Raw genomic sequence first — 113,074 nt, 5'->3', positions numbered from 1 at the left:
CAATTACACTATCTTTATGCTCACTGTAACTTGTTTTAAAATTGTGCTGTCTTTTGCGGTGATGCAGACAATTTCAGCCATTGTAAGTTGAAAAGTAAAAGTCTTGCTGCTATCTCTGGTGAAATTTATTCTGTCTCTTTCCTCTTAAGAGCCATTAGGTAGAGAAACTGTACAATTCTATCTGATGGCATAAACTGTGAAAGCACTGAGAGTTGTTTTAATGTGAGAATAGATTGCTTTCTGGTTGATGCATGACCTTGGGCATCAGAAGCATGGCTTGCCTAGATATTAAATTCCAATGAGATTTGTAGCATATCTGATTAGCTAAACAACTCCTCAGTGAACCAGAACCAAATCTTTTGAAAATGGTTTAAGTTTTCTTCCATGACATTTGTCAAATGCTTTGACCTTAAGGCCTCAAAAACTGACTGATTGAAGAATAATTACTATAAAAGGAGTGAAACTGAACAGCATTGAGCTAAGCAGTCATGTTATTACTTCAACTTCCTCCATAACAGTCAGACCACTGAATTGAATTGCCAATAATTTATTGAATTATTCAGGCCTTTCTCTATGTGGGTGAGTGGAAAGGTTGTAGCTGTAGAAATATGAATTATCATAAAGATGTTTTTCCAGTGTCACAAATTAGATTGCGGTGATGCAGTGCAAAGTCATCTTGTATCTGTTCCTTTCCAACTCCTAACATTTTAGATGGCATAGAGGTTTTTGACTCGAGGTAACGAGAATAATGGTAAGTGCAATGAGTGAATCAGATTCTGACCATCAAGATAAACTTTCACAATTAAGCCTTTCCTTAGATGGGAAATCACTTCTTCTTCCCAATTAATTTCTGTCCAGCTGGGATACTTACGCTTCAGAACCTGGACTGCATAAACGAAGTGTGTACCTGTTGACTTTGTTCTTCAACCTTCAGTCTGGTTGGGTACATAGCTTTGGTTAACTCGAGCAAAATCTTTTCAATGTTCCTTACCTACAATTTTTCTGTAACCTCAACAACTGGAGTAGACATGTCCATGTGGACCAATTCAAGAAGTGACCCAGTTCATTCACAGAGTTCAACTAGAGAAGCAATGTGTTTTTTTGCTTTCTCTTTGCCTCCATTTTTTAAATAGAGGATTACATTAGATATCTTCCAAATTTACAGGCTTGTTCCAAAGAATATTGAGACTTGAAAGATGGCTACCAATGCACGCACTATTTCTTGGGCAACTTACTTAAATACTCTGGGAAGTAGATTATCAGGGTCTGAGAATTTATTGGCCTTCAATCTCATTAATTTTCCTAACACCATTTCCCTACTAACACTGATTTCATTCAGTTCCTCCCTCTCACTAGATCTTATACACACCAACATTTTAGGGACATTATTTGAGAAGACAAGACCAAAACATGTATTTAATTAGTCTGTCATTCCTTTGTTTCCCATTACAACCTACATTAGCATTCACTCATTACTAACTTCATTTTTGGGAGGTGGTGTCACTGGATGGCCAGTATTTATGCTCACTTCAAGTTGTCCTTGAGATAGTGGTGAATTGCTTTCTTGAACTGCTGCAGACCACGTGCTGTGGTTGATCCCCAATGCCATTAGGGAGGGAATTCCAGAATTTTGACCTAATGTCGGTGAAGGAACAGCAATTTGTTTCCAAGTCAGAATGGTGAGTGGCTTGAACGGGAACTTCCATGTGGTGGTGTTCCCATTTATCTGCTGCCCTTGTCCTTCTACATGGAAGTGGTTGTGGGTTTGGAAGGTGTTATCTGAGGAACTTGGGTGAATTTTTGCAGTGTATCTTGTAGATAGTACACACTGCTGCTACTGATGTCAGTGGTGGAGGGTGTGGATGCTTGGGGATGTGATGCCAATCAAGCTTGGGCTGCTTTGTTTTGAATGGTGCCAAACTTCTTCAGTGTTGTTGGAGCTGCACTCATCCAGGCAAGTGGGGAGTATTCCATCACATTCCTGACTAGATAATGGACAAGTTTTGGGGAGCTAGGAAGTGAGTTACTTGCTGCAGTAGGTCTCTGACCTGCTCTTATAGCTCATATCATTATGTGGGAAGTCCAGTTATGTTTCTGATTAATGGTAACCCCAGGATGTTGATAGTGGGGGATTCAGTGATGGTAACACCATTGAATGTCAAGGGACAATGATTAGATTGTTTCTTATTGGTAATGGTCATAACCTGGCAATTGCGTGACGTGAATGTTACTTGCCACTTGTCAGCCTAAGGCTAGATATTGTCTAGATCTAGTTGCATTTGAACATGGACTGCTTCAGTATCTGAGGAGTAGTGAATGGTGCAGAACTTTGCACAATCACCGCCGAACATCCTCACTTCTGACCTTATGATAGTGGGAAGATCATTGATAAAGCAGCTGAAGATAATTGTGCCTAAGACACTGCCCTGAGGAACTCCTGCAGAGAGGTCCAGGAGCTGAGATGACAGACTTCCTACAATCAGCAGAGAGTTTGCCCCCAAAACCCATTTGCCCCAATTACAGTTTTGCTTGGGTTCCTTGATGCCACACTCAGTCGAATACTGCCTTGATGTCAAGAGCTGTCACTCTCCCCTCATCTCTGGAATTCAGCTCTTTTGTCCATGTTTGAACCAGGCTGTAATGAGATCAGGAGCTGAGTGACCTGGTATCGCTAAACAGATTATTGCTGAGCATGTATTGTTTGATAGAACTATTGATGACACCTTCCATCACTTTATTGATGATTGGGAGTAGACTGGTGGTACAGTAATTGGCTGGGTTGGACTTGTTCTGCTTTTTATATGCAGAACATACCCAGGCAATTTTTCAAATTGTCAGGTAGATGCTAGTGTTGTAATTGTACTGGAACAGCTTGATTAGGGCAGCGGCAGGTTCTGGGCACAAGTCTTCAGTATTATTGCCAGAATGTTGTCAGACTCATAGCCTTTGCAATATCCAGTGTCTCTAACCATTTTTTGATGTCACAGGGAGTGAATCAAATTGGCTGAAGACTAGTATCTGAGATGCTGGGGACCACTGGAGGAGGGCAAGATGCATTATCCATTCATTACTTCTGGCTGAAGATTTCTGCAAATGCTTCAGCCTTTTACTTTGCAATAAAGTGCTGCGCTCTTCTATCATTGAGGATGAGGATATTTGTACAACCCCCTCCTCCAATGAGTTGTTTAATATTCCTCCATCATTCACAACTGGATGTGGCAAGACTGCAGAACAACTGATCTGTTAGTTGTGGGATTGCATAGCTCTGTCTATCACTTGCTGCTTATGCTGTTTGGCATGCATGTGGTCCTGTCTGGTGGCTTCACCAGGTTGACACTTCATTTTTAGGCATATCTTGTGCTGCTCCTGGCATCCCCTCCTGCACTCTCCATTGAACCTGGCTTGATCGTAATAGTTGAGTGGGGGATATGCCAAACCATGAGGTTGCAGATTGTGCTTGAATACAGTTCTGCTTCTGTTGATGGCCCACATGTTTCATTTGTAGATTAGCCTGTTTGATGATTGTTTCAGCAAAATAGATCTTAACACTCAAAGGATTTCTAATGTTGTTCAGCATATGATATTAATAATAATGGTTGAATAATCAGTTGCTCATCTGGGATTGATGAACTTCTTGAGTTAATTTATTTAAAGCAGTAAAACATACTATAAGGTAAAAAGCAGACATTGCAGCAACACAACTGATTTTTTTGCGTGCAACTTGCTAACCAGTATCAGACTAACTGGGAGGTAGAATTGCAATATTGTAACCACACAGGACATGATGTCCATAAGGGTGATAACACAGAATTCAGTGTGAATAGACCCCATTCAGTCCTTCAACTCTGCACCAACCATCCCAAACCCTACCCTATCCCTGCCTTTACCATAGCTAAACATTCTCGCCTGCACAACCTTGAACAGGATTGGGCAATGTAGCATGACCAATAAGAAGAAAAAAAAATACTGCTGGGACATTAAACACAATCAGAAAGCTTTGATTTACTTCCAGCCTCTATTCAGAATCCCTGGCTCCTATGCCTTATACAGATGAACTGTATCAGAATGACATGAGTGAATAACACCTGCATGATCGGCCTCATTCCTTTGATCTCTGACAGTCACAGAATCCAATTAGACACTTTGATCAACAAAGAAAATTTCCTCCTAGGGAGATGAGAATAATGTGACTGCTACACTTAAAGTTGTTACGGAACCTGAAATCCTGACTGAAGAAAATAGACATACAATGACCAATGATCTTGAACTTTCATGTGTGTTGACTGAGGATAATATTAATTCTGAATACATAAAGATTTTTTAGTGTCAATGTTCGAATGGCCCATTTCAGAAATCAAAGGAGACATTCAAAAATCAAAATAGAAACCGTTCAAAAGGTCTAATATGTCCAATAAAAGTTAATAGTGAAAAATACAATTGAGAATAATTTTCCCATTGAACACTTCTTAATTTTTTGCAAGTAGAAAAGCATTGTGGTAAAAATATGGCCAACGTTGGGCTGGATTATCCAGGCAATGACTGCATTGTTGACTTTGGTAACTGCAAAGAACTGTCAAATGATAATAGAGCTGATGTGGCAGATAGTGTAATGGCAGCAAAAACTTATAGCGAAAATTAAGTATTATATACGTGTGTGTATATTCCTTGTGATGGATAGGCATCATGTCTTGTTGGCTATTATGTAGTAGACTACTGCTTGGATGTATTTTTCTTTTGCTAGTGGGCAATAAATTGATCTGTATTTCTCTGTTTCAACAAAATGCTATACAGTATTTAAATCATTTTTGGGTCTTGATTTCATTCTACCAAGACATCTTTCCAACACTAAGTGGGAAGTGCATGCAAAGGCTTCTTAAGCAACAGCTGAAATTCATATTTCTATTATTGATGCTCTTATTCATTGACAATTGTTACGACACGAGATAAACTCTCCTGCCTAATTTAAACCAGCAACACAGAAAAGATTTATCCCATGCAATAATCTGTGAAAATTTGAGAGGCCAAGAACTATTTAAAATTAACTTTATTTCGTAAAGTATAACAGAGGATAATTAACTAACAACTATTTACAACTCCGTCCTCTAATTTATCTTTTACTTTCCCTTCTATAATACTAGTCCGATAAAACCCTCCAATTAAGATTTACAAAACAAACTTCTTATCTCAAAATGAGGCAGCTTGCGGTTCTTCTCTGTACTCCGGTCTTCTTTTCTGCTTCTTGAGGATTCTGCTTCACAGGTTACCGATTGATAAAGGTACCTTTAAGACAACTATTTTTCGGGCAGTCTCTACATGCTGGCTTGGCAGTTCTCCTCCCAACTATTTAATTTTCCCCAGTCTTATACCCCCAGAGCAACGGATTGTGTCATTGGCTATTAAGATTGTCAATATACTAAATTCAAACTTGATTGGAGTTTGGTTTTTTTTTAGGGTATAATTTAAACTGATTGGCCTAATTCGAATCTGTTTGCTGGATCAAAAGGTTACATTATATCTTTTTTCAGAACACTTGGTGCTGTCAAGTAGTTCTGTTGCTTTTAACTTACTCAAAGGTACAGTACACCCACATCTTCATAACACAATGGAAAAGTTGATACAAAGGGAGAAGCTAGAATTCTGCAGGAGAAAATGGAGGAATTAGAATGTGCATGTTGGAACATTGGAATTGGTTGTTACATCAATTCCACAAAATCAGCAAAGCCCTGCAGGATGCACTGATAGTCTTTAATGAAGCTTCAAATGTCACTTTCTCATTTCTTGAAATAAACCTGAGAAAGATTTGATTGAATTAAACTCAAAACTGTTAACCTTGTTGAATAATGCACTTCTAAGAAAAAATAATCATTGAAGCAGATTTATGCCACCAATTGTGTCATGTAAGATGTAGTTTTCCCTGATTTAGAACAATATTGTGGCTCATTTTGAGTGTGATGGTAACAAACTGCTGCTTAAAATTATCAAAACTGAATTGTGGACAACAACGCTGCAAGAAAAGCTGTCTGCACTAAGCATCGTGGCATAGAAAGTGATCATCTTCGTAATGTATCATTTGAAACCATCATCAGTGAGGTCATGAAATAAACTGTTTTAAACTTTATGAAAGTCACATTGTTGCTTCTATTTAGTGATCTGTGTGATCACGGTTGTTATATATATTAATTAAGAAATCAACATATTTGCAATTGGAAGTATTTCACAATGCAAGTAGGTTATTTTGCAAAATATATGCTTGATTTGGATTATTATTATGGCTTTGCCGATAATATGCAAATATAAAACTTTGATATTCTTTTCTTTAGTGCTTCTGTAAGAAAAACAAATTGTTTTTTGGGTAATGCTAAGTGGTCTCTTAATCTTGACATGGCTTAGAGCCTCAGCATACCACTATTCAGCCCAGCCACCATTGCTGACTTTACTACAGTATCCAGTGTTAGTTATTTCTGTTTGCAGCAAATACTCGTAGCACTAGGTGTATCTTGGGTGGCCGACATATAGAGTCATAGAGATGTACAGCTTGGAAACAAACCCTTTGGTCCAACTCGTCCATGCCAACCAGATATCCTCAATTAAACTAGTCTCATTTGCCAGCACTTGGTCCATATCCCTCTAAACCATTCCTATTCATATACCCATACAGATGCCTTTTAAATGCTATAATTTTGCCAGCCTTCACCACTTCCTCTGGCAGCTCATTCCATACATGCAATACCCTCTTTAGAAAAGCAAAGAGCACTGTCGTCTCTTATTGGGTCACCAGCAAATTTTTTTTTGTTGCCAGGCCCTTAACAGAATTGTTTTCTTGTTTGGGTTGATGGATGGCACTGGGGCTTCCAGACTAAGATCCTTCTGAAAGCTGAGTGGTACTGCGATGTTTTGCCTTCAGCATACCAGTTGTCCATCATGATGCAGGGTGAGGATGAGGAAATACCAAGCTTCTGAGTCTCATCCTGACACTGGCTATGAATGTTCTGTGCAGTATGGATTCCCACTGACTTGTCATAAGCTTGAAGGTAATCAAAACAATGTTTCAACATCTGTACCAAGGCCGAGGCCGTGGTTAACAATTAGCTAGTTAATTAAAACTATTATAATTGAACTAAAGGACAAATACCAAGGTAAAACTGGACAAAGTAGTTAACTTTTGCTACACTTCCCCTAATACATTAACTGTTTCATCATAGCATCCAACTGTACATTTGAAAACCCTAATTTGTTAGCCTATAACAATCCATTTCGTAGGCCATTCCACTTATCACTCATAAATAAATGTGATCTTAGCTTGTATTTTCTTTAGATTTGATTTTATTTAATTTCTTTGTGATGATCTAATTTTTCTTTCTTTTCTACTCCCTATCTTAAGTAATTAATATTTTAAAAACTTCAATGTGGCATTTCAGTTAATTTTTTTTGTGAAACTGTAAAGCATAAGCCCTATTTGATCTTTCCTTGCAGCTTATTGCTCTGATATCCTTCATCAGTGAGTGGGTACAACCTTTGCTGACAGGTTGTGATGAGCGCTCTGGGCTTGCTGAAGAACTCTCATTCTTGTCAATTGTTCCCTTGCCTTGAATTTACTCCAGTGAAGACTGTTAAGAGTGAGAGCATGATAAATAATGAAATATAAAAGTAAGCATCAGCAGCTGGGGGTCAGGTGATGGAGTGGAGAGATCTTTAGCCTTCCCTCTTCTGGCAACTGCAGTGCCATAGTCTGCATCACCAGCCTGTGGCTTGGTGACCTTCAGGTTAAACCATCACCAGTCATCGCTTTCTAATGATAAAGTAGTTGTCTGGGCCTGGTGACTTTGTTTTATTTGCTACTGATGCAATCCTAAAATACCCCACCTTGCCTCCTTTGCAGCAAGGGAGGTTGGTGCCTGAGGAAATGTACATTGACTATTGCGAGCAGTTCTGGTCTCCTGCTATAGGAAACTTGAAATGGTTCAGAAAGGATTTACAAGGATTTTGCCAGAGTTGGAGGGTTTGAGCTAAAGGGAGAGGCTGAATAGACTGGGACTATTTTCACTGGAGCATCGGAGACTGAGAGGTGACTGTATAGAGGTTTATAAAATCATGAAGGGCATGGACAGGGGTTAAAAGACAAGGTATTTTCCCTGGGGTGGAGGGAGTCTAAAATTAAAGGGTACAGGTTTAAGGTGAGAGAGGAAAGATTTAAAAGGGACCTCAGGGGCAACTTTTGCACATGGAGGGTGATGCATGTATGGAATGAGTTGCCAGAGGAAGTAGTGGAGGCTGGTACAATTACAACATTTAAAAGACATCTGGATGGGTGTATGAATAGGAAGGGTTTAGAGGGATATGGGCCAAATGCTGGTAAATGGGATTAGATTTATTTAGGATATCTGGTCAGAATGGACAAGTTGGACCAAAGGGTCTGTTTCTGTGCTGTATATCTCTCTGACTCTGTGACTACATTACTCCCTGTGCCATCCACCAGTGATAGTTCACAAGTTGGAAGCATGTGAAGCAAGCATAGAGAGGATGTTGTACTTAAAAGTGACTTGTAGCTTTAGCATGCTTTTCAAAAAAGTGAAATGCAGCATTTCAGAGTTTTTGTAATCGTGTTAAATGCCTGACCATTGGGCAAAGTCAGGGCTTTTTTTGAGTACATATAAACAAGCAAAAGTAGGCCATTCAGGCTTTCAAGCCTACTCCATCATTTAATTAGATCACATCTGATTTCAAATCTACATTCCTGCCTTCTCCTAATAACGTTTCACCTTCTTGCATAACAAGAATCTATCCATCTTTGCCTTAAAAATATTCAAAGCCTCTGGTTTCACTGCCTTTCCAGAAAGACAGTTCAAATGACTCATAAACATTATTGGAGAAAAAACTCTTGCCTAATTTCTATTTATTTTAACCAGTGAACCCTAGCACTAGATATACCATTAAGAGCAAACATCCTTTCTACATGTACGCTATCAAGCCACCTAAAGATCTTGTATGTTTCAACAAAGTTGCATCTTACTTTTTTTAACATCAGTGGATAAAAGCTTAACCTGTCCAACCTTTCTTGACAGGACAAACTGCCTATTCCAGTATTATTCTAGTAAACCTTCAAAAATCTGCTTCCATTCCATTTAAATCCTTCCTAAAGTAAGGTGACCAACTCTGCAAAAGTCTTCAGATGAGATTTCACTTGTCCCTATGTTTGTCTTTAGTTGCCCTCAGTACGAAAGATAATATTCTTGAATATTATTAAAAGTTGATAAGAAATTAAAGGTTTTTTTTGTCTTGCAGTCATCAGGATGAGGACAGAAGAATCAAAAAATGAACTTCAGCTTATACAACATGAGAAGAGCTTTGGTAGGTTTGGCCATTGTTGGCAAGGGAGATGCAGTAGGACCAGTTAACTGTCAATCTTAATTCTCAGATCAGACAGGTAGAATCCAATTGGTCAGGGTTTTATCATCAGAATGCAGCAGTAATCAGCACTGTTCATGATCCTTATTGTCTACTGACAAAAGTGCAATGTATCAATTCCTTTAGCCAATATGAAATAGGGTCCTTTGTGTTAATTTAGGACATCAAATGTATAGCATTTCACACTCGATTCATAAAAAGAAACTAAATTTGTTTTCAATCTAAATTTTAGCTCAATCTAAATTATTTAATAAATGATATCCAATAGCAACATTATATCTAATTGTATGCTTAGTGTTCTGAGGCTGCAAACAGAGGCTGGTTGAGCATGATCAGCACGTTACTCACTGTCAACAGTGAACAGGACTTGATGTTTGATACAGCAGAAAGTGTGGATTGCAGATGCTGGAGAAGCAGAGTCAAAAAGGGTAGCACTGGGAAAGTCTGCCCTGCTGTGCTTTTCCAGCGCCACCCTTTTTGACTTTGAAGTTTGATACAATCTGCCAGTCATTGGGATGTATGGTCTACTGATAAATATCTAATTGCTGTTTGTGAAATCTTACCATGTTCAAATCAACTGCTAGCTTTATGTGATAACAATGACAACAGTCGAAAAGTACTTAACAGGCTCTGAAGAGTTTTCAGATGTCATCAAGTCATGAAAAAGCTACAGAAATTCAAATCGTGTTTTTTCTAATTTGAATTTTATTATTGAAGAAAAATGTAATATGAATGTCTGCATTTTTTAACATTTGACATTATTTTAATTCAGCTTTAGCTTTAAGGTATGATCTAAACAATCCTCTGCTCATCCAAAACATGCATGGTTGGATGCTATACTACCTTTATAGAATCCCTATATTGTGGAAGTAGGCCATTCGGCCTATTGAGTCCACACCAACTCTCCAAAGAGCATCTCACACAGACCCACCCCCGACCCTATCCCTCTAACCCTGCATTTCTCATGGCTAACCCACCTAGCCTGCACATTGCTGGACACTATAGACAAATTAGCATGGCCAATCCACCTAAATTGTACATCTTTGCACTGTGGGAGAAAACCGGAACACCAAGAGGAAACCCATGCAGACATGGGGAGAATGTGCAAACACCACACAGGCAGTTGCCCAAGGCTGGAATTGAAACTGAGGTCCTGGTGCTGTGAGGCAGCAATGCTAACCCCTGAGCTACAAAAGGTCCTTAGACACCAACTTCTAAACTTATGGCCATTTCTATCTAGAAGGACCAGGGCAGCAGATACATGGAACTCCACCACCTGGAACTTCCCCTCCGAACCACTCACCATCCTGATTTGGAAATATATTGCTGTTCCTTCATTCTCACTAGTTCAAAATCCTGGAATTCCTTCCCTAGGGAATTTGGGAGTGAACCTACAGCACAGAGACTGCAGTGTTTCAAGAAAGCAGCTCAGTACCATCTTCTCAAAGGCAACTAGGGACGGCAATAAATGCTGGCCAGTCAGCGACGCCTATGTCCCTCAAGAGAATTTTAAAAAAACATCTGGCATCACCTTAGCACTGAAACTCATTACTCATTTGTGGAAAATATCTTTTTCACCCGACAATAACATCCTGATGATGACTTCCCTAAATACCCTACTATAACTTTTTTAATAATAGCTTCTAACGTATTTCCTATTACAGATTTTAAGCTAACGGGGATGGAGTTTCTTCCTTTCTGTTTCTTGTCCCTTTTGAATAAAATTGCTATCTTCCAGTCTAATGGATCATTCCCCAAAATCAAGCGAGTTTAGAAAAATTTAAATGAATCAAACATGTCACTAGTCAGTTCTTTTAACATCCAAAGATAAAGTCCATTACAGCCTGACTTGCAGCTCCAACACCTTACTCAGTACCACTTCTGTGGTCATTGTAATTTTCCTGAGTTCTTTCACCCCTACTATTTCCTGAGTTATTGCTGTTTCTAGAATGCTAGTTATATTCTCTACAGTAAAGACTGATGCCTGTTCAATTCATCCTCCTTCTCTTTATTTTCTTCTATCCATTCTCCATATTCACTTTCTATCAAACTAATGCTCACTTTGTTAATTCTTTTCTTCTTAAAATGTTTATGGAACTTTCGCTATCTATTTTTATACTTCTGGCTAGCTTTCTCTCATATTCTAAGTTATCCCTTTTTATCAAATTTTCATCATTCTTTGTTGTTATTATATTGTATCCAATCTTCTGATAAGCCATTGATCTTTGTATCATTTAAGCCTTTTCTTTAAATTTGATATTATCCTAAACCTTTCTAACTATCTGTCGATGACGAATCTGTTTCTTGGAATTTTCCTTACTTGTTACAATTATTTTTGTATCTTGTAACATCCCATTAATTATCTGCCACAGCATCTCTATTGACCTATCTTATATCCTTGTTTGCCAGTTCACTCTGCTTTCAAGCCCTAACTTGTATTCTTAAAAAAAGGTAAAGTGCAAATGCTGCAAAATTTTGTGTGGAAAAATACGCCATCCACTCTACCTCACCATTATTACTTGAAGTGCATTTGACACAGATTTGATGAAATTTCTGAGGGTGGGGATGAGTGCGGGTGAGTTAAGGGGTCTGGAAACAAGAGAAACAACAGAACTTGACTTTTTTCCATCTCCCTACTGCATTTGTATCCTCTTGCTCATCTTATTGTGATGGGATTCAGCTTTCACATCCTTACAGCTGGAGTTATAGGAGGCCCTTCACACAGATCCATTGAAGAGAATGGCAGGAAATAGCCCTGGAGGTCAATGACAGGAGTCTGATCCTAAGACTGTAATATAGAGTTAATATGGGTTAAATGGCATGTTTGTCATTGACACCTATGGCAATGTGAAGTGATTAGTATCATTTACCTAATATAGGTGGCAGTCTGAGATAATGAGGCAATCTAACTGATAGAGATACTGACACGACCGAAACGCATGGCTCAAGAGTATTTATATATCATATATCTGCTTATTAACATCAGAATCAGCCAAAATCAACAAACTATCCAGGCCAGTTTTCAATGCGGCATATCAAAGTACTACTAAAACAGAATATATTCTGAGCAACATCAAATGATTTATCCTGAACCTATGAATGAAAAGGTTATTATCATGTGATACTCTGTGTATTGTGCTACTACTCCTGCAGATGGCAAAGTTGCACTACTTATATTTCACTCTGGAACAGGAAGACATTTTTGCATTGGACTTTGATAGTGCTGTGCCCATTTTTCAAGGTAGGGTATGAAAAAGCTGAGGGGGAGGTGGGCAGCAAAGTTTACATTCCCTCAACTGCTACATTTGTTTCAGTTAAAAATATGCAATCTTTGTGCAGGGGTAGATTTCCATCTTACCTCAGCTGAGGATGGAGATTTAACTGATTTTTATGGTCTGGAGAGGAGAGGAAAGAAATGCTATTGCTTACACTTTTCCTTGCTTAATAATCTCCAACTAGTGGGCAAAAATGGAAGGCCTTCATGCATTTTTCTCCTTAAAGTCCCTCAATACAATTGCCTACGATATTTACAACATGCCTGAAGGTATAGTTTCCAGTCTTGTGGGGTGCTATGACAGATAGAAGTTAGAGAGTGTGCCCATTGTTTTTTTTTGCAGCAAATGCCCCATCCTATGGTGCTTCCCCTCCTGTTGCCAGTATGTAAAACTTGGCCATTATCAATTCTTAGCATTTGAAGATCAACAAGTTTCAGGAAGGCCAAAAAGCATAAGTTGATGGTCCTCCAGCAACATTTTCTATTTATCCAATTGTGCATCCCTGAGAAGAGTCCATAGGGCACAGAATCCTGTAAACTGAAGCTACTTGGTGTCAAAAGTCTTTGCATCTGAGTAAGCTTCACACAGTCAAGAAGGAGGGATCACATCCAGTGTGAGGCACATCCTGAGTGAGTATATAATTCAGGGAATGTGGTGGCAGTGTGGGAGGTCTACGCAAATGGGGAAGAGATGTTGCTTACTTGCTTTATTTTTGGTTCATATTTTTAAAGGTTTTTCTGAACAGAATAAATTAAAGTCCAGGATCAGGGCCTGGCACAAAAGGGTGACATCATAGATAAACTGTACTTTTATTGGTTGGTGACAGCTATTAATTTGACTAGCTATTGCAGATTACTTTCAGATTGAAGATAATTATAGGGAACACTTATTGGCTACAAACTAAAGGATCAGTATGAAATTTAAGACCTAAGTAATTAAAATAGAGGTACCAAACCAGGCAATGTGTTGTAACTGCATGATGTGGGAGCTGTGGGACCCCATGGTGGTTTGTAGTGACCACATTTATAGCAAGTGTTGGTTGCTCGAGGAACTCTAGCTCAGAGTTGATGAGCTGGAGTCGGAGTTTTGAACACTGCACTACCTCAGGGAGGGTGAGAGTTACCTGGATGCTGTGTTTCAGGAAGCAGTCACACCTTTTAGATTAACTACCTTGAATTTGGTCAGTGGTTGGGGACAGGAAGATATGATTACCAGCGAGGTAGGTGGAGGAATCCAGGAGGTAGTGCTGAAGGTATCTCAGTTCTTGAGCTTCTCTAACAAGTTTGAGATTCTAACTCACTGTATGATTTGAGAGTGTGAGCTGTAGGGAGGATGTTTAAACAGACAGTAGTACAGGGAGGTAAAAACAATAACTGCAGGTGCTGGAAACCAAATTCTGGATTAGTGGTGCTGGAAGAGCACAGCAGTTCAGGCAGCATCCAACGAGCAGCGAAATCGATGTTTCGGGCAAGAGCCCTTCACAGGGAGACATTCAAGAGTGGGGAGAAAAGAGAAATGTTGTTCTAATCAGGAATAATATAGGCAGTGAATAGACACGTTCTCTGTGGTCAGGATTGAAAGTGCTGATGCCCAGGTTCAGGATACCTCATCTGGGCTGCAGGGGAGAGATCTACATAAGCATGAACAATATAGGTAGAAAGAGAAGAGAGATTCTGCTGAGGGAATATGAGCAACTAGGGGCTAAACTGAAAAGCAGAACCAAAAAAGGCAATAATCTCTGGATACTACCTGAGCCTCAAACAAACTGGCACAGAGTCAACAAGATTAAAGAGGTAAATGTGTTGCTCAAAGGTTGGTGTGGGAGAAATGGGTTTCTGTGATGAGACCTTGAAAGTAAATAATGGGGGTGATGGGTTCAGTTGCGTGGCAGATTATGGAAAAGTTTAAAGGGGGATAAGGCCTAGAAGACATTAAAGTTTCCAGAACAAATATTAGGACAGAGAGTATGGAGAAGGTCAAAAGTCGAACTTCAGACACAGCAGATAAGCAGGGCAATCAACACAAGACTGAGGGTAATGTATTTAAATGTATGCAATATATAAAACAAGGCAAATGAGCTTGTAGCACAGATTGAAATTGGCAGGTTTGATGTTGAGGGTATTACAGAAATGGTTCCAAGAGGATTCGGGCTGGGAACTTAAATATCCAAAGATACACGTGCTATCAAAAGGACAGGCAAATGGTAGAGTGGGTGGGGTTGCCTTGTTAGTAAGAAATTAAATTAAATCAATAGCAAGATATAGAGTTGGAGGGTGTAGAATCTGTTTGTGAAGAGTTGAGGAACCACAAAGGAAAAAAAATACCCTGCTGGGAATTGTATACATGCCTCCTAGCAGTAGTCAGGATGTGGGGAGATAATAAATCAGGAGATTAAAAAAAATGCCTGGAAGAAAGGCAGTATTATAATCATTGTGGGACACTTTAATACATAGATAGAGTGGGGAAACCAGGTTCATAGCAGATCATAAGAAAAGAAATTTATGTAATTTATCTATGAGATTTTCTTTGGAGCAGATTGTGGAAGACCCCACTAGGGAACAGGCAATTCTGGATTTGGTGAGGTGTAATGAGGCAGACTTGATTAGGGAGCTGAAGGTGAAGGAACCCTTAGAGCAGTGAGCATAATATGATAAATTGTACCCTGCAATCTGAGAATGACAAGCTGGAATGAGATGTATTAATATTACAATTGAGTAAATGTAACTACAAAGACATGAGGGAGGAGTTGGCCAGAGTTGATTGGAAGGGGACCTTAGCAGGAAGATGGTAGAGCAGCAATGGCAGGAGTTTCTGAGGGTAATTTGGGAGGCACAATTGAAATTCATCCCAAGAAAGACAAAATATACTCAGGGGAGGAACAGCCAACCATGGCTGACAGGGGAAGTCAGGGACAGCATAAAAGCAAAAGAAAATGCATACATTGTGGTGAAGATTAGTGGGAAGCCTTTAAAATAACTCAACTGAAAAAGCAATAAGGGGGGAGAAGATGAAATATGAGAGTAAGTTAGCTAGTAATATGAAAGAAAATTGCAAGTTTTTTTAGATATCTAAAATGTAAGAGAGCGGCAAGAGTGGACATTGGACCACTGGAAAAATAGGCTGGAGAAGCAGTAATGGAAACCAAAGAAATTGTAGAGGAACAGAGTGGAAACTTTGCACCAGTGTTCGCTGGAAGACACCAGCACTACACCAGACCTTCAAGAGTCTCAGGGGCAGAGGTGAGTGTAGTGGGCATCGCTAAGGAAAAGGTGCTTGAGAAGCTGAAAGGTCTGAAGGTGGATTAATCACCCGGACTAGATGGATTACATCCCAGATTTCTGAAGGAGATAGGAAGTGAGGACTGAAGATGCTGGAGATTTGAGTAAAAAAATGTGGTGCTGGAAAAGCACAGCAGGTCAGGCAGCATCCAAGGAGCAGGAGAGTTGATGTTTTGGGCATAAGCCCTTCATCAGGAATGTCGTGGGGTGGGAGAAGGGGTTGGGGGGGGGAACTGAGAGATAAATAGGAGGGTGGAGGTGGGGAGAAGATAGCTGGGAAGATAGATCCAGATGGGGGGTGATGCTGACAGGTTGGAGCAGAGGGTGGAGTGGGTAGATGGGAGGGAAGATGGACAGATAGAACAGTTCAAGAGGGCAGTGTTGAGTCTGGGATACTGAGGAGATTGTAAAGGCATTGGTGGTACTATTACTTGAGTCAGAGAGTCCCACAGGAGTGGAAAATGGCTAATTAACACTCCCATTTAAGAAGGGATGGGACAGGAGACAGGCTAACTGGCATGCAGCTAACCTCAGTCATTGGTAAGATTTTTGAGTGCATTATTAATGTTGATATTACAGAGTACTTGAAGTGCATGGTAAAATAGGGTGGAGTCAGCAAGACTTCATCAAAGGGAGGACATGGCTGGCAAATCTGTTTGAATTCTTTGCGGACGTAACAAGCGAGTTAGACAAAGGAGAGCCAGTGGACATGAACCATTCGGATATCCAAAAGGCCTTTGACAAGGTGCTGCACAGGAGACTGCTAAGTAAGATAAGAGCCCATAGTGTTAGGGGCAAATTATTGGAATGGATAGAGGATTGGCTGACTAGCAGAAGGTAGAGAGTAGTGACTAACCGTGTTCCCCAGGGGTCAGTGTTTGGGACCACAACTATTCATGTTATACATGAATGATCTGGTCAAAAAAACAGAGGATATTGTTGCTAAGTTTGTAGATGACACAAACATAGGTGGAGGGACAGATAGTGTTTGAGGAAATGTGAGGTTGTGCACTTTGGTAGGAAGAATAGCGGTGTAGGCTGTTTTCTAAATGAGGAAAGACTTCAAAAATCTCAGCACAAAAGGGCTTCAAGGTCCTAGTTCAGGACTGTCTTAAGGTTACATGCAGGTTCAGTTGGCAGTTAGGAAGTCAAATGCAATGTTAGTATTCATTCAAGAATGCTAGAGTACAAGAGCAGAGATGTACTGCTAAGGCTGTATCAGATTACATTTGGAATATTGTGAGCAACTTTTGAACCCATATTTAAAGAAGAATGTACTGGTGTTCAAGGGAGTCACGAGGAGGTTTACAAGAATGATCCTGGGGGTGAAGGGCTTGTCATATGAGAAATGGTTTGAGAACTTTGGGTCTGTATTCAATGGAGTTTAGCATGTTGAGGGGAATCTGTTTGAAATTTACAGAATACAAAGAGACTTGGATAGAGTGAACATGGAGAAGATGTTTTCAATAGTCAGAGAGACTAGGATCTGAGGGCACAGCCTCTGCATAAAGTGATGGCTTTTTAGAAATAAGGAGGGTTTTTTTCATCCAAAAGGTAGTTCATCTGTGGAATTTATTGCTGTAGAGGGATGAGGAGGCCAAGTCATTGAGTATCTTTAAGACAGAGATACATAGGTTCTTGATTGACAAGGAGATCAAGGGTTATGGAAAGAAAAATGTCAGCCATGATCGAATAGTGGAGCAGAGTTGATGAGCCGAATGATCTAATTCTGCATTTATATCTTATGCTCCTATGGTTATTGCCTTCTAGAGTTTCTTTGTAAAGGCACAGTCAAATGGTCTCTTCTCATGGCAGTCAACTTGAGGGTAGCATTTTTAGGGAGTCAAACTCCGAGCATATAGGAAGGATCTGATGGGAAGACCCCTTCTCACCACCTGCCAAATTTCCATTGCATTAAGTGCTGAGGCCATAAATCAAGAGTTAGAGATGCTACAATGCACGAAGACCTAGGACAAGGACCTTTAAGCCCCTTTGTGCTGAGATTTTTGAAGTCTTTCCCCATTTAGAAAACAGTCTACACCGCTATTCTTCCTACCAAAGTGCACAATCTCACACTTCCTCAAACACTATCTGTCCCTCCACCTATGTTTGTGTCATCTGAAAACTTAGCAACAATACCCTCAGCCTACTGAAAATTCTGGCGATGAGGCATTCTGCCATTGCTCAGAGAACCAGTCAATAAGATCCACCATTAGTTTCTCCCACAAGGCTTTGAGGACAGCCTGAAGAACTCATGATCAAAGGCCTTTTTTTTTGAATCTTTAAAAACAATTTCTCCACAAAAGGACAAGTGGTATGTTAAACCATTTGCTGTTGAGGCGAGGGGCAGTGCAATAGCCTCAGATGTGAACAGTGGATAATTATCAAACCAGTTTGTTCAGGAGTGGTATCACACACCCTTTGGAGCAGGTGGGAAAAGTCGTCTCAATTCAAAATATTAGCTTGTTTTCTCATCATGATATTGCCTGACTTGCTGTGATCTCCAGCATTTTTTGTTTTCAGTGGTATGTCTAGGTCCAGCTGAATGGAGTGTTCCACTGCAATGTGAACAGTCCCATCCTTTGTGACACCAGACTCATATATAGAACCTCAGTGTTGTGATGGCATTTAATATTTGTATACTAAGGGTGTACACACAACTTGAGATGCACTGTGATATGCACAAAGGTGGCCATCAGAGTGAAGGTGATAATAGATAAGCCAACAGCATCACCTCCCCCCCCCCACCCCCAATGACTTGTACATTGTCTCCCTACAGACCTGGTCCATTTTCAATCTCCAAAGTGGAAAATTGCTTGTGGGATCACCATGGTGCAGGAATGGTGTGTATGGGGCAGACATGCAGCACATGTAACAACAAGGATGCCTCACAATGGAAAAATGCAAAATGTAAGAATGGAACCCACTAACTGCTGAAAGATTTCCTGTATGAATGACTGGAATGTTGCACTATGTAAGGTACTAGGAAACTTCAAAGAGAGAATTCTTAGGATAGATGTATCAAAGGCAAGCAAACTAATTAACTTCAACATAAACTATTTTCAGTGGGTTATGTTCCAGACAATGAACATTTTTGTGTTGTACTCTTCAAAGTATACATGAATAACAGCTTAAACGTCATTTGCAAACACTGTTCTGAGTGTGTTATTGTGGATGGCTGTGCTGTGAAGGTCACAGCTTGGGGTCAGCCATTAAACACATTATATACAGTAAATAAAATAGATACTCTATCTTTCTGCTTATTCCTCTTCCTATTGCCCTCACTCTGTTCTGCCTTACCTATTTATCTCTATTTCTCTCTACTTGTTTCTTCCTTCCTCTCTATTTCTCCCTCTGTTTTGTCTTTCGATTTATTTTGCCCTCTTCATGTCTCCATTCCTGTTTTGCCCTTGCTGTTTTACCAACTGTTTCTCCTTCTCTGTTTCTCTCTTCCTCATCCTCCCTCTAAAACCCTTTCTCTTTCTCCCTCTCTGTTTCTCCCTTGTGTGTCTGCCTTTTGTTTCACCACCTGTTTTTCTGTCTCTCGTCCCACTCTCTCCCTATTACCTAATGTCTATTTCTCCCTCTGTGTTTTCCTCCCTCACCATTTTTTCTACTTTCTTTCTCTCTCACTCACTCTATCAACCTCTGTTTTTTTTCTCCCTGATTCTCCTTCTCTGTTCGGGCCTCTCTGCTTCACCCTCTGTATTTCTCTCTCTCGGTTTTATTCAGTTTTGTCCTTTCAGTTTCACCCTCTCTGTTTCACCCTTTGCATTTCACCCTCTGTTTCTCTTCTGTTTTGCCCTCCCCTTTCACTCATTCTCTTTCTTGCTCTGCTTTTCTCCCCCTCCTTTTACTTCATATAACTTTCTACCTTGCTGTTTTTCCCTCTTTCTTTCTCACACTTTTTATCTCCCTTACACCCTCACTCACTGACTCTCCTCTCTGTTTCAGTCTCTTTGTTCCTTCCTCTCATTGTATTGCTCTGTGTATTACACTCTCTATTTCTCCTGCTGTTTCTACCTCTCAATTGCTCTCTCACTGTATTGCGTTCTGTTTCTCCTGCTCTGTTATACTCTCTCTTTTCCATCCTTTGGATTTCTTCCTCTTTGTTATGCACTCCTTATTTCTCCTTCTCAAGCACCACACTAACACTAAAATAGATACATCTCTACTCACTTGTGTGATATGCAAAACATCTTGATGCTCTTCGGAGGGTCGGTGTGGACTTGATGGGCCAAATGGCCTGCTTCCATACTTAAGGGATTCTATGATTCAATCAAGAAGTTGTTACTTTGCTGAAAAAAATGGGTAGCACAGTAGTAAGCACTGCTGCCTCACAGCACCAGGGACTCCGGTTCAATTCCATTCTTGGATGACTGTATGGAGTTTGCCCCTGGGTGCTCCAGATTACTGCTACAGATGTGCAGGTTGAGTGGATTGGCCATGCTAAATTGCCCATAGTTGACCTAGGAAGTGCAGGCTAGGTGGATTAGCCACAGTAAATGCAGGGTTATAAGGTAGGTTGGTGGGATGCTCTTTAGAGGATTACTGTGGGCTTTCACACTGTAGGGATTTTATAATTCCTTTTAGCCTGACAGCAGTATTCTGTTAGTGGTGAACACCACTCGTGTTGCCACTGCATTGCAACAGGGTGAAACAGCTCACTTCACCTGTTGCTCAAATTTCAACAAAGCTTGTCAGTTAATTGTGATTCATCATTATCTGGTGCAATAAGGTATCTACCCAATCTGAGTCCACTTGCCAACCAGTCAACACTTTCCACTCTTTCAGTAGAAATATTGTTTCCCTTTCACTTTGTCGTTTCTAACAAATTATCCTGATGAGTGCAGAGTGAAATTTTATAACAAATTGTCTTTTTCTCAGCAATACTCAGGTTGGTATCAATTTAAGATCTCAGAGGATGAAAGAGAGATGCAGGGTCAGAGACATTTAGAGAGGAAATTCGAGAGCTTTAGATCTTGTCAGCTGAAGACCTGATCATAAGGGCAATTTGATTTGGCTATGTTAAAGAGGCCACTATTAGCAGAGCACAAAAACTCTGTGGGGGCTGTAAGGCTAAAGGAGATCACTGAGAAAGGGAGATGTGATAGATCATGGAAGATTTTGAAAACAAGAATAAGAATTTTAAAATTAAGGTGTGGTATCACTTGGAATGATGTAGGTCACTAAGCACAGGGATTTGGATGAATGACATTGACTATGAGTTTAGAACAAAGGCAGCAGAGTTTAGATTACATTTTGCAAAAGTTAGAGCAAGGGAAGCTGTCAAAAATGCATTGGAATAATTAAGTTTAGGAAAAACAACAAAAAGACGGAAATGGGCTTCAACAGTAGGCTGAGGCAGGGCTGAAACTGGGTGATACTACAGATATTAAATTAGGACAACTCTCAAATTTGCAAGTGGTCTGTGTCAAACCCAGGCAGCTGCCACGTAAAGGGATGGATGTTATTGTGTCCTAATATTGTCCTTTACTTTCATGTAAAGTTGACTTGAAATTGGGTAAATCAGATCCAGTTTTTTTTTAAATTAGCAAGTACAATCCTTTAAACATGACTTAAACACTGAACCAATTGATAATCACAAACTTCAATTGCTTTCTTCCAACAATATTTCCCTCCCTTCCTCCTTTTTCTCACCATACTGACTCATTGCTGATGTAGTTTGCTGAAATACTCATTTTCTATGAATGGCTTTGAGCATTGTGAGTTTAAGTTTAGTAGCTATTGCTGACTCATAGTATTTTGAAGAGATTTGTAGCTTGAAACTGCGTAGCACTGTGGCTATTTTTCAGACACTAACAGACACCTAAGGGTCCATATGATTGGCAGAGTGCATTATGATACAGAAATATACTTGTCACATCAATGTGGTATGAAATTAAGGGCCAGGAAATTGTGCTTGTGCCCTGAATATTCAATTTCATGCTCTAACATATAGATGCCCCATTTGCAAAATTAAGTTGTTTTGATACATTTGGTATCTTTTCAGGGAAAACAAATCCACAAGTGACCCACATACGGGAACTGTTGCAGACCACATTTCTGATTATGGGGTCAGGTAGTAGCAGTACTCTTGATCACTCCTTTTCACTCCAGCTGTTTTTATAGCCAGTTCCTCGTGTCACTGTGGCTATATCCCTTCTCTTCTCTTCTCTCGTGAGCTGCCTGGGAAAGCTCATCAGATGTCTGCAGTTCGCTACCTTACAATCACTGTAGCTGCTTACAATCACTTTTTTTTCTGAGGGTAAGCAGCAATGCATCAGAGTTTTTATGATTACAATTTTATTTGAAACCTATTGCTATTTTGCACGACTTGGTAAATGTTTGCATTAATTGGCAAGTTATTGATCTTGTGGAATGCCAAAAGTGTAACATTGCATTTTATGTTCAATAGATCACAGGGACATGGAAAGTAGCCATAGGAAGGTGGTGGCATTCTACTCCAGAGTTCAGGCTAATGTTCTGGGGACATGGTTTAAATGTCATTCATTGACAGATCATTGAATCCCTTCAATGTGTAAGCAGGCCATTTGGCCCATCATGTTCACACTGTCCCTCCAAAGAGCATCCCAGCCAGACCAAACCCCCTCACCCTATTCCTGTAACATTGAACATCCTTGGATACTATGGGCAATTTAGTGTAGCCAATCCAACTAACCTCCACATCTCTGGACTGTGGGAGGAAACTGGAGTACATGCAGACATGGGGGGAATGTGCAAACTCCATACAGGTTGGAAATTAACCTGGGTGCCTGGCGCTGTGAGCCACTGTTTGAACTCCATAAGATATGGCAATTGCGTAACTACTGTTGATTATCAATATCTGGTTTACCGATGTCCTTTCAGGAAGGAAATCTACTGCCCTCACCTGGTCTACCCTATATGTGGCTCCGGACCCCCGGCAATATGGTTAACTCTTAATTATGGAATAAATGCTGGTTTAGTCAGTGACACCCTCAGCTTGTGAATGGATTTTTAAAAAAATCTGCCCATTCTGCCTGTGCTAGCAATTATGTTTGTTCATGCCTTGTGATCTTAGCATAAGTATGGGCAATTTTATGATATTGTTCTGCTTTAATCCATTCTTGCAGGAGTGGGCAAAGGAATTTCATGTTAACACTTTTCTACAAAATTGCACAATGCAACTTCATCCAAATTAAATTTCACATTGCAAATTCAGATTTTGAACTTATGACTATCATTCTGTGTACAGTGCCACAAGGCCAACCCAAGGCAGGATATCTTTAGAATCAATAGAAGTTCACAAATTTTGAAATAAACCACAGATTTGTCAAGTGTTTTTAAATCTCTTGTTGTTTCACATATTTTCTGTTTATAGTAAATGATTGATGTTCCTTTCTAACTACTTTTCATCCAATAATTTCCAGATTCTTGGCAAATCTGTTGTTATTTATATTCTTGGGTAAACAAGAAAAGGACAAACCTGTGGCTTTTATTTTTCCCCTGGAATGGCATGCCAGAACCAAGAAATTTCAAGGTTTGTTGTTATTTAGGTTTATAAAAAGTCAGTAAAAACTTTTTTTTTTGATTCCGAAGCAATGCAATAACCTTGTGGTCAGTCAGCATTTCTAAAGATTAAAATGCCATACAGCTGAATGTTTATTTTCTGTACCATTTCATTCATTCCTACATACATTAGTAATCAAAACAATGCAAGGGTCGTTTTTTTTTAGATAATCATGTTTCAACTAAACTGTGTTTATACGTCAACTAAAACTGAGTAAGTCATTTCTGTTGTGCAGAAATCTGTCAGTAATTATTTAATTTCATTGTTTAGAACAACAACCTTTCTCAACTTGTTCTTACTAATAAACATAATGTTATTTGTTTAAACTAATAAATTTGTGACAAAGGTTATGATGGCAAAATTGTAATTGTTTGACAATAGATATCAGATGTGTTTTAATACAATTGACTTGGTGATTGAAATGCCACAGATAGACTGCATTTAGTTTAAAGGCCTCCATGTTTCAAATTCATCATGCACTACAGTTTGTTTATGATATGGATAATATTAACAGTAAAAATATAAATCTGCCATCCTTTAATTGGCCAGATCATTAGAAATTATATTTACTGTCTGCACATTAATTTCAGTTACAGTGTCTTTTTGAACTCTGAAATGATTTCTCTCTTTTCGGATATTAAATAATGAAAAAAAACAAACAACAATTTGACAGAGTTAAGAGGTATTTGTAAACATTATTTTCATAGATTAGTGGAAAATGTTATATTGCTGCTTCTAAATAGAAAATTGGTTACAAATTTTCATCATGACGAGTTAAGCCTTTCTTCCTAAAAGTTGCATAAGTAAATTAGACTTTTAAATTGTTTTCCCTCTGGTATTCAAATGAATTTTCTTTGGTTTTCTTCAAAGTTGGAGTGTCCAGCTATTTTATAAAAATGCTCAGCAAACTACTAAGTATTAAAAGGAAACAAAAACGACACTGTAACACAGACTTACATAGGAACATAGCACTTATCGGGAGTAGGCTATTTGGCCTATTGAACCTGCCCTACCATTCAATCTGATCATGACTGATGGCTGACCTTCTATCTCAACACCTTACTCAACAGTCTCCCCATACCCCTGGACACCTTTACTATCTTGAAATCTATTTATTTCATATTCAGCAACTTGGCCTCCACAGTCTTCTGCCTTAGATAATTCCACTGATTCACCATCATTTGAGTTAAGAAATTTCTCTTTCTTTCAGTGCAAAATTGTTCACAGTACATTCTGAAACAGTGATTCCTCATTTTATACCTCTTCTGCTAGGGTGAAATGTAATCTCTACATATAGTCTTTCCAGCCCTGTTTAAATTTGACATGTTTCAAAATTCTTCATAATGTTAACTTTTGAAAATCTAGCACTGAACCCTATGATATTCCAATAGTAGCGGCTTGCCAACACACTCACTCTTATTCTTCTAATCTTCAACCAATACAGGCCCAGATGAACTGTCTTCACATCACAAACCTGCTATCTCAGGAATCAGTCTAGTGAAGCTTCACTGCGCCCTCTTCTATGGCAAATATATATTGTCTTAGATCAGGAGACCAGACAACACACAGGCATGATTTAACTGTTGCACCAAGCTGCAACACTTCCTTGCTGCCTTGCAATGAACAACAGCTCACCAGTAACCATCCTAAACTGCCTCACTAACTGTTGCAAGGGTGTCTTCCACCCTTCGACGTTGAATTGACCTCATTCACAATTATTGCCCTCTAAATATCCTAGCATGCTGTCTCCAATCTACATAATTGATGTCCCAAGCTCACCATGACAGCATACTTCCTGATATCCCGCTCTTGACTTTCTGAATAGATGCATTGGACTGACCCCCCCACTCCCTTCTCAGCTGACTTAAAATGACAGCATAATGACTGACCAGACTCCTGAATCCTATCTGTGAAGCTCCCCAACTCATTTATTGCTAATCCTTGGACTGGTTACACTGCACCTGTAGGGCTGACTATGGTCCACTCCTGAGACTGTAATGAATAGAACTCCTGAAACTGGCCATTACTATAGGCCTGACTGTGTCTCAGTGCATGGACTGATGCTGGATGATGCTTGACTGACTGTGCTGTTATCCCTGACTGACAACAAGCACCCTTGACTTGACTAAGGACTACTTCCCTTTTGAGACATGGACAAATAATTGAAATACATTGTGTTTTACCCGTAAGCTACTGGCAAATGGTGCAAGTGTCAGACTGATGTAGCAGAGTGCCAGAAAGCAACATATCCAATCCCTTGATTGATCATTGCTGGCAGACATAGCAAGTTGTCTTGCTTTGTGTCTGTGCTAAAAGACAAACCATGATGGAAATACTTTGAGCATATAAGTTCTGATGAAGTAGCAATATGCAAAAAGACAAGGCAGGGATGCTGTGAGCATGAAGTAGATGCAAAGTAAATAAACTAAAAGAAAACAAAACTAAGAGCTCTGAGAAACACCCTGTTCCCTTGCATGGGGTGGGTGCCTGTTGTATCATTGCATTGAAGTGCTGAACTGTTCAATGAATGAGTCCAAGATATGCCATGGTGATGTGGTGATACTAATGTTTTTCTAATGCCAAGCTCTTTGGATAGAGGATGCACATTTTCACTGACCATGGAGCAAACCCTAAGATGCTGGGAATGACGGTCAAAATAGATTCCTAAAAAAGCCATCGACAAGTGCAGTCACTAGGTAACTGTGCTGACTTTCATTTTGATAATTGCACTATATAATCTTTCTTTGCTGGCTGGGAAATTTGCAATGTGCATATAAATGAAGAAGGATTAAGTAATAATGAGATGTTAATATATGCAAATAGGCCCCTCACCACTGACTAATGAGATTCTCATCTAGTTGTTAAATCCTTATGTGGAAAATTGACTTTTTTTTCTCAATGTCAAGAATCTCAATTTTCCATTCTCATCATATTTTTCCAGTTATCTTGTCATTGCCCACATCATTAAGGAGCTGGGAAAATTCTTCATAATGTTAACTTTTGAAAATCTAGCACTGAACCCTGTGATATTCCAATAGTAGCGGCTTGCCAACACACTCACTCTTTTCATTTTGGTAATGAATCCTTTATCCATGCTTGAATGTTTTCCTTACACCATATGGTCTTATCTTGAGCAGCAACCTGATGTGACACCTTATCAAATGTCGTTTAGAAATCTAAATATATCTAGGTATATGAATGGGAAGGGTTTGGAGGGATATGGGCCATGTGCTGACAAGTGGGACTAGATTAGGTTGGCATGGATAAATTGGTCTGAAGGGTCTGTTTCCTTGCTGTACATCTCTATGATTCTATGACATCTACTGATTCCCTTTTTATCCACTCTAGAATGTTAATTCATCAAACAAATCTCAAATAGTTCAGTTAAATATGATATCCCTTTCAGAAAGCCATTTTGCCCAAATGGTGAGTGATTTTCTAAGTATTCTGCTAAAACCCCCTTATTAATGGATTCAAACACTTTTCCTATGACAGAAGCTAACCTAAATGGCCTACAGTTTCCTTTCTGCTTTCCTTCTTACTTGAATGTTACAATTTCATTGGCCTTAACTCTTACAGAATCTAAGAAAATTTGGAGGTTAATAACTAATAGATCTACCATCTGTGCTGCCACTTCTTTTTAAACAATAGGATGCAGGCCACCCCATCCTAGGGATCTTGCAGCCTTAGATTTTACTTTACAGAGTTTTTGTTAGTTAGCACTTACCTGTTTCCTGAACAACAGTGAGGAAGACAGCCAAATGTCGACTATATTGAAGTTTTCAGTTTAATGCTCAAAAGTAATGAATTACTTTCTTACAATTTGACCTAATATTTTCCAGTGCTTACCACTTAAGTTGTAATCCAATTCTTAGCATATATAATGCTAAATCAACTTTGTGCAACTTTGAGTTCACATATTTTAGTAGTAATAATTATTATATAGCAATGACTCAAATCAGACTGACCTTGGATATTTGTGATATTGAAGTAAAACACAATTTATTTCTTGTATATATTTCCATTTGGAAGAGATTCGTTCTTTTACTTACATCAGTGTTCCTATAATACAGATTTGTTCACTTCCTAATTTCTTATAATGTTTAAAATCCAAGATCTAAAATTTAAAACTAACTCAGACTTACTGCAAAGTGAAAAATATTATAGAACTTTCTTAAAAATCTATGTTTAATACTCTTTCCAAGGAACTAATCAACATTATGAAAGAACATTATTTTGTTCTTTATTAGTATTGACTGTTCATTCATTCTCCTTGTCATTAGCTCTTCAAATTACAACTATATGCTGTTCAGGCAGGCATATAGAGTGAACAGGGTTGAGGCAGGAAAATGTTGTTTCAGCAATGGTGGGGTAAAGGAAGAGAGGTTGAAGAATCTCTGAAGTCAGAGGAAGCATGAATGGCACAACACTAGGTTATAGTCCAAAAGGTGTATTTGGAAGTACCAGCTTCGGAGCGCTGCTTCTTCATCAGGTAGCTGTGGAGCAGGATCTAAGAAAAGCAAAAGATCACAGTGACATGCAACTGAAATGATATATTGAACAAACCTAGATTACTGTTAAGTCTTCCATCTTTTAGAATAGGTTGCAGGTTTTGGTTCATTAAAATGTAAACCCCAGAACTTCCTTTAAGCCACATTTTCGAGATAACTTAAAGTTTAATAAACAAAGATGACATCTCAGCTCAGACAATATCTTAAAAGTGTGAAGTTAGAGTCTGTCTGTATCCCAATCTTGAGTCAGACTGGTTTTATTTTCAGAGTAGGAACGTATAAAATGTTATATGGATTGACTGCCTGCAGATTGTGTACTATTTGAGCAAAATAGAATGTATCTGCAAATACAATTCTGCAAATGCAAATTCACCCCATAGATGTGTATGTATGCATGTGTGTGCATATGTGAGGGAGAGAGAGCACATGTGACTGTGGGTGTATGCGTATGCATATAGGTATGTGCGTGAGGATGGGTGTGTGCCCGTGAGAGTGCATGTTTGTGTGTGTGTGTGTGCTTGGTAGAGTGTGTGCGTGGGTGTAACTACGTATAAACCTGTGAGAGGATTTGTGTGGGGCTGTGTTTGTGTGTCTGTGAGAGAGCATGTCTATGAGAGAGGGTCTGCGTGAGTGTGAGAGTATGTAAGAGTGTGTGTGTATGTGTAGGGGGGGGGGTCACCTGTAGTGTGACATGAACCCAAGGTCCTGGTTGAGGCTATCTTCATGGGTACCGAAGTTGGCTATCAACCTCTGCTCGGCTACTCTGCTTTCTTGCGTATTTCGAAGTCCACCTTGGAGGATAGTCACCCAAAGACCTGAGGCCGAATGTCCCTGGCTGCTGAAGTGTTCCCTGACTGGGAGAGAACATCCCTGTCTGGCAATTGTTGCACAGTGTCCATTCATCCATTGTCGTAGCGTCTGCTTGGTCTTGCTAATGTACCATGCCTCTGGGCATTCCTGCCTGCAGTGTATGAGATAGACAATGTTGGCTGAGTCACATAAGTAACTGCTGCCTACATGGTGTTCCCACGTGTATTGGTGGTATCCATGTCAACACTCTGACACGTCTTGCTGTGGTTGTCATGACAGGGTTGTACAGTGTTATGGTCGACGTTGTCCTGAAGGCTGGGTAGTTTGCTGCGAACAATGGTCTGCATAAGGTTTGGCGGTTGTTTATAGGTGAGAAGTGGAGGCGTAGGGAAAGTCTTGGCGAGGTGCTCATCCTATTGATAACATGTTGCAGGCCATGAAGAACATGGTGTAGTTTCTCCACCACTGGGAAGTATTGGACAATGAAGGGTACCCTGTTGGTTGCATCCTGTGTCTGTCTCCTGAGGAGGTAATTGGTAATTACGGTTTCTCGCAGTGGCATGACGATTGATGAGTTGAGCATCGTATCCTGTTCTTATGAGGGCGCTGTTCGGCACCTTCAGGTGTCCATCGCATTCCTCCTCCTATGTATGCATAAGGCTTGTCCATAGGGGATGACTGTTTTAATATGTTTAGAGTAGAAGCTAGAGAAGTGCAGCATCATGAAGTTATCCATGGGTTTGCAGTAGAGTGAGGTACTGAGGTGCCTGCCCTTGATGGAGATGCGTGTCCAAGAATGAGACCGATACTAAAGCATAGTCTATGATAAGTCTGATGATGGAATAAAACTTTGTTGATATCACTGTGTAGTTGTTTCAGTGACTCCTCACCATGAGTCCAGAGGAAGAAAATGTTGTCAATATATCTGGTGTATCGTGCTGGTTGAAGGTTCTGTGCAGCAAAGAAGTCTTCAAACTTGTGCATGAAAATGTTGGCATGTTGGGGTACAAATTTAGCCCCCATGGCTGTACTGTGTGTCAAATGTGAAAATGTTATGCTCGAGGGTGAAGTGGATGAGTTGTAGGATGGAGCTCGGAGATTGGCAGTTGTTGATATTGAGTACCGAGGCTGTTGCAGCGATGCCGTCATCATGGGGGAAACAATAGAACATGCTGCTTTGTCTTTCTTTCTCTGTATGTCTGTGTCTTTGTAACTTGTTTCTGGTTCCAACCTTCTCAATTCACTGAGAATCGATGAGCTTCACTTGTAAACAACTCTTGGTTCATGATCATCTGCACATTGCAGGAACTGAGTGCCATAAAACGCAGAGTTCCCACTAGATTTCAAATTCTTTTGCAGTGAAAGGATTATAGGAAAACGGGTGATCTGCCATGGGTGTCTAAGGGACTATCAAATTGAAAAAGAAGGCATGCAAATTGGCTAAGATCAGCAGGAAATTAGAAGACTGGAAAAGCTTTAGAGGTCAACAAAAAGCCACAAAAACAGCTATAAACAAAAGTAAGATAGATCATGAGAAAAAAAACTAGCTCAGAATATAAAGACAGATAACAAAAGTTTCTATAAATATATAAGATAAAACAGTGGCTAAAGTAAACATTGGACCTTTAGAGGACGAGGAGGGGGATTTAGTAATGAGATATGAGGAAATTGCAGATATAGCATTGAATAGGTATTCTGTGTCGTCTTCACAATGGTGGACATGAATAACATGCCAGCAATTGACAAAGAGATGAAGATCGGTGAGGACCTGGAAACAATTATTATTACAAAAGAGGTAGTGTTGGGCAAACTAAAGGAACAAAGGGTAGTCAAGTGTCCTGGCTCTGATGGAATGTAACCCAGGGTGCTAAAAGAGATGGCAGGAGAAATAGCAAATGCACTTGTGGTAATTTTCCAAAATTCACTGGACTGTGGGGCAGTTCCAGCAGATTGGAAAATAGCAAATGTGATGCCACTGGTTAAAATGGGAGGTCGACAAAAGATGAGAAATTATAGACCAGTTAGCTTAACTTCTGTACTGGGGAAAATGCTTGAATCTATTTTCAAGGAAGAAATAGCAAGGCATTTAAATAAGAATTGTCCTGCGAGTAGAGGCAACATGGATTCATGAAGGGCAGGTCATGCTTAACAAGTTTTTTGGAATTCTATGAAGACATTACGAACATGGTGGACAATAGGGATCCAGTACATGTGATGTATCTAGATTTCCTAAAGGTATTCGACAAGCCGCACAAAAACGTTGCTGCATAAGACAAAGCTGCATGGTGTTTCAGGCAATGTGTTAGCACAGATAGAGGATTGGTTAACCAACAGGAAGCAAAGAGTGGGAAAAAATGAGTGCTATTCTGGTTGGCAATCAGTGCTGAGTGATGTGCCTCAGGAAATAGTGTTGGTACTACAATTATTCACAATTTGCATAGACGATTTAGAAGTGTTTCAAGCTTTGCAGATGACACAAAGATGAGTAGTACAGCAAAGTGTGCAGAGAACTGTGAAAGTTTGCAAAGGGACATAGATAGTTTAAGTGAGTGGACAAAGGTCTGGCAGATGGAGTACAATGTTAATAAATGTGAAGTCATTCATCTTGGTAGAAAGAACAGTAAAAAGGACTACTACTTGAATGGTAAGAGATTGCAGCACACTGCTGTGCAGAGTGACCTGGGTGGCCTTGTGCATGAATCACGGAAGGTTGGTCTGCAGGTGCAACAGGTAATTAAGGCAAATGGAATTTTGTCCTTCATTGCTAAAGGGATTGAGTTTAAAAGCAGAGAAGTTATGTTGCAGCTGTATTGGGTGCTGATGAGGCCATAACTGGAGTACTGAGTGCAACCTTTGTCTCCTTACTTGAGAAAGGTTGTGTTGGCACAAGAAAGGGTGCAGAGGTGGTTCACTATGTTGATTTTGGAGTTGTGAGGGTTGTCTTTTGAGGAGGGACTGCGTAGATTGGGATTATATTCATTGGAATTTAGAAGAATTACGGAGGATCTTACATAAACACACAAAATTATGAAGGGAATAGATAAGATGGACATCGAGAGGATGGTGGGTGAAACTAGGACCAGAGGGCATAGTCTCAAAATTAGGGGAAGTAGATTTAGGATGGCATTGAGAAGAAACTTCTTCACCCAGAGAATTGTGAATCTATAGAATTCCCTGCCCAGTGAAGTGGTTGAGCCTTCCTCAGTAAATGTTTATAAAGCTAAACTGGATAATTTCTTGAACAGTAAAGGAATTAAGGGTTATGTTGGGACAGTGGATAAGTAGACCTTAGGCCACAAAAAGATTAGCCATGATCTTACTGAGTGGCAGAGCAGACTTGAAGATACCTGATCCTATATTCTAAATTATGCAGCCAACCTGGTAAACCCCTGATTTTAAAGTTTTTTCCCCCCTCCCTTGCGGTCCTCAAATTTAAAAACACAACTCTCTTTGTAAGAAATGTTCTTTTTTATTTAACAGTTATTGGAAAAGTTGAGGATTATCAGATCAACCATGATCTTACTTTGTAGGACAGTTGACTCAATTAGATGAATGGTCTACTTCTGTTCTTGTGTCTTATAGCCATATAACCTATTATAACGGCACTATTTCACTATAGAGCTTTTTCCTATACCCTGCCTGACATTTAATCCTTATCAACATCACTAGGGTTTTTTTTTCTGTCAGCGATCACATTGCTGTTTGTGGGAGCTTGCTCTGCTCACAAGTTTCCTACATTGGTCAGTACATTTCAAAAAGTACTTCATCGGCGTAAATTACGTAGTTGTGAAAAGCGTGATTATAAATACAAGTCTTTCTATGTTGGTTTATCTCCGATCAGTATTGAATTGGAGGTAGTAGGTCCCTTCTGTGGAGAAAGACTTGAATTGGGAACAGGGACAGAAGACTCAGAACGTCAGAAAAGAGAGACAGAAAGAATAAGATAAAAAGGCGGGTGAATGGAAGGAGTGTGTGACAAAGACTTACGGAACATAAACACTGACACATCCAGTAACCAAAAGAAAAACAAATTTACATGGATCGGAGGTCGGCCGTTGCCATGGGTTACCAGCCGCTTCCGTTGAGGTGATGCAGGCGCAGGAGCCAGAGGCGACATCCGGGTCCCGCTGCCTGGACGGCGTGGTGCTGCGCATGCGCTTGGGACATTCGGCGACCGAGGCGTCGCGCTGTTGGGCGAAGAATAAATAAATAAATCATCCGTTCGATTAATTCATGAGCTAGAGTTGGGGGGTATCAAACTACAGGGAGGAACTGCCTGAGGCTGGTTCCGATATTCGCCGGTTGACTCTCTCTCTCTCTCTCCCCTTCCCTCCCCGCCCCCCATTTTTGAAAGTGTTGCCTGGTTTCTGGGGAAACGGAAGCCTCTTGTGTCAGGGGCTGTGAGAGGAAACGGCTGCTCACTCAGAGAGGAACCGCAGCCAGCAAGATGGGGTGCACATTGAGTACCGAGGACAAAGCGGCGGTGGAGAGGTCCAAAATGATCGACAGGAACCTGAGGGAGGACGGGGAGAAAGCGGCGAGAGAAGTCAAGCTGCTGTTGCTGGGTGAGTGAGAGGCTGTGTCTCACCGACTTGGGGGGGGGGGTACACAACGAAAATGGCTCTTCACCATCCGTGCTCCCTGCATCCGTCCTTACGCCGCAACATCTAACTCGCACTGTCTTTGCAACAACTTTTTTTTTTAAGCTTGGCCTTTTTATTTCTTCTACCTGCAGCATAATCACAAGATTTTCTTCCCTTCGAGTGGTTGAAAGCTTTTGGATCTTGCTATCGTGGCTTGCCACCCAGTCTTTTCCTCTTAATCATCCGTCCCCCCCGTTTCGATTCGAAACAGCAAACCCGTTTTAATTTAAACAAAAACAGGATGCTGGAAACATGAAATAAACACAGGGAATGCTGGAGAAATTCAGCAGGTCTAGTAGTAGGAGATGGGAAGAGTTAATGTTTCGAGTTTAATATCACTCTAGTCATACCGGCTCCAAACGTTAACTCTTGTTAGTCTCTCCACTGAACTGTCGTTTTGCCCAAAAGCGTCAGCGCCGTGCAATTTATCTTTTGTCCTGAATGCCAAATAAGTCCAGGTGCCGCTTATTTTATTGCCGGCTCTAAACAGAATTTGGATTTTAAAATGTAAAGGAAATTAAACAGTAAGGTATCACCACCTTTCTCAGTCTGCGTTGGATAGATGATTGAGAAAGTTTCTTATGAACCGTTAACCAACTGCACGACAGTATTTTTAACTTGCGCTAGCACTCTAATGGCATATAACAAAATCAGTAGCCGAAACTGAAATCTCATATATCTTTGTTTCATGAAAAATTGACGCATCTTGTTTAAGGTTTGGACTTTTACTAGAATACACAAAGGAGTTGAGTTAAGCAGATAATGACAGATGAAGCATTCATCCGAGAGGTTTTCGCGTTTAATGATCTTTGCTTGATCCCGTTTAAGAGCATTATGGAAAACCTGTTTGCAAGTCATCTTCCTGTGGAGTATCTCACGGTCTTCTGAGTTTTATAATATTTTGATTCACCTTTAAACATCGATTTTGAGTATTTTTGTTACTTGAACAATTACTTCACATTTTCAGGAAACAGTACTGCAGCATGATATAAATGATGGGAAAATACGTTGTGCATAAATTCGTATACATCTATTTGTACTGATCGTAATTTTATAAAAATCAACTTAATTGCAATTCATTATCCTGGCAAAACAATTTAAAATGCAAATCTAAACATGTTTCTTATTGCACTTAGTTTTAATCTATGATATTATATAATCCTTTCAAGTTTGTGACTTTTAATATTGCACCCTGAGGATGCTATCACTTGGCATATAATATTACACCTAGCATAATAACAGAGGGATTCAGGCTAGGCCTTTTTCGTGTAAAGTATGCTCATGTCCATTGTATTCGTTGTGTTTCAAATGCAGTTCTTTAAAGGAAGTTGTCTCTTGAAACTTTGAGGAAATTGGGAGACTGACAATGGAAATATAATTTTGTACATTGCTAACTAATTTCAAGGTTCATAATGAATTACCTAATAAGACAGCTTTGAATTGTGTGCGTTGCTATATCTTATTCATTTTCTCCTGTAATGAGAAAGCATATCTTGGAATAGTTTAGACAGTTCTGTTAACACATACTGTATTTGTAATAGCAATTGAGATTGTAACTGATAATTGAATTAGATAATGTAATGGCATTAGACTAGAACAGTGTTATCCAATAAGCTACATAAGCAAATAAAAATTAGCAATAAATACCATCAAGCATGTGCTCTTATTGTCAAGGAGTATTGTTCAGTTCATTATCAAAAAATGCACAAAATGGGTTAAAGCCATAGATGCCAAGGAGGGTGGATGATATTTGGTTGAGTGTAGTAAGATTGGAAATGGAGCAAGAGATGATGTGGCCTGTGCAACCTGTTCTGCTAATCTGTATGATCATAGCTGAACTTTGGGATAAACCTTCAATTTCTCACCCCCTTCCTATACTCCTTGATTATATACAAAATTAAAATGCTATCTGTTTTAGCTTTAAATATACTCAGTGACTGGGTATCCAGAACTGTATTGACTGAAGAATTCTAAGGATTGTTATGATCAAGGTGAATAATATCACACTTCCGTCACAATATATTCCATCTGCCACATTTGTCCACTCAGGTAACCTGACCAAATCCTTTTGAAGCTGCTTTGTGTCCTTCAATAACTTGTGATCCCACCTAGCTTCTATCATCAGCCAACTTAGACAGAGAGTAATACATTAAATCAAGGATGCAGGTTGTAAAAAGCTGATGTCTCAAAACTGATCCTTGTGGTACTCCTCTAGTCACTATCTGCCCAACTGAAGTATCAGTTTTTCCCTACTTTTTAGTTGTTCTGTCCATCTTTATATTTTTCTCCTCCACTCTTGGGTATTAACCTTTGGTGCAGCACTTTAATTTTCAAAAGGTATCAAATCAAAATATATATATTACACCGATGTTCCCCTTAATCTGTTGTATTCTCAAAAAAGCCAGTAAATTTGCCAAACTTATCAAAAATTTGATTTTGTCCAAACATATTATGATTTTTTTTTGTTGTTGCATGCACTGAAAGGAACTCCTTAATAAATTCCACCATTTTCCTGATGATGGAGTTACATATGCTAAGTTCCAATTTGCTGAGACTGTTATAAAATCTGGGGAGTTTTGGAAAAACGTAATCAGCACATTCACTGCTCTGCAGTCATCTCTTTCAGAACCTTAGAAATGATCCACCAGGTTCAAGGGATTTGTTGACCTTTTTTTCCCCCGGATTTCTCCAGTACTTTTCCTCTGATTTTAAGATAGTTTCTCTCTCTAGCCCCTAGATTAGCTAATATTGTTGGTGTGTAACTTGTCTCTTATTTTACAAACCATATTTGTTCAATTTTTTAAAAATTTATATGCTTGTAAAATTTTTTGACATCCATGTTTATATTGCTGACTAGTTTACTTTAAGTTTTCATGGCTCTATCATAGCAGGTTTCTAAACCACTCTCAATATTCATACTTACATTCTTTGCAACATTCATAACTTTATTCTTTTAACCAATACTAACCTTGATTTTCTCACTTAACCACAGTTGGATCTTTTTTAGTGGTATGTAGTTTTGTTGATCATTCTTGCATTATTTTTAAAAATGATTTTTCTTTTTCCACGTACATTTTAGTCTGTATTTACTCAATCAACCATAGCCAGTTCATCCCTCAGATTTTTGTGTTTAGCTTTCTCGAAGTTTGACTCTTGTAAGTGATTGTGAAGTGTGTCACAGTCAAATAATGCAAGGGATTCAGTTTAATTATGATCACTTTTTTCCAGTGGATCTTTAATTCTGATGTTACTAATAAATGTTCTTGCCTCAATAGAACCTAGGTCTAAAACAGCTTTATTCTTGGTTGGTTCCTTAATGTGTTGCTTCAGGAAACTACCAAAAAACATTTTGCAAACTGAGAATTTCAGTTAACATTTGCCAATTTGGCTGTTTCAATCTGTGATAAGAATAAAGCCACCTACTGTTGGGGGTGCAGAAGCACCATAAACTACTTGCAGTGGTGTTTTCTGTCGTTTTCCATTCATAATTCCCACCTGTACTGATTATAATATCTAATTTTCTGATCCAAGATCCTTACTCGCCAATGTTCTTGTGTTATGTTAGTATAAAAAGCCTTCTTATTATTGTGCTATCTTTTCAATGTCATATAATCTAGAATATTTATTTTTCAAATTTTATGACCATGTCTTTGTTCTGGTAATTGGATCTAAACCATTAATCTCTTTGACTGTCTTTGCGCTACTTGTTAGTTTATATATATATTGCTGTGGATGCTTTACATGGTAAGATAAAGATTGTTAAGGAATAAAAACAAATAACTCCCTTCTTGGCTCACCAAAACCTGTACACCATCTACACAGTATGGGTCAAGAATGTGATGGAATACTGTCTCTACTTTTTGTATATTCTCGTGGAATGTGAGCATTACTGGCTGGACCAGCATTTAATGCCAGAAGATGATACTGAGCTTCCTTCTTGAACTGCAGCAGTGTGCGTGTAGTACGTTGATCCACAATAACCTTAGGGAGGGAATTCTTGCCTGGCTGGGTGAGGCTGCAACAGCACTTAAAGCTCAACAACATTTAAGGCAAAGCATCTTCCTTAACTGGAACTCTATCTGTAACCTTCAACATTCACTCCCTCCACCATTGATGCATAATGGCAGTATTGTGTATCATCTGTAAGATGCAGTGAAATAACTCTCGAAGATTGCTTTCAATTCTTTGACTTTCACCACCTAGAAGGATACGAGCAACAAATGTACAGGAACACCATCACCTTTTAAGTTCCCTTCCAAGCCCCCCACCATACATCCTGATTTGGAACTATATAGCCATTCTTTCACTGTTGGTGGGTCAGAATTCTGGAACATGCTTCCTTATACCACTAGGATCACCATGTGGTCTGCTGTAGTTGAAGGAGATAGCTGGACCTGACGTAGTGGTGAGCTAGGGATGGCCAATAAATGCAGGCCTTGATAGTAATACCCACATTCTGTGAATGAATACATGAGAAAATAATCCTTTTATACTGCTATTATCTGCATGCTCTCTCTTGCCATCATTCATATAACTCTTCTATTGAGTCAGTTTCTAATTGCACATTAAGGAACTTGGATTTTGTCCTAGTTTTATAAATTGCAATATACTGGTCCCAGTCCCAGTTTAAGTGAGGTCTAACCCAACTAAACAGATCCCTGTTTGGTGTTGTGCCCTGTGAATCAAAGCTACTTATTCCTACACAACCCAGACATTTAATTTCTTGTCATTCAGGATCCAGTCGATATACATAGATGTATGCAAATGGTTGCATTTATGAACTTTACAATTCAGAATCCTGTAGTTTGACTGGTGTTTTACCCTGTTTAAAATACTCTTGAGAGATAGTCTAAAGTTAGGAGGAAGTAAAATTTATTGTTGTACTGTTGGGTGTTTTTTATAGTCTAGGTGGATATTCTTGCCTTTTTGTATATTGTTATGCCTGACCCTGGGCTAGATTTGCTATTTTATTATGGTTCCAAATAGCATAGCTCAAATTGTTGAGATCGCAGGTGAAGATAGTTGAGCTGGTATCCTCTCCATTATTTACCGACCTCCTCGGTTGTTCCTTACAAGGTTAATTTAAACATATATCCCTTTCTGTCAGACCTATATGAGCTTATACTTTAAAAGGAGCCAGCTTTCTTGAATTAACAGATGATGAATTTATGAATTACTAAGTGTGAGAAGAATTAGTAAGTGTAGTTCGTAATTACTAGTGATTATTTAAAGTCTGAAATGGGAAGTCGTAGTGGGGAGCAAAGAGATAGCAGACCAATCAAAAACATATCTTTGGTTCTAACTTGAAGGACGACCCATAACATCCCAAAAATGTTGAGGAATGCAGGGTCTAGCGTGAGAGGGAAGAGCTGCAGGAAATTAGTTGGGAAATGGTGTTGAGGAAATTTGATGGGGTTGAAGGTTGACTAATCCCCAGAGCCTGATATTCTACATGCTATACTACTTAAAGAAGTGGCCTTAGAAATAGTAGATGTATTCATGGTCATCTTTCAAGATTCCATAGACTCTGGAATGGTTCCTGTGGATGCAAGGGTAGCTAATGTAGATCCCAGCTTGGTGCTATCTGCAAACTTTGATCTAATTCAAAATCCCCTAACAGACCTACTCTGTTGTTATTACACCCCTTTAATGAATTATCTATAATCTGCTCCACTATTCTCTGCCGATTGTATCATGGCCTCCAATCAGAGTTGAAAAGTGTGGTGCTGGAAAAGCGCAGCAGGCCAGGCATCATTCGAGGAGCAGGCGAATCGACTTTTTGGGCATAAGCCCTGGTCTCCAGCATCTGCAGTCCTCACTTTCTCCTAGGCCATGATACAGTTCGAGCAATGTGTTTTTGACTTGCTTCTTTTCCCTTTTGAAGAGCTGTTTTGAAGTTTCCTTTGCATGTTTGGCTATGGCATTCCATGGGCCTCTCTCACTAGATAACCATTTAATGTGTATCTGCAGATATTTTTGGCTATATAAACCTTTTTTCTTTTAAGTACACATTTTGGAATTTTATGTTGAACAAGTCCACAGCGGTTTGGAGTTCTGACTTGTTTTCATCATAATATCTAACATTTTGTTGACTGTTTTTGTCGCACATTATCCACAATTTGGAGGCAATAAATCATTTTCTAGATTTATGCAGATATTGAGATATTTACTCTGGGGTGTGAGGAGAAGCTAAGGTATCACTTTCTTCCCAGCGTCACTCTAATGGGCAAGTGTTTGGTGTCAGCCTGATATTTCTTAAAGTATTGTTAAGCTTCGTTGCGTGGGGATTGTCGTGTGCATCCTAAAAAATCTCATTACTTTTATGAATGCACAGTTAGGATAAAAAGCACTAATATTGGCTTTTGAAACCCTTATTTTAAAATGTAAGTCATTTCTATATTTTAGTAAATACTATTTCAGTTGTTGTCGCAGCTGGTTCATTGCTCAGTTTAACATTTGCAGGACAATCAGATATTTTAGTCACTGCTGTGGAGGCTGGTATAATTGCAACATTTAGGGTGGCATGGTAGCTCAGTGGTTAGCAATGCTGCCTCACAGCACCAGGGTCCCGGGTTCGATTCCAGCTTCAGGCGACCGTCTGTGTGGAGTTTGCATGTTCTCCCTGTACCTGTGTGGGTTTCCTCTGGGTGCTCTGGTTTCCTTGCACAATCCAAAGATGTGCAGGCCAGGTAAATTGGCCATGATAAATTGCCCATAGTCTTAGGTACATTAGTCAGGGGTAAATATAGGGTAGGGGAATGGATGCGGGTGGGTTACTCTTCGATGGGTCAGTGTGGACTTGTTGAGCCAAAGGGCCTGTTTCGATATTGTAGGGAATCTCTAATCTAATTTAATTTAAAGCACATCTGGGTATATGAGAAGGAAGGGTTTGGAGGGATATGGGCTGGGTGCTGGCAGGTGGAACTAGATCAGGTTGGGATATTTGGTCGGCATGGACGAGTTGGGCCAAAGGGTCTGTTTCGGTGCTTTAAGTCTCTATGACTCTGTGAATAAAACTGTCTGATTAATATGCACAATCAGTCTGTTTAATGCATTGATCTTTGAAATTCCATTGGTTAAGTGGGAATTTAATTTATATTTTTTTGAACTATATAACCAAAATCAGTTGCATCAGTAATCATCATGCTGGGAGACACTTAATATTTATCTAATGTCCATTGTCAAAAATAATATTGTAGGTTGAGCTAACTATAGTGAATAACAAAATCTTTCCTTCGGTGGAGGTTGCTTTACTCGTTGGTTACTGTGCTGGAGTTTTGCAAGTAAAGTCCAATTAGTCCCATCTCCTCTTCCCAAGTATTTCCCTTTTCAAGTATCTAGTTGATTCTCCCAAGTCCTATGTTCTTCTGAAGGTTACCCATCATATTTTTAGTCAGTATGTTCCAGTATTATAACTCGCTATCTTAAAAACTGAATAATTCTCTCTTTGATTCATTTTTCAACCGTCTTCAACTGTCTCTTTCTGGTTACCAACCACCCCTCCCCTGTGGAAACCATGAAAACCTTTCATAATTATGATTACAGTAATTTCCCGAACCTTCAGAATAAGCCTAGCATCTTTTGGTCTCCACATAGCTGTAAACAAAGTTTCATTGCGTTTCAATATACCTAATGAGCTTGTAAGAAATAGGAACAAGAGTAGGCTGGTCCATTGAATCTCCTGTGCCATTTGATCAACTTTATTGCTGGCCATTAATACTGAATACATAATAAATGAAAAATAGTTATCTTGAACATTTCTCCAGGGTATTGCTGGGATTGCAGGATTTATTTATTTAAAATAAATATGAATTATTCAGATGTTCTAACATCTTCAGATGTTAGAAGTACAATTGTATTGTACATTTCGGCAAGTAAACTGGTTATTGTAAACTGGCATAGTGAGTTCCCGCAAAGCTTAGATAATGTATATTTTGTGTATCATCCATTACTTGAAGGCCAGTCACCGTCACAAAATTTTGTAACTTCAGTCCAATGTCAAGAATTAGAATTGGTTGAGAGCAATGTCTGATATAAGAACTTTGCTTGAAACTGTAGTTCGGTGATATTTAAATATTGCTTTGTGAATTTTTTTATAAAGCAGTTACTTTCCTTTGTGTTGGAAGGGTGCGCACTTTCAAAATTTAGTATATTATTCCTCCAAAGCAATGCTACTGGTCGAATTGAGAGACATTTTTTGATATACATTGATTTAAATAAATCGACACGGTGCCACAGTATCACCAGTATGCCTTGCAGTGTTTAATGCTGATGCCATGGAGTTCCTAAACTGTAGATGCTGAAATATTTGGAGGTCAGGCAGTATTTGTGGAGTAAACAAGGTGCATGGACTATTCTTCAAACTGCTCTCTAATGAAGAGATATGTGAAAGGTTTGCTTCTGTTGAGTGAATAGGCAAATAATCTGTCTTCAATATTTGCAACATTTTCTGTATTTTTCAGATGTATAGAATCAAAGGTTATTTTTCCTTGCAATTTTTGCCATGTTGCTTATCAGTACCGGTATTCATTATCAAGCTTAGATTCCAGTTGTACTCAGATTTTATTTTTATTCCAAATCTTTAAAGTGTCCTGGAGTATTGCTATCATTCTATTATTAAAATTAATTGATCACGAACTTGATATAATACTGGCTGGATCTTTTCATGTTGCAAATGCATGTTATTGTTTTGTATATCTGGAAATAGCTTAACTGGAATGGGCTGTTGCAACCATATGTGTCAGACTATCATACTATGCTGCTGAGTACTATAGTGCCCATTCTGACAGTACTTGGGCTGTTCTTTTTGAAGTTTTCTTTAGGTACGCAATATTCCAACAATGTGACCTTTTACAAGGTAGTCATGTTCTCCACTGTCTTCAACTCAAATTAAGTGGGGTACTAAAGGAGTTATTTAGTCTGCTATGTATTCTGCTTGACAGCAAGCAGGTGTGTGGTTTGGTTGCCAAGGCAGTTAGGAACCCAGATTTGGAGTTATCAAGAGCAAGATGCAAAATGTTCACCTTTGAAAACCAAGACAAGAACAGCAGGACAGACTGGACACATTTTCTGTCTGAGATTTTGGGTGTTAGGTGTGAGAGAGAGATCTCACAGAGCAACTGGTTATAACTGTTGTGAGCAAAAGGAAAAAGGTTGCTGAGCCTTTGCATTTTATATTGCCTTTGCTATTTATACCCCTGAAAGGGGTAAAAGTCCACTTCACAGAAAAAAGCCACGGACAGCAGAAAGGGTTTACACAATTTCAAAAAAGCAGCACAAATCCTGCTGAATGGGAAAGACACAAAGACCAACAAAGGACCACCCAGCAGTTTATAAGAGCTACTAAACAGGATTATGAAATGAAACTTGCAAGGACATCAAAATCAATAAGAAGAAATGTTATAATTACATAAAATGAAAGCGGGTAATCAAGAGCAATGTTGGTCCTGTAAAGACTGAAAGTAGGGATATTGTCAAAGGCTGAGGAAATGGCAGACATATTGAATAATTGCTTTGCTATAACATTTAGAGTAGAAAGGAAGGATAGCTTGAAGTCCAGAGGGAAGAATAATAGATTAGGAATAGAGACTTAATAAAATTAATGTAAGTAAAGCATGGGTAATGAGGAAATTAATGGAATTAAAGAGTAACAAATCCCTGAGATGGGACAGGGATCTATCTAGGGTATTAAAGGAAGTCGGGGAGCACATTGTAGACACCCGAACTATGTAATCTTTCAGAATTCCCAAGCTAAAAGAGTTATCCTCCAGTTGCAAGTGTAACTCTACTTTCTAAGATGGGTGAAAGAGGAAAACCCAAAGAATTACAGGCTAATTAACCTAACCTCTGTTGTTGGAGTGTATAATCAAGAATGGGAAAATTGAACATCTTGAAAATTCTCAGTTAATGTGGGAAAACCAGCATGGATTCATGCCAAGTCATACCTGACAAACCTCATTGAATTTTTGAAGATGGTGACTAAGATAGTGGACTTAGCAATGTTTATGGATGTTACTTGTATGGATTTCCAGGAGGCATTGATAAATTCCACAAGAGATTGTTAACCAAGGTTGAAGCCCATGGAATTAAGGGCAAAATACTGACATGGCTGGAAAATTGGTTGACTGGCAGGTGACAGAAAGTAGGCATAATCCAAATTTGCTGGTGTCAAAGTTAGGTGGCATTGTAAAAGTGTAGATAACATCATAAAATTAGAAAGGGATATTGATACACTAAGTGAATAGACAAAACTGTGACAGATGTAAGCAAGTGTGGGTTAACCATTTTAGCCTGAGAAAGGATGGGTGAGGGCACTTTCCAGATGGAATGATTTCCAAAAAGACTTAGGGGTTCAGGTGCATAGATCTTTAAAATATCGCAAACAGTTGCAGTAAATAATCAAGAATGCTAATGGAATGCTGACCTTTCATATCTGGAAAGATTGGAGTACAAGGAAGCAGAAATTATGCTGCAGTTGTACAAAATCCTGGTTAGGCCCTACTTGGAGTACAGCGAGCAGATCTGAGAACCACTCCTTCGGATATATTGGCCTTGGAGAGAGCACCACATGGATTTACAAGAATGATTCCTGAGAGATTCAGAAATTTAAGCCTTCTTTTTCCCTCTGGCATTTAGAAGGTTACAGAGCATCTGATCAAAGCCTTCAAGAAACAAAGTAGGTAGTAAACTATTCCCATTGATTGGGGATTCCAAAACTCAGGCATAGTCTGAGAATTAGGGCCAGACCATTCAGGAGAGAAGTTAAGCACATCTACACGCAAAGGGTAGCAGATGTTTAGAATCACTTCCACAAATATCAGTGGATGTAGGATCAGCTGTTGATTCAAATTTTCAGGTAATTTTTAAGCCAAAGTGTTAAGGAACATAAGCCAAAGGCTAGTATATGGAGTTAGACCACAGGTCAGCCATGATCTCATTGAATAGTGGCATAGGCTCGAGGAGCTGAATGGCCTACTCATGTTGATATATTCCTGTTGTTCTAAAGGCTCTGCAAGATGTGACTAGTAAGGCCTAGGGGAAGAAATCACCAAAGTGGATCTTTCTGTTGAATGTTAATTCTCTTGAAGTGGATTTTTGAATCCTAATGTCTGGTGAAACTGGGAGGTGAGAATCCTTTTGGAATCTGGGGATAACTGGAGTGCTTCCAACAAAGACTGTAGTCCTTTGGAGTATTGATTTTTATTGTTATGTTTTTATATTTTAGTGAATGTTACTACTGGACAAGTAAGATCCCAGAATGAAATCTGGCTTTATAAATTAAATTAAACAGCAGCAAATATGATGGGATGGTCTGTCTCGAGAACGCAAGTGTGTCATGTTGTAGATTTTTATTTTAACAATAACAGTTTATTATGCAGTGGTTAAAATTTACAGAGTTAGCTATAGGTAACAAAGTTTAATAGGCTTATGGCAAAACAAAGTCCTATCTATTCCCCAAAACTATCACTTTTAATGAAAATCCAAAGAAAATTTCCTTTATTCTCCAGTTTGTAGATTTGACTGCTTTTTCTCTCTTCCTGCCCTTTGGAGGCATGAAGTCTTTTGTGTGGAATACTTGAGAGCTTAGATTTTCTCAGTCTCTTAATAATCTGTAGAGTTCCAACCAATTGCTTGTTAACTTCTAGGCAGTGTTTGGATGATGTTACTTTTTGTTACAGTTAAAATCTTGAAATTTTAATTGCATGTTGGACTTTCAAATTGGTCACTGAAAATTAAACTTTCTTCTTTGGTACAATCAAAGAGTTGATTTTAATGTTTAAATATGTGATCTTTGCACGGTAGTGCAATATGCTGTTATATTGTCTATTACACTGAGGCTGGAGGAGTGCACCATCGTTCACATTCCATTATTTCACAGTTCAGACCATAAAAATACTTTTCCCAGTCGCCATGATGAACCAGGGTTTAAACAACAAGACCCACTAACTAGGTTTCTCAAATGCACTTATAGTTTTATTATCAAAACAAAACCTGCTGAATAAAGATGAAATAACTGGTTAAAATAGACAGCCAGTAATATAGAAGCACAAATTTTTATTCCTATAAATATCCCCAAAATACGTAGGCAGGCATATATGCAATTTGCAGCAAAAAAGAAAGAAAAAAAATTCTCTGCAGCGAAGAGCTTTCTGAACAAAAAAACACTTTTGGCCATTGGGTTATTTTTGAAAACAAAATGATAAAGATTAGGATTTTCCAGAATTTGTTAATCTGATGTTCTGTCATGTGATCTTTCCCAAACATGCATGGTTGTGTCTGAAGTCCAACAGTCATTGCTTGCTCTGGAAATACAATCTTGATGTCTTTTCAATTACTTTTTCAAAAGAATCAATAGGTTTCACCCTGAAATAATAGAATTTTTTTTGTTTCTGGAATAGGAGAGATCAGTTGAGCAGTTTGTTCAGAGCAAGCTGTCCTTCAATTCATTTGGTTCTTAGCAGACATACATGTAACTGAATCAGATAAAACAAGAACCTCTCCAAGTTGGTCACCGCTTAAACAGCCCCAGCATGTGTACAGCAAAGTAATCCATTGTTACTAGTCATTTAAAAAAAAACTCCACTGTCCGCAATGAATTTTCAGTGTCTTTTTAACTCTCTTCAGGCATCTTCAAAACTTAAAGTAAATTGCTTTTTCCACAATCTTTCAAATCTTATCTTCTGAGTAATATTAAATGTGATGTCTTTGCCTAATAGCTAGGCATATAGATTCTGTTTTTTTTTTCAGGTCACTTGCACAAAAGTGAAATTGTGCTAATATCTGCCAACTATTCCAGCAGATTGACTTGAAGTAAATTTGTGCTTGGTTGCATAAGAAAAATAGCTTTTAATCCCATTGTTGATCATAGCTCTAATGAAATAATTAACAGACAGAAACACTTGTTCAGGCAGTTGTGCTTGTGCACGCATTCTGTTTGATATGCCCAAATTATGTTAAATTGAAGCTTTAAGAAAAGTGCTAATGTTCAATTTGTACAGTGAGATATAGTGGTTGAAAAATGTTTGCTTTCGAGATGAGAGTGGTAACAATTCAGATAAGTTTCGTGAAGGAACAGGACACTAGGTGGATATTTATTCATTTAATGTAGGATAATTGAAGCTCTTGTAAGAATTAACTTGAACCAAAATAAGACTTGGTAGGATTCTATAAATAACTATTCATACACAACTATGTCTTTAAGCGACTGGTAGAAAGCTACATTAATTCCATGGGCTATTACCTAGAAGTAATTTCTGGTCTGAAACACAAAATGAAATTTATGTGTATTACAGATTTTTCACTTTAATAATTCTTCTTCTTTTAAGATGATTTCTTGGCATTGTAGTTTTGACTACCTCCTGACAAAGCATTTTTTTTTTCTGTTTGCTGGCAGGGAAGGGCACTCTTGGTCATGGACTTTTGTCACCAGATACTGTGTACTGCTTTCTGAAATGCATAAAAATCTGAAACTCCATCAGAAATCACTGGAAAAAGTTAGCAGGTCTGGCAGCATATGTGGAGAGAAAGCTGAGTTAATGGTTTGGGTCCAGTGACCCTCCTTCAGAACTGATATAGCTAAGGAAAGATGGATATAAATGCTAGAGAAGGGATCGGGGAAGAGTAAACGATAGGTGGAAGTGGAGCCCAGAAAGAGGGAAAAACAGTTGGACAGACAAAGGTCAGCTTGGGAGAATGAGTAATAGGGACCATTATTAACAACGGTGGGTTGTTTGTGGTAGCAACTCATGTGATGACAAGGCCTGGTGTATGAGGGTTGGGTTTGAGACATGGAAGAAGGTACTCAGATCCTAAAACTATTCAACTTGTTACTGAGACCTGAAGGCTGATGGCTTCCCAAGCGAAAAATGAAATGTTCTTCCAGCTTGCACTGAGCTTTGCTGGAACAATTATCAGGTGAAGGAGCGGCACTCCGAAAGCTAGTGCTTCCAATTAAACCTGTTGGACTCTCACCTGGTGTTGTGATTTTTAACTTTGTACACCCCAGTCCAACAACGGCATCTCCAAATCTTGGCCAGGGAAAACAGGTCTGTTGAACTGGCAGGCAACTGGAAACTTCGGGCCATTTTTTTTTGCAGACAATATGTATGTGTTCAGCAAGGCAGTCACCCAGTCTGCTTTGTCTCCCCAATGTAGAGGCGACCACATTATGAGCAGAAAATAAATTTAAATGGATGTTGTCAAATATGCATATTAGACAGTTGTCATTTACATAAATGATTTGGATGTGAATATACGAGAAATGGTTCGTGAATTTGTGGTATAATGGATAGTGAAGAAGGTTATCTAAGAGTACAACAGGATCTTTAATCAGATGGGCCAATGGGCTGAGAAGTGGTCGATGGAGTTTAATTTAGATAAGTGTGATGTGTTTTGGTAAGGCAATTCAGGGTCAGACATATACCCTTTAATGGTAGGGTCCTGGGGAGTGTTGTCAAACAAAGAGACATTGGGGTCCAGGTTCATAGCTCCTTGAAGGTAGAGTTGCAGGTGGACAGGATAATGAAAAAGGCATTTGATATCCATTTCTTTATTGATCAATGCATTGAGTTTAAGAATTGGGATGTCATGTTATGGTTGTACAGGACATTGGTTAGGCTACTTTTGGGATACTTTGTGCAATTTTGGTCTCCCTGCTATAGGAAAGATGTTAAACTTGAAAGGTTTCAGAAAAGATTTACTACGATATTGCCAGGGTTGGAGGGTATGAGCTTTAGGGAGAGGCTGAATGGGCTGGGGCTATTTTCCCTGAAGCATCTGAGGCTGAGGGGTGATACTATAGAGGTTTATAAAATCACGAAGACGTGTTTAGGGTGAATAGCCAAGATCTTTTCTCAGGGTAGTGGAGTCTAAAACCAGAGGGCATATCTTTAAGATGTGCGGGGAAAGATATAAAAAGAACCGAAGAGGCAATTTTTTCACGTGGAAGGTGGTGCACGTATGGGGAATGAGCTGCCAGACGGAGTAGTGGAGGCTGGTACAATTACAACATTTAAAAGTCACATGGATGGAGGGGTTTACAGGATATGGCCCGAATGCTGGCAAATGAGACCAGATTAATTTAGGATGTCTGGTTGGCATTGAGTCGCACTGAAGGGTCTGTTTCTGTGCTGTGCAACTCTGACTCTATGACATAAAATACTATCATTTTTATTGCTGTTTTCTCTGCCAATTCTTTCTCATCCGTTCTGAAGACACTTACAATATTGTATCGTAAATGTTGTTAATATCATGCATCTTGACAAAGGTGCTGATGAGGTTCCTGATCGATACCACCATGGCTTTCACTCACTGGCTAAGCTCAATCTTTTTCTTAACCTGCATTTGTAAAAGATGTGGGTTCAAAATGTTCTGCTCAAATGAACAAACATTTGAAGAGATATAAACATAACTGTATTCATTCCATGTGGAAAATGAGCTAATACCACAAGGAATGCAGTATCATAAAATGGCAGTGTTTGCTGACACCCACCATTGCTTGTAACTGCGCATGCACACAACTATATTATGTAGAATTCTGATGGCATCACAAACAATGCCACTGTGCACCTGCAGAAAAAAAGTGCCATTGCAGTGGAATTCAACAGAGGAGGCTGCGGGTGGGGCATGTGGGTATGTGGGATTGAGGGGATGGGCACAGCAGGCCACTCTTCTCCTGTGAAAGAATTTAAAAGAATAGTTATAAATGAGTCAGTCCTTCCAGAGCACAGATACTTTCTCAGTATTACTCAAGTCAGTAATGGCTTGTTTATGGCATGGCAAACTCTTTGCCCTATCGAGAGAAAATCAAGAAAATGCATTGAATTAATTTGGAAAGGATAATTTTTAGTAGCAAGACACCAGTTTAACACCAGACCTGGAAAATGGTATTTTTGTAGTAAGATGAATGGAACCTTCATTTCGTTACAAATCTGATTTCCGATGATATCCAATTGGCTGATGTTTTCTTAACCTTTGACGAGTTCAAAGAGAAAGCTAGCCACCTGGATTTGCAAGTCCATTAAAGGAACTTTTTTTTTTCCCCTTCTCAATCCCTTTTAATGTGAAGCTGTGGAATGTAAAGAGTGCTTATCTATTTGATTTTGACTGATTTTATTCACTATTTTGTTACAAAATTGTCATATTGTGTTGCGACTCTTTGATGCTACCTTGCCTCCACCAATGCCCTTGCTATTATGAATCCTCACTGGAGTGCGCCAGTGCAGATGTCACTGATGATGCTGGGTATGCACCACAAATCATGTTGAAGCACCCTAGAACTATGACACAATTGAACTAATATGCAATGTTCTTACCTAGTGCTTTTGTTTCTGTGTTTTGGACAAATCCATTCAAACATTGGGAGAGCCTTAAAACCATTTAGTTAATGGGATGGAAACCTATTAAAACTCCGTGCTTAAGTGCACGGCTAAGATTAGATTGGGCATTCAGTTTATTGTTTATTCAGTCCCCTTAATTATCTTGAGTAGGTTATACAATAAGAGAGTTTTCCTAAGTATAAGCTCTCAGTTGCTTTATATTTATAGCCTACAGTTTTGGAATCTTCTGCCAGTTTTTTTTTCATTTTAAAATCACGTGTATTTATCACGACCAGAAGTCTGCCTTCTAAAATCATTGATATTAAGATAATTGTCTGAATAATGCAGATGAGAAGTTAAATGCAAATAAGATGGTTACTATTCGGAGAAGTGTAGTCAGTTTTCAGGAATGTTAAGAAATGAACCTGATGGGTTGAATCCTTGGATACTAAAGGAAATGGCTTAAAAAAAAAGTGGAATACTGGTAGTCAATCTTCTAAGAGTCCTTAGATTCTGGAAAAGTCTCAAAGGATTTGAAACTGATGAAGTGACACCCATAGTCAAAAAGGGAAGGAAACAAAAATACAAATAGCTACAAGTCCCCTAACTTAACATTTGTCATTGGGAAATTGTTGGAATGTATTCTAAAGGTTGCAATAGCGTAGCGTTTAGAAGTGCATAATAAAGTCGACTTGACTTCGTGAAGGGCAAGATATGCCTGTGAAAGTTATTAGAATTCCTTGAAGTGGAAATCAGCTGGATGGATGTAATGTGTTTGGATTTCTAAAAGGTATCGCACACCAGGCTATTTAATAAGATTCCATTGTGTTAGATACAGTAGTATATCTGCGTATATAGAGCTAACTAATAGAAGATATTTGGGATGAAAGGGTCATTTTCAGGATGCAGCTTGTAATTGGAGTGCCATAGGAATCGGTGCTTGGGCCATACTTGTTTTCTATATACGTGAATGACTTGGCTGAGGGGCATTAATATACTATTACCAAGTTTGCAGATGATTCAAATAAGTGGAAGGACAAGTGGTGAGGATGACAGAAGGAATCTGCCGAAGGATATAGGCAAGTTAGGTGGGTGGAAAAAAACTTGGCAGATGGCATGTGATGTTAGACATCATCAAATTATGCACTGCACTTTAAGAAAGTGAGGACTGCAGATAATGGAGATCAGAGTCAAAAGTGTGGTACTGGAAAAGCACAGCAGGTCAGGCAGCATCTGAGGAGCAGGAGATTCGACGTTTTGAGCAGAAGTTCTTCATCAAGAATGATGCACATTTGCAGGAAGACTGGAGGAGCTAAATATTGTTTAAATGGAGAAAACTACTGAAAGCTGTAGCACAGAGCTTTTGAGGGTCCTTGTGCATGAATTGCAAAAGCAAGTATTCAAGCTTTGCGAGTAATAGAGAACGTAAATAAACTGTTTGTTTGCCTTCACTTCAACAGGAATGGAGCACAAATAGGAAAGTCTTGCTAAAACTATAGAAGGCACTAATTAGATCGCAGCTAGAGTACTGTGAGCAGATTTGGTCCCCTTATCGAAGGAAAATTGTACTGGCATTAAAGGAATTCCAGGGAAGGTTCACAAGGTTGATCCCAGATATGGGGGGATTTTTTTTAAGAGGAGAGGTATAAATAGCTTGGTCTAGTACTCATTGGAATTTAGAAGAATGAATGGCATCTTATTGAAATCTGTAAAGGTTTTAGAGTATTTACTGGAGTATATGCTGTGAGGTGGTAAAACGAGAGGGCATAACTCCAGTGTAAGGGGTTTAAGACCGATGAGGAGGAATTTCTTCTTGAAGGATAGTGAATCTGTGGAATTCTTTATTCAAGGGAACAGTAGGGCTGTTTTTAAATATATCCAAGGCTGAAAAAGATTTTTAATCAGTAAGGGAATCTAGGATTATGAGGAAAAGTAGGGAAAATGGTGGTGATTATCAGATCAGCCATTATCTCATTAACTGATGGAGACAGAATGACCTACTTCAGTTTCTGCATCTTATGCTCTTCTAGAATAGAGTATGTGTTTCATAGTGTTATTGCTCATTGATGTGAGCTTGCTGCATTTTTTGTGATTATCTGAATCTGATTTGTATTTAGAGACAAATATACAGTTCTGTCCCTTTGCTATAAATACTTCTAATGACATTCCATGCATCCACCATTTACTTTTTTTATTTCTGATTTTCAACATTTCACCCATTGCGATGCTTTTAGGTTTTTGTTTACCTTGGACACAACATAAATTAAGCTCATTTGTGCGAATCAATGAATGAATAGGGCTCCAAATCAATAATTCCACTCTGACATCATGCCATTTCAACCTGTATTGATGACTGTTTCATTCTCCAATAATTTACTTTTTAATTCCAGTGCTGTTTCAATTGAATACTACTTTTGTTTTCAAGAAGTGATTAAGCAAAATATAATACAGTATCCAAATTGTTGTTGAGCTAGCACTCAGTACTTGGGATAGTAATCTGCCCAGTTTATATACTCAACTTTTCTCTTACGTTAAAGTCTGACTTTGTTCAAATAGTTTATCTTTAAGTATACTTCTAGAATTTTAAGAATTTTGAAGAAGGTATTCAGTTTCTTTCCAAACATGGCAATTTGAAAGAAAATTTTATGACATGGGAATTTCTGCTTTGTCTTTTCCTACATTTCAGTTTTGGTACAATTTGGAGAGAATAATTAAACCAAAAAAAATTGTGCTTGGAAAAAACTACTGTTGTTAAGTTCTCAGCTCAATTATTAGATTGCCATTATAACCAATATTTATGTTTATATAAAAGGCTGTAGTATAGTTGCGAGAAAATGTACTGTTTTAATTTATAGTTTTTGTTTAAAACATCCTTTTCATGCCTTGGACCAGGTACAGAATTTGAAAGTTTCAGTCTCTGATCTTTTGACTCCCTAGGGCTAGGACGTTTAGTTAAAACTAATTTTGAGATTTTCAAAATTGAGTGGACAGGACTGTGTAGATAGGGTGAAGTTGTTTCTGCTTGTAAAAAATCAAGAATGGGAGGGCATATATTTAAAATGTGAAAAATAACTTTCACACAGCAAGTTTAAGACTAAGCTGAGGAGGAATTTCTTCTGAGGGTTGCCATAGAGAGCTGTGCGGCACAATCCTTATGTATATTTAAGGCTGAGGTAGATTCTGGATGCAGGTTTGCTCGCTGAGCTGGAAGGTTCATTTCCGGATGTTTCTTCACCCTACTGGGTAACGTTTTCAGTGGGCCTAAGGGTGAAGCATTGCTGCTGATACCTGCTTTCTATTTATATGTTTGGGTTTCTTTGGGTTGGTGATGTCAGACGAAACATGTCCAGAAACCCTAGCCACTCTCCCCTACATCAAAGACATCTTGGAAATGACTGCCAAACTACTCGGACTCCTTAGCGTCATGCTGGCCCACAAACCCACCAACACACCAAAACAGCAGCTAATGAACTTGAAATACCCTATACAGACAACAAGCAAAACTAATGTCATTTACAAAATACCTTGCAAAAACTGTAATAAACACTTCATTGGAAAAACAGGCAGAAAACTAGCCACCAGGCTACATGAACATCAACTAGCCACAAAACACCATGACCCTCTCTCACTAGTATCCTCACTTACAGATGAGGAAGGACACCACTTCAACTGGGACAACATATCCATCCTCGGACAAGCCAGACAGAAACTCACGAGAATTCCTAGAAGCATAGTATTCCAACTGGAATACTATCAACAAACATATCGAGTTAGACCCCCGTCTACTACCCCCTGAGGAAAAGAACAGGAAATGCCATCACCAACCTAAAGAAACCCAAACATATAAATAGAAAGCAGGAATCAGCAGCAGTACTTTGCCCAGAGGCCCACTGAAGATGTTACCTAGTAGGGTGATGAAACTTCTGGAAATTAACCTTCCAGCTCAGCGAGCAAACCTGCATCCAGAACCTCAACCTGAGCTACAAATCTTCTCTAAGCCCGCTGAGGTAGATACTTGATCAGTAAGGGAATTAAGGGTTACGAGGGAAAAAGGCAGGGAGAGACATCTGCCATCCTTGTCTGATCTATTGTGCATTTTGACTCCAGACAAATGAAAGTATGGCTGACCCTTAAATGCAAACTGAAACTTCCAAATGTGTCACTCAATGTATGAACAGCCAATTCAACTCAATTGGAAGCAGACACACCACCCAGCATTGATCTGGGTACTGTGAACTGCAAAGACAAGTCCTGTACTGTTGATTGTACAAAGTTCTCCTAACTAACATCTAGGACCAAACTGAGGTTCCTGTCCCATTGGCTAGTCAAAATAACAGTCTTGTTTTGTTTTTCTGTAAGTATAGTTACCATCCTTGGGTATGTCCTGTCCCACCAAAGAGAGTTAACACTTTTTGAGTGGACATTTTTTTAATATCAGAACTGGGAACAAGTAGCAAGAGATGCTGGGTGATGATAATGGAAGCTGTTTGATAGGGTGCAAGATAGGAAAGATTGAATGACAGTTTTTCTTACAGGGCCAAAGGGAATGATGATGCAGCAGGACAAGAAACAAAAAGATCTAATGAGCAGATGTGCTGTTGTCTGAAAGAAACAAAAACAAAAACTGAAATAAAATGGGTTTTAAATTGAACTCTTATCCAGAAGGATGGCAAGTGTCCAACTGAACAATGAAGTTTTGTTCCTCAAGCTATGTGGAGCTTCACTAGAACAGCAAAGGAGGCCAAGGACTGAGATCTCAGCATGAGAGCAACTTGGAGAATTAAAGTGACAGATCTCTGGAAGCTTGGAAACTTGGAATCATGCTTGTGGACTCTGCATAAGTATTCTACAGTGTGATCATCCAAACAGTGTTTGTTTGGTCTTAATGTAGAGAAATGTGAAAAGTGAATACACTACAACAAATTTGAAGTTTATAGCTGGAAGGAGTGTTTGTGCTTTGGAGAAAGTAAAAGGGCAGGTGTAGCACTTTAAAGTATTTGGGTGGAAGTCTCTAGGGTAAAGGATTTGGATGCTGCACCAAGACCTGGAAGGAGCAATCCCTTTTTTTTTGGAATTCTGAAAGTGTAGGGGTTGATATGTTTGGTGGCATCACACCAAGATAGACTTTGCAGTGAGAAGCAAGGACATTCATCTCCGCGATAATTAAGCAAAAACAACCTTAAGTTTATTTATAAATTTAATCTCTTTGTAATCTGGCTTTACTATATAGTACAGATATGGGATGAATGTAAGATATGGAAATAAGGGAGGATTGCTGATTGTTTGACAAAGTAAGCAATTCTGTGTCCTTGTTTTTGTGACTGCCCTGATAGAAGAGCTGTGTCTTTGCTCCTTTTGTTCATTATTTTTCACTGGATGTGAGCATCGTTGGCTGGGCCAGCACTTATTGCCCATCCCTAGTTGCCCTTGAGAAGATGGTGGTAAGTTGTCACCTTGAACTGCTGCAGTCCATGCGGTACATGTACCACTCTTAAGGAGGAAGCTCGGGATTTTGAATGAAGGAACAGCAATATACTTCTAAGCCTGGATGGTGAATGATTTGGAGGGGAGTGTTGCAAATGGTGGAGTTCCCATGAATTTGCTGCCCTTGCCCTTTTAGATGGTAGTGGTCCTGGGTTTGGAGGGTGCTGTCTAATGAATGGTGAATTTTTGGTAGTAAATTTTTTTAGATGGTATACAGGTGCTACTGAGTGGTGTTGGTGGAGATATTGAATGGCACAACGTCCACAAATAGTCAAACAGACTGCTTTAGGTTGGATGGTGTCCAAGTTTCTTGAGTGTTGTTGGACTTGTACTTTTCTAGGCAACTGGAATGTATTCCATCACACACCAGACTTGTGCCTTATATATAGTGGACAAGTTTTGGAGAGACAAGAAGTGGGTTTGCTACTGCAAGATTCCTAGCCTTTGGCCTGCTCTTGTAGCCAAAGTACTTCGATGACTAGTCCAGTTTAATTTCTGGTCAATGGTAACCCTCGTGATGTTGATAGTAGGGGATTCAGTGGTGATGCCATTGAATGTCAATGAGCAATGGTTATATTCTGTCTTGCTGGAGATTGTCACTGTCATTACCTGTCGCTTATATGATATGCATGTTATTTGTCAGTCTAAGTCTTGCTACATTTGGGCATGGACTACTTCAGTTTTTTCTTCTTCTAATTGTTTCTATTAAACTGGGTTAGAGAAGATTGAAATACGGTATCGTAAGTATTTGAATTTTCAGTTTTACAGAGACAATCCAAATGATGGGCCATTACATTTAATGCTTCCTCGTGGGCTTGGTGTCCTTGTTGCTGAAAACATTTCACACTCCAATATTGTACACAGGTTTTAATTATTTTTAAGTTTTCCTTTATTGAAACATAACTATATGGTAGAGAACATTTTTATGTGCTGATTGCAAATGTCCCTGCTTTTGTCATGGGGATTAATGTATCAGAGTTCTTTAATTAATCCGTAATAATCATGGTTGCTCCTATCCCTAATTCAAGAGACACTTTCTTTTGAATGTGTTGCAGTTATATGATGCCTTTATGACCTTCTAGTATCTCAAATACTTAACAGCCAGGTAAGAACTGTTTAAAGTGTTGTTATTATGATCATCCATGAAATAAATCATTAAGTGCTCAGCAAACCCCACAAACAGCAGAGTATATTGCCTGATCTTAAGTGATTGTTGTTGCGGGATATATATTGACCAAAAGACTAAGGAGACCTCCAAGCTCCCCTGAACTACAGATGGACCTCGATTATCTAAATATCAATTATCCGAAGGAGATCATGAGGACCCGATAGAAGCATTACATCAAAGACGAGTTTCCAACACTCGCGCTCTCTCTCCCCCCACACACACTTTACCTGGACTTCTACACAGGTGTGTCAGATAATCTCTACACCATTGTCCTGTAGAAGGCAAAGGTGGAACCTGTCAAAAAGTTGTGTGCGCGTGCATGTGCTATTTGGAGACTCTTTATTTTTAATCCCCCCCCCCCCCCTCAATACGCGGCAGCAGCAGTAGCAGTCTTGTTGTTGGTTTCCAGTGCAGCTGCTCTGGAGAGTTGGGGGCAGATGGGAGGCTGTGTTAAACAGTGGTTGGGGGGAAGGGGGCTGTGTTGAACAGGTGTAGGGGGAGGGTGGAGTGGGGGCAGACGGGGAAGCGGTATTAGATGGGGTTGGAGGCGGGTGGGGGCTCATATTGAATCGATTAACCAAATAATCCATTATCCGAACGAAATAGTGTCCGCCCATCTCGTTTGGATAATCGAGGTTCCTCTAAGTGGAAGTAGTACCACTAGATCTTTTATACCCCTTTCCCCCTACTCTCAAGAACACCTCAGCTAAAGATAGTGCAGCAGTCTTTCAGTATTGCACTTGTCTGTTAGTCAAGATTTTGTGCTGTACTGTTTTAAAGTAGAACCTGAATGTAGAATCTCCTGACTTGTGATAGTGCTAGCTGCAAAAAGTCGATTTTATAAAAGTGTGTCAGCAATAATGTTTATTATAGGATAAACATACAAATATTTTTGAAATCTATGACTCTTTACTGTTTGCTTTTTATTTGACGTTGATGTGAATCTTTGTAAATTGTACTCAGTAAAACTTTACACTGAGTACTTTTTTTTATTTTAATCTTTTCCTAATTTGATACTTGTTCATTCACCTTAGGACCTAAGTTTACTTATAAATTTACCATGATGATATAAGATTTGAACAACTTGCCTGGTGTTTATTCACTTACATTCTTACAATTCAAAACTTGTGGTGCAAACATTGGGGGTAGGAAACAAATTGATTGCCTTCAGTTATATATTAACTTCATGTATTCCTATCTTTTATAGGTGCAGGGGAGTCTGGCAAAAGTACCATTGTTAAACAGATGAAGTAAGTATACAATTTATCTGCTGGGCAAGTTGGTGAAAAGTTGTCCAGTTTTCCTTCTGTTCAGAGACTTTTTCTCATTGTAAACTTTACATTATGTTTTTGTTGATAGGATTATACATGAAGCTGGTTATTCAGAAGAAGAATGCAAGCAATACAAAGCTGTTGTCTACAGCAACACCATTCAGTCTATTATTGCGATTATTCGAGCAATGGGAAGATTGAAGATAGACTTTGGTGATCCTGCAAGAGCAGTAAGTAGCAAAAAGCAATTGACTTTTGTGATATCTATCTCAATACTAATCTTAAATAGAATAATGCTTCCTTTTTGGTACGAAGAAAGGAAATGCGCAAGTAAATCTTGGTCCAAACTTGCAAAGTGTTCAAACTGAATAGTTTATTTAACCCAATGTTACAGCAAAAAGAAAACAAAATGCATTCATTGATCACTTCAGTTCGCTTTTAAACTGTTCTGTGTTTAAAGACAAAATATTCTTGATGTTGGAAATCTGAAACAAACACCATGCTGAAGAAACTCAGCAGATCTGGTAGACAGAAATAACATTGCCACTTCAAATCCAGTACAAGTTTTTCAGAACTGCATTTCTCCAGCACAGTCTGTTTGATTTGTGCTTGCTGTTTTTTTTTCCCAAAATAAAACCAACTTGTGTGAAACTTTTTAATTTGGAGAAACTGAAACACTGCATGTTACTAATGAAGTTTTGTTTTTATTCATGGGATGAGGGCATTGCTGGCTAGGCCAGCTTTTATTGCCCATTGGGCAGTTAAAAGCCAACCAATTGTCCGGAGTCATTGTAGGCCAGATGGTAGATTCCTTTCATAAAGGACATTAGTGAACCAGATGGGTGTTTCCTGACAATCTACAGGAAAACCCATCATTAGACTTTTAATTCCAGATTTTATTGTTTTAATTGAATTCAAATTCCGTCTGCCATGGCAGGATTTGGATCAATAGTCCAGTGATAATACCACTAGGCCCTCTCCTCTAAATCTATTTGCACTGATCAGAGCAATTATTCTGCCTGAACCATGGCTGGATATAAACAATAGACCAGACCATCAAAATGGAAATGGGGGGTGGAAATGTGTGTAGCTAAGATTTAAAAATTGGGTTCCTGCAGCATACATCTGTATCTTGATACATGTGGATACATTGAAAATTACAATGTGATATTGGGATGGCAGAGGTGGAGGAAGCTAACAATGAACCTGCTTGCCTTTAATCGATGGTCCATTAAGTTCCTTTAAGGAGCTTGCTAACAGGGACGAGAGGTTGGCACACAATTGCCAGGAGTGAATTTGGTGAACCTGAACAGTCCAGTGCATAGCTGTTACCTTCAAAGTGCAACAAATGGGAAGTTCTGTTAATGATTTGCAAATTGTCAGGTCCTTGGGCATCTTGTGCTAGATTACACACATTACAAATGATTTGGCCATATTTTCACTGTCTGAAGTTGTGTTGCTGGCTCTCCACTGGTGTGCCACGTCTCTTTGATATTGTAGCGAGATGCCTCATTGAAGTTGCTGATCAATTGTCCTGTGTGGTATCTCCTCCTTTTGGAGTCATTTGGTGCTACTAATTGGGAACTGATTTGTTGTCTTCCCACTTAGCTGTACTTGTACTTCAAAATGGCACCATTGGCGACACCGCTTGAGTGCAGTGTTGGGATCAGGAATTCATCTGGCTGTTGTGTTGTTGATAATATTTTGATGGTCTGGTCTATTGTTTATATTTTTCAAAGAATGAAACATGATTACTGGCTAATGTGCATGAATGTGAAAATGTAACAGGTTGAAACCCTCGTTGTAAGTTACACAACTAACATACAACAAAGTCCAGGCTCGACATTGGCATCTATATTTAAAATAAACTCTGAAAAACTGTTCCTACTCATCATTAAAGGCAAACTATGCTTTTTGTTTTTATTTTAAACAGCACTCCTGTAGTTTGAGTAGAAAACGTTAATAGGTTTGGATCTTAACAGTTTACTAATAAAGGAATAAAATATGAAAACAATGTAATTATAATAGAAGGTTACAGTGCAGTACAGACCGTTCGGCCCTCGATGTTGCACTGACCAGTGAAATTAATCTGATGCCCATCTAACCTACACCATTCCATTATTATCCATATGTATGTCCAATGCCCTTTTAAATGTTTTTAACATCGGCGAGTCTACTACTGTTGCAGGTAGGCCGTTTCACACCCCTACTACTCTGAGCAAAGAAACTACCCCTGATATCTGTCCTGTATTTATCGCCCGTCAATTTAAAGCTATGTATCCTTGTGTTAGCTTTCACCCTCCGCGGAAAAAGGCTCTCGCTGTCTATCTAACCCTCTGATTATCTTATACGCCTCGAGTAAGTCACCTCTCAACCTTCTCTCCAACGAAAACAGCCTCCGTTCCCTCAGCCTTTCCTCATAAGACCTTCCTTCCATACCAGGCACATGTTGCCTGGCAAAGCTTCCACATCCTTACTATAATGCAGTGACCAGAACTGTGTGCAATACTCCACACAGTGGCGTATTAAGGGCGGCACGGTGGCACAGTGGTTAGCACTGCTGCCTCACAGCGCCAGAGACCTGGGTTCAATTCCCGCCTCAGGCGACTGACTGTGTGGAGTTTGCACGTTCTCCCCGTGTCTGCGTGGGTTTCCTCCGGGTACTCCGGTTTCCTCCCACAGTCCAAAGATGTGCAGGTCAGGTGAATTGACCATCCTAAATTGCCCGTAGTGTAGGTAAGAGGTAGATGTAGGGGTATGGGTGGGTTGCACTTCAGCGGGGCGGTGTGGACTTGTTGGGCCGAAGGGCCTGTTTCCACACTAAGTAATCTAATCTACTCCAGATGCAGCCTTACCAGTGTCTTGTGCAGTTGAAGCATGACCTTGTGGCTCCGAAACGCAATGCCCCTACCAATAAAAGCCAACACATCATATGCCTTAACAGCCCTATCAACCTGGTTGACAACTTTGAAGGATTTATGCACCTGGACACCGAGATCTCTCTGTTCATTGACACTGCCAAGAATTTTACCATTAGCCCAGTACTCTGTATTCCTGTTACTTCCGAAGTGAACTACCTCATACTTTTCTGCATTAAACTCCATCTGCCACTTCTCAGCCCAGCTCTGCATCTTATCTATGTCCCTCTGTAACCCGCAACATCTTTCGGCACTATCCGCAGTTATGCCTACCTTAGTGTCATCTGCAAATTTACTAACCCATCCTTCTAAGCCCACCTCCCAGATCATTTATAAAAATGACAAACAGCAGTGGCCCCAAAACAGATCCTTGCGGCACACCACTGGTAACAGAGCTCCAAGATGAATAGTTCCAATCAACCACACCTTCTGTCATCTTTCAGCTAACCAATTTCTGATCCAAACCACTAAATCACCTTCAATCCCGAAACTCCATGTTTTGTGCAATAGCCTACCATGTGGAACCTTATCAAATGCCTTATTGAAGTCCATATACACCACATCAGCCACTCGACCAACCATTTGTTTGGTCATATTCTCGAAGAACTCAATAAGGTTTGTGAGGCATGACCTACCTTTTACAAAACCATGTTGACTATCCCTAATCAAATTACTCCTTTCCAAATGATGATAAATCTTGTCTGTTATAACTTTTTCCAACACCTTACCCACAACCCAATTAAGGCTCACTCGCCTATAATTTCAAGGGTTGGTCCAACTCCCCTCCTTAAACAAGGGAACAACATTTGCTCTCCTTCAGTCTTCTGGCACTACTCCTGTCGACAAAAAGATCAAAGACAAAGGCTCTGCAATCTACTTCCAGACTTCCCAGAGACTCTAAGGATAAATCCCATCCGGCCAAGAGGTCTTATCTATTTTCAGATCTTCCAAAATTGCTAAAACCTCCTCTTTGTCAACCGTAATCTCAGCTAATCTAGTAGCTTGTATTTCCATATTCTCACTAATGTTGCCCTTTTCCAATGTGAATACTGACTAAAATTATTGATTAAGCACGTCCCCTATGTCCGCAGATTCCACACACTATCTTTGGCCCTAATCTTACTGTAGTCATTCTTTTATTCCTGATATACCTGTAGAAGTCCTTACGGTTTTCCTTGATCTTATCTGCCAACAACTTCTCCTGTCCCCTCCTGGCTCCTCTTAGCCAAAAAAGATCTGAACAGAGGGCTAACTTATAACTCTCAAGCCCCTGAACTAAACCTTCACACCTCGTCCTCACATAAGCCTTCCTCTTCCTCTTGACAAGAGCTTCAACTTCTTTAGTAAATCATGGCTCCCTTGCTCGTCAACTACCTCCCAGCGTGATAGGTGTATACTTATCAAAGACCCACAGTAGCTGTTCCTTGAATAAGCTCCACATTCAAATCCGTCCATCTCCTGATGTTTCCTTCCATATCCTGTGCATTCTAAATCTTGCCTAATTGCATCCTAATTGCCTTTTTCCCCCCAGTTATACCTCTTTCCCTGTGGTATCTACCTATCCATACCCATTGTTATTGTAAATATAACCGAATTGTGGTCGCTATCGCCAAATGCTCACCTACCTCCAAATCTAACTCCTGGCCGGTTTCGTTCCTCAGTACTGAATCCAGTGCCTTGCCCCTTTGTTGGCCTGACTACATACTGTGGCAGAAAACCCTCTGCACACATTGAACAAAAACTGACCCATCTAAACTACTTGAACTATAGTATTCCCAATCAATATTGGGGAGTTAAAGTTTCTCATTACAACTACCATGTTGCACTCACTCCTATCAAGAATAGTCTTTGCTATCCTTTCCTCTACATCCCTGGAACAATTCATAGGCCTGTGGAAAACTCCCAACAGGGTTATCTTTCCTGTTTCTAACCTCAGCCCAAACTACCTCAGTGAATGAGTCCTCAAAGGTTTTCTCAGCTGCTATAATCCTACCTTTGATTAACAATGCCACCCCACCTTTACAATCTTCTCTGTTCTTACTGAAACATCTAAATCCTGGAATCTGCAACAACCATTCCTGTCCCTCCTCTAGCTGTGTCTCTGAAATGGCTGCAACATTGAAATCCCAGGTACCAACCCATGATCCAAGTTCACTCACCTTATTCTGGATGCTCCTGGCATTGAAGTACAAACATCTCAAACTAACCTCCTGATTGCTGGTGCCCCCTTGCAACTTTGTAAACCTATCCCTGACCTCGCTACCCTCAAAGTCCTTTACACTGGAAGTACAATTCTGGTTCCCATTCCCCTGTTGCATTAGTTTTACCCTCCCTGAAGAGCATTAGCAAATGCACCCCCCCCCCCCCCCCCCCACCCCTCCCTCAAGGATCTTGGTACCCCTCTGGTTCAGGTCAAGACCATCCTGTTTGTAGAGGTCCCTACTTCCCCAGAAAGAGCCCCAATTATCCAAGAATCCAAAACCCTCCCTCCTGCAACATCCATGCAGCCGCATGTTCAGCTGCACTCTCTCCCTGTTCCTTGCTTCACTAGCACGTGCAACAAACCAGATATTTGTAGCAAACTAGAACTTTATAAATTTATCTGGTTTGGGCAAGGCTGGTATGTTGAGACAGACTTAGATACCTGATGCCTTTTGAGTTCTCAGGAAAGGCTGGATAGACTGGGACTTCTTTTCCCTGGAACATAGGAGGCTGAAAGGTGACCTTATGGAACTTTATACATCATGGGGAACATAGCTATGGTGAATAGGCAAGGTCTTTTCCCTAAGGTGGGGGAATCCAAAACTAGAGGACATAGGTTTAAAGGGATGGGAAAGATTTAAAAGGGACCTGAGAGGCAACTTTTTCCACAGAATGGTGATTGTATGGAACAAGCTGCCAGAGGAAGTGATAAATGTTACAACTGTACTCACCTCTAAGAGACATTTGGGCAAGTATGTGGAGAGGAAAGGTTTAGAAGGATTTGGGCCAAATGCAGGCAAATGGGGCTAGTTCAGTTTAGGAAATGTGATCGCTATGGATGAGTTGTGCTGGTGAGTCTGTTTCCATGCTGTAAGACTCTGACTCTCGAGTCCGTTAGAGGTTTGATAGTTTATTACCAGAAGTAAGCACCTTGGTTGCGGTTATTGATGAAGCAGCTGAAGACGGTTGGGCTTTGCCTTTTCCTGTTTTGCGACCTGATTATTTCTCACCCCTAATTGGGATGGTTAGCTGCATTACTAAAGGTGCCTGCTTAGCTAAGCACTTTGATCCTCCAGAGGAAGCAGAGACACTTTATACCTCTTGTTGCTATGACAATATCTAAACATAGGATCTTAATTTAGTTGCACAATGGGATTGCACGAATCCTAATGCAGGTTAGCATATTGCATTACTGACATAGAATGGCTTGAACGTGAGTTGAACACTTACATTAGTTGTAATTAATTTATAAATTGTAACAGATAATTTGATCAAATATAGGAAAAAAGGGTAATGTTTCCAATTTTGGATGCAATCTGTAGGAAACTGCCTGAAATTGCACTGGTTAGGTCATGGTTCAAGTCTAATTCAAACTTATTTGGACAATTAGATTATATTCCCTACAGTGTGGAAAAAGACCCTTTGGCCCAAAAGGCCCACACCGACAGTCTGAGGCTGGGTGGGTTACTCTTCATTCCCCTCTGACTAATGCACCATACACTAAGGGCAGTTTAGTGTGGCCAATTCAGCTGACCTACACATCTTTGGACTGTGGGAGGAAACCGTAATCACATGTGAAATCTTCCATGGGCTTGTACAATTGGGCAGCAAAATACTTTTTTCTTTCTGTTTAAAACATTGTGATAATAAGTAGTTTTATTAGCACAATTAGAAATGAGTTTATTGCCAGAAATAAACATTCTTAATAAACATCCAATCCCCTCTCTATGGGTAATTTGGTTTGAGTTCACTTCTATGCTGAACAATTTATTAGTTGGTGTACTGTCGTTAAAATTATTCGTAAATTCAATATTTGTTTTGATCAAAAACATTTCCAAAGGACCACAGCTGGATAATTCTTGATCAGCAAATACTTTTGATCTCCCCTTGTGCAGGAATGGCTACTTCTGTTGTCAGAACACATTCTAGTCACACTGAACTCTAAACCAGAGTAAAAGAACACAGTATACATTAATGCAAGAAGAAATATCTGGAGGGCTTGAGCTCTGCAGGTGACATGACATGAAAACTGCAGCTGGGGTTTCAAACAGACTTTTTTGGATTATGTTGAATCTGTTTGTTCTGTTTTAGCTTGTTCTGTGGGGACAGCTATTTTCTAAGGTTAGGTCAACTGGATGAGAGAGAGGAAATCTCTCTCCTGCTGTACACCAGTGATCTGAAATAAGTTGAAGTGTTTTTGTATGTTACTACTTGTATTTAACACATTAGTACATGCAATTTTATACTTTGCCTTTGATAAATTTTACATGTTCTGTCTTCCCTCTGAAAGTTTTCCAATTAATGCATTTGATATGGAGTCCAATTGCTACCTGTTTTTGTAAATCCCCTGTTGCTGCTACTTGCTCTTCTTCCCTGATTCTACATCAGAATACATGTCTAAAAACTTGCATCCCTTTCAAACTTTGAGCTTATTAGTTTATTTCACATGATGTACTATTCTTCTGACTCTGTTATGTTGGATTGAAAATACATCGGTCAGAATGCCGCCATCTTCCAATATCTAGTCTGGAGTAGTAGATACTGACATTGAAAAAATTGCCATTCTTTTTAGGGAAGGCAGCTAGGAATACCTGCTTCTAAGGTTGGCGGCTGAAAGACAGGCCCTTAATGAATTTAATAAGCTTATTTGGTGTTTACATTGGCCGCACTAAGAATTTGAGGCACCAGCTGTAGTGATATATAAGCACATTATTTAATGTAACTAAGCTTCTCCTCCGCCTTTTGAATTCCTAGAGATAATTATTGTTCTATTTGCATAGCCTTAATTTTTCTTCTTGCTATCATCTTTAAATTTAAATTGTTACGAAAGAATCCATTAAATTAATGTCAGAATTGGGATGCAATTAATTCTTAAAACTTGCCTGCTACTTTTGGCTAAGGCCTTTTTGGTACAGCCAGATTTAAATACATGTTGAGAAAGAGATTGCTTTACTTTATCATCCTCTGTTCACAACTGTTGACACTCTCATTCTACAATACATAGCATGACCTAGTCTATCAAACAATATTGACATGCCCTGGGTGACAGAATATCCAATAATTGCTCTCTAGATTTATACATGAATGTTTACATCAGTAACTTGCGAAGATTGCATTTAGAACAGTTTCCTCTGGTTTACCAGATGAGATTGTTTGTTTGAAACCCAACGTCAGGTTGGCTCACTTCTGAAAGAATTCTTTTGATGTTTAATTTCGGTTTATTACGGCAAATGTGGAAAATGTTCCTTTTTTTGAAAGAGTAATGGCTGGCAGCAAAAGTAGTTTGTACTATTCTGGTTGAGGAAGGAGTGAAGACAAAGAAGTAATTAAGTGGGAGTTTTGGAAAAGAGGATCTGGTTAACTCATTAAGGAATAGAGTCATAGAGTATAGCACAGAAACAGAATTTTGGGTCCGACTAGTCTGCGCTGACCAGCAAACCTAATCTGACCTAGTCTCATCTGCCAGTATTTGGCCCATATCCCGCTCAACCCTTCCTATTCATATGCCCATCCAGATGCCCTTTTAAATGTTCTAATTGTACCAGCCTCCACCTCTTCCTCTAGCAGCTCATTCCATGCACTCACCACCCTCGATATGGAAAAGTTGCCCCTCAAGACCTTATTAAATCTTTCCCTTCTCACCTTAAACCTATGCCACCTAGTTTTGGACTTCCTCACCCTAGGAAAAAGACCTTGCCTATTAACAACATACTTCTTATGGAAAGAGGACGAGAATTATACGCGGTATTCTCACCATGTCCTGTACAGTTGCATCATGATGTCCCAATTCCCATCAGAATTCCCAATTCTGATCAGTAAAAGCAAGCATAACAAGCCACCTTCATCACCCTGTCTACCAGTGACTCCGCTCTCAAGGAGCTATGCACCTGCACCCTCTAGGTCTGTTTGTTCAGCACACACCCCACAGAGCTCTACCATCAAAATCCTGCCCTTGTTTGTTTTGCCAAAATGCAGCCCCTCATATCTAAATTAAACTCCAGCTCATTGGCCCAACTGATCAAGGTGCCATTGTACCCAGATAATTTTCCTCACTGTTCATGAAACCTCCAATTTTGGTGTCACCTGCAAACCTACTAACCATACCTCCTATGTTCTTATGCAGATCAGTTGCATAAATGACAAAAAGCAGTGGACACAGCACCAATCCTTGCAACACACTGCTGGTCACAGGCCTTCAGTCTGAAAAGCAACCCTCTACCAGCATCCTCTGTCTCCTACCTTTGAGCCAATTTTGTATCCAGTTGGTTAACTCCCCTGGATCCCGTTTGATCTAATCTTACTAACTAGTCTACCATGCAGAACCTTGTTGAACGCTTTGCTGAAGCCCATACAGACACCATGAACCTTCATCAATCACCTTTATCGCTTCTTCAAAAAAAAACTGTGAGATAGGATTTCACACACACAAAGCTATGTTGACTATCCTTAATCAGTTCTTGCCTTTCCAAATGCATGTAAATCCTGTCCCTCAGAATCAACAACTTAACTATCACTGATGTCAGGTTCACCAGTCCCTAGTTCCCTTGCTTTTTCCTACAGTCTTTCTTAAATAATGATATCCATGTTAGCCAACCTTGAGTCTTCCGGCACCTCACTCATGGCTTTAATATTCAGATATCTCAGTAAGGGGCACAGAAGTCTCTTCCCTAGCTTCCCACAAAGTTGTGAGAAACACATGATTTATCTAACTTTGTGTTTTAAAATCTCCAATATCTCGTGTTCTCTAATGTGAACTGTTTTCAAGACATCCCTATTTATTTCCTAAGGTTCCTAGTTTCCATGCCCTTCTCCACAGTATGTTTGTTCCTGTCTCCCATTGTTCCACATACAGATGTCCATGCTGATCTTTAGGGGCCCTACTGTCTCTCCTTAATTACTCTTTTACCCTTAATGTATTTATGGAATCTCTTTGGATCCTTGTTATTCTATTTGCCAAAGTTTTAATTCCTACTTAATTCATGTAATACCAATATTTTCTTCAGGATGATGCTCGCCAGTTGTTTGTATTGGCTGGTGCAGCAGAAGAAGGATTTATGACTGTGGAGCTTGCTGGAGTAATCAAAAGACTGTGGAAGGATAGTGGCGTTCAGGCCTGTTTTAATCGGTCCAGAGAGTATCAACTTAATGATTCTTCTGCATAGTAAGTATTGTATGCTGTAGCACTTAGCATTATAGAGAATTTAATAATGGATAATGCTAAGGTGTCTAAAACATTTTTAATGACAAGCTGTAGAGGCTTTCTGTCCTTTTGCAGGTAGTCTGTTCTTGCATCAACTTCATTTAGTGTAATTATTTGGCCGTTGTTTTCCATGAAACCTTGATTGAACCTTTGGCCGTTCCTAGTTAGTAGCTCCTCCTTTTGGTTTGACATCCATTCTCATTTGTGCCTCTGTGAAATAAAATGTTTAACTACATTAATGACACAATACAAATACAGGTTGTTTCTTTATATCCATATTTACTGCAGAACTCTTGACTCTGATATATTGTCTTTTAGAAATACATTTATTTTCTATTTTATGTAACCCCAATGCAAGTGCCTCACATTTGCTTAAAATAGGCATCTATCATCATAAACCCAGCAGGTTTACATTTGAGTTTTCATTGGCTATGGCATTTTCTTTGGGAGCTGCCAACCAAACATTTAAATATAAAAATACAAATGTGAGAGTTGCCACTGAAAAATCTAAAAAGTGGGTGGAGTTGTTGGGGTGGCACAGTGGTTAGCACTGCTGCCTCACAGCGCCAGAGACCCGGATTCAATTCCCGCCTCTGGCAACTGTCTGTGTGGAGTTTGCACATTCTCCCCATATATGCGTGGGTTTCCTCCAGGTGCTCCGATTTCCTCCCACGGTCCAAAATTGTGCACGTTAGGTGAGGGCCATGCTAAATTTCCCATAGTGTTAGGTGAAGGGGTAAATGTAGGGGAATGGGTGTGGGTGGGTTGCTCTTCGGAGGGTCGGTGTGGATTTGTTGGGCCGAAGGGCCTGTTTCCACTCTAAGTAATCTAATCTAATCTGTAAACCTCCTGGTAATCTGTGATTTGACTGCTTTCTTAATCTGAAGTGACATCCAGAACTAGAAAGTCTTCCTGTGTGATGATCTGATCAGGCTCAACTCTAGTGCTGCATGGTTAATAGTACAACAGCATTCACTGTCAAAGTGGACATATAAATCATGCATACTAGCACAACAATCAGAAAGTAAATTGGAAGAGCACTCACATAAGCAGTCAGACTTTTGGAAGGTGAGCAGAGGGGCTATTTTGGTGCATAAGAATTTTCTTTTTCAACCAAATGCATAGCACTTTCAAAGGATTGGAACTTTGAATTGATAACCATTGATTTAACAAACTCATTGAATATCACAATGTGCCATTTACTTCTCATTTTCGTTCAGCTATTTGAACGACTTGGACAGAGTAGCACAAGCCAGTTACATTCCAACTCAACAAGATGTTCTAAGGACAAGAGTTAAAACAACGGGCATTGTGGAGACCCACTTCACTTTTAAGGATTTGCATTTTAAGTAAGTACAAAAATATTTAACATTATTTCAATTCTTTTTCATTTACCTACTCTCACCATTGAATTGTGATATTCTGAAACTTCAAATTTAATAAGCAGAAAGTCGATAAATAACTGATTTTAAAAAAAAATAAATTGAACGATAAATATTTGACCACATGGGAGCTCAGTGTGTTTATATACTAACAAGACGATTAATTTAAATTGCCAAATTGAGAGTAATTTGTGTAAGTATTTAATGTGTTGTCTTGTATGACTCTAGTTCAAGGGGCAGTATATTTTATGAAATTTCAGCTTTTTATTTGCAATATTCCATGTTTCAAGAGCCACTTATGTGGTTAGACAAACTAGTCAAAATTCGGTCAACACTCTCGGAGTAATGTTTGATAATGACAGATACAGTAGAAAATGTCTTTTTTTTTAAACTTGGGGAATACAGTTGTCAATAGAGGACGTTCTTTCAATAGGATGAAGATTCTGTAAAATGCAGTTATGTAGTACAGCAAAAGAAAAGCATGGAGGAGAGATTGGGAATGGGATTTGAATAGTGAATTATGTCCTGCGATTAGGAAGGTGATGTTTTAAAGTTCAAGTCCCTACAAGATATGAAAGGCAAGAATTATTTAAAATGTTGCATTTTCTATCAAGTCTTGCATTTTGATTGGTTTAAAATGCAGTAATAAAATGTCCTACTCACCCTGAAGCAGTTGGGTACTTTTTAAAGTGCAGAAAGTATGAAACTACATTTGAAACAAATAGAATTCATTCTGTTTAGATTAATTTGTCTTGTGATGTACTGCTAATCAGCTGACTCTGGGTTACAGTTTATGTATTACTTTTGATAACCCTGTGTCTTGGCACCAACTTAGTCAACAGACGTTCAAAACTTTGAAGAATGCCTTCCCTGAGTAATTTCTTAAACACTTCTTAACATGGGTTGACATTGGACTTGTTTGTATTGCTTTTAAGTGATGCAATTCCACTTGTTAGGTGGAAGTACTGCTAGTGTGTTAATTTACTTGGAAAGCCCTCTTGTGTTTATACAAATATATCCACTTCTGTATTTTGGAAGAAAATTGTGAAAAAGTGGCATAAGGTTCTTATAAATGGGGAAAAACTCAATAATACCATTTTCTCTTAGAATGTTTGATGTAGGTGGTCAGAGATCTGAGCGCAAAAAATGGATCCATTGCTTTGAAGGAGTAACGGCCATTATATTTTGTGTCGCACTTAGTGATTACGACCTTGTTCTTGCAGAGGATGAGGAAATGGTAAGTGGATTGATCATATTTTTCAGGATTGTTAACCAATGGATGTGCGTATTGTTCTATTGCTAAACTATTGTTCAGCACAAATATCAGTTTTCACCCTTTCCTTCTGGATGCTCTACCTTTCCAGAACCTGATTTTCCTTACTGCAGGGGGAAAGCAAACAGCTTTTTAATCCTATTTTCGATTTGTTCTGCTCAGTGATGTCTTAACACATCAAGAATAGATAGGAATTGAACCCAGGCCTATAGGCTCTGAGATAGGGACTGAGCCACTGCACCACAAGAGTACAAACTTGAGTAAGCATCACCTGCGCTCAGTTAACACTCTGAAGTTGTTCTAGCTTACCCTTAAAAGGAACTGCATTTCTAACACTGGGGATAAATATTTAAGACAGTCGTGAAAAGGATGTAGCGTACATCCAAGTGTTTTTCTTACCATGACTCCTCAAATATTTATTAATTCCCAAGTGGCTATCTGTGTACTGTTCAATGTTGAAGCCGATTGATTTTTCCTTGAAGGTGGATAGACCATTAGCAGTTCATATCCTCCAATAAGTCCTCCACCCCAAAATGGTTGGTTCTTCTCAGCTACTGTAGTAGCAGGAGAAGGTGAGTAGGAGAAAGATTGCAGGCCAGCTTCGATGCTGCTATGCGCCCCTAGCATTCAGCTCAAAACAGCATTAAAAGATGGCTAAAACAAGGTGACTCCATGATTTGTAAGGGCTAGATAACTAGGGAGAAATTGGACATCTTTTAATACTTTTTAATTTTTTATTTGTAACTTTTGTATCTTAGTATGGTTAACCTTTTGAAGTGGGACATTCAGGATCTAATTTTTTTTTTTGTAGAGAAAGTTCTCAACTCAACAGCATTGTCAGTGGTTGCATTACTGTACAGAAACTTTGAAATCTGTATGATTTTGAGTGCATAATACATTTATGAAAAACGAAAGATGTACATTGACCTTTAAATTTATGCAGCTGGATTTGTATTCAACCATGTTGGGTTGTAATATTTTGTGGACAAACATTCATTCATGTCATGGATGAATATTTTACTTGGCTATGTCAATGATGAAACTTACTGTGACAGTGTGACGTGCATGACTACCTTGGTATGTTCACAAGGAAAGCTAGTCGGCTTTATTATTTTTATTTGCAAAATTGGCAAAGATACTTCTTTTATAGAATTTTTCCCTTCATTTTCCTTTGTTTTAAATTGTTGCTTTACAAAGAGTTTTTACCTCTTGATTTTCTTCCCTTCCTCCTACTATCAATTGGTTCCAATAGTACTGCACTTTATCATAGTTGGAAGGTTGTAAGATCAACTTGTGGTGCAGTAATGTTTTGTTTTAGTTTTCTAGTTTTATTATGTTGTAAGGTATCCAATGTTGTACATGGAGGGCAGTACATTATTGTGTGCCATCTCTTTTTTGATGGGATGCTCAAGTGAATAAAAGGGTGCCACAGGACATAAGCCTCAAAAGCAGTCAGTGTTTTTGGATAACAAAAACAGTGCTGGAGAACTCAGGAGGTCTGGAAGTATCTGAAGAATCAGAACTAATATTCTGACAAAAGTGTTGCAGGTCTCTTAAGTCTTCACTCAGTTTTTCTCTCTATAGATGTTGCCAGACCTACTGAATTTCTCCACTTTTTTTTGTTTTTGTTTCATGTTTCCAGCATCTGAGTACTTAGTTTTATTTTGGCATTTTGGATATCCTAATGTGATGATATATAAATGACTATGAGAAAGATTTATATATTTTATTTCTTTAATTGCGCTTTGCCTGTCCTCGTCTTTTCTGTATCATCCCTGTGAAAAAGTTATAACTATCTCTGTTTTGCAAGCTGCATACTTCAGTCGCTATCAGTGAAGGAAGGTCATTATACCAGCAGATTTTATGTAGTAACCTAAAGTTACTGTATTACATTGGTCCAAATTTTCAATTGAGTGGCAATTATAGTTGGATTGCCACTTAATCTGTTTTTATTTGCCCCACCAGAAACTCCACATTTCTCACCTGATTTTCTGATTCAGGTCTCGAGAAAAATCAATGTTCAAAGTTTGGGAGAAGATTTGTAGCTCGGGTGCTCATTGTTGTGGTTCTGTTCGCCGAGCTGGGAATTTATCTTGCAAACATTTTGTCCCCTGTCTAGGTGACATCCTCAGTGTTTGGGAGCCTCCTGTGAAGCGCTTCTGTGCTGTTTCCTCCGGCATTTATAGTGGCCTGTCTCTGCCGCTTCCGGTTGTCAGTTCGAGCTGTCCGCTGTAGTGGCCGGTATATTGGGTCCAGGTCGATGTGTTTGTTGATAGAATCTGTGGATGAGTGCCATGCCTCGAGGAATTCCCTGGCTGTTCTCTGTTTGGCTTGCCCTATAATGGTAGTGTTGTCCCAGTCGAATTCACGTTGCTTGTCCTCTGTCTGTGTGGCTACTAAGGATAGCTGGTCGTGTCGTTTCGTGGCTAGTTGGTGTTCGTGTATATGGATCGTTAACTGTCTTCCTGTTTGTCCGATGTAGTGTTTTGTGCAGTCCTTGCATGGAATATACAAGGTATTCGCCAAAAACGGATACCCTCGCAATTTCATCAACAGATGCCTAAGGGAGAGACAACGGAACGAGGACATGCCGCAACCCAAAGGACTAGCCACACTACCATACATCAGGAGCATTTCTGAACTGACAGCCAGACTACTGCGACCACTAGGACTCATAACAGCACACAAACCAACAGCCACGCTCAGACAACAACTCACCAGAACAAAGGACCCGATACCTAACATGAGCAAAACTAATGTAGTGTACAAAATCCCATGCAAGGACTGCAGAAAACACTACATCGGACAAACAGGAAGACAGTTAACGATCCGTATACACGAACACCAACTAGCCACGAAACGACACGACCAGCTATCCTTAGTAGCCACACACCCAGACGACAAGCAACATGAATTCGACTGGGACAACACTACCATTATAGGGCAAGCCAAACAGAGAACAGCCAGGGAATTCCTAGAGGCATGGCACTCATCCACAGACTCTATCAACAAACACATCGACCTGGACCCAATATACCGGCCACTACAGCGGACAGCTCGAACTGACAACCGGAAGCGGCAGAGACAGGCCACTATAAATGCCCGAGGAAACATCACAGAAGCGCTTCACAGGAGGCTCCCAAGCACTGAGGATGTCACCTTGACAGGGGACGAAATGTTTGCAAGACAAATTCCCAGCTTGGCGAACAGAACCACAACAAAAATCAATGTATTTGATCTAGGAGTCTTCTGGCATAACGTGGAGGAGCCAGTATTGGACTGGGGTTGACAAAGTTAAGAATCACACAACACCAGGTTATAGTCCAACGTGTTTATTTGGGAGCACTAGCTTTCAGAGTGCTACTCCATCAGGGACTCTGCTCCACAGCAGCCTGATGAAGGAGCACTGCTCCAAAATCTAGTGCTTTCAAATAAACCTTCTGCCATAATGTGGAATCAGCATTAGAGGCCAAACCATTCCCATCAGTGGACAGCAGTAACTGCCAAATTAAGGATTTAAATATCCCAAAGGCAGTTTTACAAACTGCAAAGTGAAGGTATGGGGATGGGGGTGCTGTTGTATCATATCAGGTTTGGCAAAACAGTATTGGGTGGGTCATTTGAGGAGAAGGTTCAGTTTTATAGTTAAGCCCCTTAAAGCAAGTTTTAATTTCTCAGATTTCTTCTGGGTAAGTAGTCAGGTAAATATGAACTCTCTGCCTGCAACTCTAACTCCAGATTTGTACATATTTTCAGAGGGTGCCAGAAACAGGGGTAATTGAAATTCAGTTTGCGCAATTTCTGGATAGTCCCTGTTTCAAGACTTTTGAGTAATCTTATAATTCATCTATTAGTGTGTTTTGCCGACTGCCTTCCATTCAACAGAGTGTAATTTACTTTATTCCTAAATAAGAATCCTATGCTTAAAATATTTAAACTCTGACACCTTCCATGGCAGAGTGAGTTAATGTTTCAGGCCTGAAAGTTCTAATAACAGGTCACAGATCTGAAATGGAACTTTTCTCGTTCTTTCGCGCTCTCTCTCTCTCGAGAACCAGCATTCTCAGACCTGCTGGTTATTTCCAGCCTTTTCTACGTATGTTTAACCTTATTAAATTGGAAACTCAAATGATCCACTTCTCATTTGCTGATAAACTTGGGACACAGTGTTGGAGTATTCCAGCTGACTCCATCTTATTGACCACTGTTACAGATTTAAAATATTGACAATTTTCCAGATATTTGTTCATTTTCAATTACTTATTCATTCAAACTAATTTATTCGCTATGAGGTGTTTTCTTTTTGTAAAAGTTTACAAATTGCATCAGTTTTAAAAATTTCCTTTTTGAAAGTACATGTTGTTAAATCAGTGCAACATGAAATTGGACAAAATCCAATTAAAACTGTTGAGGTGAGTTAGCCTAATTTTACCTAGTTAATAGTTACGAAGGAAATGTTGGTGAGATCATTTGGAAAACTGTGCTGTTCAAAAAGTGCTGCTTTATTCTGTACAAGACCTGTACAGTAGAAGCTAAGTTGAACATCTCATCCTGAAGACAGCATCTCTGAAAATATAGTGTTGTAGTGAAGTGAGTTTAGATTATTTCCATAAATCCAGTTGAATAGACTGTTTGAGTTTAATTAATTGAATAATTGTGTAATTCAACAGAACAGAATGCATGAGAGCATGAAGTTGTTTGACAGCATCTGTAACAACAAGTGGTTTACAGACACGTCTATCATTCTATTCTTGAATAAGAAGGATCTCTTTGAAGAAAAGATTAAAAGAAGCCCCCTTACAATCTGCTACCCTGAATATGCAGGTAAAAATATTGTACTGGTAATATTTTAATTTTTGCATGGCAACAGTGTAAGTTTTAATATCAAAATCTTGGATGAGTTCAATTACCTTTTGTACTGATGACTTATGGAAACTGCTGGCCTGGTAACTTGGCAGCAGTCATTGCAAGCATGAATCTTTGCTCACTACCTAGGTGACAAGTCTTTCCTCAATGCTTAATGACCTCCACTTACAACATGGTTCAGTGAATAGATGGTGGCAACCTTCAGTAAAGAAAGATTATACAGGTTGTCAGAAAGTAGTATTAAAATTTTAAAATAGGACAAAGTAGGGAATGAACTATGGGAGGAAAAAGCAGCTTCATATTGAATAAACTGTTGATATATAAAATTATCATACTTTACTCAAGCTTTTGGTTGATATGATAATGGAACTGAATTGATCAGAAATTTGAGTGGTTTAGTTGAATACCAAGGCAACTGGCGTGAGTTGAGGGGTTTGACTTGATGGTTCACTAGTTTCAGCAATATAGTGTAGGGGAGATGCCCACAATGTCTTTTATCTGCAGTTGAAGCTAGTAAATTCTAAAATTCCAACTCTGTCATTTGTATAATAAGCTGTTTTTTAATGCCCAAGGAACATGGCAATTAAGGATCACTGAACTGAAAAACGGAAGCCTTTGCAAATTGTTGTGAATCTTGACAACTTGTGTTGTTTACTCCAGAAATTAAAATCTCCTGGTTAATGTAGTCCATTTTGGTTTCTGATGCAGCATTATTCCAAGATATTGAAGTAACAAGGAGTCGTCCACATCTTTAATATCGTCCTTGAAACAAATATAGTGGAGAATTGAGGCTGTAGGACTAGCTGCTGTATCCTACCTCATGGTTCCCTCAGGGTGTGCACCATCCTTTGGAAGCATGGCCCAATCAGTGTGTGGGAATACTGCATGTTGAACTGCAGAACTCTTCAATGATCCATTCTGGTATCTGTTCAATTGAGTCTGTAAATCGCATTACAGCGATAGGTTTTTATGAAAGGCTGGTAATCCAACCTGTTGCATCCTTACATTATGGCTCTTCCTATTGCTGTACGATCTAACTTTATTTTAAAAAATAAAGTAATATTGTCTGAACTATCTTGCAATTTCAAAGAAAAGATGATACAGACAAATTGAAAGTTCTGTTTGAGAATGAGCTATGTCTTTAATTTGTATTTAGATTTGCGTTTTTATTTCAACCAGGATCAAATACATATGAAGAAGCTGCAGCATACATACAATGTCAATTTGAAGATCTAAACAAACGAAAAGACACTAAGGAAATCTACACTCATTTCACATGTGCCACAGACACCAAAAATGTGCAGTTTGTGTTTGATGCAGTCACTGATGTCATTATAAAGAATAACTTGAAAGACTGTGGTCTTTTTTAAAGCCATTGAAGGGATGGTAAGTTGCTTTAGTTTCTCCTCAAAATTTTCTAAAACAAGAAGCTTTGATTTTACCAAAAAAAAGGTCTGGTTGAATTTTCATCACATTCATTATTTGACAAATGGAAAGATTTTTTAACATAATGTCTGCAGAGATTTTTTTTGTGCAATGATTGTTATTTGCAAGAAGATCTTTCAATAAAAGGTTTTCTAATACTTTTGAACAAATCATCTATACTTGCATTTGAATTTCAAGGATCCTTGACTCATTCTCAACTTCATCGTCTTCTGTTTTGCTGCAGTTGTCCTACTTCAGCTTTTTAAAATGTACATGCATGGTAAACATTTATGCATTTATTGCAGCCATCCAGGGAAAATCTTCATGCAAGAATGGAGGGTTTAAATGTTGTCTGATTCATCTAGGTTCACCTTTAGTTGCAATTCAAGAGATCAGTACCTAAAAAGTTGCATGTCAGAATTATGTAGAATTTTCAATGCACCAACTACATTAATTGCCTGGAGAAGTTCAAATTTATCAAATTCAGGTTCAAATGTTAAAAGATGGAATTACAGTTGGTTAGCCAGTTCACCTAATTTCCTTTTTTGTATCCACACATTTTGCCTTCCATAGTTCAAGTCCTCAAACCAAACTGTATCTAGGAAATGAGAACTAGTCTGCGATTACTCTTCAAACACTTTTGTCAAGACCAAGTGTGTAGTATTAGCAATATTTATGACTTGTGTATAGAGAGGCCTACAGGATTTTGAATTGTTCTAAATACAGGATCTAAAATGAAGTCTTTCTTTTTGCAGAATGAAGATATCTATTCAGTAGACTTGAATTTTTCTGCTTCTGGAGATAAATAAGGGAAGATATACTGAATGGACCAGTACTGTATTATTTGCCAGTTGTAACAGCTGTATTTATGTTTGTCTTGTAAATCTTTTAAGTAATTAGGGTAGTCTACATTGAACATTTGTGTTTAATTTGTATGCTTGTAACTGTAGCTATGTTTATTGTAAAACATGTTGAAATTTTTTGAAAGCATTCGCTATTCCTTTCGGAAGAGGAAAGATGGCTCTCCAACTTGCCTAAGGAATAGCTAATTACATAACTTTTTTTTCTGCCTTTGTTAATTCTGCATGCCTTTCTAACTGTACGAGATACTTTGCTTGGCAGAATGTAGAATGAATAATTTTTAAGCTAGCAGTTTAGCAGGATCACCTCATTTGTTCTCTTACAATGAATGGGACCACATTGCTATACACTGCTCCATTTCGGAAGGGCATTTTATTTTATCAATTAGCTCACTGCTTGCTAAAGCAGGAAGAATGTGATCAATCTTCATTGCGCATTGCCTGAAAGGTAGTGTCAAAGTTTTATACATTTCAATTTAAATGAAAAAAGCTTTCATTTGTAAATAGGAGTTAACATTTGTAGATGTATACTTTAAAGTATCCGTGGGCACTTGGTGGGGGAAGAGCAGTGTGATTAGACATATCACTGAATAAAACTATAGTAGCTCAGGCCATGTTGAAAATCTTCTGAGTATTTGTACATCTACAGACGTCTACTCTATCTAATAAAGGGAAAGAAAAACCTTTCTGCTGTAATATTTGAAAGTTAAATAAAGAGTGGGCATTTGTAGTTAATACCTGAAGTTATGGTATTTTGAATATACATTGCTACAAAAGGTTTTTTTTAAAGCTATGTTCTGACTGTATACAGTTTAGGTCAAGTTTATTGAAATCTGTTTCAGATGTTTTCTGCTGTACAGGATACCACCTCATGGACTATTTCTGACAACTTTGTCTTGATTTGGTGTAGCATTAGAATTCAGATCTTTATTTTTTCTTTGCTCATTTTACAGATAAATTGGAAATGTTAAGTTTTTGGTTTGAACCTGCTGTTTAGGTAGTCCCATATTGTGGTAGTACAAAGTGTAGCCATGAAAACCATAGAAGGTAGCATCCAGTGAATTGTAGTTGTTTTACATTTTTGGCTCTAGTTCTGGAAAATATTTCAGTATAATCCAGTTTTATTGTACATGTGCATGCATTTGATCAACTTTGGCAGTTAATTGATATTGAAAGTAGGCCAGAAATACATGCATTCTGTGAAACAGGACCACAATCGGTATCAACATGATTTTATACTGTTAAAACTTTTTTGGTGGTCTTAAAGAATATTGCTGACTAAGAATAGGGACCAAAAGAACAAATTAGTTTTTGGGCATTTGGGTGACGTGAGTCAAGATTATTGGTTATATGTACTAACTGTAAAGATGAATTTATGTAGAGTTTATTTTTGGTTATTTGACCTACAGATATGAAAAACTATTACAACTTTTACTGAAATTTAACAATGTAACGAAAAAGGCATTTGTAGAGCAACCAAAACATTTTAATTGTATGTTGGGCCAACAAACTTATGTATATTGCTTTTTAGATAATGCTAGTTAACTTTTTTTCAAATAAATTTTCCTCTTTGCATTTCCTGAAAGAGGTAATTGGGACTTGGATGACCAATAATTGATAAAGGATGACCTACAATTAGTCCAAATACTTGTGCCTTGCTGGTGAACAACTCTTGTCAACCAGGTCTAATTTCATGAAACATTTTCTGGTAGAAGTAGCTAATCCACAAACATAATTGGTGGACTTTCAATGTGAGACCATCTTCTGTTATTTCTGAAAATGTAAGGAGTTTAAGTCAAAAAAAAACTACTGACTCAAATATTAGTGATCATCACTACTGCTTTTTGAATGTGGTTTATACCATTATGGATGTCAGTAAGTGAGCTTAATAAAACTGAATTCTTAAATTTTAATATGTCTAAATTTATTTGTGAAATAATTCTTCCCAGTGAGTTATTGAAATATTAGATGGGAGAATGGGATTAGATGGTGGAAAGAGTTTACAAAGTGGGAATAAAACACGCTTAGTATAAGAAACTTCGTTTTTTTTTAAAATTTCCAAAGGGTATCTCAATCTTTTTGGCTAGTTCTACTGGGCACCTTGACATTTTCAATTTTCAAACAAGCACAGAATGGTGGACGTGATCCAAATGGACTTCAGTATGGTGTTCAACAAGGTTCCTCATGGTAGACTGGTTAGCAAGGTTAGATCACATGGAATACAGGGAGAACTAGCCATTTGTCTACAAAACTGCTTCAAAGGTAGAAGACAGAGCATGGTGGAGGTTTGCTTTTCAAACTGGAGGCTTGTGATTTCTTTTTAATAGAATCTCTGCGGTGTGGAAACAGGCCCTTTGGCCCAAGTCCACACTGACCCTCTGAAGAATAACCCACCCAACCCATTCCCCTATCCTATATTTACCCAAGTAATGCACTTAATCTACACATTCCTGAATGCAATGGGCAATTTAGCATGGCTAATTCATCTAAGCTGCACACTTTGGATTGTGGGAGGGAACCGGAGCACCCGGAGGAAACTCACGCAGACACAAAGAATGTGCAAACTCCTCACAGACAGTCGTCCGAGGTTGGAATAATTAAACCTGTGAGGCAGCAGTGCTAACCACTGAGCCACCATGCCACCCTGATCAGTGGTGTGTCACAAGGATAATTGCTGCATCCACTGCTTGTCGTCATTTATTTAAATGATTTGGGTGTGAACATAGTAGGTTTGCAGATGACACCAAAATTGGAGGTATAGTGGACAGTGAAGAGGGTTACCTCAAAGTACATCAGGATCTTGATCAGATGGGCCAATGGACTGAGGAGTGGCAGATCGAGTTTAAATAAATGCGAGGTGCTGCATTTTGGAAAGGCAAATCAGGGTAGGACTTGTACTCTTAATGGTAAGATCCTGGGGAGTGTTGCTGAACAAAGGGACCTTGGAGTGCAGGTTCATAGCTCCTTGAAAGTAGAGAGACAGGTAGATCGGATAGTGAAGAAGGCATTTGGTATGCTTTCCTTTATTGGTGAGAGCATTGAGTATTATAGGTTTGGGAGGTCATTTTGTGGCTGTACAGTATATTGGTTAGGCCACTTTTGGAATATTGTGTGCAATTCTGATCTCAGCCCTTTCAGAAGGGTGCTGTGAAACTTGAAAGAGTTCAGAAAAGATTTACAAGGATGTTGCCAGGGTTAGAGCGTTTGAGCTGTAAGGAGAGGCTGAATAGGCTAGGGCTGTTTTTCCCTGGAGCTGAAGTGTTGGAGGCTGAGGGATGACTTTAGAGGTTTATAAAATCATGAAGGGCATGGGTAGGGTAAATAGACTCTTCCCTGTGGTGAGGGGAGTCCAGAACTAGAGGGCATAGGTTTAGGGTGAGAGGGGAAAAATTTAAAAGGGGCCTACGGGGCAACTTTTTCATGCAGAGGGTGCTGTGTATATGGAATGAGCTACCAGAGGAAGTGATGGTGGTTGGTACAATTACAACATTTAAAAGGAATCTGGATGGGTATATGAATAGGAAAGTTTTAGAGGGATGTGGGCTAAATGGGATTAGATTAGTTTAGGCTCTCTAGTTGGCTTGGACAAATTGGACCGAAGGATCTGTTTCCATGCTGTACGTCTTTGATTCTAAGTTGAAATTGTCAATTGCTTAATTGAATTCTTTTTTTTGAAAGCAGATCATCAGGTACTGGTTTTGTCTGCCCACCTCCACACGGCCACATCTTCTTGCGCATGCCACAAACATATCTGCACCCAAGCACACGCATGCATCCACATGCTCTACATCTTACCCCACCCAAGTCACATCCACACATGTGGCAATCATTTTCCCACACCTCTTATACATTGCACCTCTCCTCTACTTCCTCAGTAAATTTTTTTGAATATTGGTCTGGTCTCCATTTCTGTAATTAATGCAGTACGTTTACAGACTCAACACCAAAACAAAGACTCTCTTCTGCAATCTATCCTAACATTTATTGTTCAAACTTCTGTTTGCTGCTTCTGGATTCCCCAACACTGGAAAGTGATCCATTGCAAGTACTGAAAACTTAAAACAAATCATCTTATAAACACACTCCTAATAAAATGAATTCAGCTTATTTTGCAATTTTTATATTTTTGTAGTGCACAGCCTAAGATTCCATGTAAGATTTCATACTTGCATAGATTCAGCATTACATCTTTTATCTTCTGAAACTTCTGGCACAAAACCAACTTTCTTATTTTCTCGGAAAATTTTACCTATTTGACGTGTTTCTTTTTTAAATGTTGCTCGATTCCTTTGCTTTTTTGCATTGTTCAACCTTCTTCCATGCAAAAGATCTATTCACACTTACTTTGATTGGAATTTGACTACCAGATCAGTAGATTTGGGCTGACACTACAGTACTATATTATATGTTTTCATATTAAAATGGTTCAGAAACCCTCTACTATGTTATCACTTCATGACCACTGAAGACTTATCCTATTGTTTTTCCAACTTGTTTTCAGCCAATTTCCTACCTATCCTTAATTTCATAATTCTTAACTCCCTCCTATCATGAAGGTATTTGCCACAATACTTGACACTATAAATCTAGCATCTACCCATTCCCCTGCCACCATGTCTGGAACCTTCTAAAAGAACGTTTTTGAGTTTATCAAGCTTAACCTTCCTTTCTACCCTTGTACCTTGGTCTTAGCTGATATAGTGGCTTAGCTCCTAGGTACTTTCTCGATAGTACTTCCTTTTTGTCTTTGAAATATGTACGTCCATCTCTGCTTGAAGACTATTCTGTGCAAAGTGAATTTAGGGGAATGGATGGGGGATGATGTATTGCTGTTGGTCAGTCAGCTATTCTGGGATTAGAAAAACATGTTTTACGCCTATGCTGAATAATTTAACCATCGCCCCTTTAAATTTCAGTTCTTGGCATCCTCTTCTGTGAAACAGGCTGGAGGCCTTTCATATGAGAAATCTGTGAAAGCAGGTGGGTAAAGTAGTTGGTGAAGAGAAAGAAAAAGATCAATAGTGAGCAAGAGTGATGGTTCAGTAATGGTGTGGGGTAAACAGATCCTGTTGGGGCAAGGTTTATTGTACTGACTATTGGTCCTGGAGAAAGCATTCTGTGGTCCAGACGCCACCCTATGAAGAACCAACTCTTTGAATTCAACATTTCTCACCATCTTCCCTGCTGACTTTCCTCAATTCTCAGAAACCTAGACGCCTATGCTTAAAAATCAAGTGCTAATGAAAATGAAGACCTGCAGCCTCATTTCAGTATTTAAATTGACAACTCCCTTCCCTTGGCTTCCTTCTGTTCCTCTTCTTGACTTTTTGCATTTTTAACCTCTGGTAGTATTCTCCTACCCAACCTCTTAATCCATTATCACTCTGCCCTTAATGTTGCTTGGAGTAAACAAAATCTGACGAAGTAAAATGGACTCCAAAAGGTCCAAAGCAAATGTTTATTTGGAGTACAACAGCACGACAAAACAAAAGATGAAAAAGACTCCTAATTTTTTTGTGTACAGCTGGAGTAGCTGGCTTTCTTTTAAGAATTGATAGAAACTCAGCTAGTTGAACTACATATCACAATTGTTTAAAAGGAGAAACCATATAGAGTGGGAAGGTAATGCACAAAGATAAATTCCACTTATTTGAGATTTTAAAATTCTTTAGAAGAAAAGCATCTATGACAAATTGTTCCAAAACTATTCACCAAAGCTGGCACCCTGGCCCTTGCAGCTAATTACCCAAACAAGTGTAGTGACTCACTGAATTATGTTATGGCAGATCTGTTAGTAATGTGACCAAATATCACCAGGCACCTGTGGATGGGGGAAAGTGAATTTCAAATTTTAGGCATTGCTGAATCTGGAACAAGAGTTCCAGAGTAGTGCTCGAAAAACACAGCAGGTCAGACAGCATCTAAGGAGTAGGAAAATCCACGTGTCACGCAAAAGCCCTTCATAAGGAATCATGAATCTGGAACAAGTTAGGGCATGGACAGGGTACGATAATATCCATTCATTGTATTTTATTCACATTTTATGATTAACTTTACAGTTGAGCTTCATCACAATACAGTCGAAGAACAGTGTAAGAATTCTATCAGTTGAATAGGTACAAAAATTACTTCGAGATTTGTTTTTATTTTTAATTGGGATTAAGCGATGCAAAATATTGAGAAAATGTTATTTCCGATTAGTTTGGCACTATATAAATCAGCTGCGAGTAGCTTTATTGTTTCAGTATTGAGGAGTGTCAGCACATAAGCTATTGAATAACTTAAACCTGGCAGTAGCGTTCAAATAGAATTAATCTTTTCTCATTCGCCAAACAACACATGCCAAATAAAAGTTCTTAATGTGAGTAGATCCAGTACATGGGCTTAAACATAGAATAAGGATCTTCAATGTTCTTAAGATTCGTACAAAATTATATATTCTACCACTTAAATAAACTGTGATTAATAGAACTTGTTTGTTTCCATCTATGCAATTTAGCAATTTATATTGTGGATTTTTGTATCTTATCAATATCCCTTTGAAATAGATGTTTGTGTTTTTGAGGTCAAAAATAATAATTTAATACAGGTTTCTTTTTAAAAACTTTTTGGGGAACACGTATCGTGACAAAGCCAGCATTTGTTGTCCTCTCTTAACTGTCCTTGAGAAGGTGGTGAGCCCCCTTCTTGAACTGTTGCAGTTCGCCTGGTGAACATCCAACCTTCCACGTTATCTTACCATGCACTGTTCCTGAAACAGCTCACCATTCACTGGAAATCCTCAAGTTGACCAGCACCGCATCATCTTTACTTGTCTGGGTGCACAACTGTCTATTACAGTCAGTCTAGACCCGCAGCTGCAAAGCAACGTAACTAACATTTGTCCCAGGCATGGCACGCAAAGGGAAATCAACATCCTGCTTTGTGACCAGACCTTTGAGCTCCTGCTGGATGGAGTGGTGCACAAGAGGACTCCCTATACCCTTGGTCTAGTAGTGGAGGCTACAGTACCAGCACTATGGTCCCAGCACTGTATCCAGCTGTGTTATCAATGTTTGGTTTTCCCAACGTCTAGTTTGTTGGGCAAGTTTGGTAAGACCACAGCCAGAATATTAATGAAATGAGTTGGATTGTCACCAAAGACCATAAACATTATTCATTGTCAATTGGGAACTCCCCACAACACAGAGAATTTCAACATGTTGCTTGTGAAAATATTTTGTTTTTAAAGTGGGGTGAAATGATCTTGATGTTGACATTGGCATTGCTGAACTTCTCGCCTGATTCCACCACCTCTTTCCACAGCTCACGTCGCTCAGCCCACCATAAGTTTCTGCCCTATAATTCGGAGGCTGAATATTGTGGTGGAATGCATTCAGGCTGGCTCCATGTCCCCAATGCTATACCATTTTGTCTCTGGCATGGACCTTCTCTCAGTACGTATGCTGCTGCAAGATCATTACACAAAGGATAATCTGGAACAGTGCAGAAATGGCCAAATCCCAAGCATAGAGCACCACTAATTCAAAGCAAGGTAAAAGTCACGGATCATTTGCAGCATCATCCAATACTGTTAAAATGTTATTTTGACTTTGAAAACGCTGGAATTGCAAGTGAACTTGTGGAAGTGTTTTTTTTGCTAAGCGCTTTAATGGAGCAAATAAAATAGTATTGTAGAGGCTGAATAATATTGCTAAACTCTGATGCTTTGCCATAAACACACAGTTATGTTAAAGCCCCAGATTATGGAGGCTTGAAGGGCAATGATTTACAATGGTGCTGAATTTTCTCCTACTGGAAACCAATGGGAATGATGAAGTATGTGGGCAAGACTTGTAATTCTGGCTAGAGCCATTCTACTAGAAATTTGTGAAAAAAAGTTCCAACAGAAGTTGCGATTAGGGGAGCTGGCAGCAGGGCAACAGATATTTGGGGAAAATACAAACTAAATAAGACCTGTTCTACCTATGCTGCAAGCTATCTTACTAACATTTTAAAAAAAACTTGAGCCTCTTGTGGCCAAAGATGTTATTTATCACCAGCTTCTAAGAAAAACGTTAGACTTTGGAAACAACAGCTATTTTTTGATTTGTTAGCTTTGTTTTACCTGTATCCTCATCTCTCCACAAAACTTACTCCACAACTCCCATTAGCTTTAAAAGGAAAATTTCCCTTGTCTTAAATTTCATGTTAACTCCTAATTTCTTGTTTCTAAATGTGTTGATTTGCCATAGTTCATCATTTCTCTCAATTTTGCCAATACCTTTCCTAATATTTAAATTTGATGATTGTATTAAAATCTCAAGAAAAAAGATGATCAAGTAAAAAATATACTGGTGTTGAGCATGTGTTAGTGAATGAAGTCTCTAGATTAATTTTTCGTTAAAGTTTATAAAAAAGCATGTTTATTAACAAACTACAAGGTAATAAAGTTAATTGTTTAAGAGGTTACAAAGAACAATTACACCTTTTCAGCATTTCTTACTCCAAGTTCATAATACCACAAGCCAGAGGAGCAGAAATTAGGCTTTTCAATCATGGCTGATAGGTTTTCTGACCCCATTTTCTTGTTTCTCCCCATAATCTTTGGCAATCAGAACTTATCTATCTCTGTTTTAAATATACTCAATGACCTGGCCTCCACAGCCTTCTGTGGCAATGATTTCCACAGATTCGCCACTCTCTGGCTAAAGGACTTTCTCTTTATTTTCATTCTAAAGGATCTTCCCTTTACTCTTAGGCTGTGCCCTTGGGTCCTTGTCTTTCCTGTCAATGTGAACATCTTCCCAAAGTCCATCTGTCCAGGCTATTCAATATTTTGTAAGTTTCAATCAGGTTTCCCTCCCATCCTTCTAAAATCCATCAAGAATGGTCCCAGAGTCCTCAAACATTCCTCGTATGTTAAGCCTTTCATTCCTGGGATCATTCTTGTGAACCGCCTCTGGACTCACTCCAGGGCCAACACATCCTGAAGTATAGAACCCAAAATTGGGCACAATATTCTAAATGTGATCTGACCAAGTTTAGCAATATTATCCAGCCTCTACAGTACTCTTTTACTTGCTCTATTGAAGCACTTAAGCAAAAAAAAATCACTTCTACAAGTTGATACGCAATTCCAGCATTTTAAAAATTCTTCCAGATGTCAAAATAAAACTCTTTAATCATTATCAGGTGATGCTGCAAAATGATTTGTGACTTTTATCTTGCTTTGAATTAGTGGTGCTCTATCCCTGGGATTTGACTATTTCTTGGCCTTTATAAAGTCTCAGAAACATATCCCTTTTATATTCTAGTCCTCTTGGGATAAATGACAACATTGTATTTGCCTTCCTAACTACTGACTCAACCTGCAAGTTTACCTTGAGAGAAACTGGACTAGGACTCCCAGGTCCCTTTGCACTTCAGATTCCCGCATTTTCTGCCTATTTAGAAAATAGGCCATGCCTCTATTCTTCCTCCCAAAGTGTGTGACCTCACACCTTCCCACATTGGGTTTCATAAGTCAATCTCAGGGCAAGCGCTACTGAAGCAGTGATAACAAACAATGTTCCAACAGTATTTTCATAGGTGTGCTTCTCAATGGAATTATGCAAATAAATGTCAAATGAGAAGCATACTGGTTGGAGGCAATTCAATAAATTACTTCAGCCAGAATGGAACTGAACTGGCATGAACCCAATGATTGTGTCACAACTTGTTTGCTAAACAATGTGGAGGTGCATTTTGATGTCCAAGTAGAATAAAAAAATGTCACACTTGATCATTTTGGAATATTACATCTCAGATCGAAAGGCCAAAACTTGGAACCACATTTAACCCTAGTAAAAATTTAAATTAAGCTTTAATCGAAATTGATTCTTATGTGTGATCTGACCTTGGACCTTCAGGCTAATGTGATTTCATATGTGATGTGCAATATTACTTTCAGTTTCTCATCCAAATACTGTAGAGCATCTAATATTCAAGCCAGCACCATCATAATGACTCAGCTCAAAGGATAAACTTTTGAGATAAAAATCTATTTTGTGCAAAATGCAAAAAAAAGGGCACAGACTCACTAATATTCTGCAGCTTTCTCACTTACGCAGCGCAGGATATTTTCCCCATCTCTACAACAAATAGCAACTGTTTCCTGACTGAACCAATGCAAACTGCCTGATCTTTTGGATATTTCTATCTTTGTGACGCTGGACTTCTGTAGCTAAGCAACAATAGTTTTATCTATTCCTTTCTTTCCCCCAGTGCACTGAACTGTTCACCTCAAGCTCTATTTCAAGGTTGTAAAACCTCATGAAAAATGAATGTATCAATAAAATTCAGACACACCAGAATCATTCAAAGTACAAGTCTAAAATGTGTCTAACCCCCTTCTTAACACATGCAAAACAGAAGTGCAAGTCAAACTTAATGCTACACGTGGTCTTTCCATTTTAGAACCAAAGTTTCACAATATTAACATCTTATGAGCTTTCATCACAATATGCTGAATGTCAACATTGGGATTGTCTGGGTATCAATACAGACCAGAGATTTAGAATTCTAATCAAACTACCCCACCCCCCAATAATCCATGTACCTCAAGCATAGATTTCCCATTTTTGGTTCATTGTTGCTGGATGTTGATCTTCCCTTTAATGTTAAATTGACACCTACAGCAAATTCTTTAAGGAATATTTTTGTATCTCAGGGAACAATGCAGCTATAGAAATAATAGTCACCCAACTCTGACTATATTTTGCTTCAAAACTGTTGGAAGTTCTGTAAGGATTACTGGGGATTATTAATAATGGATTAGCTGACCTTATTCAACTTTAGTATAATTATGTTTCAAATATAAATTGAAACATACCAAATTGGTACTGCAAATTCAGTACAACACCAATATATCACTATGACAACTGTGCCTTACTGAATTAATTCATTTTATGCTATTTACGATGACATTTTGTCATTAAAGTTATGAAGTTGTAAGCAGCAATGTAGAAATATCCCATTAACTTACTCTAGGGTGAAAGAGTTAGTAAATTTTCACGGTTGGCAAAATAAATTTCAGAGCCCTGTTTTTACAGTGATTATATCCATGTTTAATTTATCTGCATTCAGTTCACATACAAACAATCCATGATTGTGTATTTTGTTGGAAAACAATAGTGCCCTAAAGATTTTGTGGTTTAGATTTTGTTTCTGGCATTTTATGCTTTTGTTTGAGATGTGTTTCTTTGTCCACAAAGCCTTTTGGGTTATTTTTATACTGTAACATCCCTTTCGCCTTCTCAAGGGCATGACCTCCCCACCTTAATTTTCCAACAGCTCATTATTAAATTGTTGTTGCAAGATGTAAGCCTCTTTATTGAAGTTCGATAATGCTACAGTTAATAACTTAGTTTTTGTTAAAGAACAAAGAACCTTAGAGCGCAGGAACAGGTCCTTCAGTCCACCAAGGATGCACCAACATACAATACCTTTCTAAACCAAAAACCCTTTGCCTCTATGCAGTTTGTGTCCCTCTATTGTTTATTCATATATCTGTATAAATGTCTCTTAAACGTTGCTCTTACAATCGCTCCACCATCTCCTCTGGCAGCATCTTCCCCACACATTTTACTATTTGTGGACAAAAACATTTCCCTCTCCTTGAAATTTACCCCCTTTTATCCTGACCCTCTGCCTCGTCATAACTGCCATATTTATCCCAGAGAAAGACTCTGATTGTCCATGCCTCTCATAATTTTGTAAACTTCTATTAGGTCACCCCTCAGCCTTTGAGTTCAAGGGAAAACATACCAAGTTGGTCCAATCTCTTCTCATAGCTAATACCCTCCAAACCAAGCAATATCTTGATAAACCATTTCTGTACCCTCTCCAAAGACCCCACATCCTTCTGGTAGTGTGGTAGAACTGTATGCAATATTCCAAGTGTGGCTGAATTAAAGATCTGTAAAGCTGCAACATGACTTGCCAATTTGTGTATTCTGTGCCCAGATCCATGAAAGCAAGCATGCCTTATGCCATCTTGACCATCTTTTCCACCTGACTTGCCACTTTCAGAGAAATGTGATCCTTCTTGCCTACATCCTTTGTATGTTGATGTCACTCAGGGTTATGCCATTTACTGTTTACGTTCCTCCTGAATTCAATTTTGCAAAATGCATCATCTTGCATTTGTCCAGATTAAACTCCATCTGCCATTTCTCCTCCCAAGTCTCCACTTGTCTATATCCTGCGGTATCCTCAGGCAATCCTCCTCACTATCCCACAAACTTTGTGTCATCAGAAAACTTACTAATCAGGCCAGCTCCATTCTCTTCCAAATCATTTATATATTTTACAACCAACAGGGTCCCAGCATTGATCCCTGCAAACACCACTGGTCACAGATCTCCACTCAGAAAAACACCCCTCCACCATTCTCTCTGTCTTCTATAACTAAGCCAATCCTGTACCCATCTTACCAGCTCCCCATGGATCCCAGTTAACTTGACCTTTTGCATCAGCCTGCCATGTGACACCTTGTAAAAGGACTTGCTAAAGTCCATACAGACAACATCGACTGCCCTACCTCATCAATCATCTTTGTCACTTCCTCAAAAAGTACAATCAAGTTTGTGAGACACAACCTTCCCCATACAAAGCTATTTTATCACCAAGAAGTCCATATTTTTCCAAACATGAGTAGATCCTATCACTAAGAATCTTCTCCAATCATTTTGCTACCTCTGATATAAGGCTCACCAGCTTGTAATTTCCTGGATTATCCCTGTTTCCTCTCTTAAACAAAAGAATTACATTAACTATTCTCCAGTCCTCTGGGAACTTCCTATGACTAAAAAAGGATGTAAAGATTTTGTACAAGGCCCCAACAACTTCCTAACTTGTCTCCCATGGGGTAGATCCCATAAGGTCCTGGGGACTTGTCAACGTTAATGCTCTAACCTCTTTTTCATATGTTGACATACCATCTTCCTCCCCGATATATGTATAAAACACATTGAGATGATCCTGTTTTCCAAAGAGATTTCATGACCCCTTTTCACCCTCCTAACTCCCCTTGTTTGAGTTCTTTCTTGCTACGTATGTATTCTTTGAGGGCTCTGTCTGTCGTCAGTTTCCAAACCTTCCTCTTTCTCACTAAGCTCATAATTTCTCTTGTCTCCAAGATCCTGAATCTTGCCATCTTTATCCTTCATTTTCACATGAAGATGCTGGTCCTGAACTCTAATCATCTAGCCTTAAAAGATTCCCACTTGCCAGATATGGATTTACACTCAAACAGCTGCCCCCAACCTTCCTTCCCCAGTTCCTGCCTAGTATTATTGTAGTTAGCCTTCCCCAGTTTAGTACTTTCATCTGAAGTCTACTCTAATCCTTATTCATAAACAATTTGAGACTTATCGAATTACTGTTCCTGAAATGCTTCCCCACTGAACCTTTGATCACCTGGCTGGGCTCCTTCCCCTGTGCCAGGTTTACTATGGCCCCTTCCCTAATTGGACAATTTACATATTGCTTCAAAACAAATCCTGGACACACTTAATAAATTCCCCCACATCCAAGCCTGGCAGTAAGCAGCTCCCAGTCAATAGATGGGAAGTTAAAATCACCTACCGCAACAATCCTGCTGAGAGGCAATCCCTCCTCATTATCCAATACAGTACAGTAAACCTGTTTGAAAGGGGAATGGCAACAGAGGACTGCTGCCTGTCCACACGTACTTGTTGTTCTGATGGTCACCTAAATGACTGTGTAGTCCTGACTGGTGGTGTGACCAGCTAAATGTACTATCCAGGACATTCTCAGACTCCTGGATACTCCAGTGTGAGTCTATCTATGGGTCCAGGAACTGCATGGTCACCGTGATTACTGAAAATATCTCTTATTTCCTATGTATTACAGGAGGACCATTCTGAACCTTATCAACTATAGACAATAATCTAGAAACTGATTGCACGACCATACCCCGTCCTCACCAATTTCAGGTCTCTCACTACCATTCTCTATTCTTAGCAGACTATAATACAAAAAAATAAATACTTTATCTTGCTTGGACTGACCTCAGTCCAGGCCCTGGTCCTTATGCATTTATGCTGCTACTGCTGTTCACCCCCAGGTTTGCTCTGTTGCTGTTGTTGTTTCGCTCGGACTGACCTTTAAGGAGATTAGTTTTTCTTCTTGAAATCCTTAGCTTGAAGTGTTCCTATCAGCAGTCCAGAATATTTTCATAAAATTGACGTGAGGTTGATATTGAGCAGGAATACGTGCAGTCTGCAATTTGTACATTGCCCATCTCCTTATCTATCTTTCTGAGCTCTTGGTGCATAGTGTCATAATTCAGCAGGAACTGCAGTAAATATCGCTCCTTATCGGGATTCAGAGAGCAGGTACATTAAAATGAATAGCTTCCAGTGAATATATTCAACAGGGTTCCTTCTAAATATTGCCGGAGGGATTGATTCATTTCAGCTTGAATGAAATATTTTTCTTTGTCCTAGCTTGCACCATTTGACTGGAACTGCATTTATATTAAAATATAGATGTTTCATGAAATAACTTAGAAATGGATTTAATTTTTACTACTTGTTTTTGGAAAATCATGTGTTGCTCTGAATGAACAGAATAGTTTAGCTCCTGATCATTGACAGCTTTGACACTGGTACCATAAATGGTAATTCTGTCATTTAAAAAGGTGCTATTGATACCTCTACCAGCATGAAATCATTTTGGTGTTTTTGCCACTCTCACTAATCCATCTTGCAATATCCGTAGTAAGAATTTTATTGCAATAGCAGCGACATCACATTCCCAAACCACTAATTGTGAGCACTCGACACTCCCTTAAGTTAAACATTTTGGCTTTGACTCACTTCAGTGACTTGAGTAATGACATCAGGGGTGACACTCCGATGTAGTGCCGTCTTTCAGATGAGGTGATAAACCAAGGCTCCATCTACTCTCACAGGCTGATCTGAAAGATCCAATGGCCCAATTTCGAAGAGGAGTAAGGAAGTTATCTCCGACCTTGGCCAATTTTATCCCCCAATCAACATTAACAGAATAGATGATCTCTTTATTACCACGCTGTTATTTGTGGGATCTTGCTGGCTACAAATTGGCTGACAGGTTTTCCTACATTGACGAGCTTCAAAAGTACTCTTATCAGTTGTCAAATGCTTTGTGATGTCTGGAGGGTGTGAGAGACTTGTTATGTGCAACTGAGCATTAAGTTCAATAACTTCAGTCTGTAAGCTTAATTGGAGTTGATCCTGCAATGCCAACACAACACAAGAAAGAAACTGCTTAAACTATTAAATATTGAGCGTGTTCACCATAAGGAAACTTGTATTGAACCAACAGTTTACCTAGATAAGTTACCATTTAATTTACTTTGTTTTCTCTGAATTTATGATGGAAAACAAAGAAATGGTGGAGCTGTTGAACAATATATTATGTGTCTGTCTTCATTACAAGATTGAAAAAAAACTTCCCAAAGCTACTTGAAAATCAAGAAATGTACAGGAGTGAGGAACTTTCAACAATCAGCATCACTAGGGGAATAATGTAGACAAAACTATTAGACCTAAAGGCTGACAAGTCTCCAGGATCAGATGATCACTTTCTTCATGAGAGCAAGGCAGGTTGTTCAGATCAAATATCTGGTTACTTATAATATTGAACACAGAAGTCATGATCAAAAGCCAGATTGCAGCCTACTTGTATTCGGTGCTCCTATAAAGGGCGGTACAGAATATTTAGTATTTTCAGCTTTTTTCCAAATTTTTCAATTATTGGTAATTGGTACCATGGTGACATCAGTGGAGATGGTAGGATAAGGTGGACAATTGTGTGATCAGCTTCACATGTGTGCTCTATTATCCATTCTGTTTTATGTCACTGCTGTCTAAAAGCCATTGTACCTTTCATCTAAATGTTCCTTTTCTTGCTAATGTTTTATGTTACTCGTTCAAACTGATATCAACACTAGGAACTTTTTCAATTGGTTCTAACATCAACGTCACTGCACACATTGGTCCAGTTCCAGTTAAATTATGAACTGCTTTGTTATGGAGATCAATCAAATACAATCAATCATCAGTGATGATCTTTTTTCTACTGAAGGGTGGGAGAAAGTTTTGAAATTAACACACAATGTCTGGTTTCATTCCCTAGTGTGGATGTTCTACCTCTTAAATTTAGAAGCTTGGTAAGTCATATGTTTAGTGACCTTTGAAAAGAAAAGTATTGAAATACAAACACACCCATTTTAACTCATTTAAGCATCAATCTTTTTTTTAAATTGGTACAACTAAAGTGGCTGATCATGCAGTGCTTTATTTATCACATACCATTACATTATTGGTTATAATAAGGAATAATTGGCTAGATTTTCCAAACCGCTACTCATAGCACAGACTTCACTTGTTATTGGTGTGCATCACAAAATCAAAGGTAGCAGACTTAGACTTACAATGGTTATTGGTAAGGTGCCAATTCAAGAGCGCAGCTTTGTTGTTCTATGCGAATGAATAATCACCTTTGAGTCGTGAACTCTGGCCCTTTACCTTTTCTCAAACATCTTTTATAAAAGTATGTTGTAAAGTTGTAGATACGGGCAGATCTCTGTTCTCATAATCACAAGTCTGAGAGGCCAGACTTTCTTATGCTAAGATTAAAATTGGTTTTACTTGGTATTCTTAAACAGAAGAATTTTTTTTTAATGATTTTTGCACTCCATAGTTGTTCTCTGAATCAAAGTGACAGTACAGCTTCTGTACTAGTTTTTAAGCAGAACATGCCTTGCAGCAAAGGTGACTATCACCTTTTTTTTCCATGATATTTTAAATTAAATTGTTCATTCTACCTTGAATCTAAGAATAGCTACTGAGCAAGCAAAAGGAGCAATGACACAGAGATGTTAGATCATGTGGAACTGGATCTTGAGTCTGCCAGATTCCAGAAATAATAAGCATCTAACTATGCCTTGTACATTGCCATATTTAATAAAACCTGTTAATCTTCACATACCCTAGTGTAGATCTCATCTTCCTGCAGATTATAAACTTTTTGTCTGAAAATAAATTTGCATTTCCACTCAAACCTTTCTATTGTTCTGGACTTTTTGCCAACATACTATAGCTTGACAGAACTTTCAGCCATGAAGTTTGCAGCAGAGATTTCAACATTCTTTGATGGCATAATCACACAATGTTTCTCTGAATAAAACTAATGACCTTGCAGAAAGGACTAACGTACACTTAGATTCATTGAATCACTATGGCATAGAGAAAGATCATTTGGCCTAGTAGGCCTATGGCAACTCTCAGTAGAGCAATCCAATTGATCCCTCTCTCCTGTGCTATCCCATGACTCCAAACTGAGGTTTCCCTCAAATACGTAACCAATGTTCTTTTGAAATAACTCTTCACCTGTGTTTCCACCTTTCTTACAAGCACTGAGTTCCAGTTCATTGCTATTCATTGGATAAAAATGTTCTTTCCCATGTCCCCTCATATCTCTTGCCTAAAATCTTAATAATGTCTCTCCTAATCCTTATAGTTATCAACTCATGGCAACAGTTTTTATCTATCTCATCTAAATCTATCCTTATCCTTTGCACTTTTACCAGAGCAGTGTCCTTGCATTGATCAATGAGGCATTTACTTTCTGTAATCTTCTATCCTAAAAACAACTCACTACAATTTGCTTTTTCTCGGTCTTGAAGCCAAATATTTTTCCGAGCTGACACTAACCCTCCTGTTCCATCAGATGGCATTTTATTAACTGCTCCAGAAAATGGAGCTCTATAAACCAATCAGTGACCTGTTGCTGGCTGGATCTCACTTTGTATACACTACCTTGGGTCAGGCTGTCTACAAACAATTTCTCCCATTGGTTGACAGAGCAACTGTGTAAACATAACCTGAAATGATTTTCACTAAATTGTTTTTAAAAGTGCAGCAATTCCTCCCAAAATCCTTTTTTTTTAAAAAGTCATTTTTCTTGTTCAGAACACAATCAAAAATAAAGTAAAATAAAAATATACATGTACAATATGTTTGAGTGATGAGGCTGCTATTGTTGAATAACTGCCAGTGTGTGCATGCTACAAGCTGTTGATGTGAGGTTTGTGATCATGTTGGGTATGTGAGCTTGAGGATGTGGTTAAGTATGTGAGTACTAGATGTGAATCCTGAATGTTAGGGATTGCTGATACGTGAGTGATGAGAGTGTATTGATTTGAGCAATGGATGGTCAAGCAGTGCAAAAGGTAGCACTTGTCATCTGAAGACACATTTACTATACTGGCCAACCTCCGAGATCATTAAACTGGTACCTAAGTCTCTGAAGGTGCATTCCTGAAATTTGTCTCTTGTGGCTATTTGCTCCCCTGGCCTTTTCTCCATCTCCTTAACAAGTCTAACTCCCTGCAGATGTGTGATATTGTTTTAAGAGATGCCCACACCTAGCGCTTGATTCTGCTAGGATCATCTTGAGTAGGTGTGCTGCCAAGAACCCTTTATATAGTTTCAGTCTACAGTGCTTTCTAGTATAAAAGAATGAAGGATTACTTCTTCTGTAGAAGAAGCACATACTTGAATCACAAGTAATTTCTTATCTCATTGTAAGATAACATGTTACATTAGTTTGAGGCTAGCTAAATAATTTAACACAAGGTAAGAGACAGTGTTATCTTCTAAGATATAGCAACTAGATCAATGCTACATACCTGTAGACTGTAGAATTGATTCATGACTGACTAGTACCTCCTAGACACAATCACTTCTGTATCAGTGAATGGAACAATTGCAAACTTTCCAAGGTAAACATTTCAAGCCATCTGTCTTGTTCAACAGAAATCTGTGACTTTATATCTTCTCTACCAAATCACAGTGCAGAAAACCTTGATACCTTTCTCCCATTTTGAGCCATTTTCCCTCTTTTCCAGGTCAGATTCAATTCAGAATGAACCCCAAGCACCTGTGCCACTACAATGCACCTCCTGTCTATAAGGCACAATCTGTCTTTAAAGATGACTGCTGATTTTAAGCAGTACAAGCTGACAGTATAGGCTGAATTTAAGCAGGGCATAAGCAGCATAGACAGTTACTTTTAGCAGCAAAGGTTGTTAGTGCAGGCTAGCTTTAAACCTTAGAATCTTAACTTACACACTGCCAGGCTGACTTTGAGCAGCACAAGCTGACTTTCAACAGTGCTAGTGAGTTAGAGGTTTGACTCTCTGCTGATGTTTGCATCCAGTACTGACTGCACAGAGAAATTGATATGATGGATAAGATTTTCTGATGATTGGAAAACTCAATGAGGATTGTTATTCTACTTTTTTTTTACAAAAGAATAGAGCTCCATATTTCTGGGAGAAGATTCTGAGCAGGGCTCCTTCAGAAATATGGAACAGTACTTGTATTCTGACAGGCCCCTTGTAGTTCAGAATCGTTGGGGGAAGGCAAACCATGCCCCCTTTTCACAGCAATCAGCTGCTGCATTCTGAAATTTAAATGTCCAGAATCTTACACAGGTGAAGGCATGCCTGGGATCTGGTGACAGGGGAGTTCCCATCTAGAGTGGGTGAAGGGATTGTTGGGTCCAGAATGGGCATAGGCGGTTTGTGTTCAGAGTTGGGGGAACAGGTGTTGGGTTTTGAGGCATGAGGGTGGTTTGGGTCATGTGTGTGTGAAAAAGGTTTGTTCTTGCGGGGGGAAGGGGATTTTAAACCTAGAGTGGATATAGCAGATGGTTGGGTCTGGAGCAAATGAAGGGTGAGTGTCAGCTCCGGAGTGGGATAGGGGTTCGGGTATGGGTGCATTAGGTTCCAGGCAAAAAAAAGGTTACAAGAATAGGCTCTTGAGGACATATAACCAGTGCTATGTGACATAAGTATAGGCTCAGTTGAATATTTACTCTAAAGTGAGACTATGTGTTTAATTTTCTAACACTTCCTGAGTAATTATTTACTTAATTACATTGGAACTTCAAAACGTTTTGATTTAAATGAAGAGTTTCAGAGGGGACAGGTCTCAGAGGACTTATCCAACAGAATTTTCAATTTCCCAAGCAATTTCTCCAGAGTCTGCCTGGAGGGAGATTCTGGAAGGTTGTCATGTGTCAACACCTATCTACTCTGTTTGGCCACTGGAAAATCTGGGCCAGTGAGTAGATAGCTCAAGATTGCCACTCTGTGTATTAGAACAAACAGGATAAGAGGATTTGGGCAATGTGATCACATTATCCAGTTTTTGTACACTCAGAATAAAATTCTGCCTTCCAGAAAGTATTGCTTACTTGGGAGCTGGGGAGATGTAATTTCTCAAACTGACAGGAATGGCTTGGATGCAATATTAAAGGAACAAGATTAATGTACCGAATTGTGTGCTTTCAGACCTAAAGCTACCACCAGCCGTTTTTATGTCTTTCTTCTGAGAGATAATTCTTTCGAAAACTCTTGTTTTTATATCTGATTTTACTTCATAGACTTTTGCCTCTTTTATTTTTGCTCTCACAGATTTATTTTGCTGCCTGAGGTTAGGATACTTAAATAAAATGATTCGCAGGAGTTGTGGTATACAGAGAGAGAGAGAGACAATTCAAAATCAATAAGTGGAAGATTTCCCCTGTTTGACAGTTTTGTTACAGTTAACAACAAGAGTATAAAGAGCGTATTTGATTTTTTTACTTCAAATAATACACACATCATTAAAAAATGATTTTTTTCAAGCACAGAGTTTATCCAATATGTCTCACAAGAATTGACAACGTTGAGCTTCTAGCTTCTGGCATTGCCTCGCAAGCCCCTGTGCCCTGAAAGAATCTCCGATCTGGGAAATAAAGCAGATACTCTGTTCGGCACTTTTGCATGATTATAGTTTGGAAAAAGCACAGCCGAATCAAATTGTTCCTTCCAAACCAAAATTGGGTGGTGTAAAGGAAAGGGTTAAATCTTGAATATTTAAATAGCAATCCATCAGTCATATTGTCATAGACCACATGACGATAGAGAAACTTTGGAGAGAGAAACAGCAGTCTAGACTTTGTGTAATGTCTAAGTACAAATAGTTAGGAGAAAATGAATAAACATTTACTTTGAAAAGAACTTAAAACTCCAACAACTATACTTTAGTAAAGTGCTGGCACCTGCCCTTCTCCAAGACCCACATGACAGATGGTGACAGATTGAACCTTTAAAGATTGAAGGTAATCCCAGTAGAAAAGTATAAACAATGTGAATATCTTGAAATGAACCGTCCAGGATAGAGAAGCAACCAGCAACCCCGTGACTGGTGACAAAACAATTTTGGGAAGCAAGCTCTAATATGGGTAAACCACTATCAGAATTTTTGTGAGCAGGTGGAAGGTCCCTAGTACTGCTGAGAAATGACAGAAATGAAGCAACTTATACACTTAATATAGGAGCACTTGGATTTGACAGTAAACTCAAATAAGGACCAGGTCAACACCCTTCTCTACGGAATTTACAGCATAGTTTTAATGAGACAGTGGACTATAATGAGACAACCTCTTTGTGGGTGACTATCAGAGCTATTGATGTGTCATTATTCAGTGATTTGAAGATGAGGAGAGCAAAATTTAGCAAGTAGAAGCAAAAGCCAGAACAAGGCATGTACTTGCTTAACAATGACCTCTATTATTTCAGAGACAACTGTGAACATAGGGAAATAAAAGATGGCAGTTGGAGTTTTGGAGGCAACCCTATCAAATTTCTTACAGTGCAGGTAGGATTTAATTTTAATAAAATTGGAGCAGTTAGAGAAACTGAAGTGACAGTTTATTTGAGATTATAAGGAGATCTTGAACAAAACATTTGAGGCAGTACAATATCTCAGGCACAAAAGTAAAAGTGTGCCAATGCAAGAGTCAGGAAACTGAGAAGAATCATAGAATCCCTACTGAGTGGAAGCAGACTATTTAGCCCAGCAAGTCCATACCGGCCTTTGAAGAACATCCCACTCACACCAACCCCTGCATTCTCCATGGCTAACCTATCTAGCCTACAAATGCCTGGACACTCTGGACAATTAAGCATAGCAAATCCACCTAACCTGCACATCTTTGGACTGTGGGAGGAATCCACAGCACCTGAAGTAAACCCACACAAACATGGGGAAAATGTGCAAACTCCAAACAGACAGTCACCCAAGGCTGTAATCAAATCTAGTTCCCTGACACCGTGAGGTAGCAGTGCTACCCATTGAGCCAACGTGCCTGGATCATATTCCATTATGCTAGAATGTGAGTTGATTACATGCAAAGGGCATCATATTCCATTGCGCAGTATCTCACTGTGGTGAGAAGAAGCTATTCTGATACAAAGATTGGCCTGGCGGGATATTTTAAAACAGTCTGTCATAGCAGCAAGATAGCAACTTCAAAACAGAAGGAAAAACTCATGAGAAAAAGCATATTCAAAATACCTAAATACCAGATACTAGCAAAGTCATATTCATAGAGAAAATGAAAGAATCAAAAGGTAGTATTGGAGCAATAATGTGGAAGTAAATGAGGACCAAACTAATTTTAAACTTGACACTGGAGACGGTGTATCATTCCTCTCAGATACAGTAGGATGGCTGAATCATGAAACATTTGAGCCATCCACAATTTGACTCCAGGACCAGGAAGTATCAAATTAAAAGTAAACAGGCAGTTGACCACTAAACTAAAGTGCAATAATAATAATACAACCATCAAGGCTTTATACAATATTCAAAATCAAATAGAATGTTCCTTACTGAGTGGAAAACAATGCATGGATTTGAAACTTATTTTCAAAGTTGGCAATTTTCATAGAAAGGAAGAAAGAGCTGGATTCAAAAGAATTCCAAAACTTGTTCAGTCATCTGGGGAAGCTTAAGACAGCATGTTGCGTTAGTTTGACAGCAGATGGAAAGCTGATGTTCTGTACACACCTAGAAAAATCCCATATTCAGTACAAAAAAATTGAAACATGAGATTGAGGCAATGCTTCACCAAGGTGCCATTTCACCAACAGCCAGGCTAATGAATTGCTGCTCTTGGATATTATCAATTCCAAATGCAAACGGCTCATTAACAATTTGTGCAGACTGTATGAAATTAGATGAAGGTGAGTGGGAGAAATCCAGTCTGTGGCACCAATGGATGAAAATTTGGTGAAGCTAGCAAAGAGCACAATTGTCACCAAACCCAGTACTAATCGTGGATTTTAGCAGTTACTAATGGATGAAGAATCAAACCTGTTAATAACATTCACAACATTATTTGGCCAGTATTGTTTTAAATGTTTAACTTTTAGCATAAATTCTATGCCTGAAATATTCCAGAGGACAATGATAAACATGATAAATAAAGAAAAGATTATTTGTCACATGAATAACGTTCTAATTCATAGTTCAGCAAAAACTGAGTATGATGAATGGGCAGGAGGAGTACAGAATCTTTATAGTAATGAAACTAACAGGATAGATGAAGTATGATTTCTCAAAGTCTAGCATCAAGTTCTTAAGCCAAATCCTTTAAGCGCAGGCATGATAGCAGTCCTATGGAAGACAAGGCATATTATAGAGTACCCATCAACCAAAATATCGTCAAACTACAGAAGTTAATGGCACTGGTCAATCAAATGAGATAATGTATAGCACATCTTGTGCAAATCAATGAATCATTGTGACAGGGCAAGTGTGTTGCTGGATTGAAAATCAGCAGTAGTCATTTGAAAAATTAAAGAAATGCTGATTTTGTCAAAATTTAGGCTCATTATGATCCTGATAATGAGCATCTGATACACCACTAACTAGACAAGTCAGGAGAGTTATTTCAATCCACAAAATGGGTTAAGAAAACTAGTTTATTATACAGACACATGTGTTATCATGAAAGAAGTACTCTCAGCTACTTGGAGATGCAAAAAAAAAATCTGATTTTGTCCTGGGATTGCAATTTAAAATAGAAACAGCCCATAAGCCATTAATAACATTGTTGAACCAAAGAATTTACAGAAAATGCCACCAAGGATAAAAAGGTTCAAGTTAAGGTTAATGAAATATGATGCAAAAATAGGAAAGGTAGAAAACCACAGCAGTAATATTGTCAAGAATCCCAATGAATCAACCACAGTAGGAAGACAGGAACTTCCTTGTAGAAGTAATAGTTTCCACATCCTTGACTATCATATACATCATATAACTGCAAGAAAGCCAACAGAAATGTAGACAAATACAGAAAAATGATAAAGGATGTATGAAGATATAGGAATATGGCCTTGGGGGATAGCCTTTATACATCCCAAGCAAGCCCCTCCAAAAGCAGTGGTTTGAGCAATGCAGGCACCATTGATGTCCTGTTAGTTTGCAACAAGGTTTAAATAATTTCCAGAGCCACTTACATTGATATCCTTTAAAAGATCTAAGTTGGGCTTGTATGGTAGCTAGGAATTTCAAGATTTTGGAGAATATAGTCTCCAATTGTCTCACTTGTATTGTACTGCGAAAAACAGGAGAAAACACTTCTTTGTTTCTTTCTAGGCCATAGGAACACCTTGGCATTGACTTGTTTGAATTTTGAGCGAAGGTTTACCTTATTAGCATAGATTACTATTCTTGCTAAATTCTTGAAATAAAACAGGTACATGGGCTTACTTTTAAAGCCATCATCACCTTCCCCTAAAGATATTTTCTTCACACACAGCATTGCAGAGATTGTTAGCTCAATGACCTGCACTTTGCAAAGAGGGTATTCTTAAGCCAATGTCCACGAACATAGGTTACATGTGGCTCATGTCCATGGAGCATGCCCAACATGTTGGTGATTAGTGTCTAACATGGAGGTCCTTTGGAGCAGGTGGTGAGTATTATCCAGCAAAGACCTGCATTGTTTCCATGTTGGGTTTTCATGTTGACCAGTTTGCATGATGAGTTTGGTAAGTTCACAACCTGTAGTGAGTTGGTCTGTGAACAAACCATTTCACAGACAGTAAAGTGTGTCAACTGGGAACCTGTTCCTCACTGGTGAGAATCTTGCCACACTGCTTGAGCAAGGGTGATGCGAATGGAAGGGGGAGTTGCAGTGAGATGATCATGATGTCAAGATGATCAACTTGCCTGAATCTTCTGCTCATCTCAATGTAACCCATGTCACTCTAAGCCTGTAAAACTCCCCTCAACAAGTTCAACCAACTCTACTACTTGACACACTATTACAAAATGGTCTAGTCTTGTGTGGCCTCCTGATAAGTGAAAGTTAAAAATCTAACTCCCTTTTCTCTTGCACAGCCTGATGCCAAGTGAGGAAGGGAATAGGAGGAGAAGCATTGGATAGGATAAGCCCACAAATTTAATCGACAACTTGGGCCCCATTACCTTCTCCAAGAAACAATGTGGATCTGAAATGGCATCAGGAAGATGCAGTTATAGAAAAGAAGCAACATCCAAGGTCATAGCTCTTTGAAACTGATAACAGCACTATTTGATGAAACAGGAGTGCATTGGTCTCAATAAGAAGAAAATATTTAGTAGGTTGAGCTCACTATCAAACATTTAGGAAGAATACAAGAGCAAACAGTTTATATTCTTTGATTATGTAAGCAATGACTGTGACTGAAAATGCAAACTTGAGGAACACAGATCCTTAACAATCTCCATGAAAACTGTGGCTGGATAATGGAGATTTGCCACACTGCTTATCCCTCTGAAACGGAGACTTGGGGTGATATAGAAGAATGTAACACTGTGCAAAGACGATGGCTTGGGGGAGGTGTACAGTAAATGATTTATACTTGACCATATAAAAAGGAAGCTACATACCAGTAGTGTTGTAATAGATTACCTGATATGCAGAGTTCTAAAGAGAGAAACAGTAGTCTAGACATTGTTGTAAGAGTATATAGTTGGTAAAGCGTTATTAAGCACTTACTTTGAAAATATCTTAGACTCCAACCACTTCTCTGATAAATTAATGCACTGAACCTCCTCAAAGACAACCCACATAACAATAGCAATATGGCAATCAAGTTTTATAATGGAATCTTTAACTTTATTAAGACTGAACACCCGTTAACACTTAGATTTCACAATGAAAGAGAAACTACTCCCTGGCCACATTAAGTTGTTGCTTATGGAGAGAAAGAACTTGGTCTCAGATGTTCTGTTTGCTCTCAGTTTGTTGTCTTTTGCAGATATTGAGACATTTCTGTCTTTATAGCAATATCATATAGAATGCCTATCATTCTGGCATATCCAAGGAGTTCCAGACACATAGAAGTCATTCAATTCTTGAAAGTTTAAGTTCATGCATCATGGCAAGGATGCAAAATCTGATAAACCTACTTACTTTTTGAAGATCATGTTTTTTGTTTGGACTGTGGACATAAAAAAAACAGGAAAGGAAATTGCTTTAAACCAAGGGACAGTGGAAAATGTTTACAGTTTAAAAAGCCTGACTTCATAAAGAGTCAAAGGGAACTGAAGGTAAACACCTCATCCATGCGTGTAATCCAGACTGGTGCCAGAACTGTGCTTCAATGACTAATATGTGTTCCTTCCCCACCCAGAATATTTATATCTTGTTTTGCCTCTTCGTGTATCTCTTTGTATGTGTCTGCGATTTGATTGTGGCAGGTGGTTAGAGAACCAGTGAAGGAAAAACATACTTGACTTCATCCTCGCCAATCTGCTGCCTACAGATGCATCGATCCATTCCTGGTAAGGGTGACCACCGCACAGTCCTTGTGAAGACAAAATCTCACCTTCACATTGAGAATACCTTCCACCTTGTTGTGTGGCACAATCATAGTGCTAAATGGGACAAACCTTGAACAGATCAGTAACTCAACACTGGGCATCCATAAGGTGCTGTGCCATCAATAGCAGTAGAGTTATACTTCAGCACAAACTGCAACTCCATGGCACAGTATATCCCCGACTCAATCATTACCATCAAACCAGAGGATCAATCCTGGTTCAGTGGAGACTGCCGGAGCACATACCAGGAGTGGTGCCAAACATACCTAAAAATGAGGTGTCAACCGGGTGAAGCGACCACATAGGACTACTTGTGTGCCAAACATACGCAGCAAATGATAGATAGAGCGAAGCAATCCCACACCGAATGGGTCAAATCTAAGCTTTGTAGTCCTGAAACAGTCCTGTGAATGGTGATCAATCAACTCACTGGAAAAGAAGGTGTCACAAATATCTCCATCCTCAATGATAGAAGAGCCCAACACAACAGTGCAAAAGATAATACTTAAGTATTCATAGCAATTGTAAGCCAGAAATATCGATAGGATGATCAATCTTGACCTCCCCCACTGGTCCCCAGCATCGCAGATACCAGTGTACCAATTTGATTCACTCCATGTGATATCAAGAAATGGTTGGAGGCACTGGATACTGCAAAGGCAAAGGCCCCTGATAACATTTGACCTATAGTATTAGAGACTTGTGCTCCAGAATTTGCTGCTCCTCTAGCCAAGCTGTTCCAGTACAGTTACAAAACTGCCATCTATCCAACAAGATGGAAAATTGCCCAGGTATGCCCTATATACAAAAAGCAGAACAAATCCAACCCACTCAATTACTGACCCATCCGTTTCTTTCAATCATCAGTAAAGTAATGGCAAGTGTCATCAACAATTCTATCAAACAGCATCTTCTCAGAAATAGCCTGCTCAGTGATGTCAAGTTATGTTCCACCAAGTCCACTGAGCTCTTGACCTCATTACAGCCTAGGTTCAAACCTGGATAAAAGAGCTGAATTCCAAAGGTGAGGTGAGAGTGACAGCCCTTAACATCAAGGCTGCATTCAACTGAGTGGTGGCATCAAGGAGACTGAGCAAAACTGGAATCACTGGGTATCAGGGGGCAAAGTCTCTGCTGGTTGAAGTCATACCTAGCAAATAGGAAGATAATCATAGTTGTAGGAGGACAGACATCTCAGCTCCAGACTTCTCTGAAGGAATCCCTCAGGGTAGTATCCTAAGCCCAACCACCTTCAGCTGCTTTATTAATGACCATCCCACCATCACAAGGTCAGAAATAGAGATGTTCGCTAATGTTAGCACAATGTTCATCACCATTCATGACTCCTCAGATACTGAAGCAGTCCATCTTCAGATATGACAAAATGTGGACAATATCCAGCCTTGGGCTGACAACTGGCAAGTTACAAATGTCAGGCAATGACCATCTCCAGTAAGAAACAATCTAAACACTGCCCCTGACTTTTCAATGGTGTTACCATTATTGAAACCTCTATCATCATGCTGGGGGTAACCATTGACCAGCTTTCCAGCACACACTTTTCGACTCTGATCTGCAGTCCACACTTTTTCCCCGTAACCATTGACCAGAAACTCAATTGGACTCACCACATAAATGCAGTGCCTACAAGAGCAGATCAGAGGCTAGGAAAATTGCAGCAAGTAACTCACCTCCTGACTCCTCAGAGCCTGTCCACCATCTGCAAGGCATAAACCAGAAGTGTGATGGAATACTCTTCTGTTGCTTGGCTGGATGAAGCTCCAACAACACTCAAGAAGCCTGATACCATCCAGGACAAATCGGCCAGCCTGGTTGGCACCGCATCCACAAATATCCACTCCCTCTACCACCAACGTTCAGTAGCAGCGGTGTGTACTATACACAAGCTGCACTGCAGAAATTCACCAACGATCCTTAGACAGCACCTTCCAAACCCATGATCACTTCCATCTAGAAGGACAAGGGCAGCAGATACATGGGAACACTACCACATAAAAGTTTCCCTCCAAGCCATTCGCCATCCTGACTTGGAAATATATTGCCATTCCTTGCTTGGTCAAAGAGCCTTGCTACTGCATTGCCATCTTGTTCAAAATGCATACATTCAAAATTACGTTTTAAATCAATATAAGACACCAAGCACACTTCCAATAATTATTTTCCTGTGCCATCTAATGTGGAGTAGATGCAAACAATTTTGAAAGGTTACAGTTCAGAAGGAAATTAACACATGGCAAAGCTTTTTGAAAAATGTTAATGTGAGCTTTTTGTGCTTACACTTACCAAGGAACATAATACAAATATATATCATTCAAGTATAGGTGAATATGTAAAAGAAAGGAGATAAACAGGAAGAAAAGAAGCAAAACATGACAGAAACAGCTTGTATAAAAATGAGGCAGAAAGGCTTACATTTTGTCTCAGACATTGCTGTTGGTCGGGTGACCTTGACTAACAAATGGAATATTTTAATTCAACCAACAACCTTGAGATCACAGCAAAGCCAAATGTCAGATTGAAACAAATCATCAGTGGAACAACCTGGAGGGTGATACCACTGTGTTCTGATTTGGGTCAAATAATTCTTCCTTTCATTTTGATGATTTTTTTTCTAGCAGAGAAACAGAAGACCCGTACTCTGTATATGTAGATTACACAGCAATAAGACTCTTTATTACTTCTGTCTTCCAATGAAGTATTTTGATGGTTAGATTATACAGATTTTGCAGAATATATTCACTGAATTGATTTCATAGAATGTCAAAGTATGACATTTGTTTTTAGTACTGTTTATAGCATTACATTAGATCCTGATCTATGAATGTCTGGATTGACATAGACTGGAACCGTACTTAAGTCCCAACAGGCTAACCTCTCTGGGAATTTCTTGATAAGTTTTAACTTCTGAAGAACAATTCTCTGCGAACCTCCACAAAGATCTCTGACTCTGACCTAGAGTCAGAAACTTCAGACAGAGTACAGACTAATTTCTGGATATGTACATAACTGACCACAATCACTCCCATTGACCATCCAACTATCCTGCTGACCACATCAACCCCCAACTAATCATGTCTAGTTCTGACCACCTGACTACCACTCTACCCTCCTGTCACCTCACCTACCTCTCACCACATTCACCTGAATGGTGCTATGTAATTGGAAGTCCTTTTTCCTTTCTTAATGCCTTTTCCTACTTGTGGGTGGCACAGTGGTTAGCACTACTGCCTCAGTGCTAGGGACCTGGGTTTGATTCTATCTCAGATGACTATCTGTATGGAGTTTGCACATTTTCCTCTTGTGTCCATGTGTTTGCGCTGGTTTCCTCCCACTGTCATAAGATTGTGCAGGTTCGGTGGTTTGGCCTAGCTAAATTGCCCATATAATGCAAGGATTTGCAGGCTAGGAGAATTAGCCATGGTAAGTATGGGGGTGGCTTTCAGGATGGGAAGGGATGCTCTTCAGAGGGACGGTGTATACTTGATGAGCTAAATGGCCTGCTTCCACAAAATGGCTTCTATTAAAAAAAACCTTGAAATCTCAATCTCTCTTCCCTCTTCCATTTTGCTAATGGGTTTTTGGTAAAAATGCTCGGCACAAACCTGAATCAGGAAGTAGTCCACTTATATGCTATTGCAAAATCGAGATGTAGTTTTCCATGATATAGTGTATGTTATTGTATCCATGTACGCATGCACAACACAATGATGTAGAAGTAGATATACCCAAGGTTCACCTGGGCTTCATTTACATGAAAATAATTAGATATAGACTCTTCCAAAGCATCCCTGGGCAGTTCAATGTTGAGTTGTATTGTATTTGAAGTTCAAACATAGTGTCTTAAGCTGAGGCCCTCGGGTAGGTCCTTAGTGTGGGCTAGATGACCAGGACAGGCCGAATGGAGCCCAGCAACAGTCATTGGCACCCTTGCATTACATGGCTCCATCTATGAAGTCTGATGTTTGATTAGCCTGTGAAAGAATGCTCCTAATGTTCTCATCAGCCCCCTGATGTTAGTAAGGAGGAATTTTCAGGGCTGAGGTTGCCATTGTTATTTCCAGTGGATAAAATATTGAGTAGTGTTGCCAGGTGGTTTGTCTGGTTTCATTCCTTTGTTGAGCCATTTAAAGGGTTAGATACAACTGAGTGGCTTGCTTGTCCATTTCAGAGGCCATTTAAGAGCCCAGCACATTCAGGTTGTAAGTTTGATCACTGAGCTGGCAGGTTTGTTCTCAGACATGTTGTCATCATGCTAGGTAATATCTTCAGTGAGCCTCCGGTGAAGCAATGGTGTTCTTCCTACTCTCTATCTATTTCTAGTCCACCACATTGCCGTGTGTTTGTAGGTCAGATTAGGTAAGGATGGCAGACTTCCACCCCTAAAGGAAAATAGTGAACCAGATTTTTTTTTACAATCAGCTTCATAGTCATCATTAGACTACTAATTCCAGCTTTTTTAAATTTCAAATATCACCATCTGCTGTGGTGTGATTCAAACTTACATCCCCAGAGCATTACCTGGGATTTTGCATTATGCCTGTACAGCATCAGCCGATTTCTTCTACTTTAATGTTAGTATATATAGACTACTGAGGCAAACTGCTTGAAAATGTTAATTCAAGCGGGCCACTCAGACCTCCACTGGTTTACATGCATATGATTATGTAAATGGGATCTGCAGTCCATCAAGGTATTTACATACTTTGCAGACATTACAGTAAATTTTCTATTCTATAGTGAATAAAAGCAGTGAAGTTTCACTGGAAGAAAAGGAACAAACAGATTGTTCATTTGCACTCCAGTAGAGCAAACAGATCTCCATGTGGGGAACATTCCTTATTAAAGTTAAACCTTGGATTAATGTAATTAATGTTTGTTAGCAACAAAGTCCTGGATAATCTACTTAAATAGTTCTCCATGCCAAATCAAGGAGTTGCTTACTTTGTAATCATTGGAAATATTTCAAGCTTTTTTTCTGTCCTTAGAGCAGTGAAAAGTTTTTGCAGTTCATCTTATGTATCATGAGCAAATGACAAGACATACTAAAAATGAACTAATTTTATTAATCTGTTCAGTATTACTGACATCATTAACTATGACTGGGCTTGACTGACTTGCATTGATAGCAGGGGTCTTTGGTATTCGCTTTTTTGAAGTGTTATTTTCAAAGCCACCGCTTACTGTCAATTACTTATAGCTAGAAGGTGGTGCAGACACTGGTTTCCAAATACATTGTGCTCACTTATGATATTTAATTATAATATTAATATTATAATATTATAATAAAAGCACAGAACGAGTGAACACACAGAGCTTCATAAAAACAAACTGTCCAGAGGCTGTTCCCATGCAAGTAAATCGATACGGTGGTTGACAAGGAACATTTCTAGATCAGGCACATATGATGCTATCACTGAACCAAAAGTCCCCTCATAGCTAAAATAACACAAAGATCAAAAGTCATACTTGAAATTAGTTAGTATTAGCTAGAGCTGCACTATTAGGTATGAAATGTCAACGCCGGTGCAAGAAGTACAAGAACTCTTCAGTTCCCAGCAATGTTCAGGAAGCAGCCTCTGTATTTTCTGTTCACTTTGGGCAAACCACCTGGATGAACTCCAAAAATAGAGTGGAAAATAAAATGTCAACCTGGTGAAGCTACACAGTTGAACTATTTGAATTCCAAACAGTAGAAGCAATATGCAATATACAGGTCTAAACAATCCTGCAACTAATGGATCAGATCTAAGCTCAGTAGTTATTTCACATCCAGTTGTGAACAGTGCCGGGCAAGTAAATAACTAAGAGGAGGAGGATACTCCAGAAACATTCCCTTTCTCAATGATGGGGGAGCCCAGGACATTAGTGCAAAAATCAATGCTAATGCATTTGCAGCAATCTTCATACAGAAGTGCTGAGTGGATGATCCATCTTGGCCTCCACTAGGGATCCCAAAATGACAGATGCCTGTCTTCAATGAGTTAATGTGATATCAAGAAATAGCTGGAGTTACTAGATACTGAAAGGGCTTTCTCAATATTTTGGCAACAGTACTGAAGAACTCATGTTCCAGAACTAGCCATGCCCAAGCCAAGCTGTTCCAATAAAATTACAACACTGAGATTGACTTGACAATGTGGAAAATTGCTTATGCCGGGTGCTGGCAGGTGGGACTAGATTGGGTTGGGATGTCTGGTCGGCATGGACGGGTTGGACTGAAGGGTCTGTTTCCATGCTGTACATCTCTGTGACTATATCACTCTGTGTTCACAAACATTAAGACAAATCCAACCCAATTAGCACCCATCAGTCTACTGTTGATCATTAGCAAAATGATGGAAGTCATTTCATCAACAGTGCAATCAAACAGCACTTACTTAGCAATAATCTGCTCACTAACACATGGCTTGGATTTTACCTGGGCCACTCAGCTCCTTCACCTCATAACAATCTTAGTCCGAACATGGACAACAGAGCTGAATTCCAGCAGTGAGGGAAGAGTGACTACACTTGACATGAGGGCAGCATTTCACCAAGTATGGCATCAAGGAGCCCAAGTAGCTAGCATATAGGGGAGGCAATAACCTAGTGGTGTTATTGCTAGACTATTAATCTACAAACTCAGTGAATGTTCTGGGGATGTTGGTTCAAATCCTGCCATAGCAGATGGTAGAATTGAATTAAATAAAGAATCTGGAATTAAGGTCTAATGATGACCATGAAATCATTGTTAACATTTCAGAAAATCCCATTTGGTTCATGAATGTCCTTTAGGGAATAAAATGTGCCATCCTTTTCTTGTCTGGCCTCCATGTGACTCCAGACCGACAGTAATGTGGTTAACTCTTAACTGCTCTCTGGCCAATTAGGGACAGGCAATAAACGCTGGCTTAGTCAGAGGCACCCACATCCTGTGAGTGATTTTTAAAAAAATAGAAACATCAGGAATTGAGCAAAACCTCTCCATTGTTTGGAGTCACACCTACTACAAAGGAAAATGATCATGTTAGTCAGAGGCCAATTGTCTCATTTCCAGGACATTGCTGCAGGAATTCTTCAGGATAGTGTCTGACATCCATGCATTTTTTTTCAATCGGGGTAGGGGTATGTGGGCATCATTGCTGGTCCAGCATTTATTTCCATCCTTAGTTATCCTTGAGAAGTTGTTAACAAGTTGCCTTTTAAATTGCTGCAATCCATTTGACGTAGGTCAACCTATAAATCCAGTAAGGAAGGAATTCTAAGATTTTTATCAGATGACATTGTAGGAATGTAATATATTTTCAAGTCAAAATGGGGAGCGTCTTGGAAGGGACACTTGCATGTATTTGTTGCCTTGTCCTTTTAGGTGAAAGTAATTGTGGGTTTGGAAAGGCGCCTTGATGAATTTCAGCTTTGCATTGTGAAGAAGTTACACATTGCTGCTACTATGTGTCAGTAATGGAGGGAATGGATGCTTGTGGATGTGATGTCAATCAAGCAGGCCATCTTGTCCTTAATGATGTCAAGCTTCTTGAGTAGTTTTTGGAGTTGCACCAAGCCAGGCAAGTGGGGTGTCATCCATTTCACTCCTGGCATGTGCCTTGTAGATATTGGATAGGCTTTGAGGAGATGTAGATGATTTCCTCACTGCAGGACTCCCAGTCTCTGACCTGCTTTTGCAGCTACTGTATTTATATGGTTAGTCCAGTTTCGGTTTTGATCAATTGTATCCTCCAGGACACGTACCACCCTCTGTGTGGATATATGAATAGGAAGAGTTTGGAGGGATATGGTGGGACTAGATTGGGTTGGGATATCTGGTCGACATGGACGGCTTGGACCGAAGGGTCTGTTTCCATGCTGTACATCTCTATGACTCTATGACTCTATTTTACATATTTTTGTTGAAGTACAGTGCGTCTGACCAATTGCTCTCACATCCTTTTCAACTGTCTTGCAGCTCAATGTTAAGCTCAACAGATAAGAATTGGAATTTTGAAATATTCTTAGAGAAGCTCTTTTATTAAATCTTCCAGCTGCGTTGTTACCAAGGTACCATATCTATATACATAGTGTAGCATCAGTGATGAATACTATGTTACAACTGTATCATTTTTTTGTGACATGAAACTATTGGCAATATTAGCAGAATAGTGTTTTGTTTGGCACTCTATTCCTTTCAAAAAAAGTATTAACTGGGCTATTTTAAGTGTTGTTTTTGGTTTACACATTTTACTCTCAATGACTCTATGACTCTAAATGATAAAAGAGCCATGTCAAGCATATGGGTTTAAGTTTCAATTGAAAAGGGATTGTGAGTAGTTCAAAAGGAAAATGAAAGAAATACAGAATTTAACATCTTGAGGATGTCCTTCAGAGATGTAAGGTTGGTGACATAATTGTTGCTTTCAAGCCTCAGGAGCAGCAAATATTTCAATTGAATTGTTGTATGTTCTGATATTTAATTTTAATCAGTTCTGTGACCAGA

At 39.0% G+C, this 113,074-nt stretch overlaps 1 protein-coding gene and 1 long non-coding RNA gene across 2 annotated transcripts; one reads left to right on the top strand and one right to left on the bottom strand.

The window, feature by feature from the left end:
* Positions 1-27,728: 27,728 nt before the first annotated feature.
* LOC140466877 (uncharacterized) lies at positions 27,729-33,655 on the bottom strand. Its single transcript, XR_011955301.1, has 3 exons — positions 33,561-33,655; positions 32,868-33,018; positions 27,729-28,020 (listed from the first exon to the last, which is right to left on the bottom strand). It is a non-coding gene; the product is annotated as an uncharacterized lncRNA (long non-coding RNA).
* LOC140466876 (guanine nucleotide-binding protein G(i) subunit alpha-1) lies at positions 33,018-79,752 on the top strand. Its single transcript, XM_072562629.1, has 9 exons — positions 33,018-33,396; positions 57,650-57,692; positions 57,802-57,943; positions 67,837-67,994; positions 69,254-69,382; positions 70,523-70,652; positions 75,359-75,512; positions 76,734-76,940; positions 77,735-79,752. Exons 1-8 carry the CDS (start codon positions 33,279-33,281, stop codon positions 76,922-76,924), a joined length of 1,065 nt encoding a protein of 354 aa, XP_072418730.1. The 5' UTR covers positions 33,018-33,278; the 3' UTR covers positions 76,925-76,940; positions 77,735-79,752.
* The last annotated feature ends 33,322 nt before the right edge of the window (positions 79,753-113,074 follow it).

Source organism: Chiloscyllium punctatum, chromosome 44 (assembly GCF_047496795.1).
Source record: "Chiloscyllium punctatum isolate Juve2018m chromosome 44, sChiPun1.3, whole genome shotgun sequence".
NCBI lineage: Eukaryota > Metazoa > Chordata > Chondrichthyes > Orectolobiformes > Hemiscylliidae > Chiloscyllium > Chiloscyllium punctatum.
This window is presented reverse-complemented; position numbering and strand designations above follow the sequence as displayed.

Coding starts and splice junctions, on each gene's coding strand:
- LOC140466876 (XM_072562629.1), top strand. CDS start 33,279: ATGGGGTGCACATTGAGTACCGAGGACAAAGCGGCGGTGGAGAGGTCC. Junction 57,944..67,836: donor TTGGTGATCCTGCAAGAGCA/GTAAGTAGCAAA, acceptor TATTTTCTTCAG/GATGATGCTCGCCAGTTGTT. Junction 75,513..76,733: donor CTGCTACCCTGAATATGCAG/GTAAAAATATTG, acceptor TATTTCAACCAG/GATCAAATACATATGAAGAA.